General features: G+C 32.5%; 2 protein-coding genes and 3 long non-coding RNA genes across 6 annotated transcripts; 2 read left to right on the plus strand and 3 right to left on the minus strand.

The window, feature by feature from the left end:
• Positions 1 to 21558: 21558 nt before the first annotated feature.
• Positions 21559 to 25938, minus strand: LOC126879048 (uncharacterized). The gene is made up of 2 exons (XR_007695951.1): positions 25539 to 25938; positions 21559 to 24775 (listed from the first exon to the last, which is right to left on the minus strand). It is a non-coding gene; the product is annotated as an uncharacterized LOC126879048 (long non-coding RNA).
• Positions 25939 to 33240: 7302 nt separating this feature from the next.
• LOC126879043 (uncharacterized) lies at positions 33241 to 34728 on the minus strand. Its single transcript, XM_050641934.1, has 2 exons — positions 33719 to 34728; positions 33241 to 33664 (listed from the first exon to the last, which is right to left on the minus strand). Exon 1 carries the CDS (start codon positions 34422 to 34424, stop codon positions 34005 to 34007), a length of 420 nt encoding a protein of 139 aa, XP_050497891.1. The 5' UTR covers positions 34425 to 34728; the 3' UTR covers positions 33241 to 33664; positions 33719 to 34004.
• Positions 34729 to 42343: 7615 nt separating this feature from the next.
• On the plus strand, positions 42344 to 114586 carry LOC126879039 (uncharacterized). 2 transcript variants are annotated; one of them, XM_050641930.1, is made up of 5 exons: positions 42344 to 42817; positions 43066 to 43262; positions 62429 to 62624; positions 70407 to 70964; positions 114144 to 114586. In XM_050641930.1, the coding sequence occupies exons 2-5, from the start codon at positions 43077 to 43079 to the stop codon at positions 114170 to 114172; spliced, it is 969 nt and encodes a 322-aa protein (XP_050497887.1). In that variant the 5' UTR covers positions 42344 to 42817; positions 43066 to 43076; the 3' UTR covers positions 114173 to 114586. The 2 variants fall into 2 exon arrangements, with proteins under 2 accessions (XP_050497887.1, XP_050497886.1); XM_050641929.1 differs by lacking the exon at positions 114144 to 114586 and adding an exon at positions 101920 to 103340.
• A 3781-nt stretch (positions 114587 to 118367) lies between these two features.
• On the minus strand, positions 118368 to 120493 carry LOC126879045 (uncharacterized). Its single transcript, XR_007695948.1, has 2 exons — positions 120240 to 120493; positions 118368 to 119587 (listed from the first exon to the last, which is right to left on the minus strand). It is a non-coding gene; the product is annotated as an uncharacterized LOC126879045 (long non-coding RNA).
• Positions 120494 to 121173: 680 nt separating this feature from the next.
• LOC126879044 (uncharacterized) lies at positions 121174 to 121671 on the plus strand. Its single transcript, XR_007695947.1, has 2 exons — positions 121174 to 121304; positions 121374 to 121671. It is a non-coding gene; the product is annotated as an uncharacterized LOC126879044 (long non-coding RNA).
• Positions 121672 to 121896: the final 225 nt, after the last annotated feature.

A 121896-nucleotide genomic window follows, 5' to 3' on the forward strand; every position in this document is an offset into this window, starting at 1 on the left:
TATTAGGACCTGTTACCACAATATCATCTAAGAAATTAATAACATTTGGAATACCTAACAAAACTTTTTCTACAATTTTTTGAAAAATGCTACAGGCCGGTCTTGTACCATATGGTAGCCTGTTTACCTGATAAATACCTCTGTGTGTGCTCCAACTTAAAAGTTTTTTTGTCTCCTCCGTTAGCTCCAATTGGTTGTAAGCATTTTTGAAATCAAGTTTTGTAAAAAGGTGCCCACCCTGGAGGGCTGCAAATAACTCCTCCACTCTTGGCAATGGATGCTTGACATCAATTAGAAATTTATTTACGGTTATTTTGTAGTCAGCACATACACGGATTTTGCCTGTCTCCTTGACAATGGGAACCAGTGGGGTGCCCCATTCAGCATTTTCAATCAAGGTAATGACACCCTTACTTTCAAGTTCATCTAATTCTGCATTAACATCCCTTTTAAAAGCAAAAGGTAATGGCCTTGGTTTGCAAAATATAGGTTTTGCATTGGGTTCCATTTTTAAGTCAACCTTTTCAAACCTATAATGCCCTAATTCATTACTAAAGAGAGAACTATATTTTTTTACTAACCTTGCTATCTCTGCATCCTGATCTATTTTATTTATATTAATGTTAGGAACTCCCGGTAATTTAATCTCGAAATTAAATGTCTTCATTAAATCTCTACCAATTAAGGCTGTTGTTCCATTTTTTATTATAATTAACCTACAGTTATCTACCCTAATATTATTATATTGAATAGTTACGAAAATCTCACCTAAAGGTGTAATAATACTTCCATCAAATGATCTGAGTCTAACTTTAGTTGGAAGTAATGCACTGGTTTTGAAATATCTGATATAAATATTTTCAGGAAGGACAGAGATACCTCCCTAATAGCACACGACGTCCAATGGACGTCCAAAATAGGTCCATTTTTGGTCCTAACGTCCATGGACTATAAATGGACGTCCTTTGGACGTCCCATGTTGGACGTCCTTCGGAAGGAATAAATATGGACGTCCTTTGGACGTCCGACGTTGGACGTCCTTCGGACGGAATAAAAATGGACGTCCTTTGGACGTCCGACGTTGGACGTCCTTCGGAAGGAATAAATATGGACGTCCTTTGGACATCCGACGTTGGACGTCCTTCGGACGGAATAAAAATGGACGTCCTTTGGACGTCCGACGTTGGACGTCCTTCGGAAGGAATAAATATGGACGTCCGACGTTGGACGTCCTTCGGAAGGAATAAATATGGACGTCCTTTGGACGTCCGACGTTGGACATTCTTCGGACGGAATAAAAATGGACGTCCGACGTTGGACGTCCTTCGGATGGAACAAATATGGACGTATATATACTGGACGAAATACGGACAATTCCCTAATAGCACACGACGTCATTTGGACGTCCAAAATAGGTCCATTTTTGGTCCTAACGTCCATGGACTATAAACGGACGTCCCATGTTGGACGTCCTTCGGAAGGAATAAATATGGACGTCCTTCGGACGGAATAAATATGGACGTCCTTTGGACGTCCGACTTTGGACGTCCATACTGGACGAAATACGGACGTTTTATGAACGCTTATATTGGACACATTATACCAATTACGAGATCAAATAGCAAAATAATTCAATAAAATATTAACTTGCGTTAACTTTACGTTAATGAAATACAGTCAAACCTGTCACTAACGGCCACTAAAATGAAAGAACTATTGGCCGATATAGAAAAGTGGTCGTTATTGCCAGTTTTTGTAGCCTAGATATACAGTACAACCTGTGTTACTGGCCACCTGTACTAACGGCCAGTTTAAAAATTCCCCAAACCAATTATATCTAGACTACAAAAACTGGCAATACCGGTCACCTTTCTATATCGGCCAATAGCTTTTTCATTTTTAGCGGCCGTTACTGACAGGTTTTACTGTAATTAGTGTGGGGAATTTTTAAACTGGCCGTTAGTACAGGTGGCCGGTGTTGGCAGGGGGCCGGTAACACAAGTTTTACTGTAGTTTAAATCGATTAGATCGAAAGATTAAATCTTAATTCAAAATTGTATATTAAATTATTACAATTATAAAACTATATAGTTTAATATCCAAAACATGTTTTGATTTCATGTAATGTAATGAAAATCTTATTTGTAAATTATTGGTTACAATGTTTAACAACAGGAAATATTCAAGAATAAATCAAATAAAAGTTTCCCCTAACAACAAAACATTCCAGGAATTCTACTATCAAAGTTCTATTCCGTGAACATCTGATTAAATTATGGCTGGAAAGTTACCACAAGATATTCTATGAAAAGAGTACAATGTCCTCCTGGAGGGGTAAAATTTTCCATACTCTAAAGAGAGGCCATTTACTATTCAATTTGCGTTCATTTTCAAATTTGCCGCGCGAGTATCTATGTAGCGTCGCGTGGTCATTGGTCATCAAGTCATCAATTATTTCATTTTCATCATAAGATAACCTAAAAATTTAGTAAAAATTTTGATTGGAAAAAAATGCATCGATAAGGGGGTGAAAAATGGAAATTAGTGGCTTTTTTTGCTGTACTCAACTGTACTGTTTAGTATGCTAGTTTTGGCTATGGCTGGATCTCTTAAACAATTATGTAAGTATTATAAAATCCGTTTTCAATTTTCTTTATGAAACGAATCATTTATGCATGTATTACCTGTAAATATTTTGATTTTTAATTGTAAAGAATAGAAAAATTACCGTTCATTTTAATTTTTTTTAGAATCAGCTGAAAGTGGTCTACAAAAAACCAGATATAACCAAAATAAAGATATAAAAAGTGTATTGGCTAATTGGAAGAAACAACATTGTCCATGCATAATAAGTTATTACTTTATAAACAAATATTAATACCTAGGAATGGAACCTGGATATAATCATCAAGAAGATAGCAGGAATCCCGACAAACAACTTAAATAAGTACAAGAATATTGAGGAAATCCTCCTCGATACTACTGGGCAAACTAGAAGATTGAAGAGGACAAAGCCTTTTGAACTAGTTTGAGTGATAGGTGATAGTGAAAAGCAGAGCATAGTGCGTGATGTGGCTGTGTATGTTAGAATAGTGCACGATCTTGTTAGATTAGATAAGAGACGCTATCGGGTAAGCTCTTCATTTTAAGAAACATTAGTAATTTAGGTTAAATTAAAATTGCTCATTGGTCAGTTATGACCAGATTGCTTTTTTTATGTTTGGCAAAAAGGGCGTAAGTCAGAATTGCACATTGCTAATGTTTTGATGATTTCTGGACCAGCAAAAAACTGTTGTAGACGTAAACTGTATGTACCAATAAAAAGAGCCGATTTTTCTGGTCCAGAAATCATCAAAACATTATCGATGTGCATTTCTGACTTAAGCCCTTTTTCCCAAACATCAGAGAATTGTAATGTACAAATTCTCCTATCTGATTTTTCATGAATTTTGTAGGAGACGAAAAACCATTTTTAGGATCATCTCCTGCTTTCACATGTAAATTTTGACATGTCTTGTAGTAAATAGATAGTTGAATTTACTACAAAACATGTCAAAAAATATATGAAAACAGGAGGTAACCATAAAAAAGTTTTTAGTCTCTCTTACAAAACTCATGAAAAAACAAATCGGAGGTATGTCACATCAGTGACTATATCCAGGGAATGTCTAAAAAATATACTTTGATGTCCCAAGAACCAAATATAACCTTTATATATATACAGGGTGTAACGAAAATACAGGTCATAAATTTAATCACATATCCTGGGACCAAAAATAGTTTGATTGGACCTAACTTACCTTAGTACAAATGTGCACAAAAGAAAAGTTACAGCCCTTTGAAGTTATATATTAATAGCACCAAGGGCCTTAGAGGCCCATGGCTTGAAAAGTTTGTTTTTTCTTCATTTTCACGTTTCTTTATGTACTGAGATTTTCTCTGGCTTGATATGTGATTTTTCTCCATTCCTTCCTCTTATTCATTTTTCTTTTCTGACCCTGTAACACCATTCTTTCCAAATCTTTTTCGACCTCTTGCTTCCATCTATTTTCCGGTCTTCCTCTTCTCTTTCTTGAAGCTATAGTGTAGTTTAGTACCCTTTTCGGAGTCCTCGTTTTTGGCATCCTTTCAATGTGACCTCGTGATCTAAGTCTCTGTGCCTTTATCACTCATTTGAAGTTACAAAATGAAAAGTGATTTTTTCCAATGTATCGAAAACAATGTGCTTTTGTGCACGTTTCAATTTAATTATTATTGTAGTACCTACCATTTAAACAACGTTTTAAAAACTTTTTTGCCTCTTATTGCTTTTTCGAAAAGTCAATTTTTATCGAAATATTGTGAATATTTGTCAAATCCACCACATATTTGTATATGGTTAAGTACGATTATGGAGACTTGGTAATAATATGCAAACTTATTTATGCTTTACATTTTTAGGTATATTTTGAACCATATTAAAAAAGAAGCCAGACTCGATAAAACGTGCCTTATCGAAAAAATACAAAGAGGCAAAAAAGTTTTGAAAACACTCTGTTTAACTAATGGTACCTCAGTAATAGTTTAATTGGAACATACAACATTTGGGGGGTTTAAAGGAACAAAACCCCCATAAAATTTTTACGTGGACATATTAAAAAAGAAGTCGCAACTCGATAAAAACTGCCTTATCTGAAAAATACTAAGAAACAAAAATATTGAATTTAACTAATGGTACCACAATAATAAAATTGAATTGGAACATACACAAAAGTTTGGGAGGATTTAAGGGATCAAAACCCCCATAAAATTTTTATGGGGTGCACAAATTTCACCATAATTTTTCTTTAAGATATTCCTGCCATAATAATGCCACATGTCACATGTCCATTTTCAATAAAAAATCGCTAATAGTTTTCGATATAATCGAAAAAATCCATTTTCATTTTGTAATTTCAAAGGGCTGTAACTTTTTATGTGCATATTTGTACAAGGTAAGTTAGGTTCATTTGAACTATTTTTGGTCCCAGAATAATGTGATTAAATTTATGACCTGTATTTTTGTTACACCCTGTATATACAGCCCATTACGCACCACCTTAAAAATTGGGCATTTTTGATGTCTCGAATTTCCTAAACCTGTTGTTGCATCTAAGTGATTTTTTTTATAATATTCTAGCCTAGGCCCTAGAATATGTTACCTCCTTATGCTTGTCATGCACAGGGAGCTATACTGTAATATATATTATATCACATTACTATAGAGAGCGATATGATATAATATACATATATTACAGCATGACAAGCTTAAGGAGGTAACCTATAGCCTAGGCTATAATATTATAAAAACATCACTTAGATGGGACAACAGGTTTAGGAAATACGAGACATCAAATATACCCCATATTTAAGGTGGTGCGTTAATTTCTTGGAGAAGTGTATTGTAATTTAATGTAAATACTGTAATATCCAATAATTGTAATTTGATATAAGATGAAATATAAGTTCCTTAAAAAATATATTTTTTATTTCCCACAATACATTCTCCACAGGTCTAAATATCGTCGCAAGACGTCCACCGAATGACCTTCCAGGACGTTAGATGGATGTTCAGCAGCAAGACATTGGACCAAGCTGGGACATCCTATGAATGCCCAAATGACGTCCACCGAACGTCCCCTCCGACGTTAGGTGGACCTCCATTGGACGTTTAACAACTTGGCCTTTGGACCAAAATTGGACGTCCTGTTAAGGTCCAATTCACGTCCCCTAGGACGTCCGATTAAGGTCCAATTCACGTCCCCTAGGACGTCCGATTAAGGTCCAATTTACGTCCGATTAAGGTACAATTTACGTCCGCTTAAGGTCCCATTTACGTCCGATTAAAGTCCAATTTACGTCCGATTAAGGTCCAATTTACGTCCGATTAAGGTCCAATTTACGTCCGATTAAGGTCCAATTTACGTCCGATTAAGGTCAAATTTACGTCCTATTAAGGTCCAATTTATGTCCGATTAAGGTCCAATTTACGTCCGATTAAGGTCCAATTTACGTCCGATTAAGGTCCAATTTACGTCCCCTAGGACGTCCGATTAAGGTCCAATTTATGTCCGATTAAGGTCCAATTTACGTCCGATTAAGGTCCAATTTACGTCCCCTAGGACGTCCGATTAAGGTCCAATTTGCGTCCGATTAAGTTCCAATATACGTCCCCTCGGACCTTAGATGGACGTCCAATGGACGTTCGGTAGCGCGACATTTGGACCAAAATAGGACGTATAAAGGACGTTCCTCGGACGAAAACGGACGTCCAAAGGACGTCCCTAAAGTCCGTGAAGGACGTCCAATGGACGTCCATTGGACGTCCTTGTGCTATTAGGGACCCCCACATAATTAAATTATTATCAATGGTAAGCTCATTAGCCCTGTTAGCATATGCTTTCAATTCATCTGGAACTGTTTTTGGCCAGCCATCTCTTACATACTTAAAAACTTTGCTCAAACCGATGTCTGACCGTATTCCTTTAATTATTTCTACAGCGGTAACTGGTAATTTATCCTCTACCAGAAAATTAAAATAATCAAACTCAACATCACTTTGTACCTCCTTAGGTATGGAAAGAGGCAAGCGTGAAAGTCCATCAGCTGTTTTATTCTCTACTCCCTTAATATGTTTAAAGGTGTAATGAAATCCACTTAAAAATAGTGCCCACCTCTGCAGTCTCCCTGCTGCCATTTGCGGAATGCCCTTTGTCTCTCCGAATATGGCCATCAGTGGTTTGTGATCAGAACATAAAAAGAAATGCTTCCCTAATAAATATTGATAAAATTTTTGTACACCCCAATATATTGCCAAAGCCTCTTGGTGTATAACGGAATACTTAGCTTCATGTTTGCTTAACACTCTTGAAGCAAAACTGATTGGCTTCTCTGACCCATCTGGATACACATGCATTAAAACAGCACCTAAGCCCACGCTGGAAGCATCACAAACCAATTTTAAGTCCATCTGTGGATCATAGTGTGCAAGGCCCGCACCTGAAGAAATTTCCCTCTTAGCCTTTAAAAATGCATTCTCACACTCTGACGTCCACTTAAAACGTTCATCTCTTCTTAATAACCTATACAATGGCTCCAGTACTGTTGATAAGTTGGCCACAAAACGACCATAATAATTGATCATCCCGACATATGCCCTAACTTCAGAGATATTTTGGGGTCTGGGGCACTCAATAATGGCTTTAATTTTTCCTGGATCTTTATGTAACCCTTCCTTATCAATAATATGCCCCAGATACCTTATTTCAGGCCGGAAAAACATGCACTTATCTAAATTTAATTTAAAGCCTGCCTTCTGAAGTCTATTAAAGACATTTTCCAAATTTTTTTAGATGCTCCTCTCTATTAGGACCTGTTACCACAATATCATCTAAGAAATTAATAACATTTGGAATACCTAACAAAACTTTTTCTACAATTTTTTGAAAAATGCTACAGGCCGGTCTTGTACCATATGGTAGCCTGTTTACCTGATAAATACCTCTGTGTGTGCTCCAACTTAAAAGTTTTTTTGTCTCCTCCGTTAGCTCCAATTGGTTGTAAGCATTTTTGAAATCAAGTTTTGTAAAAAGGTGCCCACCCTGGAGGGCTGCAAATAACTCCTCCACTCTTGGCAATGGATGCTTGACATCAATTAGAAATTTATTTACGGTTATTTTGTAGTCAGCACATACACGGATTTTGCCTGTCTCCTTGACAATGGGAACCAGTGGGGTGCCCCATTCAGCATTTTCAATCAAGGTAATGACACCCTTACTTTCAAGTTCATCTAATTCTGCATTAACATCCCTTTTAAAAGCAAAAGGTAATGGCCTTGGTTTGCAAAATATAGGTTTTGCATTGGGTTCCATTTTTAAGTCAACCTTTTCAAACCTATAATGCCCTAATTCATTACTAAAGAGAGAACTATATTTTTTTACTAACCTTGCTATCTCTGCATCCTGATCTATTTTATTTATATTAATGTTAGGAACTCCCGGTAATTTAATCTCGAAATTAAATGTCTTCATTAAATCTCTACCAATTAAGGCTGTTGTTCCATTTTTTATTATAATTAACCTACAGTTATCTACCCTAATATTATTATATTGAATAGTTACGAAAATCTCACCTAAAGGTGTAATAATACTTCCATCAAATGATCTGAGTCTAACTTTAGTTGGAAGTAATGCACTGGTTTTGAAATATCTGATATAAATATTTTCAGGAAGGACAGAGATACCTCCCTAATAGCACACGACGTCCAATGGACGTCCAAAATAGGTCCATTTTTGGTCCTAACGTCCATGGACTATAAATGGACGTCCTTTGGACGTCCCATGTTGGACGTCCTTCGGAAGGAATAAATATGGACGTCCTTTGGACGTCCGACGTTGGACGTCCTTCGGACGGAATAAAAATGGACGTCCTTTGGACGTCCGACGTTGGACGTCCTTCGGAAGGAATAAATATGGACGTCCTTTGGACATCCGACGTTGGACGTCCTTCGGACGGAATAAAAATGGACGTCCTTTGGACGTCCGACGTTGGACGTCCTTCGGAAGGAATAAATATGGACGTCCGACGTTGGACGTCCTTCGGAAGGAATAAATATGGACGTCCTTTGGACGTCCGACGTTGGACATTCTTCGGACGGAATAAAAATGGACGTCCGACGTTGGACGTCCTTCGGATGGAACAAATATGGACGTATATATACTGGACGAAATACGGACAATTCCCTAATAGCACACGACGTCATTTGGACGTCCAAAATAGGTCCATTTTTGGTCCTAACGTCCATGGACTATAAACGGACGTCCCATGTTGGACGTCCTTCGGAAGGAATAAATATGGACGTCCTTCGGACGGAATAAATATGGACGTCCTTTGGACGTCCGACTTTGGACGTCCATACTGGACGAAATACGGACGTTTTATGAACGCTTATATTGGACACATTATACCAATTACGAGATCAAATAGCAAAATAATTCAATAAAATATTAACTTGCGTTAACTTTACGTTAATGAAATACAGTCAAACCTGTCACTAACGGCCACTAAAATGAAAGAACTATTGGCCGATATAGAAAAGTGGTCGTTATTGCCAGTTTTTGTAGCCTAGATATACAGTACAACCTGTGTTACTGGCCACCTGTACTAACGGCCAGTTTAAAAATTCCCCAAACCAATTATATCTAGACTACAAAAACTGGCAATACCGGTCACCTTTCTATATCGGCCAATAGCTTTTTCATTTTTAGCGGCCGTTACTGACAGGTTTTACTGTAATTAGTGTGGGGAATTTTTAAACTGGCCGTTAGTACAGGTGGCCGGTGTTGGCAGGGGGCCGGTAACACAAGTTTTACTGTAGTTTAAATCGATTAGATCGAAAGATTAAATCTTAATTCAAAATTGTATATTAAATTATTACAATTATAAAACTATATAGTTTAATATCCAAAACATGTTTTGATTTCATGTAATGTAATGAAAATCTTATTTGTAAATTATTGGTTACAATGTTTAACAACAGGAAATATTCAAGAATAAATAAAATAAAAGTTTCCCCTTAACAACAAAACATTCCAGGAATTCTACTATCAAAGTTCTATTCCGTGAACATCTGATTAAATTATGGCTGGAAAGTTACCACAAGATATTCTATGAAAAGAGTACAATGTCCTCCTGGAGGGGTAAAATTTTCCATACTCTAAAGAGAGGCCATTTACTATTCAATTTGCGTTCATTTTCAAATTTGCCGCGCGAGTATCTATGTAGCGTCGCGTGGTCATTGGTCATCAAGTCATCAATTTATTTCATTTTCATCATAAGATAACCTAAAAATTTAGTAAAAATTTTGATTGGAAAAAAATGCATCGATAAGGGGGTGAAAAATGGAAATTAGTGGCTTTTTTTGCTGTACTCAACTGTACTGTTTAGTATGCTAGTTTTGGCTATGGCTGGATCTCTTAAACAATTATGTAAGTATTATAAAATCCGTTTTCAATTTTCTTTATGAAACGAATCATTTATGCATGTATTACCTGTAAATATTTTGATTTTTAATTGTAAAGAATAGAAAAATTACCGTTCATTTTAATTTTTTTTAGAATCAGCTGAAAGTGGTCTACAAAAAACCAGATATAACCAAAATAAAGATATAAAAAGTGTATTGGCTAATTGGAAGAAACAACATTGTCCATGCATAATAAGTTATTACTTTATAAACAAATATTAATACCTAGGAATGGAACCTGGATATAATCATCAAGAAGATAGCAGGAATCCCGACAAACAACTTAAATAAGTACAAGAATATTGAGGAAATCCTCCTCGATACTACTGGGCAAACTAGAAGATTGAAGAGGACAAAGCCTTTTGAACTAGTTTGAGTGATAGGTGATAGTGAAAAGCAGAGCATAGTGCGTGATGTGGCTGTGTATGTTAGAATAGTGCACGATCTTGTTAGATTAGATAAGAGACGCTATCGGGTAAGCTCTTCATTTTAAGAAACATTAGTAATTTAGGTTAAATTAAAATTGCTCATTGGTCAGTTATGACCAGATTGCTTTTTTTATGTTTGGCAAAAAGGGCGTAAGTCAGAATTGCACATTGCTAAGGTTTTGATGATTTCTGGACCAGCAAAAAACTGTTGTAGACGTAAACTGTATGTACCAATAAAAAGAGCCGATTTTTCTGGTCCAGAAATCATCAAAACATTATCGATGTGCATTTCTGACTTAAGCCCTTTTTGCCAAACATCAGAGAATTGTAATGTACAAATTCTCCTATCTGATTTTTCATGAATTTTGTAGGAGACGAAAAACCATTTTTAGGATCATCTCCTGCTTTCACATGTAAATTTTGACATGTCTTGTAGTAAATAGATAGTTGAATTTACTACAAAACATGTCAAAAAATATATGAAAACAGGAGGTAACCATAAAAAAGTTTTTAGTCTCTCTTACAAAACTCATGAAAAAACAAATCGGAGGTATGTCACATCAGTGACTATATCCAGGGAATGTCTAAAAAATATACTTTGATGTCCCAAGAACCAAATATAACCTTTATATATATACAGGGTGTTACAAAAATACAGGTCATAAATTTAATCACATATCCTGGGACCAAAAATAGTTTGATTGGACCTAACTTACCTTAGTACAAATGTGCACAAAAGAAAAGTTACAGCCCTTTGAAGTTATATATTAATAGCACCAAGGGCCTTAGAGGCCCATGGCTTGAAAAGTTTGTTTTTTCTTCATTTTCACGTTTCTTTATGTACTGAGATTTTCTCTGGCTTGATATGTGATTTTTCTCCATTCCTTCCTCTTATTCATTTTTCTTTTCTGACCCTGTAACACCATTCTTTCCAAATCTTTTTCGACCTCTTGCTTCCATCTATTTTCCGGTCTTCCTCTTCTCTTTCTTGAAGCTATAGTGTAGTTTAGTACCCTTTTCGGAGTCCTCGTTTTTGGCATCCTTTCAATGTGACCTCGTGATCTAAGTCTCTGTGCCTTTATCACTCATTTGAAGTTACAAAATGAAAAGTGATTTTTTCCAATGTATCGAAAACAATGTGCTTTTGTGCACGTTTCAATTTAATTATTATTGTAGTACCTACCATTTAAACAACGTTTTAAAAACTTTTTTGCCTCTTATTGCTTTTTCGAAAAGTCAATTTTTATCGAAATATTGTGAATATTTGTCAAATCCACCACATATTTGTATATGGTTAAGTACGATTATGGAGACTTGGTAATAATATGCAAACTTATTTATGCTTTACATTTTTAGGTATATTTTGAACCATATTAAAAAAGAAGCCAGACTCGATAAAACGTGCCTTATCGAAAAAATACAAAGAGGCAAAAAAGTTTTGAAAACACTCTGTTTAACTAATGGTACCTCAGTAATAGTTTAATTGGAACATACAACATTTGGGGGGTTTAAAGGAACAAAACCCCCATAAAATTTTTACGTGGACATATTAAAAAAGAAGTCGCAACTCGATAAAAACTGCCTTATCTGAAAAATACTAAGAAACAAAAATATTGAATTTAACTAATGGTACCACAATAATAAAATTGAATTGGAACATACACAAAAGTTTGGGAGGATTTAAGGGATCAAAACCCCCATAAAATTTTTATGGGGTGCACAAATTTCACCATAATTTTTCTTTAAGATATTCCTGCCATAATAATGCCACATGTCACATGTCCATTTTCAATAAAAAATCGCTAATAGTTTTCGATATAATCGAAAAAATCCATTTTCATTTTGTAATTTCAAAGGGCTGTAACTTTTTATGTGCATATTTGTACAAGGTAAGTTAGGTTCATTTGAACTATTTTTGGTCCCAGAATAATGTGATTTAATTTATGACCTGTATTTTTGTTACACCCTGTATATACATTAGAAACATTAGAAACACTCCTCACAGTGGCAGAACAAACTCTGGACAAGGCTGAACAGTGGTTCTGTGGAAATAAGCTGGTGCTTAATACTGATAAGACAGTATTTGTTTACTTTAGAACCAGCCAATCACGAGAAGAGTTCCCAGATACAGTCAATCTTTTATCCCAAAACACAGAACCTTCTAGATCAGTTAAGTTTCTTGGTCTTCATATTGACCAGAACTTGAATTGGGGAGAACAAATAAAAAATACGACAAAAAAACTAAATAGAGCCTGCTACTCATTAAGAGTTTTGAAAAACTATCTAGACCAGGGAATCTTACTATCGGTATATTATGCAAACTTTTATTCTCTTATGCGATATGGAATAGTCTTCTGGGGTGCTTCGGTGGATAGCTCAACTGTCTTCATAGTCCAAAAAAAGGCAGTCAGGGTGATCCTAGGACTAAAGGCGAGAGAATCCTGTAGAGGCCGATTCAAATCACTCAATATACTCACTTTCTCAGCTGTCTATATATATGAATGTATTATGTTTCTCTTTAAAAATTTTACTTTATTTTATCACCTACAACCAAATCATGAATATAACACAAGAAGCCTTAATTTGAATATTCCACTTCACAGATTGTCCCTAACAGAGAGAAGTCCTTTGTATGCGTGCGTTAAATTTTACAATAGTCTACCATCTGACATTCAACGGGAAACAAGCTATAAAGCTTTTAAAAAAACGGTTTTTCAACACCTGGTTAACATTGAGCCGTATACTGTGGTGGAGTACCTGGCCTATCAGCCTTGATCAGCATATATGTAATTTGTATTGTTTGTATATTTTAGTGTATTGTTAATATATCTTTTTAATATGTGATTATTAGTAGCATTTTTTAATATATGTGATTGTTAGTAATGTGACGTTATTTGCTCAATTATGTTAAAAATTTATGCAAATAAAAATTTACTCTACTCTACTCTACTCTACTCTATACAGCCCATTACGCACCACCTTAAAAATTGGGCATTTTTGATGTCTCGAATTTCCTAAACCTGTTGTTGCATCTAAGTGATTTTTTTTATAATATTCTAGCCTAGGCCCTAGAATATGTTACCTCCTTATGCTTGTCATGCACAGGGAGCTATACTGTAATATATATTATATCACATTACTATAGAGAGCGATATGATATAATATACATATATTACAGCATGACAAGCTTAAGGAGGTAACCTATAGCCTAGGCTATAATATTATAAAAACATCACTTAGATGGGACAACAGGTTTAGGAAATACGAGACATCAAATATACCCCATATTTAAGGTGGTGCGTTAATTTCTTGGAGAAGTGTATTGTAATTTAATGTAAATACTGTAATATCCAATAATTGTAATTTGATATAAGATGAAATATAAGTTCCTTAAAAAATATATTTTTTATTTCCCACAATACATTCTCCACAGGTCTAAATATCGTCGCTAGACGTCCACCGAATGACCTTCCAGGACGTTAGATGGATGTTCAGCAGCAAGACATTGGACCAAACTGGGACATCCTATGAATGCCCAAATGACGTCCACCGAACGTCCCCTCCGACGTTAGGTGGACCTCCATTGGACGTTTAACAACTTGGCCTTTGGACCAAAATTGGACGTCCTGTTAAGGTCCAATTCACGTCCCCTAGGACGTCCGATTAAGGTCCAATTCACGTCCCCTAGGACGTCCGATTAAGGTCCAATTTACGTCCGATTAAGGTACAATTTACGTCCGCTAAGGTCCCATTTACGTCCGATTAAAGTCCAATTTACGTCCGATTAAGGTCCAATTTACGTCCGATTAAGGTCCAATTTACGTCCGATTAAGGTCCAATTTACGTCCGATTAAGGTCAAATTTACGTCCTATTAAGGTCCAATTTATGTCCGATTAAGGTCCAATTTACGTCCGATTAAGGTCCAATTTACGTCCCCTAGGACGTCCGATTAAGGTCCAATTTATGTCCGATTAAGGTCCAATTTACGTCCGATTAAGGTCCAATTTACGTCCCCTAGGACGTCCGATTAAGGTCCAATTTGCGTCCGATTAAGTTCCAATATACGTCCCCTCGGACCTTAGATGGACGTCCAATGGACGTTCGGTAGCGCGACATTTGGACCAAAATAGGACGTATAAAGGACGTTCCTCGGACGAAAACGGACGTCCAAAGGACGTCCCTAAAGTCCGTGAAGGACGTCCAATGGACGTCCATTGGACGTCCTTGTGCTATTAGGGCTGCGCCTGAATCCAGTTCCATTAAAATAGTACAATCATTAATTAACATATTTGCCTTGTGTGGTTTTATAAAACCATTATTAACATTATCAAAAGAGGTATGGTACATGTTTACAAAATCAAAATCTTGTACATTTTCTGAATCAGAATTTTCACTCTCTACAGGTTCTACATAATGAGTACTTTTTCCTTTGTTTTTATTACACATTCTAGCCAGATGGCCAACCTTCCTACAGATCTTACAACTATATTTTCGGTACTTACAATTTCTAAAGTCATGTTTTATTCCTCCACACGCATTACACTTTGACTCTCCATCCAAACCTCCTGAACCTCCTTCTCGTGCTTCTCTATTTCTGCCTTGGTTAACACTGGTGCTTGATATCTTATTTACTGGAACTGAAGTGTTGGCTTCTACTGCTGCAGCTTCTTTTCTCAACGCCAACTCATATAGATGTTCTAAGGTTTTTGTATGATCCTCCTCACATAAGCGATCCAGGACTGGTCCCTTTCTCACACCACAAACGAATTTGTCTTTTAAAACATCGTTTAATGTAGTCCCAAACTTGCAATCTATTGCTTTATTTTTAATTCTTATGTAAAAGTCTGCCACGGACTCCTTTTCAGCTTGTCTCAAAGAATAAAATTCTATTCGTTCCTTAAAAACAGAAACTTTTTTAGTGAATTGCTTTTGTAGAAGAATACATAGTTCATCGAAAGTCTTATTCTTAGGTAAAACTGGGTCACACAATCCTTTTAATATCTCATAGGCCTTATCACCAATTATTGTCAATAATACTGGAACCATTCTATCATTCTCTACATAATTTGCAATAAAATATTGCTCTAACCTCTCCTGGTATATATTCCAATCAGTACCTATCCGGTACTCTTGTAGGCTGCCTATTGCGCCCCTTAGAACACTCACTTGAGTTGAAGGAAATACTGCACCTTCCATTTTGCACCTTGCAAATACTAAATTATTCAAGCGCCTTGCTTGTAAAATTGTCTACTGCTTATTTATCTTCGTCGCCATATTATGTGGTGTCCACATCCAAGAATATTAAACAATTTAGACGGCATGAAACCTTTATTCATATACTTAATGAACATATGCTAATATCCATGGGCTGCGAACTCAATGGAAAAAATTGGTTCCATATATATAGTGAGCTTCCGGAATTAGAGATGGCGACACATAATGTAGATATGTGGTACAAGGCTAATTGAAAAGAAGAAGAATATTTGACAATTGAATTTTGAGTTGGACAGTGGTGTTTATTTTGTAACAGCGTTGCCACATTCAGCAGATTTCTACTTTTTGGATAGATTTTTGATATATTTTTTTTTAATTCTAGTAAGCAATATTTTTTAGTAGGTTTTTGGTATACAGTGATGAGCACGCTAATAACCGGCAAAAAAGCTCAAAAGATGGAAAACATAATACATTGCGAAACAAAAAGAGATGAAACTAGTGGAGGTGGAAATTATCGTTATAAACGTGTATTAATTAACATTACATTACATAGTTTTCCACCTGTAGACGTCTGTGACAGGAGTATTTTATAAAATTCTACTCTCACAGTGACAGTTGTCATACCTCTGATACGTCTAAAGGTGAGAAACTATGTAATGTAATGGTATTTTAGACGTTTATAAAGGCCGCGTCTCACCATCAAATAATTTGATCAAACAGTTTGAGCAAACCTGACGTACTTGAAGAAGTACGTCAAAGTGACGTCACAATTGCAGTTTTTTTGAAATTCTAAAAATCTGTGCTCTCACTATCAGTCTAGTTTGATCAAATTTTTTGTATTGAGTTGTCTAACTTGTTTGTACTTTATTTAAAATTAAAATTTTTCATTATTATCCACAATGAACACTCAGGATGTGACGTCACTAACTGTCACTTTCAGTTTGCTCAAACCAGTTTGATCAAATTATTTGATCGTGGGACGCGGCCTTAACGATAATTTCCACCTCCACTAGTTTCATCTCTTTTTGTTTCGCAATGTATTATGTTTTCCATCTTTTGAGCTATTTTGCCGGTTATTAGCGCGCTCATCACTGTATATCAACATTTTCTGTGCTATATGCATTATGACTAAAATGAAATTAACTCTTTAATAGTATTTACATTTTTCACATCTTGTTACAATTTCCTAATGTCATTACTGAAAATAAGATTCAGGACGTAGGTATGAATACAGAGATTAGAGAAATGAAACTGGAGTCTGATACCAAACTTTCTTGTTTCAAGCAGCAGTGCAGTAGTGTTTCGGATAATATTTATATAACGAAGAGTTTTGACATTCGGTTCGGTGAGGCTATTAAAATTAAGCTAACCACGGAAAACTAAAATATGTATGTAAAATGTAACTTTGCAAAAATAATGTGTTTACCCGTTTCTATTAACGTAAAATGAGAAAGATTTTTTTCCGGTTTTAATCGTATTACAACTGATGATCGCAATAAACTTTTGAATAAATAGTTATTTATGATATAAGTGTTAAAAGTACACGTTTAAAGCACGCATGTGAGTACACAGTTTGCAGAATGAGCGAAGCGAGTTCTGCAAATTCACATGAGTGCCTTAAACATGTACTTTTTAACACGCATATCACACAATATTTTTTCTACAAACGTAATTACAGGACAATATCTACAAAAACTTTTACTTGAACTTGACTGACATTCCATTTTTATATTTTTTTGACATTACATCAAATTGCCGTATTGCGGTCAATACGAACTGCAGTGCCTTAAAATTTTTAAAGCACTAGTTCCTTGAAGTAACATTTTTAACGCTCGTATGGAGTGCTAAAAATTGCATTTTTAACACGGTTGTAGAAAAAAATGTATTTTCATGATTATTTGTCAAAGAAGGTATGAATGAGGTTGGGAATTGTACCAAATTTGATCCAGACATGCATATGTTAAAATCAATGGATGACAAAATATTATATAAAAATATTAAATATAAAACTGATAAAAATTAATTAAGTACCTAGGTCATTTTGTTTCCCTGTTAAAATATAAAAAAAGTTTGGTTTTTTTACATTCACGTTATACTTATTTATTTCTAGTTAAGTTAGCTGCTGTTTTTATTATAAAAAAACCTAAATTATATTCAAATAAGTTAATAAAGTTTTAATTCTTGATTTAGTAGATTTTAGCCAAGCATGCAATATATTTCCTAAATAAAATACGGCAACGTTGTCTTGTATTGAATTGAGTGCGTCATTTTGTAATTGTTGTGTTGTGTATGCGTTTTATATCAATTTTATACAATATTTGTGTATTAAATTAAGTTTTTATCCCGTACCCAAGTGATTAGTGAAGTGAATGTTTCATATTTTAGTTATTAATAGACATTTTTACAGTGTATAAATTATTTTTCTTCCCTCAACTGTGCCTAGTTGTTTCCAGGTAATGTTAATAATTCCTAAGGTAGAAAGACAATTATTTTACATTATGTTATGAAAACAATGAATTCATGTCAAAATTTATATAAATAATAATTATTACTGTCATTTGTTGGTTTCATTATTGTTCTTACATACATACTTATCATTTTTTAAATATAATCGCTGCTCATGCTAAATTCTATGTTTGTGTATGTTATTAATTTTTTGTTTTTGCAATAATTATTTTTATTTTTATGGTTTCTGTAATAAAAATATTTTTATTGCAAAAACTAAAAATTAATAACGTGCACATTATAGAATTTGGTATGAATAGCGAAGCTTCCAAAACGGTACAGATATCTTCCCAAAATGTTACAGAGATCTTCCAAATCGTTACAGAAATCTTCCAACTGTAAAGGCTTAGTTGGCTTCCAAAAATATCGACGGCGTTGGAATATGGGACCAATTTGGCCTATAGAGTTCCCTATCTACCTCACCCCCTAATCTATGCTAATATCTGAATTACATATTATAGGTTATCTGTCAAGTTGGTCATAGATAGATTTGTAGAGGTGGGAAGTAACATAACTGTTACAGGTAGCATACATTAACCAGAGTGCGTCCAGGGAGAGTGTAGCCAAGCCCGGAAACCAGAGCAAAATATGGCCGCCCTCAATGATCACTGGTTGCCCTAGTCGCACACAAAAATATAAATTTTACATAACTGTCAGTTGTAAAAAGAAGATTGAGGTTATATAGAAACATTGCAAAATTATATTTTGATTAAATTAATGTTGTTCTTTTATTAGAACTGCTTGTTTTGAGAAAGTCTGAAGTGCCTATAGATAGTGCAATATTGATTCGGAGAAAAAAGACGTTAATTCATAACAGAACAGAAACTAAATGAATCTGAACCAAATCATTGTAAACAAAATTCTGGTCTCATTATGGATGGGCTGCAGTGGGGCTTGCAATAATTGGTTTCACACTGATTGTGTAAAAATATCATTTGCTTCTTAAAAAGCTAAAACGGTATTGTGATAATTCGATAGAAAAGGTGAGAGTATGAGTTTAAGTCATTTAGGTTCGGATGTGTGGAAGATACTGGGAATAAGATAAGAAGCTGGTCAAAATAGTAAAGCAGAACACATAGCGTGGAAGGAGTTAGTATGGTTATTGTTAATGAAAAGTATAAGCATTTATCAGTTATTCTGCAGGTGGATTCTCCCAGGCATAAACTGTTGCTAGAAAAGGGGGAAGATCAGATGAGGATGCTGGAGCTAAACTGGTCTGTTACTTACAAGATTAGTTTTTGTGATAATTTGCAAAATGTGTTTAGGTGCCTCTTTTAATACTAGTGACATAACCAGTGTTTAAACATGGATTAAAAAATAGTGTGTGTACTTTTATGTATAGTATTTTTACTACAAAAACGTTATTACGTAGGTCAAAATTTTTGACGTAAGAGAACTGTCAAAACATTAGAATGTGACTTTTCATTATTGCCGTGTTTATAATAAACATAGCAATAATGAAAAGTCACATTCTAATGTTTTGACAGTTCTCTTACGTCAAAAATTTTGACCTACGTAATAACGTTTTTGTAGTAAAAATACTATATGTAAGTTATACTTACAGTAGACGCCCTCTTAACCGACCGACCCTACACCTTTTTGGATGATACTATTTTTAGATTAGAGGTCATACAAGTTTCATAATTTGTCTTGTGAGTGATATTGTTAATTACATATGTATATACACATCGACATTCGTTTCACTTTATATTTTGACTTAATTTGTTTGAAAATGAATCGTGACCCATGGGAAAAGTTATAGCGGACGGACTATATGTACATTCTACTTTTTTGTTTATAGATCATAAAATATATATATTTTTAATAGAGTTACATATGTAATGTCTTTCTGAGGGTGGTTTTAAAGATTTTCGGTTTAACCAACTTTTTGATTATCCGACCTATGGGCAGCTCCCGTCATGGTCGGTTAAGAGAGCGTCTACTGTATATATGATTTCAACTATTTCAAGGAAATAGATTCAAAACAAACAGTTTATTTGTAATTTATTTAAATATTAAATTAAATTTTAATACTTACTACTTTCCAAAAAATTTCATTAAAAGAATAGCACAAATTAAAAAATTATAAAACATATATTTACTAAAAACACCAATATATTTTGTTCACACTTTATTTCCACTGATACGTAACTTGAAAGATTTAGCAACTAACTTTATATTGTCTGTGTGCACAATAGTGCATACTGTTAGTTTTATAAAAAACTCACATTTTTCCCAATCGCACCTAATAACTTCAAAAATAGAATCAAGCTAGAAACATAAAGCATAAACGAACTTATAGGTGTTTAATTCAAAATGACAAAAAACATATAAACGTTTTTTGGACAGAAAAGTAATAGACCACTTGTGTGTTTAGATTTGTCAATTTTAATCAAAAGCTAAGTAATGACTGCTAGGTCTGTATGAATTTTTAAGTCTGTATTACTCATTATTCATCACGAATAGCTGGTAATGTATCCACTGGAAATGTATCAGAAATTTCAACACCTCTTCTTGGTTAATGTGGAAGAGACAGATAAAATTTTTGTAGGTTTAGCATTGCTGGAATAAAGCTTATGTTAAGCGATAGTCCATATTCTCCACTTACTGCGGTCACTTTATTAAGTAAGCAGTATCTGTAGGTTTTCATGTGATTCAGCTAAAAGAACTGTATCATCAGCGTATCTCAGGTTATTTATGATCATGCCATTAATTCTAATGCCTATGTTTATTTCATCCATTGTCTTACTTAATATGTCTTCCGAGTACCTATATATTAAATAATATTGGTGAAAGTATACACCCTTGTCGAACACCTTTTTTTTCATTTCTGTTTCTTCTGATGTTATGTCTTCTTTTCTCACTACCGCTTTTTGGCCATAGTAAAGTATATAGCGAGCCTATAAGGGTCCGTTTTTCCTTTAGAAGTATGGAAACCTAAAAACTGTTAATTGTAATAAAATGAATTATTCTATACCTATACAATATTGTGACAATCAATTGATATCGGCCCTGGACAGATAACGAAGTACAGGCATATTTGTGCTCTTCACAATTTGTTAGTTCTTGAGTGGTGAATCAATATCTATGAAAGATTTTTTAATTTTTGCATACTGGTAAACAAAAGTATGTTACATCTCTCCTACTGTAAGTAAAACTGTAAACAATTTAAAATGATTGATTTAACATGTAGTGTTACCACTTTGAATTCTTAACCTGTCCAAATCAACCGGAAACAAAAAGCTGACAAGTTTCTTTGCTAGTGACATGTGAGCGACTTTACTAATTTGATTTTTAGGCATTAATATTTATTTTGAATTGACTTTATTTATTTTTAAATAAGAACACTTATATTAATTTAAATACACAGACTTACTTCATATTATTTATTTACCACACTAACTTACAAGAACAATAAACACTTAATAGTATTTAATTTATTAGGAAATACTACACATTATCAAATCTAATTTATATTGTACTTTACAAAATGTATCTAATCAAAAATACCTCCAAATCGTACGCTCTAATACAGTATCTCATCGTGGCTTTATTAGACTTCTCACTCATTCACAATAGTTGCCTTAAATACTATTTACAGTTTTTCTAGAACAAAAAGAATGATAGCGTCATTTACCTGTTAAAAGAGTCTCCCTTTGATTCTAGAATGAAAATAATATTTACATAAAATAAAGTAACATTTACATGTATCCAGAAACTGGTGCCAGTCTCACTGGAATGCCAGTGGCATGAAAAATAGACCACCTTTCTATTCAAGACAGCGCTGGCAGACAGCTCTGGACTGGCGCAAAAAAGTGTTTACACTTGAACAAAACCCTATACAAGATAACTCTGCCACATCCTTGGTAGAGGAAGAAATTAGAATAATCACAAGAAACTTCCTTGATGGACAACGGATCATCCAAGTAACGAATCAAGACTGCTAAATACCCCTCCTGGATTTGAAAGGTGACTGAAGAAACCATGGCCAACAGACTTAATAAATTAACTATTTATGTGAACTAATATAAAATATATTATACAGGAGAGTTGCCACATGGCAGCTTCTCCCTCATGTGTTCAACATTCACACCATTTACTTATAGCTTCATGATGAGATGGTAAATTAAATTGTGTATTAAATAAAAAAAATGTCAAAATATTTTTTATACCTAAAGGTGGAGGAGCAATCTATTTCCTGAATTTCAGTTATACAATTTTGATCGCTTATGGAAGATGTTTGTTGTCCTTTATATACTTTCTTATTTTGTACACCAATCCTTTTTCTCAGCGATTCCAAATTCAATTCTTGTTCTGCATTACTTCTAATCATTGCAGGAAGTATTTGTATTGTACGATGACCTGATACTAAAGATATAGGAAAAGTCAAACAATGAGGAATGCACATAACTTTCCCCTTGTTGCCATATTCTAAATTTGAAAAAATATATAGAGAATAGTCAGATTTTTTTGATATGCCATTCCTATTACAGCAAGCATTTCATTGGCTAGAATTAGTGACGAGTATAATATATGATGTCATGGTAACTGACGTCTGTCATAATATTGGAGGTTACATTTATAATGTCAAATTATTGTTTTCAATTTATATTTTATTTATTTAGTTTATATTTTAACAACGGTTTATTTTTTAAATAACTTTACTTTCCCTTCCGTATCCTTGATTGGTCGTTTAGGTTCGTAATGGTTTTCTTGTATGGTAGGTTTAGCATTTAGGTTTAGTTAGGCATTAATTTTAAAAAATGTTGCTGGCTAAATGGGCACAGCTTCCAAAGGCCACAAAAGAAGAAGAAAAAATAAACAAACAAAAATCTTACATAACCTTCTATCTAAGCCTTCTATACTATAGGAAAACATGACTGACACTGGGTGCGTTCGGATGACCACAGCGGCTGGACAGCTGAGCCAGCAGTAGCTGTCAGACGTCACCGCTGGAAGTCAGCCGCTGAGAGATTTACTAAGCTTTCCCTATCACAGCTGGATACAACCACTCAGCCAATTTCTGCTGACAGTCAGCCGCTATGGTCATCCAAATGCACCCACTTATACGCTCTGAGCTTCGCTGGTGTCGCTCCTAGCGGATTACTAATTCAACTTTCACCAGTAATTTTTAAATTTATTATTTAATTTTATCACTTAATATTTACAACGCAAAAAAGTAATTAAATTGTAATCGATTTTTTAAAAATTTTGCTAACTGTTTTAACGTTCTCTTAATGAAATATTAATTTCTTACTTCAGATACATTCACAATTATCGTGTAGATGGCGCTTAGATGATTTATATCTAATTATAATTAGATATTACAAAATATTCAAAAAACTTAATTCAGTATTTAAACCGTAAGTATACTTAAGATAAAAATATATACCACAGCTTTGACCAACTAATATTTTTTCTAATTAATGTTTTTAATTTCAATTTTAAATTATTCACTTTGACATTTATATCAAATTTCCAGTAAAGGTTTACAGACTTGTCACTATTGGCTCTCGCGATTTTTTAATTATCCCCTCTACCTACGAGCTCAGCGTATATTACAGATACAGTTGGAAAAATGAAAGAATACCCATGAACGATCACATCAATCACTTAATTTATGTTTGTTGTCTTTTTCTATAAATAATAAACGTTTGTTATAGAAAAAGATAGGAAACACAAAATAAGTGATCGATGTGATCGTTCATGGGTATTCTTTATTTTTCCCACTGTAGTTATCTTTGTTTCACACTCTTAAAGACAAAGAGAAACAGTGTCACCTGTAGTTGCTGTGGTAAATACATACCGTCGAAAAAATGAAAGAATACCCATGAACGATCACATCAATCACATATTATTCAGATTATCAGATTATTAATAATCTATCTCTCTCATTTATTATTTATGAAAAAAAAACAGCAAATACAAAATATGTGATTGATGTGATCGTTCATGGGTATTCTTTCATTTTTCCGACTGTATATGTTTTTATTTGGCAACAGCGCTTGTTTCCAAACTTAACGGTAGTGAAAAACTAATAAATGAGGAAAAATTTGTTGAATTTGCTTGCCGTCAAGTTTGTATGAGTACCAGTGGGTTATATTTCATTAAATATAATATGAAGTGCATGCCTAATTGTTTAACTTTTAGTTTATCATACTTTAACAATGAATTGGGTGGCTCTCTGATCCAATATAAGTACTGTTATTATTTCCACTAAAAATGGTTACAGGAACAATTTTTTAAATTTTTTGATTTGATTGATATGACACATTTTTAAAATTCTGATCAGTCTGACGTAGAGGACATTTTGTTTGAATAATAGGTTTGTTCTAGCAAACAGTCGAACTAGTCAGCAAACAGTTGGTCAGTGAGAGAACATAATACAGTTACGAGTGCTATCCCCTCTACTCGCGCTGGTCCACTATTCGCTAATGGTTTCAGACCGTTTGAAACTCGTGCTAGAACAAACCGATTGTCTAAGAAACAAATCACAATAACTGAATAAAACAGATTTTCCCACCTACCTCTATCCAAAGTATACATTTCCTGGCCTCATTGTAGGGAGCATAGTCATATTTTTTCTCCCTAGGGAAACAAAGTACTTTTAATCCCTAGAGAGTAAAAGTAAAAGTGATGTTGACGTCATACTATGTCATAGCATAGATGAAATAACTTATTGACACCCTATACTATTACTCTATTTTCTATTAGGTAAGTATCCATACATTTTAAATTTTATTTATAAATGTTGCAAAATGGTAAAAACAGTAAATTGTTATTTTGATTTAAAAATATTTCATTAATAATTTGATAGTTATACTGTACCTACTTGTTAGTTTTAGTTCTCTAATGAATTTTGTTAGTTCTATTGTTGATTGAATACACAAATTCCTGTATTCAATTATGATTCATGTATTCAATCAACAGTTATATAAATATTTTAAAAATGGAAAAATGACTTATTTGAGGGAGGTGGAAAAATGTATAACATGGGAGAAGTGCCTTTTCCTCCCTTGAATGATTACTGTAGTAAACTAGTAAGCTTTATTCTTGGGAGGAAAAGGTGCACTTCACTCTCTTGTTATACAAATATCTATAGGTGTTAAATTGGTGAATAAACAAAAAACCAATATAAATAATTAAATACTTTCGCTTTCTTCTCTAAATATTGTTGGTACAGCATTGCATTTTAATTTTCTGCTGCCATCTTATCTAACTTTTTTCCACATGTCAGAAGTAGTGTTCCTAAACCTTCAAATATTGAATACAATATTTTTTAATGATATAAATATTATAAAGAGAATGCATCAAATGCAAATACTCAATTAATTTTACTTGAAGAACTTACTTCACAAACAACAGCATATTTGTTTGGATCTTGTTTTAACCCTATATTTTTAATCCACACTTTCCGTCGTTCAGATTCTTTTGGGAAAGAATTCATTTTCACATTATTTTTCCCCAATCGACTTCGCAACCTTTTACCTTAGAAGAAGGCATTTTTCAACCTGAATAATAGTAATAGTAATTTAATATTTCTCGATCTATCTAGTTAAGTGAGGTTAAACCAGAGTAAACGAAAAATAAACAACTGATCATCTGTTTACCCCTTCCAAATTAATCCGGAAATCTGAGCAAAAGATGGCGGAGCCAATCAGCTTTTAGCGTATACGATGGCAACACTCTTCCAAGACGCACACTGACATTAACTAGCGTCTAGACAGCATACCAACAAATCAGGCAGATCGGTATCGATTCATACAAATCAGATTTTTCGATCACATCGAAAAGTATCGACAATCGAATCGTATTTAATACTATTTTTAAAACTATTTCTTAGATCTAACCTAACCCTCTTTTTCAATAATTATTTTTTTATTTATGTATTATGTATTTACTTGTGTTTATTTATTTATTTCATAAATCATAACATAATTCATTTTTTTTAATATACAATGCCTAACTTGTTGCAAAACAATAAAGCGGTAGTGAGAGAAACTTAATGAAAAAAAGTAATTGAAACCAAAAATGATAGAAAACTAACAACTCGGAATATTCTATCAAAAAACCAAAGAACAAAACATCAGTTGTAAACTATACACAAGTAGCATTAAAGATAAAAAGAAGATATTAAAAATAAAGAAGGAAGTGTTATTGAAGAAGTAAAATATATGTCATGTCAGTTTAAGAGGAATACCTTCAAAAACTACTATTAAAGGAGAAAAAAGTAGATGCGGACCAGAAATAGACGATCCCGCCAGAGATGACATTAATGAAATCACGATGCAACAAAGCACCAGGTAAAGATATAGCAAAGAAGACAAAAAATGATACACAAGTAAAGCAATACCAGAGAATGTAACAATTCTAGAGGTAAAGCTCTTCTCAATATGTCCTATAAAGTGCAATCAACTATTATATGTATAAAAGAAGATGCAATACACAGAACCAAACAAGTGGTGGAAAAATCATATGATTGCCAAATAGGGCTTTTCATCGAATCTCATTTGTTTCGAGCTTCTGTCATATGTTGTATAATATTTGTATATACATACATACATATCTGCATAATATTCATATACAGTACGTAAATTGTTCGGCTGGACATGGGGAGTATACATTGTGGCAATTATGGCAACTGCGCTCTCTCGATGGCAATATGGTTGTTAGCATTAAGGGGCATTAACCTCAAAATGGACAATCAGCTGACACAAATAAATGTCAAAACATGACAATGTAGTAGGCAATGGGAAAACTGTGTCTGTTTAAATTTTAAAATTAGTTTTTAAATAAAAAAATATTTTAAAAATTAAAATAAAATTATTAACTCATTAATTATAACCTTTGTTTTTGATTTATTTATGGACAGCGTTGCTTCAGAAACTCACTCATTATATTCGTTCTACAGCTGCTCTATTGCACCAAAACTCGTACTCGAACAGACACTTCAACTAACACAAGTTAGCGCAGTTGTCACAATTATCTCAATGTATATTGCCTATGTCCAGCTGAACGATTTATGTACTGTATACAGATTATACATTAGACAGGAGCTTGAAACAAACGAGAATCAATGAAAAGAATGTATGGGAAAAGAAGCCAAACCATGAATCAGTCAAATAGGCATATTCACTATTATACTATTTAATGTCGTGCTACAAAAGGCAATAAGATGATGATAAGATGAAGAGCCGAACAAACAGTGTCCTCTTCTGGTGATATAGTTATAATAGTGAAGAGGAGAGATATGCTGGCCAAATGCCGCAAGAAGTATGTTCCGAAGAAGCAATAATTTGACTTAAAATAAATGAACATTATGAAAACAAATGAACATGAAAATAAATGACTAAAAAATAAATGGGAATTGATAAGGATATTCAAAATAAAATAAAAATAGGAAGTATGGAATTTCAAACATTTATTATTAAATATATATGTGTAAATTTGTGGAGTCATTTTAAGTTTTAGAATAGAATAGAATAGAATACTTTATTGGTATAGCTTTACAGCTGCCATCATAAAGATGGATATACACGTCAGATATACAACACAATATAGTCACAGACACATAATCAAATACCTATACATACACTTAAATTTTAGATTTAACATAATGTACATTGATAAATATGAAAATTATTAATATTAGACAGAACTCATAACAGCAATCTAGTTGCTAAGTATTCTTCTACACTGTAGAATGCATGTTTACATAGTATACTTTTCACAATTCTTTTGAATTTCACCGGATGCAAAGATCTAACTTCATTTGGAAGATGATTATATAGCCTGACCCCCACATAATCTGTGGACTTCTCAAATTTGGATAGTTTGTGACCAACAGTAACAAACTGATTGGCATTCCTAGTTGAGTATGCATGTAAATCAGAATTTCTCTTGAATGAATGTAAATTATGCTTAATATACAATATGGATTTCAAGATATATATGGAAGGCAACGGTAAGATATTGTTATTAATGAAAACTTGCTTACAAGTATGCCCAAAAGGAATATTGAAGATAAGTCTAATAATTCTCTTCTGTTTAATAAACACTGTGTCTGATTTTGTGGAATTACCCCATAACGTAACATTATAAGTAAGGTGACAATAAACCAAAGAATAATATACATTAATGAGAGTTTTAATACTGAGTGTTCTCTTCAACTGTACTAAAGCATAGAATGAACAATTTAGTTTCTTATTAACATATTCAACGTGAACATCCCAACTCATAAACTGGTCCAAGAATACACCTAAAAATTTTATGTTTGGAATATTTACAATTTCAGGAATAGACACAACTGGCATATTTCGTTTGCATCTAAAATGTATATACGATGTTTTATCAATATTCAGTTGTAGCAAGTTTTGTGTACACCATGTTTGGAATAATCTGATAACCCTTGACACTCTATTTTGAAGCTCTACGTATGTATGTGCTGATACAATCACAGATGAGTCATCTGCGTACATTACAATGTGGTCATGAGTAATATGATCGGGTAGGTCATTGACAAAAATAAGAAATAGCAGTGGTCCCAACACAGATCCCTGCGGCACTCCTACATCTACACTGAAGATGTCTGACCTTTCCTTGTTTAATTCAACATAGAATTTCCTCTCCAGAAGATATGAGTTCAATAAATTTAACATGTTACCTCTTATTCCGTGGACATACAATTTGTTAAGGACAAATTCAAATTTAAGACTGTCGAATGCTCTGGAAAGATCAAAGAAGATACCCACTACAAGAAGACCATCATCAAGGTGCCTATAGACAGATTCCATAAATACTTCAGTAGCCCCCTCTGTTGATCTTCCGGATCGAAAGCCATGCTGTTCTGAACACAGTGCATTATTTTTGTCCAAAAACTGTATGATCCTAGTGTAGTAAGCTCGTTCAAAAATTTTTGAAATTACATTTAACAAAGAAATAGGTCTATAATTATCAATACAAGTGTGATCGGATTTTTTATATACTGGAACAATTTTACTTAATTTTAGGTTTTCAGGAAATTCACCTGTGTTGTATACTAGGTTAATTAAATATGCCAGCGGTTCTGATATAACATCCTTGATGTGTTTGATCATTCTTGTGTTTAATTCATCATTTCCAAAAGAATGTTTATTTTTAAGACCACAAATAATATCAAGAACCTCATCAGATGTTACTGGAAAATAAACAAAACTGTCTATAGTCCACCTATGTGATAAAGTACAGTTTTGAGGGTTATTGTCAAGCCTATTTTTTAGTGCATTATTTCTGTCATTGAAATGGCATGCAAAATATTGAGCTAAATTTTTATCATCAGATATTAGTTTGTCTTCAATTTTGAGTTTAATTTTATTAGTACTTTGCTTTCTCCCTATAGTTTTATTTACTATACTCCACATAGTTTTTTGTTTATTATTACTACTTACAATTTGAAGATAATTGAATTCCCTTTTCTTTTCAGCAATAAGATTATTGTATTCCTTCTTGGTAGCTTTATACTCATTCCAGATGTTACTATTATTAGAGTTTTTAGCTTCATTAAATAGGTTTTTTAATTGTTTACTCCTAGCATATATGTCATGATCAACCCAACCTTTACTTTTATGCACGTCCTTACCTATTTTACTTTTAAGGGGACAGTTTGAAGTAATAGCAAAGTTTAAAGTATCCATAAATTCGATAAAAGCGTTATTAGTATTACTTTCATTGTATACCTCGCAAAAACCAATCCTCATTAAGTCTTGTTTTAGGATGTCTAAATTATTATCATTTAAACACCTAAAACACTGCTGTTTTATATTAGATTCCATCCTATCCTGATTACGACCTACAACAATGTCAAAAATAATGGCAAGATGGTCACCCATATTGGGTTGATTGACTTGACAAGTATGATTCATAGTGATATTATTAGTAGCAATGTAGTCAATTTTTGTTTTTGTTACTTTATTGTTATTCATGAAAATACGTGTTGGTATATTTGGGATATTAAGAGACAAACCAAACGATTGAAAAAGATCATCTAATCGAAGTTTTTCATTGCTCTGAATTAAGTAGTTGATATTAAAGTCTCCACAGAGATAAATTTTATCAACACGGTTGTGAAAATGACCTAAAATATTAAAACAATTATTTATAAAAGAATCTAGATTGCTGTTAGGCGTTCTGTACACATTAATGACTAGAAATTTACAGTTACAGATTAAAATAGTCACAGCACAACATTCAAAGCTTTCTTCCTCAGAGAATTTACGGCAATCAACGACTGAGACTGCATACTTGTCTGTCCCAGATTTAGATAAAATAAGAGTTCCACCATGTATTTTATTTTTTCTAGTAAAATGGGTTACTAAAGTGTACCCTGGGATATAAATAAGATTAATATTATCCTCATTACACCAGTGCTCCTGAATACATAGAATGTCAGGTTTTTCAGCATTAGAAAAAAGCTCAAGATTTAAAAGTTTGTTTGTTAAACATTGTACATTAACCGAGATTAACTTCAATTTAAAGTCATTTACTATACGTGAAATAGTTGTATTGCTTGAGGACCCACCTAATGCGACAGCGTCCTCCTCATCTTGAAAAACGAGACTAATGCTCCGCTGGGCCAGATTTCTCGCTTCCATGCATTCTTAATTAAGTCTCGTCTAATGGTCACTTTCATGGATGCATATATGTCAGGTTTTTTGGACTGATGGATTTCGCATTTTACGCCATCTAAATGATTTTCCAGGAACTTTTCTAATTGCTCCGGTTTTGTATCAGGCTTTAGGCGAGTCACATGTAGGTTGATCATTTGTGGAACAGCCTCAATGTTGCAAGGTGACTCGGTACTTCCAACTAAGAACTTCCTCTTTTTTCTATGAGCTACCTGTGTCCACGCACCGTTGCTTGAAGACTCTGAAAGAACCGGAGCATTATTTTCAGTGTTCAACAGATTATGTAAAACAGTTTGAGTTTTGGCTTCTTGCATTGCGGCACTCATTTGTCTTGATGTAATGTATTTTTTTTCATTTGGCACTTCATTTCCAAAGTTTGTCGATGTTGAGGATCGCGCTAGCGTTCCGTCTGCAGGAATTTTAGTCACTACTAATTCAGTTTGTTTACTATTAGTAAGGTCATTAACATTTTGTAGTTGTTTATCATCTTTACCAGGGGAAGTCCAGTTTTTTCTTTTGTCAACGTTAATTACCTTGAATTCAGGTTCTTTAGTTTTTTGTTTTACTTTTTCTTCAAGGAGCTCGTTAGTTCTTTTTAACAATTGATTATTATCAAATAAAATTTTATATTTTTCCTCTTTTTCACTTAAAATTGTTTTTAGAAAATCAATTTCCAACTGTAGGATATGTGCATTTACCTCTTGAGTATGACTTACTGAGTTTCCTTTGGGATTTTCAGATTGTTCACATGTCTCACATACAATTCTAGTATCACATAACTTTATACATTTCTGCTTTTTTCTTGATGAACAAGATAAATGAAAAATACTTCCACATTTTATGCACACTATAACGTTAGTAGTTTTCTGGCAACATTTGAATGCTTTTTCCTTAAAATTCTCATCATTTACAGAGAGGAGTAATTTCACGTGCGCATCGTTCGGCGCCATCTTGATATATAGGATATATATCAATCAGTTCCTCTTATATTTATAAGAGGAACTGTGTCCTATGCCTTTTCTAGATCAACACATAGTAGAAGTACAGTAAAACCTCTGTTAACCGAAACAGCTGACAGTTTCAATAATCTCGTCAATATAAAGTAAATTTTTGCAAAACGGAAACAATTCAATGTTAATTTGTCAACATTTCTTTAATACAACTAAAGAACGCAATTAAATATATAACATGTTACGAAATCACCTTATAGTATTTTTTAATAGCAACTTTGACCAAGAAGGATATGCAATTTGATATTATAAGAAGAATACAAAAAACAATGTTATTTTTAACCGAAATCCTTGATATCCGCAACGGCCTCCCCCCCTTTAATTATTTCGGTTAATGGAAGTTTTACTATAGTTCCTTATCACATGCTTCTTTTTTTTCCACCAACTTATTGCGAATAAATGATCCGCTGTATAATACCTGCATGTATTTCTTGATGAACCTCGATATATGTATATCATACTTACTTTATCTCTCTTAAACCAAGTAAACAGTTATCTTAACATTACATACTGTTCTCTCTCAAAAATATGATGCATCTTATTCTAATTTCATAAATGGTATTTTGAAAGTTCTTATAATAACTGCCTGATATGTTCATTCAATTTGTATAGTTTTATTGTAATTTTCCTAGAAAACGGTTACTTTTTAAATAAACCTATTTTATTTTCCTTCAAGATGTTTTTTGTAGCATTCTATTTTTTTTTTATGAGAATGCTGTGAATAATCCAGCATGTGTTTATTTGCATGTATGATGTGTCATTTTGACCATACTTGATTCTGCATCACTAGTTGTACTCACTCAATGTCTACCAAACAATCTTCCCATGTGCCATATTATGGTATGCTTTTTCGAAATCACTCGAGACATTTCATTTCTATACACTGCTATAAATTATTCTCTTCTAAATCGTTATACCCTCACTAAGTGATTAATATGAAAAATACAAAGATTGCGCTGGGCAGGTCACAGCCCAGTGGGACGTCAGCCAGTAGGAAGACCAAGGAAGAGGTGGATAGACGAAGTGAGAACAGATTCTAAAGAGATACTGAGGATGGACAACTGGAGGAGAGCAGCCAGAGACAGAGATACTTGGAGGTAGATGCTAGGGGAGGCCAGGGCCCGACTTGGGCTGTAGCGCCATAGGAGAGAGAGAGAGAGAGAGAAGTGATTAATATGACTCTATTAACAGTCTTTATTTATGTTAATAAAGTTCTGAGATGAATTTTATTTTTGTTTTACTTTTTATTAAATCCTGTACTAAAATAAATTACTTAAAATAATTACATATTATTACAATAAACATTTAAATCAACCTTCATACATTTAGTATAAATAATAAAGGTAATAAAAAATAAAATATATATAATGAAAAACAAATGAAAATTTGGTATTTATTTAATATAGTCATAAACACAAAATAAGACTAATTTACAAATGAAAAAATATCATTTTAACTGACACATTCTGCCATGACAATGTTTTAAACGCCATTATGCTCAATTTTGATAATGTGGTCAGTAATATCAAGCCTAATTTTATTTGTTAAATTCATGTTTTCCAAAACAGTTACTAAAATGGTGAATGGAAGAAACTAGGTATACAAATCCGATCTAATAATTGGACTACAATGTACAATAAGAGCCCTAAAATTAATATTATGGATTCTTCTTGTCAAAAGTGTACTTGGTAGACTTTTTAAAGTATGTTATCATCAAATATGCACTTGCATTTTTCCTTTCTTCAGTTATTAGTACTTAGTACACAAATCTACTTAGTGTTTTCATTCTACCCCAATCTAAAATCCTACAAGTTTAAAAACATTATGAGATACAAATAGATTAAAAGACAACTCAATACCTGTTGGAAGAAATTCCACTGCTTTTATTTAGGCAATACATTTTTACCTAAAATGCATAATCTATAATCTGTGTTGCAACTAATTTAAATAATGTTAGTTCTTCCATTTATTTGTCACAACTACCATTACCATAAACCCATTTAATTTAATTTCGGTATGTTATTGTTCTCCCGATGACATAAAACTCCGAGCTACTACGTTCAATTCGATTGTATCGATCTGAATTTGATATCGATACCGAATCGCCTGATTTGTTGGTATGCTTTCTAGACGCAAGTGCATACATTACACTTGTTTAGACGGTTGGGTTGGAATTTTTGGTATAGCACCCTGCCTATTCCGAGTGCTCTGACGCTGAGGACCAGCCTGTGCTGGTGTTAAAGGCGGAAAATCGTGTGCATATCGCTGCAGAAGGGGGTTGGAGGCGTCGTCCCGCTCGATGCGGAGGTAGGCCTCGCGATACTTATCGCGGACGATTTGCATCTCCGCGCTAAGCGTCTCGAGGTCCAGCTCCGCCGTGACACGGTTGTAGCCTCTGGGTGGTGGTACAGTGCCTTCCTGTTGCAAGGAAGCGAACTGGTTGGCTGTAGTGGTGGCTGTATTGGTGGCTGTAGTGGTGGTAGTAGTGGTGGCAACGTTTGTCGAGGTCGTCGTCCGAGGACGAAGCGACCGGGTGGAACTGACGGACCTTACTGATGAAGGCATGACAATTGGGAGGATGCAAGTCTAGCGATCGGAGGGCACCTCAGCCTCAAGGTGTTCTGGGGGGTAAATCCCAGGGATAAAGGTGGCTTGTCCACCCCTCCGTGCTTTTCCGGCGTTAGACAGTGACAATATCTACCTGATGGGTGCAGTTTACCCTGCTGCTGGTGGGTCCCTCGTTGTAAGCCTTTTTCGCGGTTAGTTTGGCCCCCTTACTCGCACTTGTTCTTGGAGCCGTATGTGAACACTAGGTAGAGTTCGGGGCGAGCGAACTCGCTCGAGCCCAGGGCCAGAGTATTCCTCTGAAACCCCGCAATCAGTCTACCTTTTTGGTTTACACGGCCAAGCGTCGTTGGTTTTTCACACTGAGTCCAAACTAATCGCTTAGGGCTAACCGTGCGCCGCTTCTTCAGCACTTGGTGCTCTCAGGCTTCTCGCTGTTCGTCGGTAAGAGTGGGGTGTGCTAGCAGTGACCTTACTCTTCGACGACCGGATCGAGAATGGAGACGTAAGAAAATAATATGTCAATTTATAATTCGACATAGCGTAATTTTGGCGCTTGCGCATGAGTAGAAACAATGACTTATTTCAACAACACACAGCCTATAAATTATACGAACCGTAAACAAACTTTGTGTTTATTTATTTATACTATTATTTATAAAATATTTATCTGTTTTGTGTGTTACAATGGATTAGGAAATAAACGAAGGTATGCTCCTTGCTGCCGTGGAATTTCCAACTATGTTGTTTCATTTTCTGGTCTTTAAAATGTTCATTGGATTTAATTATTATCGTATGTGTGTGGATATAACCGATAACCCCGAATTAACAGGCTAATAAACAACTTATATCTTATATTTTTATCTGAAATATTGAAATTACACTATGATATATTTTTAATAAATTAATAACTTAACACCCATTGTATTTAACAAATATGTAATTAACAAAATTCGAATATGTTGGACAAACAACTTTTTACAAAAGGGTTGAGGTGGCGGGTCCACTTTGAGTGACAGAACAAAATTCTGCCTCATGATTGGCCCGACGGAAGAAACGCACTGTAAAAGATGAAAGTTGGTCATCTCTTCCGTTACGTTACGTTTCTCTTACGCTCCGTCAGGCGCTTGCGTTAATTTATAAACAGGAGTACACAAAATTCGGTGTTGATCTTTTCCAGTGCGTCTACGTCTACGCTACGTCAAACCAAAGAATACTCCATCCAACAAGAAGCGAAAGCATCGACTATTTCACGATCCAAATTTCTTTGCGCATGTACGATCCGCCATGTTTCATGTATTATTTCTTATTTCTCAACCTAACCCCTAACAGCTGTTTGTTGAACCTAACAAATAATGTGAAATGTGAATGTATTTGTAAAATTATTGTGTTGTTTAGTCTTTTCTAATTGTAGAAAAAAGAATAATACTATTAAACGTATCTATTGTTAAAATAAACTCTCATTGTGATGGCTCCACGCTAAGGTGGATTTTCTTGTGTGGTTCGTACTGGGATGCGCCACTAAATCGTAAACAAATAATTCTCTTTTCAGTACCGAGACCGAGAAATCGTAGCAGGTAAACGATCGTTGGGCAATGAGAGAAGTTCCTTTTAAACATTTATATGATTCATTTTCATTAATTTTCAAACATTTATGTGATCCATACGTACCTATCTATTAAAATTATTTATTCCCAGATTTTTAATAAAGAATAAAAACAATTTAAACATAGCTATTTATGGTAGGGGAGCAAAGTATGCTAAATGTGCAGTCACTCGAGCGTTATGGGGACCTATTGGGTTGTGAAGAGTAGGTCTTAAAACCAAAAAAAGTTAAGTAAAGTTTTTCATTTTAGTGGGCGCTTGCCATTTTTTAATTTAATTTTCCATTTCCAACAATCGTTTTTTCCGATTATAACGCCATCTATCCATAATTCGAAAAAATGTTTCGAATAAAAGTTACTTATTTTTACGTAAGGAATCCAAATCTGCAATAAAAAATGGGGGCTCCTATTTAAGATTTTAAAGTAACCCCCCACCCGACCTCCGTGGGGGGTCGTGTTTAGTGCCATTCGATAGATTTTTCAAAAATATTGAATAAGTGTATTTTACAGTTTTTCGATCTGGTGTTCATTTCGCGAAATATCGCGGTATTCGTATTTAAAATATTAAATTTACCCCCCACCCCTCTACGTAGGAAGTCGTGTATGGCATCATTCGATAGATTTTTAAAAAATATTGAGCACGTATTTTTTAGTTTTTCGATCTGTCATTCATTTCGCGAAATATTCGCTTCTTTCTTGTGAAACTTTGGGTCTCACCCATTTCCTTACGCCCGGATCAAATCGTCAGATTTTTGAAATATACACTCTTTTGCATGTACTTAACTTACCTTATCTTAATCTGACAATTTCGAGTTTTTTTAAGGATAGATTTCTTTTTTCGGGCCCCCCTTAACGAACTCCCCTGTGTTAAGAGCCAATATATGGTATAGGTACATCTGCAGGGTATCAGGTTTCTCCCCATATGATAATCTGACGCGCTCGAGTAACTGCAAAAATCCCCGCTTGGGCTCCCCTACCATTAGTGTTTTATTTAATTTGCAATAGTATTATTTTATTTCCAGTAAACAAACATTTGCTTAATTTTGTTCAGATCATTAAGCATTTATCTTAGCACCCTATTCAAAATATGTTTTCGTTATCGTACATTTGAAATCTAACCAAATTTAGTGTACGGTTCTAGAAATAAAAGTCGTTTTTAATTTATGCAAGGCAGGTGCACAACATCAATTTTTATTTTATGACAGCTGAGAGAAAAACTTATGAGTGAAAGATAAAGACTTGCACATAGTGTTTATTAATCTTGAGAAGGTATATAGAAAAGTTAACAGAAACCTATTGGTACTAAGTAGGAAAGGAGTGCCGACTGAATATGTGAGGGTGGTACAAGAGATGTATCAGATGGTAACAATTAGAGAGAGCGAATGCAGCTGAAACTGGAAAATTTTGTGTGAAAGCAGAGGTTCATTAGGGTTAGGTTAAGTTCCATATTAAACCCGTAGTTATTAATAACTAGAACTAGCGAATAACTAGAAAAGATAATGTTAGAAATGAGTATATACGAAAAAATTGGGTGTGGATCCTATTGGAAACAAAATAAGAAACAGGTTAAGGTGGCTAGATGCTAGATCTGATGTCTTCTTTCTTTTATATAGGCAGTACTGCATGTTTTTCTTCAACGGTGCATTTCATTCTGTTTCTAAATTGTCATTCCAGTTTTTCCTTGGGTGTCCATTACTTATTCTGCCTAACAGTGACTTGTCCCTGGCTATTCTTACTATCCTTGATTTTAAACATCCTGCTTATATTATGTTGATTCCATTCTTCTTTTCCGTTCTTTACCCAGGTATTTATACACTCGCGATCATAAAAAGCGGGTCACTCGATGAGTTATTCAAGTTAGATTTCTCGAATTTTCTAAACCTGTTGTCCGATTTGAGTGATTTTTTAATGTGTTATAGCCTTATTCTTTAACAATATCGCCATAATAATATTGTTGCTAGACAGGTAAATTGTCATTGTATACCGGGTGTAACAATCATACTGGTGTTTTATCCTCAAAGTTCGAAACACCCCGTGGAATGTTTTAGCATAGATAAAATATTGAAATTCAAACTCGATTGTAGCCTTAGGCTTTCTTAACATTTTCTTTTTTGATTTGTGTTTATGTTGGATAATAAAAACGTTAGGCACCTTAACAACTAACCATGTTCTTCATCAATACAGGGTGTTTATAAATAAGTGCGACAAACTTTAAGTGGCAATTCTGCATGAAAAAATAATGACCGTTTGCTTTATAAACGTATGACCGCAAATTCTTGGGTTTCGAGATACGGGATGTTGAATTTTTTCTTACAAACTGACGATTTATTTATTGCTCGAAAACCGGTTGAGATATGCAAATAAAATTTGGTAGATGTTAAGAAGTAGTTATGGCGCATTTCTGACATACAATTAAGAATTTTATATTCACCATTGGCGTGCATACGGGATGTATCTAAAATGTTTATACCCGTATGAACGCCAATGGTGAATATAGAATTATTAATTGTATGTCAATAAATCCACAATAACTGTATCTTCAAACCTACCAAATTTCATTTGCATATCTCTATTGGTTTTAGAACAATAAATAAATCGTCAGTTTGTAAGAAAAATTTCAACATCCCGTATCTCGGAAACGAAGCATTTGCGGACATATGTTTATAAAGCAAACTGTCATTATTTTTTCATACAGAATTACCCCTTAAAGTTTGTCACACTTATTATTTAGAAACACCCTGTATTGATGAAGAACATGGCTAGTTATTAACGTGCTTAACTTTTTTATTATCCAACATAAACAAACAAACCACAAAAGAAAATGTTAAGAGAGCCTAAGGCTACAATTTAGTTTTAATTTCAATATTTTATCTACGCTAAAACATGCCACAGGGTGTTCCGAATTTTTAGGAATAAACACAGTATGATGGTTACACCCGGTATACAATGACAATATACCGGTCTAACAACAATATTATTATAACGATATTGCTAAAGAATAAGGCTATAACATACTAAAAAAATCACTCAAATCGAACAACAGGTCTAGAAAATTCCAGAAATCTAACTTGAATAACTCATCGAGTGACCCGCTTTTTATGATCGCGAGTGTATTATCTACCCCACATATGCGTCTGATTTCCTCACTTCTTACCCTGTCCTGTAGTCCTTTTCCAGCAATCCTTCTTAAGATCTTCATTTCGTTGGTCTCCAGATGTTTTTGTGTTTTGCTTGTATCTGGTCTTGTTTCGGCCGTATAAGTCATAAGTGGCCTAATAACTGACTTATATATTCGGGCCTTTGTTTGCACTCTTACGTGTTTGTTTTTCCAAATTGTGTCGTTTAGGCATCCGGCCGTTCTACTGGCTTTAATTATTTGTTCTTTTACCTCTTCTTCGATATTGTTTTCAGCTGATAGATTAATTCCCAGGTATTAGATGCTAGATGTGATGGGATAATTGTTATATATCCAGGCGAATTGAATTTGGTACAGTACAACCAGAGTTTCCAGAAACCTCAGATGCACAGAAAGAAATCGAAGGTGAATAAAGTCATTCTAGCCTCAGCCGCAGAGTTTCCTCATGCAGCGAGAATATAGTGGTGTTGGAGGTCAATAGACATTCAAAGAAATTTCTCAAAAGGAAACAAAAAAAGTCATCAACCTAAGACAAAGTTAATAGAAAATTTGAAAGTATAATTATGTAGGTACTAAGTAAAAAGGTCTTGGGTCAAAAATATCTATTTTGACAAAGTTTTTTAATACGAAAAAAAGTAATAAAAATCGATAGAAATTTTCATCTCTGTTTTGAAATTAACTATTAAAAGCAACTAAGCATTAAATTCAACTAAGCATTTACATAGTTTAAAAAACTTAGTCAAAATCGATATTTTTAACTTAAAACCTTTTTACTTGTCAGTACAAAATTGATGTATGGGTTATATTAAATTTTAGAGAAAAAAATGCAATTAATATTAAATAGATCAACTTAAAAACACTAGTTTTAATTATTACTTTGTTTCTCAGTGTAACTCAAATTTCCTACTGTTTTGAACGAATTCCTCATTACTTTTCTTAGTGTAGTGTGAAGTATTACCATTACCATTCTCCGACCGATATTTCTGTCCCCTGAACATCAAAGGAGCCGACAGGTGCTTTCACTTCTTGTTGGATGGAGTATTCTTTGGTCAAACTATAAATCCGACTTTAGCGAAACGGTTTTTTCAACGCTGTGTCTAGGTACACGCTAACGTGTACGCAAATAAAAAAGTTAGGTACACGCGAATTAAGGCGGCTGCACAATTGACCGGGAACGGGAACGAGAACGGAAACGGGAACGAGAACGGAAACTGAAAGCATCAGCAGATTCACAATTAAATGGTAAACAGCTGTTTTGTGTCACTGTCACTTGTGCTATTAATTATTTTTCTTCTCAAAATAAATTTTGTGGAACGATCTTTTTCTAATTTTATTAAAAGAACATGTCTGTTAAATCTAAAACTATGGATTTATTTGATGACGAGCTTTTAATATTTTCGTTTTTTATGATCTTGGAACTATAATTTACACAATATGTGTGCAATCGCAAAGGTTTGTCAGCATAAAGATAAAAGCATATCATTCAAATATTTATATTATTATTGTATCTAATTACCAACATCAATCATACGGATAAAGACATTTTTCCAATAAAGAAATCAATCGTTCGTCATTTATTTTAATGCAAAATGTATAAAAATTGTCACTAAAACTTGGTCACACACTTCTAATAACAAATTTTCATTGGGCATTTGACAGTATTTTTAATACTGCCTTCTGATTGGTTCCGGGAATACAACGGGAACGAGAAAGTTAAAACATGGTCAACTTTCCCGTTCCCGTTACCGGACAGCTTCTCGTTCTCGGTTATTGTGCATCTACAACATTAATTTACGTAGAGGTTAACTTTTTTCCCGTTCCCGTTTCCGTTCTCGTTCCCGTTCCCGGGCAATTGTGCAGCCGCCTTTTTAAACTTCATCGTTGTGTCTAGGTACACGCTAAAATGTACGCAAATAAAAAAGTTAAACTTCATCAAGCTAGTGACTATTTAGCGTGGGCAGTGACTGTATATTTTGATACACGCTATTTTGATATGTTTAGTGTTTGTTTGATAGAAAAATATTTGTTATGACGTTTAAAGGCGGCTGCACAATTGCCCGGGAATGGGAACGGGAAAAAAGTTAACCTCTATGTAAATTAATGTTGTAGATGCACAATAACCGCGAACGAGAAGCTGTCCGGTAACGGGAACGGGAAAGTTGACCATGTTTCAACTTTCTCGTTCCCGTTGTATTCCCGGAACCAATCAGAAGGCAGTATTAAAAATACTGTCAAATGCCCAATAAAAATTTGTTATTAGAAGTGTGTGATCAAGTTTTATTGACAATTTTTATACATTTTGCATTAAAATAAATGACGAACGACGATTGATTTCTTTATTGGAAAAATTCCTCATCCGTATGATTGATATAGATCATAGTACGTGTACTTATATGGTAACTAGATACAATAATAATATAAATATTTGAATGATATGCTTTTTATCTTTATGCTGACAAACCTTTGCGATTGCACACATATTGTGTAAATTAGTTCCAAGATTATAAAAAACGAAAATATTATAAAAGCTCGTCATCAAATAAATCCATATTTTTAGAGTTCACAGACATGTTCTTTTAATAAAATTAGAAAAAGATCGTTCCACAAAATTTATTTTGAGAAGAAAAATAATTAATAGCACAAGTGACAGTGACACAAAACAGCTGTTTACCATTTAATTGTGAATCTGCTGATGCTTTCAGTTTCCGTTCTCGTTCCCGTTTCCGTTCTCGTTCCCGTTCCCGGTCAATTGTGCAGCCGCCTTAACTTTCTCGTTCCCGTTGTATTCCCGGAACCAATCAGAAGGCAGTATTAAAAATACTGTCACATGCCCAATAAAAATTTGTTATTAGAAGTGTGTGATCAAGTTTTAGTGACAATTTTTATACATTTTGCATTAAAATAAATGACGAACGATTGATTTCTTTATTGGAAAAATGTCCTCATTCGTATGATTGATGTAGATAGTACGTACTTATATGGTAATTAGATACAATAATAATATAAATATTTGAATGATATGCTTTTTATCTTTATGCTGACAAACCTTTGCGATTGCACACATATTGTGTAAATTAGTACCAAGATTATAAAAAACGAAAATATTATAAAAGCTCGTCATCAAATAAATCCATATTTTTAGAGTTAACAGACATGTTCTTTTAATAAAATTAGAAAAAGATGGTTCCACAAAATTCATTTTGAGAAGAAAAATAATTAATAGCACAAGTGACAGTGACACAAAACAGCTGTTTACCATTTAATTGTGAATCTGCTGATGCTTTCAGTTTCCGTTCTCGTTCCCGTTCCCGGTCAATTGTGCAGCCGCCTTAATTCTACCAACTTTTTTATTTGCGTACACGGTAGCGTATACCCTAGCCACAACGTGTTTGGAAAAATTTTGACGTTTTGACGTCACACTATCATGGTCCATTTGGTGATTCGGGGAAATAAATTTTTTGGGCCTGGCAACGCTGCTTTGACCAAGTTTGACAGAAATTTGAATCTGTTAATCTGTAGAAAACCATAGAATAGAAAACACAGTTCATAATTTGTTGAATGTTGATATTTTTAATTACATTTCATTACTAGAAATTTCATTATAGTGGTTGGTATAAAATAAATTAAGTCGACACTTTCTTACTCTTGAGCAGGTAATTCAACGTTAGTAATAACAAAATAGACAGATATTTGCACCAATGTTGAAACCTATATTTTCATGTATAAATTGTTTTGCTTATAATATTACAAATTGTCGGTTTTTTACTAAATGTTGATGTAACATAAATAAGTCGATTGTCTTTTTTAATTTGGAGTACCTAGTAGGTTATTCAAAATTTACATAAGTACTTATTATTGTCTACTTTAAAATAAATTTTTCAAATAATTTCAAACTTTCTAGTATCCACCAAAATGGATGAAGGTACAGCTCAAAAATGTTCTTATGTAATTCAATCCGACCAACATTGTCTACAAACGACAGCAGGACTATGCAATCTAATGGAACACCAGAGTTTAGTGGATATCCTCCTATGTTGTGGTAATAATTGCCTTCATGCACATAAAATTGTGTTAGCATGTCACAGCAAGCTATTTAGGGTGAGTACCTATATAAAAAACAGTAGGTATTAAATTTACTTATGCACCCAAAATATGCAAAACTAATGCTATAATATAAATACTTCTTTTCCAATTCACTTCGATTCAATCCACTTGTATAAATTAATACTACATTGAAATATATCCCATTCTCTTTGTTATTGAAGGATTAACACTTATTATCTTTGTTATTGCCTGGTTGCACCAACAGATCTTAAACTCCAGCTTAGCTAAGCTCTACTTATAGATAGGGCCTCCTTGAGTATCACTTACGTTGCACCCTAATTTTAGATTCTTACCTTATTATTAATTATATCTATTATTATATTATGGTATTCTTATTGTAATATTTTATAATTATATTATATTAATTCTTATGATATTCTCGACTTAAGCTTAAGATCTGTTGGTGCAACCAGGCATAAGTAAGATAGCCCTGTTTTGTGACATACATCTCTCTCTTCATTAGTGACCCCTGGAGGGAGTGTAGTGGTCAACGTGATGTCATAATGTATTGTCTGTGTCCTAAGAACAACCTCATAGGTACCTCTTTCTTTTAACTCATACATAGGCAACGAACTGTCAATACGGATGGAATAGGCATGAAGAACTAGGCATGTAGTTAATGCGGCCAACATACAAGAGAGAGGTCCAAAGAATGGGCAGGAAAATTTGACAGGCTGTGTACAACTTGTCAACTTAAATCAGGGAAATAGACCTCATATTTATAATTCTTATAAAATTCTAAAGATAAAAGTAACATAAAAACATAATCAAGAACTTCTTCACTTTATATAAAACAGTCACTAATTTAGTATTTAAATAGTTTTAAAATTATTTAACTCCCAAATACTGTGGGAAAGTATTTGCAAGGCCCCCGCTACCATACGTGCAAAGTGTGCAATGCACACGGGCGCCATCCTTTAGGGCGCCAAAACCCAGGGTCAAAAATTAAAAAATAATTTGCAAAGAAAATAAAAATTAATTTTAAAACAAAAGTTGAGAAATTAAATGGGATTAGGTATAAATCCAAACGAAACATATTTAAATTAAGTGACAGCGATCTTTTAAAACGTTGTTTTGTTCTTGAAGAGTGACTGACAGATCAGGATAATAAGGATAGGTATAGACTCCAATGATTTGTTTAATGCAATTAAAAAGTTATTTTCATTATCTGTTGATACTGACCCCTTAACTATTTTACAATATACAGTGATGAGAACGCTAATAACCGGCAAAATAGCTCAAAAGATGGAAAACATAATACATTGAGATACAGAAAGAGATGAAACTAGTGGAGGTGGAAATTATCATTATAAACGTAATAATTAACATTACATTACATAGTTTCCCACCTTTAAACATCTGTGACAGGAGTATTTTATAAAATTCTACTGTCACAGTGACAGTTGTCATACTCCTCTGATACGTCTAAAGGTGGGAAACTATGTAATGTAATGTTATTTTAGACATTTATAACGATCATTTCCACCTTACTAGTTTCATCTCTTTTTGTTTCGCAATGTATTATGTTTTCCATCTTTTGAGCTATTTTGTCGGTTATTAGCGCGCTCATCACTGTATTTTTGAAAACAATTTAATCTTCAAACTTCCAAACGTAAGCATTTCACTAAGAATTCTTTTGACATTACCTGTATCTTTATAGCTGCTGATGAGCGATCTTTTTCAAAGTTAAAAATCATTTGGGCAATGCTTCAAGAACGATTGCCTGGGCTAGCAATATTAGCAATTGAACAAGAAATTTTTGATGGTATAAATGTTAAGAGATATAATTGATGAATTTGCAACAGCAAAGTCAGAAAATATCTCTACTGCAATAGCTATTTTTTATTTTTCTATTGTACCTATAGCCCAGTAAATGGATGTGAAATACGGCGATACCGTGTAATTTTCAGGGTGACCAACGAATTGCACGATAATTTGGATGCAGGTTCTACCTTTACCCTCCACTTCAAAGTTGGACTTTGTCGTTGGTTGCTTTTGCTTGGGAGGTGAATAAAACCCCTTCTCGGTGGTGAAAAAATGTAGGTTTAAAAGTTATTTGGTGAGTTATTTGCGAGTGAAAATGTTTATTTCTCAACAAAAAAATAACATTTTTTTAGACGGTTTTTCGTATATAACTCAAATATCGAAAAATACTGTTATCAAAAATGTAGCTTATAAAAAAACGAAAAAAATGGTGTGTTCATGAAGTCTTAAGACCTAGTAAAAGCAAAATTGGAGCTGGTGAGAAAAACGTTCTTATTAGTCAAATTATAAATCGAATATTTCAACGTGAAATAACCAAAAAAATGAAGCACTTTTCGGGGAAAATTCAGTATGACTTCTAAACTTCAGTTTTTGCTTTATTTCAAGCACCTATCGACCTACCTTCTAAAAAACAAATAAATAAACATGAGCTAAAATGCCTAAGGGGCGCCAAAATCCTTTTTTGCACACAGGCACCATCAGCCTTAGGGGGGCCCTGAGTATTTGTTTTGATAAATACAAATAACAATTCTGAAAAGTATTTAAACACCAAGTATGGTACTCTGTAGTCTATTTACTCTGTAAATACAAAAAAGTATTTAAATTTTGAAATATGTACTGCCGATCAGCCTTCAAGTTAAAATATGAGGTCCATTCAACAAATTGTCAATTCCAAAGAATACATATCTACCACAAGAACCGACAGGGACGGATTATCTATGAACTAAATTTTTTTGCGCATGTGCGAGATCGGCCATGCCTCCATAGCAAATAATTTTGGTGACTTTTGTATTGTACAGGATCGGCGTTTGTTATTTGTTTGGCTTGGCTTGGCGTTTTTTGTATCAGTTTGTAGCTCGTAATATTTTGTATAGACTTACTTTCTAGGTTTTAAGTTTAGTTTTTATTTTATTTGTGTATAGTGTATTAGTTTATTAGTGTAGTATTTATTCGTGTGTACATAGCTAAGTGGTTTATTTACTGTTGGAATGGCTGTGAAACGACGAGGGGTTTCATGTATATTTCGTGGCTGCCAGACAAGGACAGGGGATGGTTTAAGCCTATTTTCAATCCAAAAAAATCAGGAAAGGTATGTAGCAATTTTGTTATACCTTATTCTTTATCGATAGAGAAGTTTTTTATGTATACATAATGGTAATAATACTGCAGTATAGCGACACGAGTTTTGTTGGAATTATAATATGATTCTCATATTATGAGTGAGTACAAAGACACACAGAATAATTTTTTTCTAATTCCACTTTAAATTTACCGTACCTTTCATCAAAACTATTACCCAAGAAAGTTATCATTATTATCACAAGAGAGTGAGTATATTGTATACTATATATACAGCGTGAGTCACCACTAACGGGACGGAAGATTGCAGCGAAATGGTAAAAGATTTCAAAAAAATTTAAATTGAATAGCTTGTAAGTTGATAAAAGCTACATTCTAAAATTATTTTGAAATATACAGGGTGTCCCAATAAATGGCGGCGTATCAAAGTTATATTTTTTCTTATAGAACACCCTGTATTTTATTGCATTTTTTAATTGTCCGCAAAAAATAAGGTATAGTTTCATAAGGCTTCCCTATACCTATGTACAGAGTGTTCTGAGTTATGTTGACTTTTCTTAAAATGTAAAGTTTTAAAAGAAGGCTTATTCTCAAGTTATTTAAGAAATTATAAAAACCTTACTTTTACATCTAAATAGTTGGATATTGGCTGAATGTATTCCATGATTAATTATTACACATTTGTCTACAGGGTGTTCAAAATTTACAGTTTCATTATTGGTGTATTCAATGTGTCATATGATGCTTATTTTAAATGGGACACCATGTATATTAATAAATAATTATACTAAACAAATTTACCTCTTTCGAATGGTATATGGATGTCCTATACCTAGGTGTCATAGTTTTTGCGTAATTTACAATTATTTAAATTCTTAATCTGTAAATCGATTTTAAAACAAAAGATATAGTTAATTAATGTCATTGTATGACATTGTCAGTTTATAACAGTACGGTCTGGTAATTATCAAAACTATAAACATCTGTGTATGATATTCAAATTTTTTTTACTTAAAAATGGCTTTGGCTGAGCCAATTACATTCAAATTTAATTGTTCCTAAAAATGAATAATCACGCTATCTATGAAAGAGTAGACATGCTACTTTGCATTGGGGAATATTTTTAAAATTGTCTCTTGGCTTCTAATGTATGCGCTTAAAAGTAGTATCCTGATAGAAGACACCCAAAAAGGACGTTTTTGAGAGATTTCTCAATAGATTCCGTGCTACTGGTAATGTTGCATAGGTACGAAAAGTTAAATAAAAATAAACCATTTATTTTTGATGACGTCAACGAACTTGATGTCCTGCTTTCTGTTACGGAAAACCCAAATACTAGTATGTGAAAAATTTCGAGTCAATTGGAAATCAGTCAAACGAGTGTATGTAGAATACATAAGAAAAACCACTATCATCCGTATAAAACTCAACTACACCAGCATTAGACAGAACGGGAATGTTTAACTTTTCGTTTATAGACTTTAGAATTTGGAGAAGATCCTGATTTTTTTTTAAGAATGTATTGTGTACAGGCGAATCTACCTACTTTTCATAATAATCTTCTATTTAATAGACATAGCTTTCATTTTATTATGATACAGTAAACAAACATTTTACTGTTGATCGCCAACATCGATGAAGTGTTAATGTTTGGGGCAGTATTCTGAGCGAATACGTTATCGACCCATATTTTTTTGACGAAAATCTGAATGGAGCAACTTTTTTAAATTTCTTAAAACAAGTTTTTTGGATCCATATCCATCTTATAGCCTTCCACTTAGCGTGCCAACAAACACGTGGCTCCAATTGGACGATAGAGTTCCAGCTTATTTTTGACGTGATGTTAAGAACAACCTCAACATAAAATTTAGAAATAAATGGATAGATAGATTCGGTCCATACCTATATTTGGCCACCTAGGTCACCAGGATTGACCAAGATGAATTTTTTTAAATGGGGTTATATTAAAAATATTGTAAATGTTACACTTCCTACCCTACTACTTCAGATGATATTTTTATGCAATTAAGAATTTCGAACGCTTTTGCGTCTATAACACCAGCTATGTTAAATAATGTAAACAAATCATTTAAAATCTCTTGTTGTATAAACATTTTGAACATGTATTAGATAACTGATAATTTTTTACTTATAGTAAGTTGTGGTTAATTTTGTATTATTTATGTATTTGTTTTAATAAGATTCTGTATGTTTCGTTATGTATTTAGTTATTTTCAATAATGAAAAAATTTATTTTACAAATCAGCAAATAAAAATATACCTACATATTTATTTACAACTACACTCTATAACAGCTATGCCAAGATGATGGGTTTAAAAATCGAGAGTGGCTATAAATATTTTTAAAATCGATGTACCGTTTAAGAATATTGTAAATTACGCAAAAACTATGACTCCTAGTTATAGAAAATCTATATACAATTCGAAAGAAAAACCTGTGTTTAGTATAATCATTGATTAATATACATGGTGTTCTAATAAAATAACCAACATTGAATAATCCAATAATGAAACTGTACATTTTGAACACCCTGTAAATAAATGTGTAATAATCAATCATGGTATGCATTAATTATAAGATAATTACCAGACCGTATTGTCATAAAATGACAATGTCACACAATGACATTAATTAACTTCATCTTTTGTTTTAAAATCGATTTACAGATTAAGAATTTAAATAATTGTAAATTACGCAAGAACTATGAGACCTAGGTATAGGACATCCATATACCATTCGAAAGAGGTAAATTTGTTAAGTATAATGATTTATTAATATACATGGTGTTCCATTTAAAATAAGCATCATATGACACATTGAATACTTCAATAATGAAACTGTAAATTTTGAACACCCTGTAGATAAATATGTAATAATTAATCATGGATTACATTCAACCAATATCCAACAATTTATATGTAAAAGTAATATTTTTATAATTTCTTAAATAACTTGAGAATAAGCCTTCTTTTAAAACTTTACATTTTAAGAAAAGTCAACATAACTCAGAACACTCTGTACATAGGTATAGGGAAGCCTTATGAAACTATACCTTATTTTTGGGGACAATTAAAAAATACAATAAAATACAGGGTATTCCATAAGAAAAAATATAACTTTGATACGCCACCATTTATTGGGACACCCTGTATATTTCAAAATAATTTTAAAATGTAGCTTTTATCAACTTACAAACTATTAATTTAAAATTGTTTTCAAATCTTTTACCATTTCGCTGTAATCTTCCGTCCCGTTAGTGGTGACTCACCCTGTATATATATATATATATATATATATATATATATATATATATTATTGTGTTTTCAATTTTATCAATCAAAGGCAAAATAAAAATTAAATTAAATTTTTTTTAAATAACGCGGGCACATAAATTTGATACACCCTGTATATTGATCTGTAAATATTTATTAGAATTTAGTTTGGATGTAAGTGGATTTCTTTTTTAATGAGTTTTCCGATGAACCATTAAAGACTTTTGTGAATAATTAAAGTGAAAAGGACGATGTATTTAGGTTTAAAATGGAAAAAGATTGTTTACTACGGAAACTATAGAATCCACAGCTAGATGTAATTATCATTTTCGAGAAAAGTGGTTTTAATAGAAAGTTTGGAATTTTAATATCTGTTTCAACACGAGTAAATGTTGTATAGTTCCCCGAAAGTAATTAGGATGGTCGGAATAATTTTGAAAAAGACTGTTTGTTTGTCGAATGGAAAAGATTGTTTATGATTCTTGGCAAGTTGGAAGGGGAAAAGTGGTTTGAATGATTGAGAGAGTTTGAAAAAGAAGTCATTATGTTTTTGGCATCGCTGAAGAGCAGTTCGACGTTTTCGTGGATAGATAGTTAGCAAGTACCAGTGGCTGTTTGATAGTGGAGAATAGTGTTGAAAAGTGGAACGATAGACAGATCAAATTGAGACGAAATACCTCTTTGATTCTGTATTATTGTGAGAAGGAGAGCAGAGAATTTTTGGAGTGTTGTTTGAATCGAGTACGTGTCAAAAGAGGCCCGGCTTGTTGGAGAATTAGTGCTGGTATGCTGATAGTTTTGAAGCTGGAGAACGGAGAGGGCTTTGATGAGTAGCCTTTAACATAGTCAACGAGAGAGAGCTGTTTTGGGTCACGAGAAGACATCAGAGTGAGTGAAGAAAAAGGTCAGTCAACTTATGTGAAAGATATTTTTATGTTCGGAAACTAAAATTTTGAGCAAAAAGCATATAAATTAAAATTCCAATATTTCTAAAAGTATAGCTAATCTTGCGAATACATAAATTTGTTTTGTTTAGTTTGTTTTACCAAAGTCATCGGGAACAAACCGATAAATTGTTTTTTTTAACTATAATAAATTTAAGTGGTAAAAATTTCATTCGGACATCTGTGTCCACAGGTTTTAGATTTGATAGATTTTAGAGTATTGATTTTGATAAATAAAAGGCAATTCTGTATGTTTATTTTAATATTTTGCTTTATTTTTTTCCCTATTTTACCCCGATTAGGATCAACTAAGAGATACTGAACCCACGAGAGAAGATAAGTGTAACGTAAGATTATTTAGACATTTTTTTAAGATTATAAAAAGGCACCCTGAGATTTTTTTATTGTTTTTTATGTATGATTTGCGACAATTAAATAATTAATCAGATAAATAGTAATTAATATAAAATTAATAAGAAGCAGATCATAACAACATGGCGAGCCAACGTAGGACATTAAAGTATCTCTGGTTGTGAATTTGAAGGGAATAGGAAACGGAAAAACAGGTGAAGGAGAATTTATTTGCCCGTCGGAAAAAGTTTGATATATTTAAAATTTTTGAAATATTTGTTTGACTTAATTTTTTTATCTAGGTACAATTTACATATTTATTTTATTTTTGATTGATTTGAATTTTGAAATATTTAAAAATTTGTGGGATAAATTGATTATATTTGGGGAGAGAAAAATTTTCGTCTCGACAGCATACAAGGTATTTTCGAATTTCATATTAGGCGGGGATAAATTTTAAATACATGTCGATAACAACCAGAAACAAAAAACAAGAAGAACATATAGAACAAGAAGACATTTTTGAAACAACAATCATGGCATCAGAACAACAGGAATAATCAGGAATAGATAAAGTAATACAACTGATGGAACTCCAGTTGCAAAAATGGGATGAAATATTAAATAAAAGGGATAAAAATCAGGAAGAAACATCAAAGAAGATGGATAAAATGCAAGAAAATCAGGAAGAAACAAAACGAGCGATGAAGGAAACAACAAAAAATGGATAACAATCAACAGGAAACAAAACAAGCAAAAGAAAAAGAACAGGACATTCTGGAAATGGACAAGGAACATGAGAAACGGAAAAAGGATAATTTTGACAAAAAACAAACGGTGGAAATGAATTTGGCAATGAAGCAAGGACAGAGAAGAAAGAGGAGAAAGCAACAGAAGATAAATAAAAACAATGAAGCCTGGGATTCCTCGAAAAAAGAGATGAGCCCAGAAGAAGAAAAAGAAGAAAAAAGAGTGACAAAGGAAATTGACGATTGGAATTTCTCGAAAAAAGAGATGAGCCCAGAAGAAGAAAAAGAAGAAAGAAGATTGACAAAAGAAAATGAAGATTGGGATTCCTCGAAAAAAGAGATGAGCCCAGAAGAAGAAAAAGAAGAAAGAAGATTGATAAAAGAAAATGAAGATTGGGATTCCTCGAAAAAAGAGATGAGCCCAGAAGAAGAAAAAGAAGAAAGAAGATGGATAAAAGAAAATGAAGATTGGGATTCCTCGAAAAAAGAGATGAGCCCAGAAGAAGAAAAAGAAGAAAGAAGATTGTCAAAAGAAAATGAAGATTTTGATTCCTCGAAAAAAGAGATGAGCCCAGAAGAAGAAAAAGAAGAAAGAAGATTGACAAAAGAAAATGAAGCTTGGGATTCCTCAAAAGAAGAGATGAGCCCAGAAAAAGAAAAGGAAGAAAAAAGATTGATACAGGAAAATGAAGCTTGGAATTCCTCAAAAGATGAGATGAGCCCAGAAGAAGAAGAGATCAGAATAGAAAAAGAAGGCGAAAGAGATACCTTTGAAACTGTGTTATTTGAAGAAGAAGTAAACAGGGGAGAAGCCAGAATTGAAAAAAGTGGTATTTGCACAGCAGTCGCGCTGAGATATTATTTTATTTACGAAAATGTAGGCGGAGGAGAACCTGAACTTCGTTTTGTGCAACATCCCTTAATCGAACTAGAAGTTGATATTCCAAAAGAGGACAAAGAGGAAGAACTAACTCCAGAAACCGTGGACTATGAAGACGATGTAGAATATTTGAGAAGTTTAGACCCTAAAGAATGGAAGTCACAAGATCATTACAAAGTCCTAGGTATCCCAAATATAAGATACAAAGCAACAGACGACATTATCAAAACTGCCTACAGGAAGAAAGTCTTAAAGCAACATCCGGACAAACGTAAAGCGCTAGGGGAAGAAATCAAAACAGATGATGACTATTTTACCTGTATAACAATGGTTTATAAAACTCTAGGAAATATAAGTAGGAGAAGAGCGTATGATTCGGTTGATCCACAATTCGACAATGATCTACCTTGTACTAGTGATAAAAAAAAAGACTTTTATAAAACGTTTACGTATTATTTTGACTTAAACTCCCGATGGTCTGAAAAAACACGGGTGCCCAAATTAGGAACTGAAAATTCGACAAAGGAAGAGGTGGAACATTTTTATTCGTTTTGGCATGATTTTAAATCATGGAGGTAATATTCCTATGAAGACGAAGAGGATAAAGATAAATGTCAAGATCGTGATGAGAGAAGGTATGTGGATAAGTTAAACCAAGCTGAGAGATTAAGAAAGAAAAAAGAAGAAATAAAATTGATATGTGGAGAAGAAAAGGAGAAGGAACTGCGTGTAATATTGAGGGAATGTGAAAATTTAATAAATGAAGAAAACAGAGTAACCAAAAAGTATGAAAATTCATTTGAGACTAAAGACTTAGGAAATTTTCGATCGAAAACTTACCATATCCCATCTAAGTACAGACACTGGGAAAAAGAAAACAATTGTTTTTCAGGTGGGACTCAATATTTTGACACAATAGAAAAGCGTTGTTGTCGAGAGAAAATCATATTTTTTGTTGCACTTATTAATACTGATTTTATCTCAAAACAAGGCGGGGATGTTATTGTGTTTTCAATTTTATCAATCAAAGGCAAAATAAAAATTAAATTAAATTTTTTTTAAATAACGCGGGCACATAAATTTGATACACCCTGTATATTGATCTGTAAATATTTATTAGAATTTAGTTTGGATGTAAGTGGATTTCTTTTTTAATGAGTTTTCCGATGAACCATTAAAGACTTTTGTGAATAATTAAAGTGAAAAGGACGATGTATTTAGGTTTAAAATGGAAAAAGATTGTTTACTACGGAAACTATAGAATCCACAGCTAGATGTAATTATCATTTTCGAGAAAAGTGGTTTTAATAGAAAGTTTGGAATTTTAATATCTGTTTCAACACGAGTAAATGTTGTATAGTTCCCCGAAAGTAATTAGGATGGTCGGAATAATTTTGAAAAAGACTGTTTGTTTGTCGAATGGAAAAGATTGTTTATGATTCTTGGCAAATTGGAAGGGGAAAAGTGGTTTGAATGATTGAGAGAGTTTGAAAAAGAAGTCATTATGTTTTTGGCATCGCTGAAGAGCAGTTCGACGTTTTCGTGGATAGATAGTTAGCAAGTACCAGTGGCTGTTTGATAGTGGAGAATAGTGTTGAAAAGTGGAACGAGAGACAGATCAAATTGAGACGAAATACCTCTTTGATTCTGTATTATTGTGAGAAGGAGAGCAGAGAATTTTTGGAGTTTTGTTTGAATCGAGCACGTGTCAAAAGAGGCCCGGCTTGTTGGAGAATTGGTGCTGGTATGCTGATAGTTTTGAAGCTGGAGAACGGAGAGAGCTTTGATGAGTAGCCTTTAACATAGTCAACGAGGGAGATCTGTTTTGGGTCACGAGAAGACATCAGAGTGAGTGAAGAAAAAGGTCAGTCAACTTATGTGAAAGATATTTTTATGTTCGGAAACTAAAATTTTGAGTAAAAAGCATATAAATTAAAATTCCAATATTTCTAAAAGTATTGCTAATCTTGCGAATACATAAATTTGTTTTGTTTAGTTTGTTTTACCAAAGTCATCGGGAACAAACCAATAAATTGTTTTTTTTAACTATAATAAATTTAAGTGGTAAAAATTTCATTCGGACATCTGTGTCCACAGGTTTTAGATTTGATAGATTTTAGAGTATTGATTTTGATAAATAAAAGGCAATTCTGTATGTTTATTTTAATATTTTGCTTTATTTTTTCCCCTATTTTACCCCGATTAGGATCAACTAAGAGATACTGAACCCACGAGAGAAGATAAGTGTAACGTAAGATTATTTAGACATTTTTTTAAGATTATAAAAAGGCACCCTGAGATTTTTTTATGTATGATTTGCGACAATTAAATAATTAATCAGATAAATAATAATTAATATAAAATTAATAAGAAGCAGATCATAACAATATATATATATTTTAAGTTATTACATCTTTATATTTATAGAAATAAAATAGTACAATACTTATTGGTTTTTTATTTATTTACCCCGATATTCGACTTTAAAGATGTACCTACTTTTGGCTGGTTTCCAAGACAATAAAAATTAAAAATATTAACATTCGATTTTAACATTCCTACAGTTTCTTGTTGGTGATGACGGCCATTTGTCACCCAAAAAGAATTTTTCGATTATTTTACGAAATATAATGAATTAGGAAATACCTCGACAAACAAGTAATTGGTCCTAGGTTTTCACCCAAAGTAATCGAAAGTAGAACTGGAAGTCGATATTTGAACTCTTCGTGTAACTTTGCGTCGATTGATATACGATTTTACTTATTTTGAGGCATCTTTATTTACATTCATATCATATTTTGAGTGACTTTAAAACAGTACTTACGATTGTAACTCTAAAACCGAAGTCCGATGTCAAATTTCTCATCTTTAATACCATCCATGGGTTATTAGCTTTCATTCGACACCTCATTTGTTATTCTATCTGTATTAGTAACTGAGGAGTTGTATTCGCGGTCGGACGGACAGACAGTCATGAAACCAGAAGTATATATTTGTTCTCGTCTTGCGAATTCGCGTCGAATAATATATGACTTGTGCTATTGCGGTTACTTTAAAAGAGTACTTCCGGTCGCATTTCTAAAACCGGAAGTCCTAGGTCAAATTTCTCACCTTTAGTACCATACTTGGATTATGAGCTTTCATTCGACACCTCATTTGTGATTCTACCTGGTACAGTGACGGAGTAGTTACATTTGCGGACGGAGGGACAGACAGCCTAGGTCAAATTTCTCACCTTAAGTACCATCCATGGATTATAAGCTTTCATTTAACACCTCATTTGTCATTCTATCTGGTATAGTGACGGAAGGAGTTATATTCACGGTCGGACGGACAGACAGCCTATTAAGTCACACCAAGTCGTTCAAATTTTCACCTACTTGTTCACATTTTTTGAAAATTGGTGAAAACAACAAATTATATTTTGTATCGTTGTATCAATATAAGCCAAAAAAGAATAATTAGTGAATGTCACGCCATTATATAATATTTTATTATTGGTCTTTCAATGCTAAAATCAGGATAAAAAGGTATTTTATCCATGGTTTTAATCAATATAATTCTAACATTTTTTGTTCGATTGTTCACATTTTTTCAAAATTGGTGAAAACAACAAATTATATTTTGTATCGTTGTATCCATATAAGCCAAAAAAGAATAATTAGTGAATGTCACACCACTATAATATATTTTATTATTGGTCTTTCAATGCTAAAATCAGGAGAAAAAGGTATTTTATCCATGGTTTTAATCAATATAATTCTCACCATTACTTTGTGTTGTATTTGCAACCTTTTGTAAATCAAAAATAATTCCACCATTTAAGTGGCTATCCTAGTGTAAAAGTACTAAATTCATATACTTTTATTGGGAATTTCTAAAATAAAAACTACTATACCAATTGTTTTAAAAATTTGCATGAGGATTTATTATAAAAAGAAGTACATGTAAAACAATTTTCATTAAAAAATATTGAAAATTAAACGATTTATGCGCCATCTACTGGTACCGTGAAAATAAGAACATGGCCCCACTGCTGCAGTGATTGGGACTAATAGAGATCTTGAAACATAAAATTTCAAAGTGATTATTGAAATATAAGTTATTTCCTATACCATCAACTAGGATTTTTCAAAAATATTAAAATTTGGAAAAATGACAAATTTTTTTTTAAAATTAGCTAAAATATTTTCAGTTTTAAAAACCGAGAAATTGACATTTTTTATCTGATCAAAAAAACCCTAGTTGATGGTTTAGAAAATAACTTATATTTCAATAAAAACTTTGAAATTTTATGTTTCAGGATCTCTATTTAGTCCCAATCACTGCAGCAGTGGAGCTATGTTTTTATTTTCACGGTGCCAGTAGATGGCGAATAAATCGTTTAATTTTCAATATTTTTTTATGAAAATTGTTTCACATGTACTTCTTTTTATAACAAATGCTCATGCAAATTTTCAAAATAATTGGTACGGTACTTTTTATTTTAGAAATTCCCAAAAAAGTATATGAATTTCGTATTTTTACACTAGGATAGCCCCTTAAGAATATCAACAAAAGCCGGCCCTGCATGCAACCTTTTTCTCAGTGCAACTAAACTTTTATTGATACACGCCAGAAATGTGTGAGACTTTTGTTAAGTATGGTATGTTAAACAGTAAATGGTTAAGTTCAATTAGTTACCACTATAAACAGCCCGGATTAACCGATAATAGTATAAAAGGCCCGGTTTCAGGTAAAATTTATTTTAGGCTTTATTATGGGAGTACCGTCTAGTCAGTGTTAATTGCAAAAGACCAACTCTGTCTACCTCGGTGGCTTATCGCTCCGGGTGGTGAGTCTTAACAATGGGCCAGGTCAGATAAATTTAATAATATTTACGACCGCACTAATTGAATTCAAACCATTTACTGTTGAACAAACCATACATGTTAACATGCTAACAACAAAAGAATCGCCTTTCGTGTCGGTTCTTGTGGTAGATATGTAGTCTTTGTCAATACTGATTCAATCGGGTTCATTTATATAGGCAACTCAAATTACACGGCCTGTCAAATTTTCCTGCTCATTATCTGTCTCTCTCTAGGACCTCTCTTTTGTATGTTGGCAGCAATCTCGCTTCACTATTTGAATGGGACGGGGCCATTGCATCCGTATTGACAGTTCGTTGTACATAGGTCTTCTGCATATTCCTGTAATTTGGAATATCCATCTTGTTGGTTTGGTATATCCATCTTCCTTCTGATCTTCGGCCTTCTACCTTTCCTTGGATAATAAGTCTTTCCATGTTTTCTGTGTCTGCTCTCATAACATGTCCAAAAGTATTTTAATTATTTGAGAGGAACTTCGAGCTGGAGAGCAGGAGACTTTAGCTCATTTAAAATTTAGTTATTTGTCCTGTGGTCTGTCCACATAATTCGTAACATTATTCTCCACAAAACATTTCAGTGGCATCTCTCATTATAGTCCTGTCGCCAGGGGGGGTACAACGGCCTCGTTAATTCAGATGGACTTACTCAAGTTTTTTTTATGTATTTTGACCCGTAGAACACGAATTTTTTGGGTAACAGTTGATCCGGATGTCGATAAGATTGTTATAGACCAAGAACTTGAGGAATCAAATAACAGCGATTTTTGGCAAAACAAAACAATATTTTGTATTTTTTGGGCCATTTTAAGTAAAAAATATTTCTACAAGTTTTTTCGTAGGATGCACAGTTTTCGAGATAAACGCGGTTGAACTTTAAAAAAATCGAAAAATTGCAATTTCTGAACCCGAATAACTTTTGATTAAAAAATAAAATAGCAAGTCTGCTTACCGCATTTGAAAGTTTAAGTCAAATTATATCGGTTTTGATTATTTGCATTGGTAAAAATTTATTTTTTTATTGTTTAACAAAGCTATAAACACGTAGGGTTTCCCGTGCTTTTACATGCGTTTTACCGCATGTAACGTAGAAATAGTCTTGATTGCACTAGTACCTATTCTACCTACTCGTTCGATTTTAAATGAGAAATCATAGAAACATCACTCACGCACTAGTTGTTTGTAGCTTTGTTTAACAATAACACAATAAATTTTTAGCAATGCAAATAATCAAAACCGACATAATTTGACTTGAACTTTCAAAGGCGCTAAGCAGAATTGCTATTTTATTTTTTAATCAAAAGTTATTCGGGTTTAAAAATTGCAGTTTTTCGATTTTTTGAAAGTTCAACCGCGTTTATCTCGAAAACTGTGCATCCTACTAAAAAACTTGTAGAAATATTTTTTGCTTAAAATGACCCAAAAAATACAAAATATTGTTTTGTTTTGCCAAAAATCGCTGTTATTTGATTCCTCAAGTTCTTGGTCTATAACAATCTTATCGACATCCGGATCAACTGTTACCCAAAAAATTCGTGTTCTACGGGTCAAAATACATAAAAAAAACTTGGGTAAGTCCATCTGAATTAACGAGGCCGTTGTACCCCCCCTGGCGACAGGACTATTATTTTTTCCACTTGTTTTAGGGTCCAAGATTCACATCCGTATCTCAGTATTGGGAATATTAAGCAGTTGATCAGTTCGTGTTTGAGAGTCCTTCCATGTTTTGGTCATCTTGAGCTCGCAATGTCAATTCTACTCACTATAATAATCTAACAAATATACCTTTCATAAAGGATTTTATGTTTATGATAATAATCTTTGTCTTTGAGATGTTTAACTGCAGACCAAACATTTGACTTTAGTTTTCAACCAGTTGTATGAGATCAATTAACTCTTCTTGACTATTTGCAAGAAGAGCTGTGTCATCTACAAAATGTAGGTTGTTTATTTTATGAACATTTATTGAGATGCCCTTTTCCCATCCTTCAGGTGCTCTTCTCATAATATGTTCCCCATATATATTGAATAATTGTGGAGATAGTATACATCCTTGTGTGATACCCTGTTCTGGATGAAATTCGTTTAAAAGTGTGTCAAGCACTTTAACTGATCCAGTAATGTGTTTGTATAGTTCAGTTATAAGTGAAATTAGGTGTTGTGGCCTAGTTCTTTTAGTATTCCCCATAAATGTCTCCACTTGGCCCTGCCAAACACATTAGGATAATCGATAAAACATTTATAGCGGAATATTGAATTCCCTAGACTTTTCGTTTATCTGTCTTATATCCTACAGGGGTTCTCTAGTGCTTCTACCTTTGGTAAATCCAGTTTGTTCTTGTGGAATTTCTCTTTGAAGGAATGTTTCAGTCTCTCATTGATTAAGTATATGTAGCATTATCTTGCTGGCATAGATTGGCAAAACATAGATTGTTTATTTTCTAGCCATTTAATGAGATAGTGCTTTTCCCCATCCTTCAAGAGCTCTTCACATAATATGCTCCCATGTCAAATAATTGTGAGATACATACACCTGGTTTCCGAAACGTTATTCAAATCTCCAATCATCTAATTGGCTGTTAGATTTGATCAACTGTTAACCAATGACGGGTTTCTGAAATGCCAATTATTGTAAAATTACATGTAAAAAATCGATTATCTGACATAAGATTTAATATCAATACTGTCACAATCGGCTGTCATCCTTCAAAATTTCACACTTCTAAATCCAAACTTGTATCTTTAAATTCTAAAGGTGTATGCTCTCTTATGTACTGTCACTTTTTTTGGAGAAAGAATGGAACTAGACCATTTTAAAAATGAGGCTGGATAATTTCAAAAAGAATAAAACGCATGAAATTTATTTGAGGAGAGTTGGATATAAATAGTTTATTTATGATCTGTAATATATTACACTCGTACTTGTATTTTTTGTCTATGTATTTACTTTTTGTATACAGTGGTGAGCGCGCTAATAACTGGCAAAATAACGCAAAAGATGGAAATCATAATACATTGTGAAACAAAAAGAGATGAAACTAGTGGAAGTGAAATTTTTTATCAAAAACTTTATCGTTATAAACTTATAAATAATTAACATTACATTACATAGTTTCCCACCTTTAGATGTCTGTGACAGAGTATTTTATAAAATTCTACTGTCACATTGACAGTTGTCATACTCCTCCGATACGTCGAAAGGTGGGAAACTATGTAATGTAATGTTAATTTATACGTTTGTTACGATAATTTCCACCTCCACTAGTTTCATCTTTTTTTGTTTCGCAATGTATTATGTTTTCAATCTTTTGTGTTATTTTGCCGGTTAATTATTAGCGCGCTCATCACTATATTATTAATTTATTTAACGGCTGATTTGTTGTCTTCAAAGCTGGCTGCTATAATTTCTCACACATTTTCCCTCTTATTTACATCTCTACAATCATTATGTTCTGTTTTAATAGCTCTGGCCTCTCAAAAATTAGCTCTAGCATTGTTGTTATCTTACATTTTTAAAATAAAAAGAATTTAAATTATAAACTCAAATATAAAAAATGTTTGAGATGACCATGCTCTGCAAGGTAAATAAATATTTTAAATTATTTCTTCCATAAAAAATCTTTTATTGATTAGTATGATTTATGATTTATGTATGACCTTATTTATAATTTCTCGGTATTATTTGTTAATTACAGTAATTGAAAAACTAAAAAAAAACTCGTTAACAGCCCGAATAATCTCAGATTTGCTGACAGTCCATTTTGACCGCAGTTTGATAAGTGAAACTTTTTAATCGGCGTTTCGGAGACTCAAAAACACTTATGATCGGCTGTTAACTGACAATTAATCGTTTGTCAGGTGATCGACTGTTGTTAAAACTAGTTTTATTGACGTTTCTGAAACTCAAAATTCATTTAGGGCCGGTTGTTCGAACGCTAATCAACAATGATCATTATTAAATATTTAATTACTGTCACCAAAACTGTCAATGTCAACTTTGTTTGGGTTGCTGAAAACATAATTAATTACAATTATGAGATTTATTATTAATTATGTTAATAATTATTGTTATATTAATTGATTATAGTCTCAGAATTGTAATTAATTATGTTTTAACAATTGACATTGACAGTAATTAATTATTTGATAATGATCATTGTTGATTAGCGTTCGAACAACTGGCCCTAAATCTATTGTTAATGGTCGATTACATAATTTTTGCAATAATTATCCTTTCGGAAACCAGGCGATAATCTGGTGAAATGTTGTATGTTCTAGATTTATTTTTATACTTATTTAAAACATATTATTTTTTAAAAATCCACTAGGAAGAATTTCCTGTAGCTGGCTGTATACCATTAATTACAAGTAAAATTTAATAAAAAATTTTTGGTCTTGGTAAAAGGTATATTATTTTAAAAAGCCCTATAGGGCTACAAACATCGAACAGAACGTTTTCGCTCTAAAAAGAGCATCATCAGTGTTGCAAGAACATGGTGAGCCAACCAAAAAATACGAAGGTCAAAGCCTTTCAAAAATGGACTAAAAGTCACATCAAAATGCTAACATAGCAAATTCCAAAGGATGGATATAATCCCTAAGGATATGGCCCTAGGATAACATATGACTCCCACACGTTGTAAGTGGGTCAAAGGTAACAAATTAGGTCCTTGCCTGTCAGCTCTTGTAACATAATGACCTAATTTGTTACCTTTGACCCACTTACAACGTGTGGGAGTCATATGTTATCCTAGGGCCATATCCTTAGGGATTATATCCATCCTTTGGAATTTGCTATGTTAGCATTTTGATGTGACTTTTAGTCCATTTTTGAAAGGCTTTGACCTTCGTATTTTTTGGTTGGCTCACCATGTTCTTGCAACACTGATGATGCTCTTTTTAGAGCGAAAACGTTCTGTTCGATGTTTGTAGCCCTATAGGGCTTTTTAAAATAATATACCTTTTACCAAGACCAAAATTTTTTATTAAATTTTACATATTATTTTTTGTAGACTGAGTTTGAGCAAAATCCCAACATAGAGCAGGTTTTATTCACAGGTTGTGACTTCAAAATAATTAAAGCTTTGGTGAAATTCATGTATGATGGTGAAACGTGTGTAAGTGAAGCAAATGCCAGTAATTTTATTGCTATGGCTAAAATGCTTCATATCGATTCATTGCATATACCTCTCAACTATGAATTCTCAGGTAATTATTATCAGTTATTTATCATCCAACAATCAAAGTTGAATATTTTGTTTGAATGTCATGCGACACCCATAGAGATATAATATACTCCATTTAATAATGCAAGGCATGGTAGATGGAAGAAGAAGGTTTAACAGTTCCTCTGCATCCCTTTTCCGGGCTGCTGTCAACAATATTACTATAACCAATTTGATAGCCAACGCTTGATAATCGAGCACGGCACATGAAGAAAATCAAGTTATCAAACATTTTATGAGTACCTACTCATCTTCACTTGGGCTGTTCCGGCTGTTTACGGCTGTTCCTACTTTTTCTGTCTTTACACGGCGAATTACGTGTATGGTTCTTTTCATGAGGATTTTTCAGTGCGTCACAAATTATAGAAAAAAAGGTAAGTCCGTGATAATATACATTTATAACATTTATTCTAACATGACATTTTAGTTAAATCTGACAGTTGTCAAATTTTATTTGCAATTGGGCATGAAAACAAATCAATTTTCTTTATTTCATTTATAAAATGGTATTTTCTTTGATTTGTATAGTCTTATAAATTGTACAGATTATATTCGTAGATATATTATATAATTAGTAAATAAATTTTTTTCTATTATAGCGCCATCTATCGAGAACTAGAATAATCACCGAACTAGAATAATTACCAAAGTAATCACCGCGACGTGCCTTTTTTCTGTCATATACAATTTAATGCGTTAGAAAGAAATCGAAAAACTGTGACGCACTGAAAAATGCTCATGAGAAAAAGCATAGTAAAATTCACACTGGTATGGATATGTAAACATTACTAGAATGCCATTCTAATACTCAATCGAGAAGAGAGCGAAAGTGTGAAAGTGATTTTTTAATAATATATTGTTACTATGGAACGCTTAAAATTTTGAACATCTTTAACAACAAAATACTTGGATCATAGAATATATTATCCTGATGTATTCTCTGCTTGGATCTTTCACAAATAATACACAATAAATAACTTTTTGCTGACAATATTCTATTCAACAAGTGCATTGTAAGACAAAGATAGATTTGGAAAATATTACCACCGACATTGTGTTCATTTTTTTCGAATCCTGAAAAAACCAATAAAAATTTTTGAAACATTTAAACGGTGAATGAAAGACTAAATTATTACCGAGGGCCGAAAGTCCCTTCGAATAAATAAAATTTTTATTTTGAATGAGATATTTGAAATTAAAAATCACACTAAATTTTCTCTTAGTTTTTCACCCCTGTAACTTATTAAAATAAACATTATAAAAGTTCTCAGTGACTTTAGGCCCTCGCTAATAACGTAATCTTTAATTCTGCGTTTAAATTTTTCAAAAATACCTATTAGTTTTCTCAGGATTCGAAAAAAAAAACGAATCCCCATTTGAATAGCATTGCAGCCGAAAATACGTACCCATCCTCTTAAAATGGAGTAGTCCAGATAGAAAAAGACCAATTACATATTTGGTCCAATCTCACACATAGATTTTAAAATTCTCTTGAAAAAGAAATGTATTTTGCTTTAAGTAAGATGACATGACATATCTGCTGGCTGGTTTCAAAAATCGTGGATGGTGCTTAATTACAACAAAAAATGCAAATGTTCTGGTATTATGATATTGTAAGAGAGAGCATGAACTCTTAAAACTGACTGCAGATTTATTATTTCTACATAAAGGTGCCAAAAACACATAATTAATAAAATGTGGGTTTTGTCATATTCCACATAACCTGTTCACTTTATGTGAATATATTTATCCACAAGCTACATATTTTCTAGGACCTGAATCTATTTCGACCTTCATTTATCTGTTTACCGAGTGAAACATTTTTTTATTAAACTTCATAGATAGACAAATACGACTTGCATGGGTTGCCTATCACAATATAGTCATAGCTATCGTAAAGAGGGGCATAGGGATTGAAATCAACATTTCAAGCACATTTTTTTGAAGTGTGGTAGAATTATTTTATTTTTAAATTAAATAAGCATATTCATTACAATTCAAAGAATATTAAAAAAAATGTAGCAAAAATATTGAAAAATAAGCTAACGGTGGCAAATTTTTAAAGATGCCTCAAAAAACAATGGACTTTGCAATGGACATCAGAACTCATCATTGGATCATGTGAAACAAAAAATTCAAAACGATTTTATTAGCTTATTATTATGATTTTCTCGAGGTAAAGCTCGATATATTTTTCCTTAATTTTTTTTAATATTCTTGTGCTGAATATGATTATTTAAGAGGATGGGTACGTATTTTTGGCTGCAATGCTATTCAAATGGGACCGAAAGTCCCTGAGAACTTCTATAATGTTTATTTTAATAAGTTACAGGGGTGAAAAACTAAGAGAAAATTTAGTGTGATTTTTAATTTCAAATATCCGATTCAAAATAAACTTTTTATTTATTCTAAGGGACTTTTGGCCCTCGGTAATAATTTAGTCTTTCATTCTGCGTTTAAATTTTTCAAAAGTATTTGTTGGTTTTTTCAGGATTCGAAAAAAATGAACACAATGTCCGTGGTAATATTTTCCAAATCTATCTTTGTCTTACAACGCACTCAGCCGAATAGAATATTGTCAGCATATTGTCAGACACTGACAATCAGTGACAATTTTAAATGTTTGACATGGCATCGGGAATATTTTGAGTTGTTGATTAAATACTATTGATATAGTGTATTTATGTAAGACGTGGAAGATCCAAGCAGAGAATACATCAGGATAATATATTCTGTGATCCAAGTATTTTGTTGTTAAAGATGTTCAAAATTGTAAGCGTTCCATAGTAACAATATATTATTAAAAAATCACTTTAACACTTTTCCTCTTTTCTCGATTGAGTATTAGTTTTTGTTGTACAAATAAATTATTACAATCACTGAATACATAGTTAGTGAAAAAATTATCACATTTATTAACTGAATTAATAATTTGCAATTATACAAATAACAGTTATCCAAGAACATTCAAAAGCCATTCTCTTGAAGGGGGGGGGGATGGTTTGAAATGTTTAATTTTTTTTATTATTTCAAATAAAAGTGCATACTTTCCAGAAAACTCTCTGAAAATTTCAGATTGATCGGAGTAAAATTACTCGAGATACAGAGTGTTGAATATCTCTACCTTCGACCCGCTTTGCCGCGGCTTTGCGCCAGCACGCTTGAGCTTAGTGAGAAACGTTAAACAATTGTTCACCTTTTCTTTTGTAGATTATTCCGCAATTCAAAAAACATATTCCAATGTTCATGACTTTACGATTTTTTGTTCAACAATCTGTTGGTTTTCACACAATTTTTTTCAAAAATTTCGTATTTCTGACTTCTGAGTGATACCAAAAATTCAAAAATCATTAGAATTTTAAAAAAGTCGACGTTGTTACCTTGTAAAACTCATAAGCTAATTAAATCTTTTTGAATTTTTTGTTTCGTATGATCCAGTGATGAGTTCTGATGTCCACCGCAAAATCCATTTTTTTTTAGCTGCCTGCCAAAATTTGTCACCAATGGCGTATTTTTCAATATTTTGGATTTAATTTTTTCTTAAATATTCTTTGAATTGTACTTAATATGTTTATTTAATTTAAAAATAAAATAATGCTACCGTAGCTTCGAAAAAAATTCACAAAAATGTGTTTGATATGTTGATTTCAAACCATACCCTCCCCTTAAGTTGATCAAGATATTTTCAAGTAGAATGACATTCTAGTAATGTTTACATATCCACATCAGTGTGAATTTTACTACACGTAATTTGCCGTGTAAAGACAGAAAAAGTAGGGATAGGCGTAAAATATTTGCGAATTATGTACCCATGGCCTTAATTTAAAAATAAAATAATTCTACCATACTTTCAAAAAAAATTCACAAAAATGTCCAATCCACCAGGTATTGGAGGACATACAAAGACTGAAAGTGCAAGATAGAGACAGAAAATACCGTACCGGGATATATGAAGGAAAATAATAGAGGACGCTTTCTAAACCACTTATGGTTTGATATCATATAAAGTGTTATTTTATTTGAATTTTGTATTACTTTTAGTATTATCTGTCTTTATGGATATTGATATTTTTTTGTATTTCAGATATCTTTACATAATTCTTATTCCTCATAAAAGTTACCGTAAACAATCTTGTTTCCAGATTCCTTAATAGATGTACCGAAACCTATCTTCATAACTGCCAAACCCCACCTTTCCCTTTAAACCTGCCAGTTCTACAGTCAATATTTTGATATCGACCAACTCCACTATCAGTAATCCAAGTCTATTGTCGAAAGTAAACCGCAGAATGTATCTAGATGCAGAACACCAGGCTTGCATGAAAGAAGCCATAGCTAGTAAACTAGCGCTGGCAAATTTGAAGAAAGATATAATATGGTATAACTAGACCCAAACCCAGACATCCAAAGTGAAAGTTATCCTCCAACACCAAATTGTTCTATATGATCCACATAATGTTCAGAAAAAAGTCACACCATTTTGAGCGTCGGGTTTGGAGGGGTGAGAGGGGAGAAATCGGTAAATTCGTAGGTTTTTACGTTTTTCGTCAATATTTCTAAAACTATACGGTTTAGCTTAAACAACCTTATATACAAAATGTTCTACATTAAATTTTCAATAAAAAAGGTACTATGCATAATCCTTCTAAAATGAACGGTTCAAAAGTTATGGAGGTAGTATAGTATAATTGGTCCAAAAAAAGGCCTAACCCAGACATCCAAAGTAAAAGTTTTCCTTCAACACCAAATTGTTCTATATGGTCCACATATTGTTCAGTAAAAAGTTACACCATTTTGAGCGTCCTGTTTGGGGGGGGGGGGGGGGGGAGACGGGGGAAAAGTCGGTAAATTAGTAGTTTTTTTTAAGTTTTTCGTCAATATTTCTAAAACTATGCTTTAGCAAAAACAATGTTTTATACAAAAATGTTCTACGTGAAATTTAACACAAAACAGATCCATATATAATTGTTATAAAATCAACGGTTTCAGAGTTACGGAGGGCAAAAGGTGGAGGTTTTCGATACTTTTTATATTCTTTGGGCAATTTATAGAAATTTTCTTTAACAGGATTGTGTTTTGTAAATAAAATTGGCTATTTCAGTGGCTGATGATATGCTAGTGATAAGCCCTTGAAGAAACGTCAACCTCACCACCCAAAATCATCATCAATTGCCCAGATAATATAAAAAGTATCGAAAACCTCCACTTTTCACCTTCTGTAACTCTGGAACCGTTGACTTTATAACAATTATGTATAGGACCTTTTTTGTTTTAAATTTTATGTAGAACATTTTGGTATAGACTCTATAGACCATTGTTTACGCTAAAGCATAAGTTTAGAAATATTGACGAAAAACGTAAAAAAAACTACTAATTTACCGACTTCTCCCCTATCTCCCCCCCCCCCCCAAACCGGACGCTCAAAATGGTGTAACTTTATACTGAATAATATGTGGACCATATAGAACAATTTGGTGTTGGAGGAAAACTTTTACTTTAGATGTCTGGGTTAGGCCTTTTTTGGACCAATTATACTATACTACCTCCGTAACTTTGGAACCGTTCATTTTAGAAGGATTATGCATCGGACCTTTTTTTATTGCAAATTTAATGTAGAACATTTTTGTATAGAAGGTTGTTTATGCTAAACCGCATAGTTTTAGAAATATTGACGAAAAACCTAAAAAAAACTACGAATTTACCGATTTCTCCCCCCTCTCCCCCCAAACCCGACGCTCAAAATGGCGTGACTTTTTTCTGAACATTATGTGGACCATATAGAACAATTTGGTGTTGGTAGATAACTTTCACTTTGGATGTCTGGGTTATGCCATTATTTGGATCAATTATATCATACTATAAGTTCAGCTCCTCAACCTCCTATTTTCATTATTGAAGATTTTTATACAGAGACAACAGTGGAGAATTTCATACCTGCAGATAGGAAAAACTTCGTTTTGGACATTGATGAATTAAATCAAAAATAGCAGAAAGCTCAAGCGTTACAAACTTTTGGGTTTCCTTTTTTAAATATTGGAACAATTGCTCATTTTTTCCATTTCAGGCATTTATTCTTTTATCCAAATATGTTAAGGGTTAATTGTTCCGATATTTAAAAAAGGAAACCCAAAAGTTTGTGAAAACGATGATAAATAAACGATTGATGGTGCATACAGAAATAAAAATAGGGGAATATCAAAATTGTTTTAGAAGAGGAAGATCTACTGTAGATGCCATACACATAGTGACTCATACTATCAAGAAATTCTGTGAATATGATATGTGGCTGCATATCCTTTTTATTTATTTTAAGAAAGCATTTGACACCATCAAGAGACCAGAAGTAGTAAACGATATGAGGAAAATAGATGTACCTGAAAATATAATGAGCCTCATGGAAATGACGACGACAGAATCAAAAGCATCAGTATTAACGCAGGAAGGAACAACAGAAGAATTTGACTACAATGCAGGTGTAAGACAAGGAGATGGGCTGTCAACTACGCTCTTTAACATAACTTTAGATGTCATAATTAAGAGGTGTGCAAACTAAATGGGATAATCACCAACACTTCAGTCCAGATAGTAGTATATCCTGATGACCTAGCGGTGCTGGCGAGAGACACAAGAAGTTTAGAGGATATAACTAGACAAATTGAAAAGGAAGCGGTGAAAAGAGCATTAACAATATATGAAGACAAAACTAAATACATGAAAATAGAGAGAAAACAAAGATACAGAAAGAAATATAAAAATCGGAAATTATAATTGTGAAATAGTCAGTAGTTTTCAATACCAAGGAGTCACAATTAACAACAAAAATTAAAGAAACAAAAATTACCAACAGAATATAAGCAGGTCATAGAGCGTATTATACATACAAAAGTATTTTGAAAACCAAAAAAATTAGCAGAGATACGATAATCCGAGTATACAGAACAGCAATTTGAACAGTGGGGAAATATGGGGCAGAAACCATGAGCCTGACAAAGAGGGAAGAAGAAAATTTAAAATATTTGAGAGAAAAATGGTCAGAAGAATTGATGGACCAAATAAAGCATTGCAAGGAGATTATGAAAGGTTCCTGAATTTAGAAATAAGTACTACGATGCTAGGACATAGTGAAAACTATAACAACCCAGCGACTACGGTGGTATGGACATTTAAGAACAATGGGAGAAGAAAAAGATGTAAGGAAAGTTACAATGTGGGACCCAAATATAACAAGGCCCAAAGGAAGGCCAAAAAGTAGATGGGAAGATCAGGTATTGGAGGGCATAAAAACTGAAGACAAGTCAAGATGGAATTCGTTGGACTGCAAAAGTCTCAAACGAAGAAGTGTTAAGAAGAATTGGACATGGCAGGAAGCTTATGAACACAATTAAAATAAGAAAAACATCGTATCTGGGCCACATACCTCGTAACGATAAATACTCTCTGCTACACGTCATCATGCAGGGAGGGAAAAAAAGCTTGGGAAGAAAGAAGAAATCTTGGCAGAGGAATATCAGAGATTGGACTAACATCGGTGTTGAACAGATATTTCACGTTGCAAAAGACAGAGAAGCATTTAAAAAATTGATCACCAACCTTCGTTAGAAGACGGCATAAGAAGAAGAAGAAAATCCTATCAAGTGTTATTTTATTTGGATTTTATATTACTTTTAGTAATATCTATATGGATATTTATATTGTTTTTTTATTTCAGATATCTTAACCTAATTCTATTTCCTCCCTAAGTTACCTTAAACAATCTTGTTTCCAGATTCCTTAATAGATGTACCGAAACCTATCTTCATAACTGCCAAACCAAAATACCCGACCTTTCCCTTTAAACCTGCTAGTTCTACAGTCAATATTTTGAAATCGACCAACTCCACAATTAGTAATTCAAGTCCATTGCCGAAGGTAAATCGTAGAATGTATTTAGATGCTGAACACCAGGCTTGTATGAAAGAAGCCATAGCTAGTAAGCTAGCGCTTGCGAATTTGAAAAAAGAGATAAGTTCAGCCCCTCAACCCCCCATTTTCATCATTGAAGATTCGTATACAGAGACAACAGTGGAGAATTTCATACCTGCAGATAGGAAAAACTTCGTCACATTGGACGTGGATGAATTAAATCCAAAATTCGAGCAGAAACCCGTCGATAAATCAGATGTAATACTAACTGTGCAGAACGGAGAACAGCGTTGGACTGCTAACAAGATCAAGCAAGTTTTAGAGAATCGAGCAAACTCCAATGTAGAGGTTATGTTCAAAACTGCTGATGGGACTTTTGTTACTGTAACGGACGAAGTGTTGCGGAGTTTACAAAAAGAGGGTAAGTAGATCTAAAACTTATATTGTTGTTCTATAATAGAACTATCACAAAAGGTATTCTGTAAATACAGGTAAACTAAACGTCAAACAATTAGGCATGCACGTCATAGATTTAATGACATTATAACCCACCGGTACAAATTTGACAGCAAACAAATTCAACAATTTTTTCCTCATATATTAGTTTTTTCGTTGCCGTCAAGTTTGGCAGGAAAGCGCTGTTGCCCAATAAAAAACATATTATATGTGTTTACCACAGCAACTATCGCCTACGCCTACACTGTTTCTCTTTGTCTATAAGTGTGTGAAACAAAGATAACTATTTAAAATATAAGTGACCCCCTCCGTGGCTTAGTGGTAAGAGCGCCTACCTATGGATCGAAAAATCCGAAAAGGTCGTGAGTTCGAATCTCACCAGGGTCAGAAATTTTTCGTTTATTATAAATTAATAAATGAAAATAGTTTCTGTCCTTGTGGGATCGGTACTCACCGGAGGGACCGCAGACGTTCGGATACAATTAGCGTCTCTATGCAAAGACAATGACGTCGACTTTGCAAAGTAACAAGACACTTACTCAACACACGCACTACACATTACTCCCCTGAGTTAGTGATAAGTTATAGTCTAAAAAATAATTATTAAATTGACTGGCCAGTTGGTTGTGAAAACCAGTGCCAGTAAAATACAACACACACACAAAATATAAGTGTCAAAGTCATGTTGTCCTATAGAAGGTTATGTACAATTTTTGTTTGTTTATTTTTTTCTTCTTCTTTTATTACTGCTCATTTAGCCAGCAACATTTCTTAAAATTAACGCCTAACTAAAGGCGCATTCTCACGGTTCGATTTTAGTTGATCAACTTTAGTGGATCAACTGAAATCGAATGATAATAGCTGTGACAACATATGTTTCAATTTTAATCGGTCAACTTTTGTCGATTCAACAAGAGATTGATCGAGTCAAACTTTATTACAGACAACCTGATGGTTTAGCCATGGTAGTTGCCTATCTCCTCTTTTAGCTGATATTTTTATGGATCATTTAGAATCCATACATATAACGAAAAATCCTGAAATTCTACATTGGTATCGTTATGTTGATGATTGTTTATTGATCATCTCAGGTAACCCAAATACAGCTGACTTATTACTTTCTAAAATTAATCAAATCCATCCCAATATTAAATTCACCATGGAATTAGAGTCACCACAATCAGTTAACTTTCTTGACCTCACTATTACCAGATTAAATGACCACTTCGATTTCAGTATCTTTAGGAAGCCGACACAGACTGACATGTCATACCTCTATCTTCTAACCACCCTATGTCACACAAACTTGCCGCCTTTCACAGTTACATACACCGCCTTGAAACTATTCCCCTGTCACAATCTAATTACAATAAAGAATTAAGCATACTTCGTCAAACAGCTTCTAATAACGGTTACGATCCACACATCATAGACAAACTCATTCATAAAAGACAGCTTAAAGTCTTACGACATGCTGCTGCGTTCCCTAGGGATTCGACAACCAAACCTACTTATGCTTCCATACCCTTTCACCAAGACAGGCTATCTGGGGATATTTCGAACATTATCAAAAGATCAGTAGACAACATCCAAATTTCCTTTAAAGTATCCAACAACTTAGAACAATCTCTATCTAATTCCAAAGATAGCATCAATTACATGAATCGTAGTGGTGTTTACAGACTACAATGTTCTGACTGTGATGCTACTTACATAGGAAGAACTTATAGATCACTTGCTTCTCGCTCTCTTGAACACACCAAAAGAGAGAACACCTCTACCTTTTCACTACATCTTAAACAAAAAAACCATACGTTGAATATCCCAGATGATGTTGCTCTACTTCACAACATCCCACAGAAAAACTTCTTAAAATTAGACTTGTACGAGGACCTAGAAATAATCAAAGAAAAACAAAAAAGTCCGAATTGTGTCAACCGCCATGTTTCTTTCAATCGGGACTTCCAACCACTCCATCGACAACTTTTTTCTTAATACATTTACAATATTTCTTTCCACCTCACTTCAACTGCTTCATTCTCAGCCACACTTTTAATATTTCATCTGTTACTAGTCACAATAATCCTTTTGTCATCTTCAGCCGTCTCACCAATTTTATATATTCATAACATACATATAAATTACTGACATCATCATCTGCAAACATCCATTTTAAACAAATTTTCATCTGCATACAACCCACCACTATATTTATACATATAACTATTATCACCATACCTACTCCATCTGTCATCACCAACATATAATACTCATCTCTAGCAAAACCAAATCAACAGTTTAATTTTTTCTTTCTGGGTCTCGTACTTGTTCCTTTCACTAATTTCTTCACAGACATCTCATACCCCCCCCCCCCCCCAGCCCCTACTGTCATCATCATATTACGGTTTTGGTTTTTGGACCCTTAGGGATCCGGGCAGCCTGCAATGCCTTTAAGAAATAGTCGCCTCAGTTTGAGTTTGTGCTTTCTTAATGATACATCCCCTAGAATATTTAAGACATTTTTACACCTCAGACACCCCCATTGTGATTTCTTACACACTTACACAAATTCCAACAGCTACAGTATTTCTCATGATCATTTTTCAGTGCGTAACAAATAATAGGAAAAAGGGTAAGTCCGTGATAATACACATTTATGACATTTATTCTAACATGACATTTTGGTTAAATCTGACAGTTGTCACATTTTATTTTCAATTTGGAATAAAAACAAATCAAATGTGTTTCTTGCATTTATAAAATGGTATTTTCTTTGATTTGTATAGTCTTATAAATTATACAGATTATATTTGTAATATTATTATCTAATTAAAAAAAAATATTTTTTATTATGGCGCCATCTATCGACAACTAGAATAACTAGAATAAATGTTATAAAAATGTCACCGACGAAATGTAATCACCGACGTGCCTTTTTTTCTGTCACATACAATTTAATGCGTTAGAAAGAAATCGAAAAACTGTGACGCACTGAAAGATGATCATGAGAAATACTTTACTAATAAGTTAAATAAATTCGATAACTTTAAATCACCACAAAATTGCTTTTTTAAATCTTCGATCTCTTGATAATAAGATTTTATTACGGTATTTAGTTGTCGAATACTAAACTCCTGTGTAATGTGGTTTGCTTAATAGACCAATCAAGTTAGTAAAAAATAAGCCGTTTTTCGACATCATTGAAAAGACGAGGTTTGACAGTTGAAATGTGTAGTATGAGATATTACAAAAGGGCTACCATCTTGGGATTCATCAATTTTTTAGTGGAACAATTTTTAAATAAACAATCAAAACGTCAAACTTAGTTTTGTGCTTATAACTTAAAAACTTGTTTATTTATAGATTTGACGTTCACAGGTAACTTTTTTAGAATAAAAAGATACATCGAACGAGATACGCTAAATGAAAATCGGTTAATAAACAAAAAAGTTATTGCAAAACAGACGACAAAATCATTGTTTTTTAATATTGTTAATAACAATTTTATTGTTTATTAGAATATGTTTAAATATACCTAAACTTGAGGGCATTAAGGTGTTTGAATGGTGTGCAAAAAATGGTCCAGATCTGTTTAACAGTTTTCGCAAAATTGAATTTGTTTATAAATTTTTTTGAAAAACGAGCTAATTTCTGAGGCTGGTCCAGTTAATATAGCTGAATGTATCTCAATAATCCGGAGCTCATTTCCTTCGTTAAGATGTATACTAACAGCCTATGAAAAAAAAAGTAAAAAAAAATTACATATACGTACACAAAATTATTTGTTAATAAATAGCAGTTTTTAAGCTTATAAACAATTACAATAATTTCGTAGAAATTAGATCAAATTAAATGGCAATAAAAAATACGGAAAGCTGGTTAAAATACACAACTTGTAAAAAAAAATTTTAGGTCGTACGACCCTTGGGGTCTGAGATAGCCCCTTTTTTTGAAAAAATCACTGTTACGTTAATTAACAACACTAAGATCTGAAATTAACCAATATTTTATAAGAAAAGTCAAAGTTTTTAACAAAGTTTTTAGCAAGAAAAAATGTTAAAAATTGTTTAAACAGTAGTGTTATAAACAAAAAGTATTTTGCGTTCCGACTAAAGTAAAAAATAGCGGGCGTAGTCGACTGACTGAATAGTGCACCCGGTTGACGACCGGCAGCAACTCCTAAAATTACGTTATACCGACCAGAAAAATCAACTTTAAAGTGAATAACAAATTTTCGTCATTCCTTATGTTTTCGAGGTTTCCGAATCCGAATATGGAGTTTATTTTTTTCTAGAATTAGTGGAACATGTTCAAAACTCAAATTTTATGCCAAAATGCGATAAATCAATTTTGATGATTTTTCAATTTTAACTCACTGTATGTAAATATTTCCTTTTGAAAATTTTACTGTGCTATCTTTGAAACATTTAGATAACAATGAGATTTGTCCAAAATGATTAAACACATTAAAAGAGAAGTTGTTAATTTTTAAACATTTTGTCGTCAGATTTCGTTAGTTTCATGCTTACTTAAAAAAGTTGAGTGACAAACTTTTAAGTTTATAATTTTAACTAACACAGAAATAAAATATAATTCATGAAGAAGTTTTCCAAAAAAATTTAATTTAAAATATGCAATAGGAAAAATGTTATGTGACTTTATAGACGAGCGGCACACTGGCACACCCCAAAAAAAGCTTATTTCTCGAGATACTGATACTAATTTTGGTATACTTTATATTTTTGATGGTGGTGAAAACGAAAATTAGGGTTGTTTTGAAAAATGCCCCTTTTGTTTGAAAAAATCACTGTTACGTTAATTAACAACACTAAGAGCTGAAATTAACCAATATTTTATAAGAAAAGTCAAAGTTTTTAACAAAGTTTTTAGCAAGAAAATGTTAAAAATTGTTAAAACGGTAGTGTTATAAACAAAAAGTATTTTGCGTTGCGACTAAAGTAAAAAAAAAAATAATGGGCGTAGCCGAATGAGAATAAATTCGCGGACTACCATTCGCTAGCGCTAGACGGGTGCAGCCCATTTTTAACATTGACAGTATACCGGATTTGAAGCTTAATATTATATTTATATATTTTGGTAGAAACTTGCATTTTATGAATATTATTATCTTGCACATTTATTTAGTAAAATTATATTTTAAATAAATAAATTTAAAAAATGACAATAAAAAGCCACTTAAAAAAGGTTTATACATCCCATTAGCTGCTTTGTTTTGGATAATTTTGCAATGAAAATAAGATAAACATTATTATTTTAATGTGGTACCATAGAAAAAAAAATAGTAAACTTGGTACAGTAGAACCCGATTGGTAGGTATAGGCCATTTTTTATTCTCTATTTTGAATCCGTGTGTAGTCCAGGCTGTATCGTCGATCCCGTTAGGTAAATTATTCCGATTCTTATTTTTTGCACAAACTTACTCAAAAAAAAGTTCCTTATAACAAATCCAAAGGGTACCAAGAGCTACCGCGGCCGGAAAATTGTTTAAACAATTTTTTCATTAGTTTTCTGTTAACTTATAAAAGTTGGGTGACAAACTGTTTAGTTTATAATTTTAATCAACGCAGCATTAAAACATAGGTCCTGAAGAAGTTTTCTTCAAAATTTCAAGTCAAAATATGCAACAGAAAAAAGTTACGCGACCTTATAGACGAGTGGTACTCCCCAAAAAAAAACGCTCATTTCTCGAGATATCAACCACACTGTGGTGAATGGCTAATTTTGGTCTTACTTTATGTTTTTGATGGTGCTGAAAACGAAAATGAGTTTTATTTTGAATTTTAGATGGGGAAACATTGTCAAAATCGAAATTTTACCCTAAAAATAAAAAAATGATATCACGTTTTTCTTAAAATTAAAAGATACACCACCTTTTTAACATACAATTAATTGAACAGCTAAATTTCAAATTTTGTCACTCAACTTTTGCGATTAAACTTTGCAGTTCAAGAATCTTCACCTTTTATTTCAAACAATTTATAACTTTCTTTATAGCAAGACAGAAATATTGAAGCAGGTCCCATTGTCTTCAGAATGGTGAGAAATATATACTATAAAAATTTCAGAAAAAAATATTACAATGGAACTGAGTTGTAGCAAGTTAAACGCATAAAACGTGATTTTTATTTTTAGGGTAAAGTTGCGATTTTGATAATGTTCCCCCACGTAAAATTCAAAACAACCCTAATTTTCGTTTTCAGCACCATCAAAAATATAAAGTACCTATTACCAAAATTAGTATCAGTATCTCGAGAAATAAGCTTTTTTTGGGGTGTGCCAGTGTGCCAGGCACATAACATTTTTCTTATTGCATATTTTAAATTAAATTTTTTTGGAAAACTTCTTCATATTTTATTTCTGTGTTAGTTAAAATTATAAACTAAAAAGTTTTCACTCAACTTTTTTAAGTAAGCATGAAACTAACGAAATCTGACGACAAAATGTTTAAAAATTAACAACTTCTCTTCTAATGTGTTTAATCATTTTGGACAAATCTCATTGATATCTAAATGCTTCAAAGATAACACAGTAAAATTTTCAAAAGGAAATATTTACAGCGACCAAAAATACAGTGAGTTAAAATTGAAAAATCATCAAAATTGATTTATCGCATTTTGGCATAAAATTTGATTTTTGAACATGTTCCACTAATTCTAGAAAAAAATAAACTCCATATTCGGATTCGGAGACCTCGAAAACATAAGGAATGACGAAAATTTGTTATTCACTTTAAAGTTGATTTTTGTGGTCGGTATAACGTAATTTTAGGAGTTGCTGCCGGTCGCCAACCGCGCCCACTATTCAGTCAGTCGACTACGCCCGCTATTTTTTACTTTAGTCGGAACGCAAAATACTTTTTGTTTATAACACTACTGTTTAAACAATTTTTAACACTTTTTCTTGCTAAAAACTTTGTTAAATACTTTGACTTTTCTTATAAAATATTGGTTAATTTCAGATCTTAGTGTTGTTAATTAACGTAACAGTGATTTTTTCAAAAAAAGGGGCTATCTCAGACCCCAAGGGTCGTACGACCTAAAATTTTTTTTTACAAGTTGTGTATTTTAACCAGCTTTCCGTATTTTTTATTGCCATTTAATTTGATCTAATTTCTACGAAATTATTGTAATTGTTTATAAGCTTAAAAACTGCTATTTATTAACAAATAATTTTGTGTACGTATATGTAATTTTTTTTTACTTTTTTTTTTCATAAGCTGTTAGTATACATATTAACGAAGGAAATGAGCCCCGGATTATTGAGATACATTCAGCCATATTAATTGGACCAGCCTCAGAAATTAGCTCGTTTTTCAAAAAATTTTATAAACAAATTCAATTTTGCGAAAACTATTTAACAGATCTGGACCATTTTCTGCACACCATTCAAACACCATAATGCCCTCAATTGTAGTTATATTAAAACATATTCTAATAAACAATAAAATTGTTATTAACAATATTCAAAAACAGTGATTTTGTCTTCCGTTTTGCAATAACTTTTTTGTTTATTAACCGATTTTCATTTAGCGTATCTCATTCGATGTATCTTTTTTTTCTGAAAAAATTATCTGTGGACGTCAAATTTCTAAATAAACAAGTTTTTAAGTTATGAGCAAAAAACTAAGTTTGACGTTTTGATTGTTTATTTAAAAAATGTTCCACTAAAAAATTGATGAATCCCAAGATGGTAGTCTTTTTGTAATATCTCATACTACACATTTCAACTGTCAAACCTCGTCTTTTCCGTGATGTCTAGAAAAAACCTAACTTGATTGGCCTATAACTAGTTCCACTTACAGTTTACGTGAATACATTTTACTATAACAACTAGTTTAATGAATTTTAAATGATAATTTTCACATTGGGTGTGTTGTTACATCATTTCTTATACCTTACTCTTAAATATGACAGGTTATTTTTAACTACCTGTGGAACTGTCGTTTGTCTTGTCATCGTTCCGAGGTTCCCAACCATTTCATTTTCACTTGCCGTCTCACTTCCAACATGTGAACAAGTCATATCTAGATCTCAGATGTTACCTAGGGCAAATTAGATTATATTTTAAACATCCAGGCTTAAGGTAGCATTTTATACCTATGTTTCCTTGACGGACTACTTTTACTGGGCTTTGACCCACATATTTTTGTATAATACTATCTTGGTGGTTAGCATGTACATTGCACGTGAGTATAACCTAATATTTTTTAACCCTAGTCAAAATTTCAACGTATTTGCCTTTTTTATCAGGTTATATTCATTTTAGGTAAGCACTGATGATGACTGGTAAACCAGTCGAAAACTAGTTATGTGAATTTGATGTGGCCCTTTTGAGGGTTTTTTAAATATACCTTTTATACAGGATTTACTGTTCAAACTTTATTGTTTAACTTGACATTTTTCACACGTGTTGAATCACGTTTGAAGCGTAATAACATTTGTTGGTCGACTTGAATCACTATTATCTCGTCAGTCTGCGTAAAAGTTATCCTTCAAATTAACAAAATGAGTTTAAAGTGGTTAGAGTGTATGTTCAGATTTTTATATCCTTCTCTATTTTCCAAAACAAGTTCTGTTAGCAGAGTTTCTGAAACACCACATTCATTTCTTCTTTTAATCCAATTTCGTATCCAGAAACTACGTTTTTTTGTTCTTTATTCCGTCTTAACATAATTTTCGTGAGTTGCTGAATCAGTAAACTACTAATAATATTTATACTTTTACGTATAACTACACTTGGCGCCATTTTATTAAAACTAATTGCTTCAATTTTATTTGAAATGTGTGAACAAAAACTTGACCGATTGTAGTTGATCCACTAAAGTTGATCAACTAAAATCGAACCGTGAGAATGCGCCTTAAACCAACAACTAAATACAACAAAATTATTACGAACCTAATTGAAAAATCAAGGATAAGGAAGGGAAAGTGAAGTTGGTTAAAAAATATACACTGTAGTTGAAATATAAATTAAATAAATAAAATATAATTTGAAAACAATAATTTGACATTATATTTTAACCTCCAATATTACGACAGACGTCAGTTACGATTTACAGTCTTACCAAATATAATAATGACGTCATATAAACTCGCCACTAATTCTAGCCAATTAAATGCTCGCTGTAATAGGAATGACATGTCAAAAAAATCTGATTATTTCCTATAAATTTTTTCAAATATAGAATATGGCAATAAGGAGAAAATTACGTGCATTTCTTATTGTTTGACTTTTCCTATATACACTTGAGAGCAAAATAATCGACTCGCTTGCTGAATTGTACACGTTAGAAGTCTCGAATTTCCTAAACCTTTTGTCCGATTTGAGTGATTTTTTTAGTGTTATAGCCTTATTATTTAAGAAAACCGATGTAATATTATTGTTGCTATACAGGTAAAGGTCATTTTGAAGGGTGTAACAATCATACTGTGTTTTTTTCTTAAAGTTCGGAACATCCTGTGAAATATTCTAGCATGTGAAACATATTTAAATTAAAATTCAATTGTAGCCTTAGTCTTTTTTGACAGTTTCTTTTTTGATTCATTTGCTTATGTTGGATAATAAAAAAGTTAGGTACGTTAACAGCTAGCGAAGTTTTTCATCAATAAATCCTCATTTTCTGCTTAGTTGAATAAACAAGCCTAAAATAGGCTATGAGAAATTAACAATTTAATGGATGTCAAATGGTTAACAGTCAAAAAGTGTCTGGTTTGTTGTGAAAATTAGTAGATTTATTATTTAAAGTTTCAGCTAAGTCCGTAGTTTTTTTTTGTTATTTAGTGGAAATAGAACGCGCTACAAGAAATTTGACCCGCAATGAATGTAGTGATCTTACATAGTGAAGGACTTAGCTACCATGCTATCGGCTCCTTATATCGGTAACAATTTTTTGCTAATGCACGATAATGCAAGACCACGTTCACGAGCTGTAACCGAATATTTACAACAGATAAATCTTCGGACTTTGCATTGGCCATCGCATAGTCCAGATCTTAACCTGATCGAAAATTTGTGGGACATAATTGGCAGAAGACTACGACAACGTTTGCCACCTCCTAAAACCATACAAGAGGTAGAAACAGTAGCTCTCGAGATTTGGAATGATATTGATCAAGACCAAATAGCATACCTCATTTGTAATATAAAAGTACATATCTCTTTTATTATCGAACATAAGCGAATGAATCAAAAACAAAATATTAAGAAGGCCTAAGGCTACAATTAAGTTTTAATTAAAATATTTTATATATGCTAGAATATTACACAGGGTGTTCCGAACTATAAGAAAAAACACCATATGATTGATACACCCGGTATAAAATGACTTTTGCCTGTCTAGCAACAATAATATTACATCGATTTTCTTAAATAATAAGGCTATAACATACTAAAAAATAACTCAAATCGGACAACAGATTTAGGAAATTCGAAACTTCAAACGTGTACAATTCAGCAAGTGAGTCGATTATTTTGCACTCAAGTGTAGTTGATTGACTTTATTAATCTGCCTATTGTGTTATGTTATGTGTTGCTTGCTTTTTTATCCGATGGTATTTAGTCCATTGTCAATATTTAGTGTGCAAAACCCACGTTATCTTTAGATTCGTCGATAGAACCACATTAGGGAACTTGCACATTTTTTTATTACATAATAATGTTCAGTTTTGTATAAAAATGAGATTTCCAAAATTTCACGCTTCAAAAACTCATAATAACTTAGAAGTACAAATTTAAAGTCTTCTGTATTTTAAAATAGTTCAAACGACCCGTGACGTCACATAGTTTAACTATATGGTTCCGTGTATGGTTATATTTAGGAATATGCTTCTGCTTCTTCTTTAGCTTATTGGCCTCCACCTACTTGGGTATTTGGCCAGCTCGTCGTCGAGGAATAAAGGAAAAATATTTATATTCTAATGACATTTATCGTATGTCATTGTAATAATATATACCAGTTTGTTGAGATTGGAGTTTGATATAGTTATTGAAGGAAAGGAAAGAAGGTTAACTATGGAAAATAAAACCATTTTGTAAAAGTACAAATTTTCTATGAATAGTTCAAACGATCAAAAATACTTGTAACGTCACATAACTGCATTTTCTAGTGACGTTACTTTGCTGGTTCAGAATGTAAACATATAGCCCGATGACGTCACGACGCGTTTTGGGCTGGCTGGTATAATTTCAATTTTTAATCGTCTTTAGGGGCCAAACGAAAAACAAACAAAACTTTTTTATCTTTGAGACATGTTTTAAATTAGGTTCTGTTGTGATTTATAACATTTTTTTCGAATTTAAAATTTTATGCAAGTTCCCTTTTGTTTAGTATGTATTGTGGTTTTTAACGTCCATGTCACACAACCATACAATAAGATAGACCACACATAACATTTCAGGACCTTCTTGCGAATATTCATCGACGAGTCTCTGTTACATAGAACTGGTTTCCAGGTCATAAAAGCCTTACGTGATATTTCGATCCTGGTTATTGTCTCTTCATCAGAGTCAGAATTTACATTTAATCAGGTGCCAAGATATTTAAAATGATTTACGTGTTCTATCTTCTCTCCATTAATAGAAAACAGACCTTGATCTATATCAATCTTTCCAAATGTCATCCACTTTGTCTTTGAAATATTGATTTTAAATTCCTCTCCGATAACTTGTTTCACTGACTAGATTCACTAATGTCTGGAGATCTTGCAAATTTTCTGCAAGAATGGTTGTTTCGTCAGCGTATCTGATAATGTGGATTATTTCTCCGCCTAGTCTTGCCTATTATCCAAAGCCTCCCCAAAGATTGTTTCAGAGAAAACACAACATTGTCGTACTTCATGTTTGATGGGTAGTTTTTCAGTACGACTATCTCCAACTTTGAGATAGAGGCTACTTGATTATAATATGAGTATTTTAGCAGTCTTATTAGTATGGTATAGATAGACCCAAACCCAGACATCCAAAGTGAAAGGTATCCTCCAACACCAAATTGTTCTATATGGTCCGCATAATGTCCAGAAAAAAGTCACACCAATTTGAGCGTTGGGTTTGGGGGGGGGGGGGAGAAATCGTAGTTTTTTACGTTTTTCGTCAATATTTCTAAAACTATGCGGTTTAGCATGAACAACCTTCTACAGGGTGATTGATTAGCAGGGTAAAGCTCAATAGCTCCGCTATAGTAATAGATAGCAATAAAAGTTAATAACAAAAATTTTAGCCACCTTTGAGCTTCACATTACAAAATTAGTTAGAATGTTACAGGGTGTTCGATAACACAGTGGTAGACCAAACTTATGTTTTTTTAAATGGAACACCCTATATTTTATTTTAAATTCGAAATCCTGTTAACTTCTCCATCACAAAAATATAAAGGTTTGTTATGATATACAATGTATTTACAAAGTTATAACCAATTTTATATGAAAATCGTAACAAGTTCAACTCCCTGTATAAATAAAAATAAGCAAAACAACAATGGTTTATTAATGCCATATTTTTTAACGTATTGTCAAAATTTTCAAGGATGGTCGATATTGCTAATTTTCTGTATATCAAATACAGGGTGAGTCAAAACGCAAATACATTATTTTCTCAGTAATTTTAAATGGAATACCCTGTATTTTATATCACTATTGAAAAGTACCATTACCGTACTTTAATTTTTAGATAACATTCCCTATGTCAAAATTTATTAGTTTTCGAGATATTTTCATTTTTCATTGGACCAGTAGCGTGGCCACCCAAATCACCAGAATTTAATAAACTGGACTGATTTTTTTGGGGTTCCGTTAATAATGAAGTTTATAAAATACCTCCAACAACAAGGGATGAGATGAAAAATAGAATACAAGGTGTATTTCGATGTGTTAATTTACAAATGCTCCGTAGAGTAAGTAGCTCATTCAATGATCGTTTTTAGGCGTAAATAAATGTGTTAGGAGATAATTTTGAACACCTTATGTAATTAAATATTAAAAATATTTTATTAAAAGTAGCTTCTAATTTTTTCAAACATGTTTTTTTGCAAAATGTATTACTGATAAATTATGTTTCGTTCTTTATTTGTTACATTGTTACATTTAAATACAAAAGTAGTGTTTAATTGTCTTCACAAAATATTGTATTTTGTGTTTTTGTGTTTTTTTGTAAAATTTATTACTAATTTTCTTTGTTTATTTGTTGCATTTACATAAAAAGATAGTTTTTAATTGTTTCAAAAATGTTGCATGTAGTGGTTGTGTTTTTGTTTGTAAAATGTATTACTAATAAATTTTTTATTTCTTTATTTGCTACAGTGTTACATTGATTACCGGATTGATAATCGGTAATCTTCAATTTTCAATTCAGTCATGGCTTACTTAAAATTTAGATAAATTTAAACACCTAAAATAATTTGCTCTGAAAAATGAAAATATCTCGAAAACTAATAATTTTTTACATAGGGAATGTGATATAAAAATTAAAGTACGTTAATGTTACTTTTCAATAATGATATAAAATACAGGGTGTTCCATTTAACATTACTGAGAAAATAATGTACTTGCGTTTTGACTCACCCCGTATTTGATATAAAGAAGATTAGCAATATCAATAATTCTTAAAAATTTTGACAATAAATAAAAAATATGGCATTAATAAACCATTGCTGTTGTGCTCATTTTTATTTATACAGGAATTTGAACTTGTTACGATTTTCATACAAAATTGGTTATAACTTTGTAAATATCCTGTATAACATTACAAACCTTTATATTTTTTTGATGGAGCAGTTAACAGGATTTCGAATATAAAATAAAATATAGGGTGTTCCATTTAAAAAAACATAAGTTAGGTCTGCTACTGTGTTATCGAACACCCTGTAACATTCTAACTAATTTTGTAATGTGAAGCTCAAAGGTGGCTAAAATTTTTGTTATTAACTTTTATTGCTATCTATTACTATAGCGGAGCTCTTGAACTTTACCCTACTAATCAATCACCCTGTATACAAAAATGTTCTACATTAAATTTAAAACAAAAAAGGTCCTATACATAATTGTTATAAAATCAACGGTTCCAGAGTTAAGGAGGGTGAAAAGTGGAGGTTTTCTATGCATGCATAATCCTTCTAAAATGAACGGTTCCAAAGTTACGGACGTACTATTTATAGTATAATTTGTCCAAAAAAAGGCCTAACCCAGACATCCAAAGTAAAAGTTTTCCCCCAACACCAAATTTTTCTATATGGTCCACATATTGTTCAGTTAAAAGTTACACCATTTTGAGCGTCCGGTTTGGGGGGGGGGAGATGGGGGAGAAGTCGGTAAATTAGTAGTTTTTTTACGTTTTTCGTCAATATTTCTAAAACTATGCTTTAGCGTAAACAATGTTCTATACAAAAATGTTCTACATAAAATTTAAAACAAAAAAGGTCCTATATACAGGGTGTTTCATTGGGAAAGTAACATACGTTAACTCTAGAAAGAGGACACTTAGGCGGTCTCAAAAATACAATACTTAATGGGTCTTACTCCATTAATAACAGAGATACTGGGTGTTTTATCTATTTTACCATTTTCTTATTTGGTTCATAACTTTTTAACCACACCGTATATTTATTTTATATTTGGCACGCAAATATCCTTTAAGGTGTACAATAAATTAATTTATTTACAAATGTAAAAAATCCAGGCCCGGATTAAAAAATATTAGAAAAATGTTCCGACCCAAAAACAACACCCTGTACATTAAATTTTTTTAAAATGGATTTTTTAGTTGAAAAGAGGATGAAAAACTAAATTTAGTGGTACACTTTAAATTTTTGGCAATATGATTTTTCTGGTCAAATTTTGAATTTGAATTCTGAAATTATGTGAATTGCGAGAGCTCTAAGTAGAAAAAAAATTAAATACAACTTACAACTTGTTAACCGCACTGTATATTTATTTTATATTTAACACGCGAATATTCTTTTAGGTGTCCAATCAATTATTTTATTTACAGTTATAAAAAATCCAGGTCTGGATTAAAAAATATTGTAAAAACGTTCCGACCCCAAAAAACACCCTGTATATTAAATTTTTTTAAAATGGATTTTTTAGTTGAAAAGAGGATGAAAAACTAAATTTAGTGGTATACGTTGAATTTTCAGCAAAATGATTTTTCTGGTCAAATTTTGAATTTGAATTCTGAAATTATGTATGTGAATTGCGAAAGCTCTAAGTAGAAAAAAAATTAAATACAACTTACAACTTGTTAACAGCACTGTATATTTATTTTATGTTTAACACGCGAATATTCTTTTAGGTGTCCAATCAATTATTTTATTTACAATTATAAAAAATCCAGGTCCGGATTAAAAAATATTGTAAAAATGTTCCTTCCCAAAAAAACACCCTGTATATTAAATTTTTTTAAAATGGATTTTGCATTTGAAAAGAGGATGAAAAACTAAATTTAGTGGTATACTTTGAATTATCGGCAAAATGATTTTTCTGATAAAATTTTGAATTTGAATTCTGAAATTATGTCAATTGCGAGAGCTCTAAGTAGAAAAAATTAAAATGCGACTTAATTTTAATTAATACCATTATTTAATATAAATTGGTAAAATGCTAAAACATTTCAGTGTTTTTTTTATTATCTGTGACAAATAGTTTATGGCGAATATTCATCTTTAAATAGTGAATAAATAATAAAGAGTCAATAAAGAATACATAACTTTATACAACAAAGTATCTAAAAATTATAACAAAACAGAGAAAATGTGTAGCATAACTATTCAAAACTAAAGTACTTATTCAAAATTACCGCCATCAAAAATTATTGTTGTGTGTCAAAATGTTAATATTTTACCAATTTAGATTAAATAATGGTATTAATTAAAATTAAATCATATTTTAATTTTTTTTTACTTTGAGCTTCGCAATTCACATAATTTCAGAATTCAAATTCAAAATTTTACCAGAAAAATCATTTTGCCGAAAATTCAAAGTATACCATTAAATTTAGTTTTTCAGCCTCTTTTCAAATGCAAAATCCATTTTAAAAAATTTAATATACAGGGTGTTTTTTTTTTGGGTCGGAACATTTATACAATATTTTTTAATCCGGCCCTGGATTTTTTTATTTGTAAATAAATTAATTGATTGGACACCACAAAGAATATTCGCGTGTTAAATATAAAATGAATATACAGTGCGGTTGACAAGTTGTAAGCTGTATTTCAATTTTTTTCTACTTAGAGCTTTCGAAATTCACATAATTTCAGAATTTAAATTCAAAATTTGACCAGCATAATCATTTTGCCAAAAATTCAAAGTATACCACTAAATTTAGTTTTTCATCCTCTTTTCAACTGAAAAATCGATTTTAAAAAAATTTAATGTACTGGGTGTTGTTTTTGGGTTGGAATATTTTTCCAATTTTTTTTAATCCGGACCTAGATTTTTTACAATTGTAATTAATTTAATTCATTGTACACCTTAAACGATATTTGCGTGCCAAATATAAAATAAATATACAGTGTGGTTAAAAAGTTATGAACCAATTTAAAAAATGGCAAAATAGATAAAACACTCAGTATCTTTGTTATTAATGGAGTAAGACCCATTAAGTATGGTATTTTTGAGACCGCCTAAGTGTCCTCTTTCTGCAGTTAACGTATGTTACTTTCCCAATAAACACCCTGTATAATTGTTATAAATCAACGGTTCCAGAGTTACGGAGGGTGAAAAGTGGAGGTTTTCGATACGTTTTATATTATTTGGGCAATTTATAATATTATTTCTGATGATAGAAAGTTTCTTTAACAGGATTGTTTTTTGTAAATAAAATTTGCTATTTTAGTAGCTGTTAGTGATAAGCCCTTGCAGAAACGTCAACCTCACCACCCAAAATCATCATCAATTCAAAAAATATAAAAAGTATCGAAAACCTCCACTTTTCACCCTCCGTAATTCTGGTACCGTTGATTTTATAACAATTATGTATGGAACCTTTTTTGTTTTAAATTTCATATAGAACATTTTTGTATAGCACATTGTTTACGCTAAAGCATAGTTTTAGAAATATTGACGAAAAATGTAAAAAATTACTAATTTACCGACTTCTCCCTCATCTCCCCTCCAAACCGGACGCTTAAAATTATGTAACTTTTTACTGAACAATATGTGGACCATATAGAACAATTTGGTGTTGGAGGAAAACTTTTACTTTGGATGTCTGGGTTAGGTCTTTTTTTGGACGAAATATGCTATACTACCTCCGTAATTTTGGAACCGTTCGTTTTAGAAGGATTATCCATGGGACCTTTTTTATTTCAAATTTAATTTAGAACATTTTTGTATAGAAGATTTTTCATGCTAAACCGCATATTTTAAGAAATATTCACGAAAAACGTAAAAAACTACGAATTTACCGATTTCTCTTCCCCCCACTCTCCCCCCCCCTCTCCCCCCCCGCCCCAAACCCGACGCTCAAAATGGTGTGACTTTTTTCTGAACATTATGTGGACCATATAGAACAATTTGGTGTTGGAGGATAACTTTCTCTTTGGATGTCTGGGTTATGCCATCTTTTGGATCAATTGTATCATACTATATGTATATCGTAGTGGTCATGTGCTACTTGGTTGTATTAATAAAAAATAGAACATTTTTTATCGCCGATTAGTTTAGATTAAATCATTTTAAACTATATTTCTTCTTCTCCTTTTTGCGTAGACATGTTTGTCTGTATTTTCAATGAGTCTCCAGCAAGTTATCATTCCATCGACTTTGTGGTCTTCCCACTGATCGTCTTCCTATTGGGTAACCGTCTCTCGCCGTCTTCACTCATCTACTTGTTGCCATTTGGCCTAGGTGATCATTTCATTCTAGTCTTTTGTTTCTTACCCAGTCCTTGATGTTCTCCACCTTACCATCGATTTTTCATCTCTGCTGTTTTTAGCATTAATTTTGTCCTCTCTTATACCAGGGCGCATCTGTAAAAATATTAGTACATTTGGATGTTGAGAGGTGACTCATATTTTTTTACAGAAATTGCTTGAAAATAGCTCATATAATAATATTTGAATTATCCTCCCACTCAAAAAGGTCCGGAACATTGTTTAAATAATCAAAATGTCAAAAAATGAAGGAAAAATTCGATTTTTTCTTTGTTTTTTGATTATAACTTTAAAAGTATTCATTTTCGAGAAAAGTTGCACAAACATAAAAGTTGCGTAATTAAATTTACTACAATATAGGATTAGTTAATAATTTTAAAAGTTGTCACCCTTGTTGCAAAATAGCAATAATTGCGAAAAAACCATAAAAAACAAGTACATATTCGCATTTTACGTTTTTCAACGATTTATGCTACACTTAGGACCTTTATATTTCACCCAGAATAACTTTATGAGATAGTAAAACAATACTGTAAAATTCATTTTTTCAAAATGTTGCAGGACTGAAAATAAAGCAGACAGCAAGTTTAATTTTTTTACACATAGAAGAATAATGTACCTTTCATTTGCAATTTGAAAAATTAAAATCGGTTAACTACCACGGCGTCAGGAATTTTTTTAAATAAACATTAATTTTTGGTGCTACGCGCAGGACAGCGGATACGTTTGCTTTGATTGGGCATTCCAATGACCTTTGATAAATTTAATTTTTAGTACATTTCGATATAAATAAATAAATTTGTTTATTGCAAAATAAAAACACATACTCAGTCCTTTGAAATTACACTTTTTTAGCAAAAACTTTCTTTGTTCATATATTTTAACAGACAATAAAAGTTTATTATTTCTAAACATATGCAATTGTTTAAACAATATTTCACAAACAATAATCAAATTAGTTTGATTTTTGTGGAATTAAAATATTAAAATACAACAAAATATAGAGTGAGAACATAATATATTCGATAAAAATTGGAAGACATTTTGGTGGAAATCAACTTGTGTGAATGGAACGCCGCTGTCCTGCGCGTAGCACCAAAAATTAATGTTTATTTAAAAAAATTCCTGACACCGTAGTAGTTAACCGGTTTTAATTTTGCCAATTGCAAATGAAAGGTACAGTATTCTTCTATATGTAAAAAAAATTCAACTTGCTATCTGCTTTATTTTCAATCCTGCAACATTTTGAAAAATAGCTATTTGTATAACAAGGGAGGAAAGCGCTACTTTTCCTCCCGAGAATGAAGTTTACTGCCCGACGCGTAGCGGAGGGCAGTAATCATTCAAGGGAGGAAAAGGCACTTTACTCCCATGTTATACATATGGTTTTTCCACCTTCCTCAAATTAATAACAAGTCATTTTTTCATTTTTACTTTATTTATGTAACTAACCAACAAAATTTATTAAAACTAAAACTAACAAGTAGGTACAATATAACTGTCAACTGTCAAATATGTCAAATTATTAATGTAAACATTGTTAAATCAAAATAACAATTTACTGTTTTTTACCATTCTGCAAAATACAGGGTGTTATATAAATAAACGTTAAAATGTATAGATACTTACGTAATAGAAAATAGATATTGTACAGGGCGTCAATAAGTTATATTTCATGAATGAAATACCATGACGTCACTTTTACTTTTCCTCCCTAGGGAGGAAAAGTACAACTTTGGTCCCTACAATCAGGTCCGGAAAAGTATACTTTCGGTAGAGGTAGGTGGAAATAGCTATTTGTATAACAAGGGAGGAAAGTGCTACTTTTCCTCCCGAGAATGAAGTTTACTGCCCGACGCGTAGCGGAGGGCAGTAATCATTCAAGGGAGGAAAAGGCACTTTACTCCCATGTTATACATATGGTTTTTCCACCTTCCTCAAATAACAAGTCATTTTTTCATTTTTACTTAATTTATTTATGTAACTAACCAACAAAATTTATTAGAACTAAATCTAACAAGTAGGTACAATATAACTGTCAACTGTCAAATATAAGTCAAATTATTAATGTAAACATTATTAAATCAAAATAACAATTTACTGTTTTTTACCATTCTGCAAAATACAGAGTGTTTTTAAATAAACCTTAAAATGTATAGATACTTACGTAATAGAAAATAGATATTCTACAGGGCGTCAATAAGTTATACTTCATGAATAAAATACCATGACGTCACTTTTACTTTTCCTCCCTAGGGAGGAAAAATATTTTCCTCCCTAGGGAGGAAAAGTACAACTTTGCTCCCTACAATCAGGTCTGGAAAAGTATACTTTCGGCAGAGGTAGGTGGAAAAATATTTTTTTTTACGAAAGCTGGATTGCAAAATCTATTAAACCGATCTTAATGAAATTTACAGTATTATTTTACTATATCATAAGGTTTTTCTGGGTAAAATATGAAGGTCCTATGTGTAACATAAATTAATTTAACCGTAATTTAACCGTAAAATGCGAATACTTGTTTTTTATGGTTTTTTCGCAATTATTGCTATTTTGCAACGTGGGTGACAATTTTTAAAATTTATAGCCAATTCTATGTTGTAGCAAATTTAATTACGCACCTTTTATGTCGGGCAACTTTGCTCGGAAGTGAATACTTTTAAAGTTATAGGTAATCAAAAAACGAAGAAAAAATTAAATATTTGCTTCATTTTTGACATTTTGATTATTTAAACAATGTTCCGGACCTTTTCGAGTGGGAGGATAACTCAATTATTATTATGAGTTAATTCCAAGCAATTTCTGCAAAAAACTATGAGTCACCTCTCAACGTCCATCTCAAAACAGATGCGCCCAGGACTATATGTGTCAGGTCGCTTGGTTGTTTTGATCACCCGTGTTGAGCTGCCCCCCCCCCCCCCCACTTGCAAAAATCAAAAAACAAATAGCCCTGATTTATGAGCTATTTATGAGCTCTCATATTCCGCAAACTAAAAATTTTGAGCTCGTTCCACTGAGCAGGAATTTGATACTTTAGTGGGGGGGGGGGGGGCTGACTTAAAAATAGGAATATTGAATCGGTTTTTGCGGCAGAATTACGAGCTATTTATGAGCTCTTGAAATTATATAGTTTCGATTTTTGAGCTCATCCCCTTCACCCCCCAAACAACCGTTTAATTGATTTAACTTAAGAGAAAAATGCTGAGAAAACTTAAAATATATCGTATTCCGGATATAATTCCTATAGCATATATACTCTAAGAATAAACTATTAAATCACGTGCATTTCGATTGAGCTACAACCCCTTCGCAAGAAAACCACCCTATCTTCCCGGCTTAAGAGGAAGTTGTACTTAAAATGCATTAAACTAATTATTTGGCGACTACATATCATTGAATAATTTATAAGCTTCCAAATTACGAGCATTTAGATCAGTAAATTGCAAATTATTTTGTATAGTGCAGTCACTGAAGGTAAAAATCAACGATTACCTTCAATTTCGGTGAACCTTCATCGATTTTCACAAAAATTGGTCAGTGGTTAGAGGATACGTCAAGAAACAAAGGTGACATGGTATCACCTTGCGCCTTTACCCTGAGGGTGGATACCGCCCCTTCTCGGGGGTGAAAATTATTTTATTAAAAATAACTGCACAAATCAATAAAAGAACAGATTAAAAGCAAAATTTATTATATAAAGTTAATAAAATAAGTCAATACTTTTTAAGTTATTAAAGATCAAATATTTTAAGTATTCGTGAAAAAAATGCATGTTATGAAGCGGTTTTTCGTAAATCACTGAAAAACTGTAAGTTTGTACAAAAAAGTTAATAGTAGTTTAATTCGTATAGCTTGTATTCTAAGAATAAACTCTTAAATCACGCGCCTTTCAATTATAGAGCTACAACCCCTTCGCAAGAAAACCATCCCATATTCCCGGCTAAAAAGAGAGAGTTGTACTTAAAATAATTTAAATTAATTATTTGACGACTACATACCGTTTAATAATTTATGATCTTGCAAAATATACGCATCTCAATTATTGAATTGCCATTTTCTTTCTATAGTGCAGTCACTGAAGGTAAAAATCAACTATGACCTTCGATTTCGGTAAATCTCCATTCATTTTCACGAATTAACAATAACAACTTGGGGTTTTAACCTGGGGCATATGTCATCCCTTCTCGGGGGTGAAAATTACTTTATTAAGAGTAAACAGTAGCGATCAACAGGTAGCAATAAAATATAACTTCGGGAGATAGTATCATAAACTTTGGCAACATTGGTAATCTTTGACATTATGTAAGATTAATATTATTGACAATTTAACTCATAGGCGCGCTAATTGGAAGTAACCGAAAACAATTTTGTTATTAGTAAATAAATATTTATAAAAATAAACCCAAATGGGTGAAAATTTTATGTTAACATAGGTATTTGTACGAAAAAATAATAATAAATAATAATTTCATTGTGAAGCGAAACGAGAGCAGTCTTATTTTATTTATAATCAAGTATATTCTAGTTTATATAAATGAGTCAGATTAAATAAATTATTAGAAGAATTTTTTACTAAGCAACAACATTTTTGTTTATTTAGTATTATTTTGTATTTTGACAACGACACCCGACTTGGGCGTCGAAACGTTAATAAAATCATTTTTAAGTAAAATTGTGGCTTATTTCCCATTTGAATATACTTGATTATAAAAATGCCACAAGAAAATAGCTTCAGAACAACATTATTTTATTTAGTTCATAGAGCGCCAAAGGCACTCTAGAACACCCTTTAACCCTTCTTAGGGTCCCATCAGAGGTGCATATTTCATTCTCTTTGAACTACTAAAATTCGGGCTACCGTTATCGGTTCACAACGAAATGATGGCATGAATGCCGTGGCGGTATCTGCTAAAGACGAACGAAAGTTTTACTTCTAATATTAACAATATCAAAAATAAAATAAAACTTAGAACTAGTCTTCTGGTTAAACCAATCGTGGCTTGTGGCTTCTAAAATTTGCAAGCCAACGAATTGCCGGAGCTAAGAAGGCCGAGGGAAATCTACCAGGTTAAGTCGTACTTCATGGAATGATTATTTATTATTTTGATTAGTTCTACTCGTAATCTGAGTATTCGGAACTAAGCTTTGTTGGAATTTTACCGTGCTGGACAGGCGGGAAGTGAGATGCAGCCTGATAGATCTTCCTCGGCATTGTTAGCTCCTGCACTTTTTATAAAAATACACTTTCTTCAATTTTTTTATCCGATGCCTAGATTTTGTGTCATTTTGGAACTACTAATGAAATAAAAAATTTTAGTAGTTCCAAAATTACACAAAATCTAGGCATCGGATAAAAAAGTTTATTTGAAGAAATTGTATTTTTTTGTTCTTCTTAATGGCGGTACAGGCTCGTTTTTTTAATATTGTATTTAATTACAGAGTAATTTCCACATATTAATATATTTTTCAAATTGGGCCCTGTACCGCCATTCTTTATTTTATTACGAATACGTGTGCCAAATATCTCGAAAAAATATTCAAAATTACAGCCGCAATCTTGGAACGCGTTTTTGCTACCTGTTGATCGCTACTGTATCACCTTTAGCAAAAATAAATTTTTTCGGGTTCAAAAATTGCAATTTTTCGATTTTATGTTCAACCGCGTTTATCTCGAAAACTATGCATCCTACGAAAAAACTTGTCAGAACAGTTTTTGCTTAGAATGACACAAAAAATACAAAAAAAAGTTTTGTTTTGCGAGAAATCGCTGTTATGTAATTCCTCAAGTTCTTTGTTTATAACAATCTTATCGACATCCGGATCAACTGTTACCCAACAAATTCCTGTTCTACGGGTCAAGATACATAAAAAAATCTTGGGTAAGACCATCTGAATAAAGGAGGCCGTTGTACCCCCTTGGCGACAGGACTATGAATATCTACCTAAAAAAAATTGGCATTTGTACTGTAGTCAGGATTTCTGTACCTAAACATAGATTTATTACGAATTTCATTTTCATGGGAAACAACTTTTCACACTTTTTTTATGTATGAGTATGACAACAGTAGATTACTTCTCATAGGTACTTACATTGTTAAAATTTGTGGTGGCTCCAATTTCGATGTTCTCATAATTTTGGCACGGCTTTTAATGGACTTTTTCTTGGAATTATTCGCTTTATTTGTCGTTTGATTAACTTTTCCCATTTCGTTAAACTATTGATAATATGTTAAAAATAAAATATCCTCCTAAATCTTTATACTCGCATTAGAATTCGAAATGTTTTTACGTAAAATATACTTACCTACCTACATAGAACTGAACTAAAACACAATTAACAACAATCTATTATTTGAAACAGACCAACAACTTATACAACAACAACAAAAATATAATAAATAACTATCAATAAACACTATTTTCCTATGAAACAACTATAACGAATTCTTAAATTAACACACTACTGCACTGGACTGATATCAATAAAGATGACAGAACAAATTAGAGAAAATCTGAGGCAGGTTTGTCAAAATGACACTGATAATTTCTCTATGTTGCCTAATTAGTTATTTAGTTATAATATGTTCGATTTCTTGTTAGAAATAAAAAATTTTAGTAGTTCCAAGATTACACAAAATCTAGGCATGAGATAAAAAAGTTTATTTGAAGAAAGTTTATTATTTTTTTCTTCTTAATGGCGGTACAGGCTCCTTTTTTCAATATTTTATTTAGTTATAGAGTAATTTCCACGTACTAACATATTTCTAAAATTGGGCTCTGTACCGCCATTCTTTATTATATTACGAATATGTGTGCCAAATATCTCGACAAAATATTCAAAATTAGAGCCGCAATATTGGAACGCGTTTGCTGCTACCTGTTGCTCGCTACTGTAGCCTCTTAAAAATAACCCCACAAATCGAGAGAGGGACAAATTGTAAGCAAAATTTGTTGTTTAATGTTATTAAAATAAATCAATACTTTTTGAGTTATTAAAGATCAAATATTTTAATTTTTGTGAAAGAAAATGCATGCTTTAAAGCGATTTTTCTTAAATAACTCAAAAGCTGTAAGTTTTTACAACAAAGTGTTCATCACTAAAATTGAAGCTAATAAAAAATATAATAAATTGCTTACTTGAAAAACCCTTTAATGTTAATTTAAAGTAAGTTATTGATAATTAAATGTATATTTTTTTCTGCGACTGTTCAAATCTAAGGATTCAAGCTTAAATAACGGAAAATAGATGCATTTTATAACACTTAGGTACTAAATACTTGTCAAAGTACTTAGAAATACCTATCAAAAATGAGCTCCAGAAAAAGTTGATAGCCTCAAAATCCGCTCACCAATTTTCGTGAAAATGAATGGAGATTTACCGAAATCGAAGGTCATAGTTGATTTTTACCTTCAATGACTGCACTATAGAAAGAAAATGGCAATTCAATAATTGAGATGCGTATATTTTGCGAGCTCATAAATTATTAAACGATATTTAGTCGCCAAATAATTAATTTAAATTATTTTAAGTATAACTCTCTCTTAAGCCGGGAATATGGGATGGTTTTCTTGCGAAGGGGTTGTAGCTCAATAATCGAAAGGCGCGTGATTTAAGAGTTTATTCTTAGAATATAAGCTATACGAATTAAACTACTATTAACTTTTTTGTAAAAACTTACAGTTTTTCAGTGATTTACGAAAAACCGCTTCATAACATGCATTTTTTTCACGAATAATTAAAATCTCTGATATTTAATAACTTAAAAAGTATTGACTTATTTTATTAACTTTATATAATAAATTTTGCTTTTAATCTGTTCTTTTATTGATTTGTGCAGTTATTTTTAATAAAATAATTTTCACCCCCGAGAAGGGGCGCTATCCACCCTCAGGGTAAAGGCGCAAGGTGGTACCATGTCACCTTTGTTTTTTGACGTATCCTCTAACCACTGACCAATTTTCGTGAAAATCGATGAAGGTTCACCGAAATTGAAGGTAATCGTTGATTTTTACCTTCAGTGACTGCACTATACAAAATAATTTGCAATTTACTAATCTAAATGCACGTAATTTGGAAGCTTATAAATTATTCAATGATATGTAGTCGCCAAATAATTAGTTTAATGCATTTTAAGTACAACTTTCTCTTAAGCCGGGAAGATAGGGTGGTTTTCTTGCGAAGGGGTTGTAGCTCAATAATCGAAATGCACGTGATTTAATAGTTTATTCTTAGAGTATATAGGCTATAGGAATTATATCCGGAATACGATATATTTTAAGTTTTCTCAGCATTTTTCTCTAAGTTAAATCAATTAAAGGGTTGTTTGGGGGTGAAGGGGATGAGCTCAAAAATCGAAACTATATAATTTCAAGAGCTCATAAATAGCTCGTAATTCTGCCGCAAGAACCAATTCAATATTCCTATTTTTAACCCCACCCCCCCCCCCCACTAAAGTATCAAATTCCTGCTCAGTGGAACGAGCTCAAAATTTTTAGTTTGCGGAATATGAGAGCTCATAAATAGCTCATAAATCAGGGCTATTTGTTTTTTGATTTTTGCAAGTGGGGGGGGGGCAGCTCAACACGGGTGTTTTACCCTTGTGTAAATTCTGCCTTTCATTTCTTTCCCGATATTTTTATTTCTCCATATTGTTTAATTCATGCAACTTACGGCTCTGTTTGCTCTATTAACTTGATATTTCACTTCTGTTTCGAGCTTTCCGTACTTAGTGTGATGCCTAGATATTTGAACTCCGTCACCTGTTCTATTATCTGACCCTCCAGCTCTAATTTACATCTTATAGGCTATTGATTATGTATTTTAGAAAGGAACTACAACGTTAACGGGGTTTTATTGTTTCATATAGTCAATGGACCTCTAAATATAAAAAACCCGCGGAGAGCTACCATTTAAAGGGGTGCGTTTTTGAGAAAGGGGTGAATTAGTCCCTAGGCCCAGGGCGAATTAGGGTGAGTTTTATGCACTTTTGGTACAAACACGTCTATAGGAAAATTGTTCCAAGTTAAATTTACTATCGAAACATCACATTTGTGACGTTATCGAAACATCACAATAAATCCATGTGACGAATATAAATACCTGGGCGTCATCTTCGACCGTAGTGGAAAAGACGAACGAGAAATTGAACATCGAATCATACAAGCCCGAAGAGCTATAGCATGTCTAAACGGAGTTCTATGGAGTAAAGAAATATCAAAGAAAAGAAAATGAAACATATATGAGACAATGGTTAAAACTAGCCTACTTTATGGAGCCGAGACATGGAGAATAGCCGAGAAATATACGAAAAAGGTCGAAGCCACGGAAATGGATGCCATCAGAAGATCGATGAGAATATCAAGAGCCGAAAGAATAAGGAATGAAGTAATAAAACAACAAATGGGTGTAGAGGGCACTATAGTTGAGGATATTGAAAGAAAACAGCTCATATGGTATGGGCATGTGAGCCGAATGGGGGACGAAAGATTGCCTAAAAAAACTATGATGTGGCAACCCCCAGAGAAGAAAAAACGAGGACGACCACCACAGAGCTGGAATCTGGGAGTTAGAAAAGCGATTAGCGCTCGAAATCTAAATGAAGACCTAACTCAGGACAGAATACAGTGGCGTTTGGGAGTCTGACAACGTCGTAAGACGTTATAAAACCGAATATATATATATACATCACATTTGAAGTCAAATATTTTTTTTTACAAAACTATATTCAAAAGAAAAGCAAGAAAAAAACGCGAAAGATAGCAATTTTATTTTTTGCCCCATAACTTTTTTCCACGGGGATATAGGTATAGGTATTGCTTCACAGAATAAAACTTCCATTCTTCCTCTTTAAAAAGAGGTTTGGTAGAAGTCTCTATGATTTAAAGTTTTCAAAATATGATTTTTCAAAGTTTGACACTCACGCGATTTTGGCCCATTTTACTTGTTACTTCTCGAACATTCTTCTGTAACTTTTTTCTACGTAGCTTTAATCGGAAGAAAAGTCAAGTATCTTTAAAATGGTCTATTGCAGAAGGCTGTATGACTGTTTTTAAGCAAGATAGGGTTGTTCAAAATTTTATACTTTTTAAGTATTTTTGATATTTATATTTTAAGATTATCGAATTTCTCATTATAACTTTTTTTATTGTATATTTAGGTATATACATTGTACAATGAAAAAAGCTTATTTTCTTTACTTTAAAATGGTGTATTGTAAAAAATTCTAGGACTATTTTTAAACAAAATTTGCTTTTTCAAAATGTGACATATACTCATGCAATAGGTCCCACAAGTTTGGAAAACTTTTTTATTATTAACTTTATGAAAAATAATTATTCTTTATAAAATTCTCTGCATAGTCTAAAACCTAAGATGCAATCATCAGATATAACATTTTATCAATAGTGTAGAAAAATATGAATTTCGCTCAAGAGTAAAGTTCCTTTATATTTCATAATATCGAAAAGTGTTATTACAAAAAGTTATTTTTAATTAAAAATTATGTTATAATGTGCAATTATATTCTTTTAAAAATTTAAAATTTTTCTCAAATTACGGATACTCTTGGATATCCTACGGATATCTTGTTTAAAAATAGTCCTAGAATTTTGTTCAATACACAATTTTAAAGTAAAGTAAAAAAGCTTTTTTTATTTCACAATGTATATACCTCAATGTACAAGAAAAAAAGTCATAATAAGAAATTTAAAAAATAATCATTAAAAATTTCAAAAATCATTAAAAGTATAAAACCTTTAAAAAGCATAACTTGCTTAAAAAGAGCCGTATAATCTTATACAATAGACCATTTTAAAGCTGATTGACTTTTCTTTCTACTAAATGTACCATTGCATATACGTAGAAATACGTAGAAAAAGTTACAGAACAATGTTTGCGAAATAATAGGGAAAATGGCAAAAAATGGTGTGCGCGGCGAACTTTGAAGAATCCTATTTCGGAAACAGTAAATCTTAGAGACTTTTACCAAACTTTATTTTAAACAGGAACGATGGAAGTTATTTCTCGCTGAAGCAGTGCCTATACCTATATCCCCGTGGAAAAAAGTTATGGGGCAAAATACAAAATTGCTATCTTTCGTGTTTTTTTCTTGCTTTTCTTTTGAATATATTTTTGTAAAAAAAATACTTTTGACTTTAAAATGTGATATTTCGATAGTAAATTTAACCTGAAACCATTTTCCGGTAGACCTGTTTGTACCAAAAGTACATAGAACTCACCCTAATTCACCCTGTGCCTAGGGACTAATGCACCCCTTTCTCAAAAACGCACCTATTTAAATGGTAGCACTCCACGGTTTTTTCAAATATAGAAGTCCATTGACCATTATGAGACAATAAATTCCCGTTAACGTTGTAGTTCCTTTTAGCTCTCTTATTTTGAACATAATATCATCAATAGCCTATTAGTAGGTTTGCTGTTATAACCATGCATTTTGCCTTTTTTTTTTGGAAAATTAACTTGTTAAATTTTTTGGCGGATATAAATTAGTGCAGCATACGTTGTAAATTAGCTTCACTTTGAAAAATTACTATTGCATCGTCTGCATAGCAGATTATTTTGTTGTTTTCCTCCAATTTGGCATCCTTTTTTAGTCCTTCCGTGTTTTATTATTTCATCCACGATTAGGTTGAACAATTATAGACTCAGTGAACCCCCCTCTTATCCCATTACTAGATTCAATTGGGTAAATTAGTTCTTTTCTACTTTTCCTTTAATGTTGTTGTTCTGGTTTTATTCTATTTTCGATCGTTTATATTCTATTTTCGTTTTGATTATTCCTGGAGGTATCTCTCTTGCGAATAAGTAGATAATTATTTATATAAATATACAGAGTTGGGATAAGTATGATACCAAGCAAATATCTTTGAAACGAAAAGAACAATCAATATTTATGAAACTTTGCATGCAAGTACAGTGACGCAAAAGGCATCTGATACCATATTTTTTGTTACTACTCCACTTCCGGTTTCACCGGAAATACCCTTAACTTATTTGCTTTAAATGGGACACCCTGTATATTTTTGCAGATTTTAAAACAAGAAATAAATCTCTTTACAGTTAAAAAATAGGTTAATTTATTTACGTTAGACCAATGATATTAAAAATTAAAAAAATAATTTCAAATGTTGAAAATGCTTGCCGTTCACCTCCTGACAACGTGCAAGCCTATAAATAAATTCGTGAGTCAGCCTTTGCAAGATTTCTCCACGTATTAGTTCACATTCATCAATTATTCTTTGTCTCAAATCCTGCATGCATGTTGGTCGCCTAACGTAAACACGTGATTTTAGATAACCCCAAAGAAAAAAATCTAACGAGTTGAGGTCCGGAGAACGAGCGGGCCACTCTATGAATCCTCTACGTCCAATCAATCGATTTGGAAAATTCACCTCCAAAAAATGAAAATTCATCATTACCGATTTATTATTAATATTTCAATAACAAGTCCTTTAATTGGATCCTGCCAGATGCCCTCTTAATGTCCAAGTAACATAAATATGCCGGTTTGTTGTATTCTAATTATTTCTCTTAGATAAATATAGCGTCTGTGTATAATCTCACCGACCTAAAACCTTGTTGTTCTTTTGCTCATGTTATAATTTCATTCGGTTTGCTTGTTATCACTTTTGTTGTTAATTTTAGTGTTATATTTAATAAATTAATTCCTCTGTAATTCTCCGGGTCCGATTTGTCTCCCTTTTTGAAGAGAGATATTAGAATGCCTGATCTCTATTATTTTGGTTCTGTTTTGTATTACAGTAAAACCTGTGTTAACGGCCATCTGTCAAAACCGGCCAACTGAACTAGCCGGCCAGTTTCAAAGTTCCCCAAAACAAAATTTGTGGACTACAAAACCTGGTATTAGCGGCCACCTTTTTATATCGGCCAATAGTTCTGTCATTTTTAGTGACCGTTATTGACAGGTTTTACTGTATTGAACAAAACAAAACAGAAAATTATATTACTATAAACCATTGACTTGCTATAAATTACTAGTAATAATTGAATCTGCAGGTTTGCAGTACCAAGTAATAGACGAGGACGGTAAACTGGGAGAGGTACAAGAACTGAATTGTCTTCGCAGTGAATCAGAGGAACAAAGTTCTCAAGATAACATATGTGACATGGAATTCCAAGATACCTACGCCACGAATTCTGAGCAAAATCCTCTGGACACTACCAATTTGAAATCAGAAAATGACGTTATGTTAGAACCAGAACCAACAACATTATATAAATCATTCAATATGTCAGATTATTTGCAACCGTTTTCCAAGACAGAGGAAGAAGAGCGAGTCTCGCCAGTCGAAGATCGCTTGAAATTCAGCCCTGAAATATTTTTTGCCGATTTTGGCGAGAATATTTAATTGTTTGAAATGTTTTCTCCTAATAGCAGTTTCAATTCGTGTATGTAATTTTATTTAAGTTCAGTAAAAGTTTTTTATTCTCTTACAACTTCGATATCCCCACCTCAGTGGTAAGCGTAAAAAGGTGCCATCTACTTTGATGACCAGTATAGAAAACAATGTAATAATTATTGTTTTCTGTCCTTGCGCTACACGAAATATATCCTGAAATGTATTTTGCCGGTTTTAGCGAAAATCTTTAATTGTATGAATTTTTTTTCTCATAATAGCAGTTTCAATTTGTGTATGTAATTATTTAAGTACAGTAAAAGCTCTTTATTCTGTTATAACTTCGATTATGATATAGCATGAATATGGTACAACAAAGTTTAATAAAAGCTTTGTAACAATATTAATAAAGCAAACAGGATTTTCGTCGTGGATTCAAATATTTCATTTTTTTTTCTATCGAGTCAACTGATTGTTACATACAATCTACGCTGCGCGTCAAAGAAAACGGTCACCCCAAAAAATAGGTCATTATTGATGTCTCGTGTCTCGTATCGCCTAAACCTGTCGACCGATTTAAGTAATTTTTTCAATACTTTCTAGCCTATTCATTTAAAATATCGCTGTAATCAAATTGTTGCTAAAGAAGTAAATCTTCATTATATACCGGGTGTACGAATCAAACTGTGTTGTTTTCTCAAAGTTCGCAACACCCTGTGGAATATTCTGGCATTTATAAAATACTGAAATTAAAACACAACTATAGCTTTAGGTTTTCTTAACATTCTGCTTTTTGATTCATTCACTTATGTTGGATAATACAAAAGTTAGGTACTTTAACAACTAGCCATGTTCTTCATCAGTACAGGGTGTTTCTAAATAAGTGCGACAAACTTTAAGGGGCAATTCTGCATGGAAAGATAATGACCGTTTGCTTTATAAACATTTGTCCGCAAATGTTTCGTTTCCGAAATACGGGATGTTGAATTTTTTTCTTACAAACTGACGATTTATTTATTGCCCTAAAACCGGTTGAGATATGCAAATGACATTTGGAAGGTTTTAAGAGATAGTTATTGCGCATTTTTTGACATGAAATTAATAATTTAATATTCACCATTGGCGCGCATACGGGTAATATGATCGATCATATTACCCGTATGCACGCCAATGGTGAATATAAAATTCTTAATTGTATGCCAAAAAATGTGAAATAACTACGTCTTAAAATCCACCAAATTTCATTTGCATATCTCAACCGGTTTTAAAGCAATAAATAAATCGTGAATTTGTAAGAAAGCATTCAACATCCCGTATCTCGGAAACGAAGCATTTGCGAACATATAGTCCAGGGCGCATCTGTTTTGAGATGGACGTTGAGAGGTGACTCATATTTTTTTGCAGAAATTTCTTGGAATTAACTCCTATAATAATAATTAGGTTATCCTCCCACTCAAAAATGTCCGGAACATTGTTTAAATAATCAAAATGTCAAAAAATGAAGGAAAAATTCGATTATTTTCTTCGTTTTTTGATTATAACTTTCAAAGTGTTCACTTTCGAGAAAAGTCGTACTGATATAAAAGTTGCGCAATTAAATTTCCTACAATATAGGAATGGTTGCAAATTTTAAAAATTGTCACTTTTGTTGCAAAATAGCATTAATTGCGAAAATACCATAAAAAAACAAGTATTTGCATTTTACGTTTTTCAACCATTATAATAATAAATAATTTATTCACCTTTTGTTTCATACAAGTATGAAGGTAAGTCAATATAGAATTACATAATAAATATTACATAATAAAGTATAAAAATTACACAAATAACTTGCACACTTAAAATACAAAAAAAAAACAGAAATTATACAATACTCTCATATCCGCGACTACCCAGATGTCTCTTGGATGAATTCTTCCAAGGAATAAAATGCATTATTCAACAAAAACTCTTTCAGCTCTTTTTGAAATTTTCTTAAGTTATTTTGATTTTTTAAACTTAGCGGTAGTCTATTAAATAGAGAAGGGCCAGTATAGTGAGGGGATTTTTTAAAACCGGCATGGTTACATTTCATCAAACGAATTTTTTCACAGTTCCTCGTAAAGTGTGAATGAAGATCGCTATTTTTCTTAAACAGTTCAACCTTCTGGAAAATAAAAGTTAACAGTTTATATATATACACGGAAGGTACCGTAAGAATTCTTTTCTTTCTGAAAACTTCCCGACAACTGTCACGGTAATTTATGTCAAAAATTCGTCTGATAATACGCTTCTGTAAGAGAAAAATGCGCAGACTTTCGGAAGCTCTGCCCCAAATAATGATGTTCTGCGCGATACGGGAATATACCTGCGCATAGTAAACAGAGATCAATGTACTTGATGGCATATCATTTTTTAATGCCGCTATCGCAAAATACGTCTTATTAAGCTGCTTACATAAATGATCTATGTGTTTATCGAAACTTAAATTAGCGTCTATAACTGTGCCTAAAAATGTTGTATGTGTTGCTGTGTTGACTACCACATCTCTGTTACTGATTTTAAGTTCAAAAACGGGTTGGGTCGTTCTTCTCTCACCGTATGAAAAGTTTACAATCTTGGTTTTTTCCAAATTTACAACCAATCCATTCCTATCACACCACTCCTTGAATCGCCCTGTTAAATATTTTACTTTTATAACTACTTGCTCCAAAGTTTCTGCGGAAACTATCATGCTGGTGTCATCGGCATACATAAATAGGTCTTTTTGTTCTCTAAAATACTCTGGTAAGTCATTAACATATAAAAGAAAAAGTAGTGGACCTAATATTCCTCCTTGAGGAGTTCCTAGGCTATTGTGAAAGATATCAGAATATATATTGTTTATCGCAACGTAAACATTTATGCCATACTTAGGACCTTCATATTTTACCCAGAAAAACTATATAATATAGTAAAACAATACTGTAAATTTCATTAATATCGGTGTAATAGATTTTGCAAAATAAATTTTGCAATCTAGCTTTCGCAAAAAAATTCATTTTTTCAAAATGTTGCAGGACTGAAAATAAAGCAGATGGCAAGTTGAAATTTTTTTTACATATAGAGGAATTCCGTACCTTTCATTTGCAATTTTTAAAATTAAAATCCATTAACTACCACGGCGTCAGGAATTTTTTTAAATAAACATTAATTTTTGGTGCTACGCGCAGGACAGCGGTGTTCGATTCACACAAGTTGATTTCCACCAAAATTTCTTCCAGTCTTTATCTAATATATTATTTTCTTACACTATATTTTGTTGTATTTTAATATTTTAATTCCACAAAAATCAAACTAATTTGATTATTGTTTGTGAAATATTGTTTAAACAGTTGCATATGTTTAAAAATAATAAACTTTTATTCTCTAACTTAAAATATATGAACAAAGAAAGTTTTTGCCAAAAAAAGTGTTATTTCAAAGGACAGAGTATGTGTTTTTATTTTGCAATAAACAAATTTATTTATTTATATCGAAATGTACCAAAAATTAAAATTTGTCAATCATTATCAAAGGTCATTGGAATGCCCAATCAGAGCAAACTATCCGCAGTCCTGCGCGTAGCACCAAAAAAAATGTGTATTTAAAAAAATTCCTGACGCCGTAGTGGTTAACCGATTTTAATTTTGCAAATTGCAAATGAAAGGTACGGTATTCTTCTATATGTAAAAAAAAATTAAGCTTGCTGTCTGCTTTATATTCAGTCCTGCAAGATTTTGAAAAAATTAATTTTTTTTGCGAAAGCTGGATTGCAAAATCTATTCAACCGATCTTAATAAAATTCGCAGTATTGTTTTCTTATATCATAAAGTTTTTCTTGGTAAAATATGAAGGTCTTAAGTGTAGCATAAATGGTTGAAAAACGTAAAATGCGAATACTTGTTTTTTTATAGTTTTTTCGCAGTTATTGCTATTTTGTAACAAGGGTGACAATTTTTAAAATTTTTAACGAATTCTATATTGTAGCAAATTTAATTGCGCAACTTTTATGTCAGTTCAGCTTTTCTCAGAAATGAATACTTTCAAAGTTATAATCAAAAAACAAAGAAAAAATCGAGTTTTTCCTTCATTTTTTGACATTTTGATTATTTAAACAATGTTCCGGACCTTTTTGAGTGGGAGGATAACTTAAATATTATTATATGAGTTATTTTCAAGCAATTTCTGCAAAAAAAATATGAGTCACCTCTCAACGTCCAAATGTACTAATATTTTTACAGATGCGCCCTGGTCTAATACGGTTATAAAGCAAACTGTCATTATTGTTTAATGCAGAATTACCCCTTAAAGTTTGTCGCACTTATTTAGAAACACCCTGTAGTGATGAGGAACATGGCTAGTGATTAAAATACCTAACTTTTGTATTATCCAACATAAGTGAATGAATCAAAAAACAGAATGTTAAGAAAACCTGAGGCTATAGTTGGGTTTTAATTTCAGTATTTTATAAATGCTAGAATATTCCATAGGGTGTTGCGAACTTTGAGAAAAAAACACAGTTTGATTCGTCCACTCGGTATACAATGAAAATATACCTGTTTAGCAACAACCTTATCACAGCGATATTCCTAAAGAATAAGGCTATAGAATATTAAAAAAATTACTTAAATCGGACAGCAGGTTTAGGAGATATGAGACATCAAATACGACCCATTTTTTGGGGTGTCCGTTTTCTCTGACGCGCAGTGTATTTAAACTTATTTGTTGTACAAGTATTACTTGTAAACTTGTAGGTGTATCTTCCGTATATATGATGTATAAATATGGTGACAATACCGCTCCTTGAGATACTCCAGCTTCCATAGTTCAGACTTCGGTCAAGGTTTATCCTATTTGAACTCTGAACCTTCTGTTGGCTAGGTACAATGAGAGTAGGCATGTCATTGCCTCACTATATCCGTATTGATTCATTTTTATAGCAACCCTTCATGCCAGACTCTGCCAAAGGCTTTATTGTCACCTAGCAAGGCGGTTGCTATATACCTCTGTTCGCTGAATCATTTTGTGATTGACTACGAACTCCAACACAAAGCAAAAAACCGTCTCCAAAATGTAAATCGTCTTACCACCTCAGTGGTAATCGTACAAAGGTACCATCTACTTTGATGGCCATGAACGATTATTGATAATCGTTTTCTGACCTTACGCTGCACTAAATGTGCAAATATTTACGTCTTCTACTAAAAATAGAAAAGCTTTATATTGCTTCGATATATTTATGATAGTATAATGTAGTAGGAGCACGATTTGCCAGTCTTTGTGTTTTAGTTCATTAATGGCACCGTGTTATGACGTCATTTCGATTTTAAAAACAGCCCGCCCTTTATAAACTATAATTGACTCTTTTTAACAACGTTTTACGGTTTTAAAAATTACGTTAATTAATAGTAAACACTTGCGTTTTGATGCTAAAAATGCTTTAATAATAATTAAATAATGGTCCGATTTTGTACAACCGATCTTCCGGGAATTGTTCGTGCTTTACATCTAAGGCGTTTCTAGTCATTGCCATTCTTATTTTCACTTCCAGATCACAGTGCCGTTTTCTGTTTAATGTAGCTATAAGGTAATTCAATCTTTCAACCCGTTTTACGCCAGTCAATGGGAACAAGAATAGGATATTACCTCCGAATTCTATCCTATTGCATGGATTTTAATGAAATTTTGGGCCTAGCCTCTACTTATATCCTATTTCAAAGTCTACCACCCTATGGCCGATGTGTGCGTTTATCTTGGGGGTGGTTCCCACCCCTTCTTAGAGGTGGAAAAATTTTTGGTTAAAATTACCACGGAATTCGCTAGAGAACCTAATTCTAAGCAAAAACTGTTCTATAATTTTGTTTTGAAAACTCAATACTTTTTGAGTTATTCGTGGTTGAAAATTGGCCATTTTCATTGAAACAATACCTTTTCGAACGGTTTTTTGCAAACCCCTAAAAAACTATGCATCTAACTAAAAAAACTATATTAAACATTTTTGTAGCTTATAAAAAAACAAAGAGACACTTGCCTTCATAAATCTTCTAGTTATAATGTTCAATGTTATAATGTGCATGTTCAAATTGGTGTATTCAACTTGAAATAACAGAGAAACGGTCAACTTTAGGTGTATTATGTTACTAATACCTTTTGTAGTGCTTGAAAAGACCTTTAAAATGAGCTGTATTAGAGGTCCATTACATTAAAACTAAGCGAGATATGCTGCAAATAAAATTGATAACTAATGTATTTTAAGAAAAAATGAGAAGTAATTTTAACCACCATCCACCAAAATATAAAAGCATCGTTTTTCTTCTACAATACCTTTTATTATAGTGTTATTTCTATGTTCAAAAAGTTGGACGGGTTTAAAATGAATGGTTTTTGACAAAAAAAAATCAAATTATAGAGCGCATTTTTAAATTTTCTTAAAAATCTTCCATTTTCTCCATGTAACTTGAAAATGATAAGAGATACAGTAATGAAAAATAAAAAGGAAATTTATATCTGCAAAAGCCATACATTTGTGTGTGGTATCTTTTTTTCGTATCTCTTATCTTTTTCGAGTTACATGGAGGAAAAGGAAGATTTTTAAGAAAATTTAAAAATGCGCTCTATAATTTAATCTTATTTTTTTCAAAAACCGTTCATTTTAATCCAGTCCAACTTTTTGAACATAGAAATAACACTATCAAGTATTGTAGAAGGAAAACGATGTATTTAAGTTCTGATAGATGAGGTCTTAAATATACTTCTCATTTCTTCTTAAAATACATTAGTCATCAACTTTTTTGCAGAATATCTCGCTTAGTTTGAATGTGATCGACATTTAGTATTGCTCATTTTAAAGGTCTTTTCATGCCCTACAAAAGTTATTAGTATCATTGTACACCTAAAATCGACAATTTCTCTGTTATTTCAAGTTGAATAAACCGATTTGAGCATGCATCAAAAAACAAACTCTCATTACCTACCATACCCCTCTTTGTATTTTAACTAGAAGATTTATAAAGGAACAAATCTCTTTGTTTTTTTATAACCTACAGAAATATTTTATATAGTTTTTTTGTTAGATGCATAGTTTCTAAGGTATTCGCAAAAATCCGTCCGAAGAGGTGTAATTTTTCAATGAAAATGGCCAATTTTCAACCACGAATAACTCAAAAAGTATTGAGTTTTCAAAAAATAATTATAGAACAGTTTTTTCTTAAAATTAGGCTCTCTAGCCTCTTCCGTAGCTTTACACAAAACATTTTTCACCCCCAAGATTAAAACGCACATCGGCATAGGGTAGACTTTGTTTCTTGAGCTATTCCCTACTTACTGTGAAAATATCAAGTAAATCGATGTAGTAGGATGGAATTCGGAGCCAAATACCCTCATTGACTGCCCTATTAATAGCTCTATTATTTATATTCAATTTCCAGGGTTGTCTGCCGATTACTATGCAGGGTGTCCAGAAACTCTCCTGGCAAACGAAGACTGGAGATTCCTGAGAAAATTTTAAGACAATTTAACCCAATTCACCCAGTCCGAAAATGCTTCCTAAGGGAGCTAGAGCTGTTTGAAGATGGCGTCTTGTAATTAGTTTTTATTAAATACCTCCAGAACGCTTCCATTTGGAAAACAAAAACTGGTACGCCTATTTATATTCCAGAGATAAACTGATTCCATCAATTACGAACTTCTATAAGCGGTTTTAAACCAAGAGGAGTAATTCAAATTTCCCGCGCCGTAAAGCTTGTTTGTAATTGGTCCAACATCAGGCAATTTTACTCAACTGTTATCAAATTTTGACACTAATGACATTTATAAAATTTTGACACTATTTAGCATTTCATAGGAAGTATATCGGCGATTTTTTGTATTTTCTGCGTTATTCCTTTAATTTTTAGATTTTTAGTCTCAGTTATTTTTAGAACTCTTTAGCGACATATTAATATAAAATAATATTTATGGATTACCGTCAAAGGCCAATATGATCAACCAAATAATAAGATGTATGTGGTGATATTTCTAGTGACTTTTTTGGGATGTGAATCTGTCTTTTTAGTTGATTCCTTTTTGTTTAAAAACAAGGCTTAGTAGCGGTAGTAGTCGTCCGTTTTTGATAGGGCAACGGTTATTTTATCGCATAACTTTTTTGTCTTTAATTTTTAAGCATTTTTTACACTAAATTATTAAATTATGAAGTAATCTTGTACTGAAAGTTACTCTTGTTTAAAATCGGTAAAATACACTGTTTTTTATTTATTTTTTTCAAATTCAAAAAACGAGTTTCTGAAAAAAAATTTTAATCGATTTTTCTAGAAAACGGTACATAGAGTACCTTAAAGCAAGAGTACCTTTCAGTACTAGAATACCTCACGATTTGATAATCCAGTGTCAAAAATGCTTAAAAGTTGAAGACAAAAAGTTATGCGATAAAATAACCGTTGCCCTACCCAAAACGAGCGCCTATGACCGGTACTAGAAATTCGCCATTGATGGAATCGACTTATCTCTGGAAGATAAGTAGGCGTAGCCGGTTTCGTTTTTCTAAATAGAAGCGTTCTGGAGTTATTTAAAAAATAATTACAAAGCGCCATCTTCAAAGAGCTCTAGCTCCCTTTGAAAGTATTTTCAGACTAGGTGAATTGGGTTAAAGTATCTTAAAATTATCTGTACAATCTCCGATTATCGTTTGTCAGGAGAGTTTCTGGACAGCAGGTAATACATGGTTTTTGCTGTATTGATCGTAAGCCGATACTTCTCTCCCACTCCATTTACGATATTCACTATATTGTCCGTTATTATGGCCGTATTGTTATCGTATCTTAGATTATTATTAGGAAGACCATTCATTTTGATGCCTGTTTTCATTCGATTGTGCAAGCTGAAATATCTTCTCTACATAAATTTTGAACAGTATTGAGGAGAGAGTACAACCCTCTCTTACGTCTTTTCTTATTTCCATGTTTTCTGTTTATGGACTCTTTTGATTCCAATATAAATATGTAGTTGTTAAATCATTTTCATGTCTTTGTCATCAAACCCAATTTCGTTTAATGTCTGTATTAATACTTCATGTCTGACGTTGTCAAAGTCCTTTTGATAGTGAACGAAGAAAATGAAAACACCTTTTCTTTGGTCGAAGCATTTTTGCACCAGCACTTCATGCAAAAAGTACCTCTCTTGTTCCCAAGCCATTTTTGAAACCAAATCGAATGTCTCATTTCTTTAAAGCTATAAATTTGATTATGTATGATTTGTAGGACCGTCTTTAATAGGGCTTTTCATCGACTCTCGTTTGTTTCGAGCTTCTGTCATATGTTGTATAATCTGTGTATAATATTCATATAAACAGATTATACAACATATGACAGAACCTCGAAACAAATGGGAGTCAATGAAAAGCCGTATGGGTGGCTCATTAAGCTAATAAACGGTGTTCTTTAGCAACTGACTAGTCGGAGTGACTAGCCTTGTGTTTCTTTGTGTTGTATATGCTGTGAAACAGTTTGCATAAGCATTTAGTATAAAATGGCATGTCAATACGCATTGATACCAGCTGGTCTAACTGCATTATCATTGTTTAAACTAGAGATTGCATATTCCACTTCTGATTCTAATATTGGTAGTCAGTTCTATGTTTCTGTCCATAAGCATTTATGTTACGGTTACCAGAGAAAAGGTCTAGTAGGTATATGTACATGTTTGCCAGACTTCACATAGTTGATTTTGGTGCAATACAAATGCTGGTTATTTTTGAAACAAATAATGAGCACTTCTTTTAAAGGTTTTTGACCTTTTGCTTTTAAAAGTTTTAAGAGCTGTAATTCATTAGATATATTATGTCGTTTCCATGTTTTTAATTACAGAATAACGAAACTATTTAAGCTTTTATAGTTCTGAAACTATTTTTTATGATATTGTTATCTATTATATTTAATAGGAATAAACCACAATTTTAAATTTACAAATACGTTATATTTGAGGCTTCAATTTACCCCTTGGAGCTTGTTTTCAAAATACTGAACAATTTCAGATTTGGAAAGTGGAACGAGAGCTATTAAGTATTTCAATTAAAATTGAGTAATTTCCTTGAAAGCAACTGCAGCTGTTCGTTGTTGTCGAAACAACTTTTGAGGTTAAATGACAGTCAAACAATGGTAAATTGGTAAATTAAGGTATTTTGAAAATATAAATGAATAATCGCAAGGTTTCGATCCACAAATTAAAATATTTTCAGGGAAATATTTTAAACTGAATAAAAAACTTTTACTGTATATGCATACATTGTAACTTATTCTATTGCAGATTTTTTTAATTATGTAATTGTTAATTGTATTAGATATTATTAGACATATTAGACAGTACCTAATTCAATTTATCCATGATGTTCCATTGTTATATGTAAATATATTAAAGTATAATTATTTTGATATCGAACTATGCTAGTTTTACCCAAATTACTGATAATAATTATGTCTCCTTTGTGATGAACACACAGTATTTTATTGTAATACATATTTAAAAATAGAAAAAAATGTATGCATTTTTATTTCATTATTTTAATAACCTCAGACATTTCTTTACACACTTATGGACAATTATATCGAATCCTTTGAAATTATCGCGTGGTGTGAAATTTTTTTGATTAAAATTCTTAGCCCTCCCAGGGTCACAGGGATAGGATTTATTTTCCGAATGCGATGTTTTAAGTGTCGCATAATTGCTCGATCGAAATTAAATCTGATATTGGATATATTGTGGCCAGTATAATATTTTTAATTGGATGTCATCAAGGTAAGTGACTATTTTAATAGTCTGTCGAGTCTAATCTATTAGCTCGAATCTGTCACATCCAATATGGTCGCCAGCCAAATGGTAAGACATGATCTTCTAGGTTTTTCATGTACATGTCAGCTGTCATTTACCCAATCACCTCCACAGGTTCGGTATGTGTTTTCCAAGAAATACCATTCCATGGCACTATGCCGCCACCACCAAAATTACCAAAATTAACGCTCGCTTTGAGGTTACAACTGGCATACCGTTCACCATATAGACCTGGATCCCGCGTACCAAAAAAAAGTTGATTAATAGCATGCTGAAAATTTGTTAATAGCTTAACGGTATCTAGTCGGAAAAACTTTGATGTATGGGAACACTGGAACAGGAGAAGTTTTAATTGTGGAACAGGTTAAACATTTGGAACGTCAGACTACGAAAACTTTCCATGTATTTTGTCGGACAGAACTTCCAATTGATTTGTTACCATTTCATTAAACTCTCATGCAAAAATCAGACTGGTGTTTATCACCAACTGGGTCTTTTAATGAGTGGAACACGAAGAACATGTCAAATGACAGGAATCCTGTTGGTTAGTAATGGCAGTCTGATTTTTTCATGAGAGTTTAATGAAAGGGTAACAAATCAATTGGATGTTCTGTCCGACAAAATGAATGGGACTCTGACGTTCCAAATTTTTAAACTGTTCCACAATTAAAACTTCCCCTGTTCCAGTGTTCCCGTACATCAAAGTTTGTCCGACTAGACACCGTTAAGCTATTAACAAATTTTCAGCCTGCTATTAATCAACTTTTTTTGGTACGGGGGATCCAGGACTAATATGATAATAATCTTCGTCTACAGAAGAGACCCTTACCTTGATGAAATTCAGTTAAAAATTATATTTGCCACCATAATATAGCCTATATCGGAGTTAAATCAGTAAAGTCAGTATTTTTCGAGATGTTTAAAGTTAAACATAAAACTGCATAGTTATTAGTTCGAATGTATTTATTATGTTAATATTGTTTCTCTCTTTTTTCGTTTCCTCATTACTGAGGAAACATTTCATTTCCTCCAATGCTCCTAAAAAATTTTCTTCTGTTCTAGCTTCAGCTGCTCGGAGTTTCCTAGAATGAGTTGTTCGCTACAGTGCCGGTTTATCCACTGGGCGCTTGGGGCGGCATAAAAATTATAAAAAAATTATGTCGCTAAATAATTTACATATTCTCCGAAAAAAATCTCATACACAGATACGCCAATACACTGCAAACGCCTTTGTTCTATTGTTAAATACATCTCTTCACGCCTACACAGTGCCGTAACCTAGCCCCACAGGGGCCCCGTGTCAGTGTTTGTAGCGGGGCCCTTTTCCAAAATCTACAGAAAGTTGTCAGATTTCACCATGTCATTGATTAAAAACTACCCAGGTAGTGGGTAAAAACTGTGTAGATTATTAATCAATGGCCATGTCTCGAATTGTATCCAAAATAATCGCACAAACGGAGTTTTTTTTAGTTTCTAATAATTTCATTTTGAATTATGGGGAATAATATCTAATAAAATCTAATAATTTATCTCACTTTTCGGCTTTAAAATAAGTTCTTTTAAATTAGTTAAACGAAAGACAAAAATAGATATACATAAATCTAATTTATAGATAAAGAATAGATTATTCCCGAAAATGCCAATATCCAAACAATAGGTACACACTCTTTCAAACATTCAAAGGTAAAGCGATTACAAAAATTGCAATTTGGCATTATACATTGGTCTCTAAGGCTAGCACTCCACTTGCGATTTGTAGTCGCAGCGACAAAAAAATCGTCGCAGAAAATCTAGAGTCTAGAAAATTAGTCGCTGTTTTCTGAATCGCGAATTGAATGCTACAAGGATGTAACATCAGCTTTTAGATGTTTTTTTTTAAATGTAGAGATAAAGAAGAAGTCAAGACGTCAATTAATACTTTATGCGAGAAACATAAAAACGATGTTGATGAAACCAAAGAGAACTTGCATAATGAAATTATCCATTTTGTAACGTTATGCCAAAATTTGAATAAACATCATACAACTTATGAAAAATTTGATTCTTCCAGGATATAAAAGCAACTTTTCCCAATATTTTAACTTTACTGCAAGTTTATTTGACTATACCAATTTCTAATGCGTCAGGCGAGCGGTCTTTTTCGGCTTTAAAAATAATAAAAACATATTTAAGGTCAAATTTGGGTCAAGAAAACCTAGACGCATTATCACTATTGCATATAGAGAATGAAGAACTGGAGAAACTGAATTGTGATAATATTATATGGCAGTTTGCGAATGCCAAGTCAAGAAAAAAAGTGATCCAATTTTTGTCTTTATGTATTTTTTAGAATGTTTTTTTGCTTGTCATGTGTTGTTTTGTGATACTTTCTGTTTTTATTTATGTTTTTAAATGTATTTCTTGGATTATTTTTTACGTTTGCTATACTTCTTGCTTGTTTAAAAAAATATTTTATGGATTTACAATAAACCTTTATAGTTAATGCATGTCTGTGTTTTCTTGTTAAAAACTGACAACGAATAGCAATGAAGGGGCCCCTAAACCTCCAGCGCCCAGGACCCGAAGTTAGGTTAAACCGGCACTGGCTCGCTAAATTCTGAATTTGATCGGACCATCTGGTTGGGCACCAATCTCATCTTGTTTTTTGAGAGATCTGTCTTTCTAAATTTTAGTTAGGCAACTCTTGGCACTTTTTGCTGGATTAGGATAAACTTTATATTTTTATTCTTCGATTTACTGCCCAATTTCTCCAGCTTGTCTCTTAAATAGAGTGAAATATTAAACTAGCAAAATTCAATCGTAAATTTTTTGAAACGTGGAAATATCGAAGAATTTGAAAAATATCTTGGACAAACAGAATAACCAATATAGAAATTATGCGCAAAATAAACAGATAATGAAATATTAAACAAAAGTTAGAAAGCTTCAATATTTGAGAGATATAAAGCCGGATCCACATCAATAAAAATTTACGTTGTACGTTGTATTTGACACAAATTTGCTCGTGTGCGTTGAAGTTTTTGTTGATGTGGATTGTGCGCCGCATGGATTTATGCAACAATATTTTCGTGACGAACAACACACGTTATCCGGCGTTATGTCGGTTTTCAGTCGACTTCAAAAAAATTTTCGCCGCAAAAATTGTCGCTAAGGGATTCGGCGGTACAACACACAAAATAAATATTTACGTCGTAAAAATACTTGACCAGATTTAAATTTGTGCCGCAAATATTTTTTCTGTATTTTAAAATAAAACAGAGCATAAGATTCAAAGAAAACGCAGCATAAGACGAAGAAGAATGCCTTGGTTGAGATATTCAATACAATATATTGTTCCATATGTTCCCCATGATTGTCAGCCTCAGTGGCGAAGGCACGTGAAGAAGAAGAATCGTAAAATAAGATTTTCTAGGAACTCATCTGTTATAAACCGGTCGTACCGTAGCCAATTAGGTAACTTTAGAATTCTGAAACCCTACACCAGCTTTTGTGTGGTGTGGTGTGGAAGTATTATTGTACCAATACACAAGAAAGGAAAAAGGAATCATGTGAACTGAAAAGGTATTTTACTAATCAATACTACGTATAAAATATTGGCTTCGGTATTACTATAAAAGCATTACTACCATACGCCGAAGAAATAGGTAGTTAATTACTACCAGTGTGTAAGATTTATTATGGTTACACGTTTGCCCAAAGACTCCTGATCCAGTACCATGGGCAGTTTTAGATCCATCAGTGAACCATATTAAGTCCCCATTAATATTTGGGACTTTTTGTTCTCTAGATGGTATAATGATGGTAAAGCAGCTGGTCTTCAGAAATCCAACACAGCTAGCAAATTGCGAGACCAACAGGGGAATATCATCACAGACAGAAATCAAGAAATCTGCATATGGACAAAATACATACAGGAACTTTTTGATGATACTAGATCCGAACAACCTCCATCCTACATATGTGATGACCACTTACCAATCACATCAGGTGAAGTGGAAAGAGCAATATCACAACTAAAAGATGGCAAAGCTCCTGGACCTGACAATGCATATACTGAACTCATAAAACTATTTGACACCGACGGTACTCAACGCCTAACCAAAATATTTAACGACATATATTTAAGCGGAGTAATACCAAAAGCATGGTTGAAGTCGACGTTTGTTGCTTTACCAAAGAAAACAAAGTCCGTATCCTGCAGTGATTTCCGAACCATCAGCTTAATGAGCCATATTTTAAAGCTATTTCTAAAAATTATACATCAAAGGATATATAGACTGTGCGAAGAAAAAATCAGCCGAACACAGTTTGGTTTTCGAAATGCAGTGGGTACAAGAGAGGCTCTATTTAGTATACAAGTGCTATTTCAACGATGTAGAGACGTGAATTGCGATATTTATGCATGTTTCATTGATTACCATAAAGCGTTCGATACAGTAAAGCACGACAAGCTGATGGAGATATTAACCAATATTGGAATAAACACCTGTGATTTAAGGATTATCAGCAATCTGTACTGGAATCAAACATCATCTATCCGGACAGAGGCAGGAGAATCCGACGATATCAAAATCAAACGTGGGGTCCGTCAGGGATGTATACTATCCCCACTGCTGTTTAACATCTACTCTGAGGAAATCTTTCAAGAAGCATTGCCAGGCAACCAAATAACGTTTACAAAACGTTGAAAAAACGTCATAATTATCACCAAACGACATCAGTTTATCACGTTTTTTTGACGTCGAAAATCACGTGAATATGTCCCACCATAAATCACGTCATTTTTATCACGTTTTAAATACGTGATATGAAAAACGTAGTTTTTACGTCGATTTTTAGATTTATTTTTCATTTTATGGTTTTAGAAACACACAATAATTGAATGGGTCCGCCACATGGTTTGTTTTTGAGAACTCAAAGAAAAAGTTTTATATTGTGATAATGGTGAGTTTATACATTATAAAGGTGAGTAATACAGTTTGTATTTCGTATTTAAAAACTGTATTACTAACCCTTAAAATGTATAAACTCACCATTATCACAATAAAACTTTTTCTTTGACTTCTCAAAAACAAACTATGTGGCGCTTACAACATTATTCGGCAGACCCATTCAATTATTCATATCGGCATTGTTAGTATTGCAATTTTTGCATTTAAGTAAAACCAGATGGAATGCTCGTTAAAATGCATAGAATTACAATATCCTCAATGCAACATATATAACATACATAGAATTTTCACTTTTTATATTATATTTACTGTGTCAAAACTGAAACGACATATAAACTAATAAATCATTTATTAACAAATTAAACACTTAAGTCACAATTTAATAACAAACTTAAGTTTAAACCAATTAAGTTATATAATATATATAATTATTATAATTATACCACACACTTTAAAGGTACGATTCCAACAACGACTGCAGACGGCAGTTACAGTTGTTACCATGACAGACGTCATTTGCATAATTATTAGCAACTGACGTTCTGCCGGACAGCAGTTGCAGTCAGATGTCGGAATCAGTCTCATAGTGCAAAGTAGTAACGTCCATAACGCCGAGAACTGCAATTGATGTTTGCAGTTGCCGTCTGCAGTCGTTGTCAGAATCGTACCTTTAGTCAGAATTGAATACATACAAATAAGACCCAATATATTGAATTTCAATGAAAACTATCTGCTTTATATTTATAAATTTTAAGGAAGACGATTGAATGATAAAAAATAGGACAAAACTATAATAGTCTGTGTTCTCACATATATTTCCATATTCTCATAATCCTCAAATTGATTTCAAATAATTATTACAAATTTTTGCATACAAAAAGATCTACAGACACCTGAAAAATATATTTTTTGATTAAGGGACTGTAATGACCAAATTAAAATGATAAAAACAATTTACACGTGATATCTGATAATACACACTTAAAAGACTAATAGGGCTTTTCATCGACTGTCATTTGTTTCGAACTTCTGTCATGTGTCACATAATATTAAAATATCTACGCCATACATGTTTGGTTTGTATCATTGGTATATACCAATAACGTATGACGTAGATATATTAATATGTGACACATGACAGAAGTTCGAAACAAATTACTGTGAATGAAAAGCCCTCTACATAAATACTCATGATGAAGAAGTACATTATAATTAAAAATGACTAACCATTTTCATATCACTGCAACATGACGCCAAAGCCGTCTTATATTTCAGTTCGTTTAGAGAGCGCAACAAGCACTCTGACCGAACAATTTCAAAACTCATTAGTTTTTCATCAGAGAATGTACATAGCTGTAACATCTGTACATGCATTGGGTTCTTTTTCTTCTGTCTTGCTGTGGCATACTCAGCTGCAAATAAGATTGCTGCAATATGGCTTCAAACTTCACTATTACCGGCCAGACACATGCAATGTGCATTTGCTATGCCATTGGAACTGGCTATCACCCAAGCACCTAGTGGTTTAGCATTAGCTTTTTGGGAATGCTTCACCTAAAAAAAATATTTTATCTTTGTGGGAATGCTTCAACTACCAAAATTTATTTTTATTAGAGTATTTGCATTCTTTACAATGATTGAGAATATTTTAAAATCAGACATTCATATAATATAATTTTAGAACAAACAATCATGACTGTTTATTATTCTCTTTTCTATCATAGCAACTACATGTCGTTGACCTAATCTATAAACTGCGCAACTCCATTTATCCAAATTTTACAGGAGACACAAAAAACTATTTCTCTAAATATGACTAATGTGAATACTATGTATCTCCCATTTTAAAAAATAGGACGCTAAAATGGAATATTTTATAGATAGGTACACATATCACTAACATTTGTACCTATATTGTTTAATATACGAATAGTATACGAAGAGGTCACTATTTACTCTTCTGGTAAAATATGCATGTGCATCCTTTTTTAAACGAGTAGGGATTTTTTCAAATAAATGGCAGTAATAACTCATTTTCAAAGAAATATAGAGTTACACAGTTTACAAATTAGGACGACAATATGTCTGGTTTCATAAAGATATATAAACGTAAATAAATCTAATATTTAAAACCAATTTATCCAAAAGACACTAATACTGTTATCCATATATTTCTTAATGGTGAATAAATAAAATAAAGACATACCTTTCCAACAATAATATAGAGATCATTAACAATTTTTACTCCTTTCAAAACAAATCCAGTTGTGAAGGCTTTTATGTGCCTGAAGGCTTTTGTATGCTTTCATCTGCTGCTTAAAGTAGTAACTGTGAGACTCTACTAGATAATATGTATAAATATGTATCTATAATAGCATTATAACAGTAATTGGTGGAATATGCATTTTACTGTAAAATCCAATTCTAATTGATTGAATTGACAATTAGGTTCTAGTTTACTGAATGGGTAGACGGATTACGGATATGAAATTTATACCAATGAATTCTGTTTCACTTACTGATAATTGTACAATAATTTTTTATTGGGGGCGGGCGTTACTTTTCATGTAATTGCAATTTAAAATATGTCTTATTTTTAAAAATCGCCGCCATTTTCCGCCATTATATACCATGAAACAACAAGAAACGACAGGAATGACAACCGTTTTATAAACGCAAGAAGGAGAATCCTAACAGTGTTGCCATAGTTATATAAAATATGTTTTCTTATGAAAATTACAATTTTTCAATTCTTAAATATGTCATTTTACTTATTCTGACGCATTTTTAACACAAAATGACTGCTTTATTACAAGGGTCAGGTTAGTTCTGGTTAGGTTTCGTTACGTTAGGTTAGATTACATCAAGTTTATTAATATTATAGTGATTTATGATTATATTTTAATAAATAAATTCTGTGGGATTCCCAGAATACACTTTCAAGGTTGGAATGAAATTTTGTGTATTTCATGGTTATGTACTGTCACTGATTTCGGGAAACCATGTTGCCATGTGAATGACAAAAGATAATTTCACATGAAAACATCGATTTTTGTCCATTTAAGCGTACCATTGATTTGGAATATTTATGCAAACCTCTAAATTTGGCAACTGTTTTTGAAAAATTGGTAGATGCATGCATTGACGCATTTTTTAAACAGTTTATTGTTAGTTTTTAGTTTGTTAGGTCGGTTGTTTGTGCTGCGCCCTGGATTTGGGCGTTGTCTGTTGCATCATATACAAATTTGTGAAAGTGAAGTTAGTTTATCGGGTGGGTTGTGATTGCGCTCAGCGGTCAAATACCTCCTGCGGTTCTCTCAATATAATACCCGTAAGTTAGGTTTGGACCGAAGGGTTAGGCCTTCCTCCTTTCAGACCGCCTGCGCCCAATTGCAATCTGCCCAGTTTATCATTAAATAAAGGTGAAGTGAGACTAAATGGTGTGTAGGTGTTACGAAAGTAAATTTAAGTACAATTAAGGTGTGGCTTTAATACCTATATTCACAAAGAAAAGGCCTCTTTCGAAGCTAGTAAACTGCAGGCAGAGGAAATAAATATGTTGGTGGCAACTTTTATTACATTTAAAGCCACGAATTTGGCTTTGGACTCTCAAATTGCATCGATCTATAGCTGTTTTGTAAGTAATTTTTATTAAATTTTTAAATCTTTAAAAGGTTAAAACTGGCAACACTGTCAAATTTGACCTCTCGGCGCCTGTCCGCCATATTGTTTTGAAATATGACAAAAAAAATATTATTTTAACCAATATTACGTATTTTTTCATAATTTGATTGTAAAAATCAGTTATATGTATTATGTTTCAATTACTTATATTTTATTAAGACATTCTATATACTTTTGTA

Source organism: Diabrotica virgifera, chromosome 1 (genome assembly GCF_917563875.1).
Source record: "Diabrotica virgifera virgifera chromosome 1, PGI_DIABVI_V3a".
NCBI classification, from domain to species: domain Eukaryota; kingdom Metazoa; phylum Arthropoda; class Insecta; order Coleoptera; family Chrysomelidae; genus Diabrotica; species Diabrotica virgifera.

Excerpts from the sequence above, each read along its gene's own strand:
- LOC126879043 (XM_050641934.1), bottom strand. The coding sequence starts at position 34,424 with ATGCCTTCATCAGTAAGGTCCGTCAGTTCCACCCGGTCGCTTCGTCCT.
- LOC126879039 (XM_050641929.1), top strand. The coding sequence starts at position 43,077 with ATGGATGAAGGTACAGCTCAAAAATGTTCTTATGTAATTCAATCCGAC. Across the intron at positions 62,625-70,406 it reads TCTCAACTATGAATTCTCAG|ATTCCTTAATAGATGTACCG; the intron begins GTAATTATTATC and ends TCTTGTTTCCAG. Across the intron at positions 70,965-101,919 it reads GCGGAGTTTACAAAAAGAGG|GTTTGCAGTACCAAGTAATA; the intron begins GTAAGTAGATCT and ends TTGAATCTGCAG.